We start from the raw sequence: 144,179 nt of genomic DNA on the forward strand, positions 1-144,179 counted from the left end.
GCACAGAGTTCTTAAATCCCCCCACTCTTTTTAAAAAAAAAATTATATTAAAGTTGGTAAAACCTTGAAAAAAAAACTTTTTTTCTTTTGAGCTCAGCATCATCCAGAGGTAGAAAGGGGCAAATTTCACAGCAGGCAGAGAAGTCACCTCAAGAAATTGATGGAGGAATGAAGCAGTGGCTCCTGTCACCCCTCCAACCCAAATGTCACCACAACAAATTTCCAGCAATACCAGAACGCACCCGAGGGCACCAAGGGATGGATCTTTAAGCTTTAATTTCATTATTTGAACTTTGTCCTTTCCAATGGTCGCAAAACAGGAATTGAGATGGTTTTCAAAGAAAAAAAAAAAGGCGGAAAAAAAGAGACTTTTTGCCTCACTTCTCCCTCGAATCCTCGCCACCTCAGCAGGGCTGAGGTGAAATGGGGATTTCATCAAAAATCCCAATCCATGTGGGGATTCCATCAAAAATCCGAGAGCAGAAGATGCTGAAAGGGCCAAGTCTCTCCCTCCTGCAGCCCCTGCACGGAGGGGAAATGGTGGGGTTAAGAAAATAAAGTTCTCTCCCAGTAAGGCAGCCACATAATGAATACAGCATTATTATGCAGAAGGCCTCTTGAGACAGCGGCCTAAAAAATTCCACTGAAAAAGGAAACACCTGTTGGAATATTAACTAGGACAAAGTCAAGCAAGGAGAAAGAGGATAGGTGGCCAAGAGGTTGGAAAATCCAAGAGGAAATGTTGGAGGGATTTTTCTTTATTTTTTTAAAAAAGTGTCACATTGGTAATATTTGAGTTTTTAGCGCAGCAAACTGCCTTCTCTTCATGCAAGGATCTAGAGGTGACAAAAAAGATATAAAAAAGCCAATACTGAGCAAATAATCTTGGTTTCTAAGAGCAGAATTGCTGGGCATCCTTAAACTGTGTATAATAACCAGGTACCTCCAGAAGCTGCTGGGTTGCAGGTATTGGAACCCACTTATAGCTCCTGTTTAAGAAAGAATAAAGAATAAAAGAATAGTATTAAATAAAGAAAATAAAGAATATTATGAAATATTTTCAAGAAAAATCTTAAAATCTCTTTTGGCCAGGGGAAGTTTCCTATTAAGCTGAGCTCACCATCAGGTTTTACAGGTTTCCAGAGATTCAATGCACTGTAAGAATAAATTCCATTTTGCTTTTTTTGCACAATCCCCACATTCCTTGGAGAATTCCAGCATCTTTCCCTCCCCATGGCTCTGCCTGGGAGGCACAGGTGAGTGACAACACAGAGCCCTGCATCACTCTGGGCAAGGAGAATTTCACTGTGGAAAACCCTCACACAGAAAACAGAATTTAGAAAGGCCCAGCACAGTTTTGATCCCAAGGCTGCACCCTCAAAAAAAAAAAAAAAAAAAAAAAAAAAAAAAAAAAAAAAAAAAAAAAAATCCCACTGTGACCTCTGTTGCACATCCCACTACCATTTGGGCTATAAAACCCCAAAACCCAAACCATTTAGGGTTTTTGTTCTTTAGGAAGGTGACCAAAGCTCATATTTTGCAATATTTGCTGCCCAAGTGGAAGATGTATCATCAGCCAGCCCTGTCTTCAGCTGAATACCCAGTCCAGGAGGATTTAACACAGGTTTGAGAGCACTATAAAGCAAATGAGCACTTATGCCATGCCAGGAAACATGATCCTGTTGTAGTGCACTTGTAAGCATTTTTTTTTTTTCCCTTCCAATACTTTTATTTTAAAGGGAATAACCTTTCCTTCCCTATAATACACTGGAGGAGTATCTCAATCCTCTTGTAGAAGTCCCTGCAGAGCATGAAAATAAGGTGTTGCAGAGGTTTAAACTTGGCATATTGAGGAGGGGCTGAGCTCTGCAGGGCTCAGCTCTGCAGACACGGAGGGAAGGCTGGGATGCAGAGGCTGAGCACGGGATGCCCATTCCCAGAATTTCAGCCTTTGGAACGGGCTGGATAATAAGAAAATAATCACGAGAGATGTAAAGCACAAAGCTCTTTCAGCCAGGCAGCCATTTGGAGGAGGAGGAGGAGAAGAAGAAGAGAAAGGAGGGGGGAAATAAATAAATAAAAACCTAAACCCCAGCCACTTACAGGGATCAGCTTAGCAAAAAACAAACAAACAAAAAAAAAAACCAAACAAACAAAAACAAACAAACAAACAAACAAACAAAAAAAACCACAACTCAGCCGAGCTCCTACACCACACCCAGGATGTCTGAGCGGCATCTCCGCGCTCGGAGCAGATCGATTCTGCACAGACACAATAAATGAGCAGGCAGGCAGCCCCAGCCTTGCTGACAGCGAGAAAATTAAAAATCCTCTGCAAGGTACCACACTCAAAAAGAACTCTGGAGGTGCTATTACACAACAACTGCAATAGGTTTATTACTGGTACCAATAATAATCAAAATAAACCCCCCCGGCTCTGCTTCCTGCCCTGCTCTCCAAGAAACCGCCCCCCTTGCTCGAGGTGCTCGTATTTTACACGCGGCTCATCCCTTTTATAATGAGCTTGGCTTTATCCTGATTACCTGGAAAGCAAATCAGCCTGTCAGAGCCAGCCCGGTAATCCTTAACCCTTCCCGCGCTGCTTCCAGCCCGCAGCCTGCACAGGGTTTTTTCCCTTCGGGGTTTTTCTCCCTGGAAATCTCGGTGGCTGCTCCCACAGAGGTGGGGATGCTCAGGGTTGTTTTTCTGCCCTTTTCACACAGCCAGGGAGAATTTCAGCAGGCACGTGTGCGAAGGACAGGGCAGGAGTGTGGGTGATGGTGGTGATGAAGGGGAGAGGTACCAACAGCAAGGGCAGCCCCAAAAGAGGTTTCAACACATCCTTAAACATCAAAGATATCCCTGGCCATGGCAGCAGGTTGGGAATCGATGCTTTTTGAGGAGCCTTCCATCCCAAACCAGTCTGGGATTCTGTGATCACCAAATTCCTGTTGTCCTCTCAGCCCAGCTGTGGCTGTCACCCTGCTGTGACAATACCTGCTCCCCTCCTGGGATTTATTTATTGAGGAAATAAATTCTCCAGCAGGAATCACCTCCTCACCATGTATTTATCAGGAATATATCCAGAAAGGGTGGGGAATTATCTCAATTGCTGCCTATAAGTCTGTTTTTACATTTAAAAAGCCCAAACCTGGATAAAACACAATTTCATGTTTTTGTGAGTAGTTGAAATCACAGTAAAACTTCAACTGGAGGCTGTATGGGAAAAAAAACAACAAAAAAAAGAAAATTTAAAATCCTCTGCAAGGTACCACACTCAAAAAGAACTTTGGAGGTGCTATTGCATAACAACTGCAATAGGTTTATTATTGGTACCAATAATAACAAAAATAAAATTGACACAGACAAGACAGCGGCTTGGTGGCATTTCCGTGGCTCCACATCCATCTCAAACTCTCCCATCCAGATTTAAAATAGGAATCTAAACTTTGCAAAGCAAAGCTTTGGATGGTGGAACGCTACAGCCTTTAAAAACCCAGAACATTTAACATGAACTTGAACCTGGCAGGGAGGAAGAGTCGTGCACAGCGAGAGCGTAATTTTAGAAAAATCCAAAATACCTTGGCAAATTGAAATTTAGCCAGGACATGAGCACAGCTCGCTGAAAGGGAAGAACTGTGGGCTCTCAAAGGAGGCCCAGATCTTTCCCATTTGCAAAATACAGGGATCCAAACCTTTTAGATTCCCCGTTCCATGGTGAGAATGCAGGAGAGGAACAAGAAAGTCACGTGGCTCAGCTGAGGAACGCTGTGTTCTTCTCCATGTGACTACAAGCAAATTATTTAGTCACTTGGTGACTGTTTTCTCCATCTGTGGAAGAGAATAATATTGAATGCTCACTTTGCCCACACAGCATTACTAAAAACTCCTTTAAAAGGTGCATTTTCAGCATGGCAGCACCATCAGGAGCTTCCTTCTGGCCAGACCTTCATGCAAAGCAATACCTTTGGAAGAGTCAGGGGTTCTTTCCCCAGCTTTGGCAAATTTGCATTATGGGTTAATTAATTTTTATCAGAATGCCACAGGAAAAGGCACTGCAGAGATGGAAAGTCATTTTTATAGTGCTGAGATGAGGCCAAGGGAAACAGATTTGGACCAGAACATATAAAGCTCTGAGCCTGGATCTCTCATAATCATAATTAATGAATGAGACTGCAAACATTTGTTTTTCGGGCCAAACTATATTACCTTGATATGAAATGCCTGAAATCATTTCAAAGCAAAATATTTAAGTCATAAATCCGTCAGTGCACCCCGAAAAGCCTTTGAATTTAATCTCCTGAGTTGTGCTGGGCACCGGGCTCTTCCTGTAGAGCTTTTACTGTCACAATCTTGATGAAGGCGCTTGGAGGTGAGAAACTGAGCTCGATAATTCACACCCCGAGCAAAAGCAGTGCTGAGCCTAAGCCCTGGCTGTGAGTTGCACCTGAAGCCACCAAACCTCATCTGGCTGGTGGGAAGGAAGGCAAAGGGCGAGGAAAAGGATGGGAAAACGCCGCAACCAACAAGCTGAGCCTGCTCAGGTGCCCCTGTGGCAGGTGGAGGGAGGATCCAGCATCAAAGCATCAGCCTGGCGATTGTTTATGCAAACGAGCCGGCTGGCTCATTAGAGCGCTGCTCTGATCAGCTATCAGCTGTAAGCGACAGATTAACGGGGGAACAGCGTGGGCCAGATCCTGCAGGAGCGAGGGCAAAACACGCCCCGAGCCAAAGCTGGGCTTTCTCTCCAGCCCCCAGCCCTGCCTTTGCCCCCGCGGCTCTCTCGCATTGCTGGGCGCCCACCCCTCGCAGCAGAGGGAATTCTGGAATGCTGCGGCATTCCAGGGAAGCCGCTGGAGCAGCCACGCATTCCTGCCGGCCCCTCGGAGGGCCTGGGGACAGCGCAGATGCCGGCGGTGTCACCCCGTGCGCTGCCACCCCTCTCCCGGCCCGCGCGCATTCTCCGGGCTCTAATCCCCCCGGATAATAGCGCTTCCCTTCAGATGCTGCCTGATACCCAGGGAAGAAAGGGCTGCGGTGGATGCTTGCTCTTTTTCATTTCTCCGAGCTGATAGACAGGACTTGTCAACTGCAATCAAGGGGAAAAATTAAAAAAAAAAAAAAAAAAAAAAAAGCTCGAAACCTGCTACTGTTCTGTTACATATTTCATGTTCTCCGTGCAGCAGGGGAGTCCCAGTCCTAGAAAATTCTTGCTTTGAATTAGGAAAAAAATTCTTGTAAAAGCCACACCTGGTTCTCACAGAGTTCACGGTGAATTTGGGGAACTCAGTGGCACGAGAGGTTTCAAAGGCCATTGATAAAAAGGAATTTTAAGTTTGTGTACATTAATAAATAGAAGAAAGGCCCACCTGAGCTGGCAAACACGAGAACTCAGGTCACCAGAAGTTAATGCCACGTTCTGGGGAGCTGTGAAGGCGTTGCTGGCAATCTTCTGGAACTCTGAGCACCAGCTCCTGCTAAGGGCTGGAAACTGGAGAAAAGAACTTTGAACCAAACCCAGCACAGCTGATTTTATACACAAACCCTGTAAGGGTTTCATCCAGCTCTTGTAAAGCTTAGAACTGAACCTGGGTTAAACCCACCCCTCTTAAGTCCTGACTCAAGTTTTGCCCTTCCCCTTTCTCCTCCCCTTTTTCTACCTCACTGGGCTTGATTTCAGAAATGAAAACACATTTTAACATGCCCCGTTAAAATCTTTTCTCCTTTTTGAGAGTGCAAGGTGGGTCCTGAGTGAGAAGCAAACCTTAAATAAATGAACTTTGTTGCTGAGGAAGCCAAGATCAATGACAGGAATTTCATTTCTTTTTCCATACCCTTCAAAGACTGCACAGCACCAGGGCCTGCCTTGGACCTCGGAGCCATCCAAACCTCAAACCCCGACCTCAGGAATCCTCAGGAATCCTCAGCTTCTGCCATGGAATCAGAATCCTGATCCCTTAAACCCCTTCCCCTCTCCCGTGGCAAGGAGGAAGGATCACTAATAGGGCTGTGGAGTAATTAGTCATTAAGCCCCATATCCCATTAAGAGTTGCCAACAGCAGATGCCAAGGGAAGGGTGGGAGAGGGGCCTCAGGGCACATTGATATCCCCCAATATTCCCCTCTGGCTTTCAGTCACAAGGAAATGCCTCCAAGGGGTGCCAGAGGATGGGACCAGGCTCTGTTCGGTGTGACAGGATGAGGAGCAGTGGCCATAAAATAAAACACAAGGAGTTCCACCTCAACACCATCCCCGGGTGTGTTTAACAAAGCCTGGATGTGGCACTGGGTGCCAGGGTTGAGTTGAGGTGCTGGGGCTGGGTTGGACTCGATGATCCTGAAGGTCTCTTCCAGCCTGGTGAATCTGTGAGCAGCAGGAAGGAGCTCTTCCCATGGAGGTGGCAGAGCCCTGGAACAGCTGCCCAGGGAGGGTGGGGAGTGTCCCCCTCTGGAGACATCCCAAAATCACCTGGACACGTTCCCGGGTCCCCTGCCTGGGCATGGGGGTTGGTCTGAGTGATGTCCAGAGGTCCCTTCCAACCCCAGCTCTTCTCTGATCCCAGGATTTTGGGACAGCAGTGGGATCTTTGTCCCTGGACTGTCATTCCCTTCCTTCCCAGCAAACCTTTAATGCCCCATGCACCTCCCCTGCCTTAAAGTGAATAATGGGGTGGATGAGGCAGGCAGCATCTTGCCAGTATATATTCCCCCCAAAAAAAACCCTTTATTTCCTGCAGAGATAAGAGTATCTCCCATCTTTATAAGTTCCACATTGCAATCAATGTGGTCTGCATTTAAAAAGCACTCACAAGCATGCATCCATCCATCTATAGGCTGTACGTGTTCCCATCCACACCATCCAGACAGAATATTTTGCCACACTCTGCAGGATTAAGTGCACATTGCCACGGAGAAATAAATAAATAAACAACCGGCAATTTCTCAATTTCTCCCTGCTGCGTGGCAGTGGTGAAAATTGCTTGGAAAATAGGGAACTATTATAAATATTCTATATATAACCACACATTGTGGAGGGAAAGGGGTGGGGGGGGAAAGGGGAGAAGGTTGGTGTGTTTGAAAAATGGGAACACAAAGGAGGGCATAGAAACCTACCCAGCCATTTCCACCTCGGTGCTATTTATAGCTGCACTGTTGGGAGGTGTTTGTTTAAAGGGGCACTGGAGGGGCATGGAGGGACCAAGCCCTCCTTGAAGGAGGCTTGCAAACAATATTCCCCTGGCAAAGGGAAGAAGAACTCGTCTGGCCTGAAAAATCATGGCTGTTCTTGCTTCTTTTTTTTTTTTTTTTTTTTTTTTTTTTTTTTTTTTTTTTTTCCCCCACTCTTTTCCAGAATTGAAGTTTTAAATTGTGTTTGCTTCCTCGTTAACACTTTTGTTCCTCTAGCCTGGGGAGGTGGCTCGCTGGTTTTGGGGTTGGGCCCCAAACTGAAAAGAGAAGAAAGAGGGAAATTAGCAATCATTTCTGCCACCACCCTTCCCAAATTTCCCTTCTTTACAGCAGGCATTGGCAAGGGGAATCAAATTTCAAAATATTCTGGTTAACTCCACAGCTGGTCGAAAGTAAAAATGAAAAATATTCACCTGAGCGCTGCCAATTCTGCTGAGAATGTATTTAGTTTTGAAATGCAGTAGAAATATTGAAATAATTGTGATGAAAAATCCAACCAGCTCCTCAGAGAATCCTTTGCTTCTGAAGGGTTATAGTAGGAACCCCTGAAGAGCTCTCTATTGTTCCCTAGTGAGATGCCATATGGAGTAGGAGGGGTGGGAACTCGAGGGAAGAGTTATGACAATGAAAACAAAAACATAAATAAAAGAAAGGAAGTTCTGTGTTCTCTGCGGGGACATGGCTGAGGACTCCCCAGCCCAGCCACAAGACATTTCTGCTGCTCCAGCAGGGCATGGGGAGGATGGCAACAGCACGGGAGGGTTCTCTCAGGCTGCTTTTCACAGAATCTGGAGGCCAGCAAGTGAAGGAGCCTCCCTGGAGGCTCCGTGGGTTTTGCCCTGCTCCAGTCAGCACTTCCAGCTCAGCCCCACTGGCCAGACAAGTTCTGGATGTTTTGATTCATCACAGGGAGCTGTGGCTGCCCCGTGAGGAGAAGAAGATGTTGTCCCACACTGCTGCTCCGGGGAGATGCTGGATGTTTGTGTTCGTGGCTGTGACCAGCGTGAAAATCCTGGGATGGGATGGGTTGGATGGGACCTTAAAATCCATTTCATTCCAACCCTGCCGTGAGACACCAAGAGACACCAAGAACCAACCAAGGCTGGCCTTGAACGTCCAGCCTGGCCTTGGGATGGGAATAGTGGAGCTGCAGTAAAGGGAATTTCTGTTCCTTGCTCTCCTGGACTCTGCAGGGACAGCAGCCACCAAGGAGCTCCCTGCTAAGGCCACTCTGTGGAGCCCGTCACACATTCCCAGTTTGCTGCCTCTTCCCGGGGTAGCTGGAGTGCAGGTCCAGCCCATCAACTCCTCAAAATGTGCTCCCAGTCCTCCTGGCTGTGGCAAGAACCACGTCAGCCCCGAGAACACCCGCTCCCCTCTGGAGAGCCGCGACCCGGCCGCGGCCACCTCGGCTCCTCGGGGGAGCCTTTCTGTTGGGAATTGCCACAGATGATTGTTCTAACAAGCTCAGAAACCCTCTCTGAGAGCAGGCTGGGGGCTCAGCCTCGCTGCGTCCCGAGCAGAGAGGGAGGGGATGCTCTGAGAGCCTCCCCAGGGCTGTTTATTGAGGCTACCGGGCCACTCATCCCAGCAGCCTCTTGGCCACCTCCCCAGGGGCTCGCTGACACACAAAAGCTGTCCTGCTCTGGCTCCCAGATCTGGAAACACAGCAAAGTCATGCCCACGGCCAGGGGAAGGACTCACAGCAGCCTGAAGAGCTTTTACAGCCGAGTGCAGCTCGCTGCCCTGGCATAAACAATGCTCATGTCCATATAAAAACTGTACAGAAACAGCAGCTATCAGATTCTGTGCTTAATTATAGGTTTTAATTGTTTAGCTGCAGGGGCATTTGGCAGTCATTAATACACGCTCACCAAAAAAAAAAGAAAAAAAAAAAAAAAAAACTTGAAAGAAGTTGAATCGACCTGAGAAAATAAAATATCATCCTACGAAATGCTTGATATATTGTTACTTTGATAAGTTCAAACAAGTGTGACTCACTATACAACCATTCTATCAATTCTGAACAAAAAACTGCATGGGATTATTATGCTTTTAATCCAAAGAGCTGGGTATTTGGAATTCCTCAAGCCCTTTGTGGTGTCATATTAGCTAGGCCAGTCTCTCATGAAAAGAATGTATTGTTGAATAGAGTTGAGTCCGGATCTCTGCTCCATTGGGTTGATAAAATGGCAGTTGATTTAAAAAGAACCAGCTTGTCTGGAGAAAGGATTAGCAGATTAAGAGACTGCATGTAATTTTTTTTTATGTAATGTAAAGTTACATTTCATAACTAAAAGGGATTAATTAAAACGTTAATAGAAGAAGAGATGTTATTTTTCCAGGGACAAATGCCTCACCACACATATGAACATTCACTTCAGTTGCTGCTGCCTCGACAGTAGGAAACGAAATGCTATTCTCTGTGGGCAAGAGTTGACACAGAAAAGAGAGACAAGAGATTTGTGTGGTGGCTCAGCAATTTATTTTCCTGTTGCACTGGTCTGGGTTTCAAAAATGAACAAAATTTCCCTGTGCAGGCAGCTCTATATATATATATATAAATATATATAAATATCCACACACATACATGCTTATTTATCCCACTTGAAGAATGCAGCAAAGCTCTTTTTGCCTGACATATTTTCTGCTCTAATACGATGCTTTTCTTCCCTTCTTTCTGTGTTTTGTGTCTGCCTTTGAGTCAGGGATCAGATTCTGCTCCCTGCATGTGCATTTTCAGTGATTTAATAACGATTTTGCACCAGGGGAAGGTGGCCAGGACTGTCCCCGTGCCCTGTCCTGTGGTTTGCAGGAAAGTTGCAAAGCTTGGCCATAAAAGCCCTACCTGAGCCCAGTTTTAGCACTGTTTATATCGAAAAGTTCAAAGTAAATCCCACCAGGAGGAGGTGGCAAGAAGCTGTCAAATTTACTGCCTGTGTCACCAAGTCCCAGCTTGTCTGCAACCCCTGGGCTGGGGCTTTGCTGTTTTGTTCTGCTTTCTTTTCTTCCCTGGGGATGAATTTTTGGCCGGTGAATTTTGGGCTCCCCAGGTTTTCTTTGACGCTTTTGTGAAGGGATCCAGGGGCACTGAGGAAAGCTGGGCTGAGCCGCTGCCCTGGGATGAGGCACCTGCCAGAGCTGAGGGGTTTTAGGGGCAAAGCACCACAGGTGCCCTGCCCTGGGACCCCCAGCCCTGCCCCAGGGCACCTCTTCTCTCCCCTGCCCCCCATCCCAGCTGAAGATGAGCTTCCTCTCAGTTAAAAATCAATAATTTTTTAAAAAAACTCCCACCATAAATCAAAATTCGTCCTTATTTTCAGGGCTTCCCCACCTATGCAAATTGTGCAGGAGTCTCATCCTCCCTATTAAGGAACAGCACAAATAATCTCTTTTTTTTTTTAGCTCTAGCACCTAAATCTACCTGTGCAATAAATTTTAATTGAGTGTAATAAACTTGTTTCATTACTGCCCCCAACACCTGTGTACAGCTGTGCATTGATGATGCCATATTTGCAAAGAGGAGGAATTTCATTTCACTCTTCAATTCCCCTTCCTTTCACAAAAATTCAGACAACATGGCAATAAACCACCATAAAGAAACTACAGGCTGTAATAAAAACTACGTGTTGAAATATTTATTTAAGGCAATGCCAAACCTATTTTGAAGTGATAACAAAGTTGGGGGTTTTTTTGTGCCTATCTCCTTGTGGATCACAAGGGAAAACCTTTAATGAGGAATTTTCTTCCCTCCCCTTTCCTCAGCCACTATTTAAACTATGCCCTGAAGTAGGAGGGTTGCTGCTGGTTCTTTGCTAAGAATAGCATCCCACCCATTTCACTGCAGATGTTTCCATTCACTGTACAAATGTTCAATGAATTTTTCAATCCCACCAGATTCCTGGCCTCAACCATGTCAAGAGACAAAGAGCTCCACAGGTTTTTGTCAACTGTACAAAACCCGCTTCTTTCTAAGGGTTTTCAATGTACTGCAATTCACCTTCCCTGCTCCTTTTATTATTTACTCCTATGTTCTCTCATCTGAACAATCTCTTTCAAGAAATTATTCTTTTGAGCACTTTTGCAGGCCTCTAATTATTTCTGTTGTCCATCTCCCAGCTGTTTCTATTTATTCCCTGGCCCCCTTTGCTTAGGAGTGACCAATATCACAGGACACTGATATAATATCTTATATTTTCAATATCGTGTTCCATATGAGTTGGTGGGTTTTTCCTACCACTTCACTGGTGTTTTTTTAGCCACTGCTGCAGCCTGAACAGTGATACCATTGAACTGCTCACTCACAGACCTCTTTTTTCCCCCGCTTTGGCAATAACTTAGATAGATATGGGCTGTCCAAATATTCTTTTGAAGAGTTCCCTTGGAGCTGCCAGCTGGGAATTTCCACCCAGCCCCTCAAGATTTCCCTTTGACTATGCAGGGTTCCATTAAAATCATTCAGCCACCTCCAGCTTAGCCCCAAAATCACTTTTTTTACCTTATTTTTCAGTTTTCCTGCCTTACTTTTCATTTTCCTGCCTTATTTTTTCAGTTTTCCTGCCTTATTCTTCTGCTTTCCCAACTCAGTAGTAAATACATTCAAGCAACTACAAAACCCAGGGCACAGCAGTGAATTTTGAGTAGGCAAAGGAATATTTCTTCCCGTCTTGGAGGGATGGGAAGGGTTTATCCTCCCACCTAAACCACATCAGGGCTTTACCAGTCAGCCCTTGGGTCCTGGGCTTCCTTAGCACCCCGTGTCAGGGACTTGATCCCAAAACTTCCTGCGTGTCCATATGAATTCTGTCACCCAGTCCTGGTTTGCTGACCTGCTCCCAGAGTGTTACAGAGATGTGATTTCCCTCCCAGGAGCTGCTTTGGCTCCTCTGTCTCATATGCAGGAGTTCTTTTCCCCAATCTATTTTCAATAACCTCCTCATTCAGCTTTGCCCAGTACTTAATTAAGCCTTGCTGATTTGCAGTGTGCAGGGGGAACATCTCCAAAGGGGCAGGTTTCCTATGGAGCAGCTGATTTGAGCAGGATTATCACTTTTTTTTTTTTTTTTTTCCATTCCTCCTGTCGATAGCTCGCTCACGTCTTTCACAGTCACAGGTGTGTGCTCAAAGCTCCACCAGTGCTTCCCTGGAAGAGTTAATAGGGAGATATGGCATTTATTTCTCTGCAATATTGTGCTTTTCCTGAAGTGTTCTTCAAGCCTCCCTCAAGTGTAACAACTCTTTTCCCTCCCAGGCCCACTGTTCTGGCAAATCTATAAATTCTCTGCGAGTTGTTTGTGTCTCGATGTGCTCTTCAAATCCCCCCTTACCCTTCCTAATTTCCAGCTTGTGCTTAAGCCAGTATTGTTTATATCCCACTCTGCTGACGCCATTGGGGTTGTTTTTTTTTTCCCACTTTCTGGTGATATTTGTCCCGTGAAAAGCACAGTCTGATGGATTATTCCTCCTTTTTTAAAGTTTTGCTGAAGTAGAATGCAGGGATGGCCGTGGGGATCAACACCACACTCAAATTGCCCGGCACAAGACACGTTTGAGGAGCAACAGTACAAATTGGTGGCTTAGTATTAATTAGATTGGCCCTGCCTTTATCACATCACCTGTAGGAGTCAGATTTCTCCCATTTTGGAGCTGGAATAGCAGCAGTAACCTCAGGGTTAAAGCTTTCTGCAGCTCCACAGAGCCCCAAGATAAGGATTCAGCATATCCTTGTATCATTTTATGCAAGCCAGACAAGGTGATTTATAAGTTATTCTCCCCGAGCTTCAATTAATTTCACTTAGGACATTTTCACAGTTGTACAATAAATGTTTAAATTAAGACATTTCCCTGCTCCCCACCCTGCTGTGGAATGGAACTGAATATTAACTGGTTATTGGGTGCCATTCATGGCCTGTGCAATTACAGATAAGAACATCGATCTGGCAGAAAAACAAATTGGCTCTTAAAAGAGGGTGGTTGGGATCTGACAGGTTAAGATGATTAGGCATCCCTCTAATGGATTCTGGATATTACTCCTGGATACAGGCAGGAAGCAGACATCCACCCCACTGCTGGGTACCAGCCACTTCCCTGCCCTCACGCAGCAAACCCAGCTGGAAAATTACCTGCAGGGTTTCAGGCCAGTTGTTTGCTCCCTGAACTAATCTTCTTGGTTTGTCCTGGGAGTTTATGGCACTGGGTGGATAAAACAATACTTAAAGGGAAAGAGGTTGGGTTTTTTGTGATATAACCCTCTGATATAAGCTTTTTGTGATGTAAGCCTCTCTGATTTCCAAGTAAAACTGAGGAAAGCTCCAATTCTCAGGCTGGAGAAACCCACCAAGAGATTGCCTCAGATTTGGGACCTCCAGGTTGTCACAACCACGGAGATACCCTTGGGATTAATTTTAAATAAGGAGGACATTGGACTCTGGGATTTTTATTCCCTGATGAAGTATGAAGTAACCAAAATACTAAAAATTTTCGGGGTTTGAATTATAATTGTTCTGCCAGCTCATAACAAAAAAAAAAAAAAAAATCACATGGGTATAAATATAAATATAAAAATCTAAATGGAAAAAGTGAGAATCTGCAGCTTTAAGGAGAGCAGAGACTTTATAAACTCTTCTTTAGGAGCAGCTCTGCAATGTAGAAGCTCCAGCATGGCCACCAGCAGCTGCACCTTTGGCAGCCACACCAAGGCATTGTTCTCGTTCCTCGGCTCTGTTTGGATTTAACCAGACTAAACTATACCCACACTGAGCCTGCACTGGACAAAGATGTGACCACAACAAAGATTGGGCTGAAAATAACTGATCTATAGCTCTGCCCAGCTCCTGGGTAGGACAATCAATTCCACGCATTTCTTGTCTCCAGAAAGGTCACTCGTCATGTTATTAATGTGCTCCAAACGCAGGCTGCAGATTTCCTCTGCAGTTGCTGGCTGGGCTGATTTTTCACTTTCCCACAATGAGGAGATGTTTTCTAAATGTTCTGTCATGGAGCTGTGAGGCTTTTACAGTAAAGGGCTTGAAAAATTAAATGAGAATCATGTCAGTAATGTCATTGGAAGGAGGCGGGAACGGTGCTCGCACACTGCTGGTGGTGATTCCACCAGCACTGAGAGCTCCACTGCAGCCTGGACAGAGTCACCCCCACGTGTGGCTTCAAATCCAAGAGAAAATCGGTCCAAACTGGAAATTCTGGCATATGGAGCACTGGTTTTCTTGATCACAGCGCTGGGGTTTGATTTGATAAATTGATCTCATAGAGGAGGATGTTCTGTCCCCAGCTCGGTGTCGCTGTCCCTGCTGTCCTCTCACACCCAGCTCTCCCCCAGGCCCCCGGGAGGGGCAGCGCCGTCAGCAGAATTGTGATTTGGGTTTTGGTGAGAGCCCTAATGACACACAACCCGTCACCGTGTCCCTGTGGCAGCAGGGACTCACCCACCTCACCCCAGCACGTCAGGAATCCAACTCCTCACAGGGAGAACCTCATGGACAAAACCCAAACAAGTCAGAATTATCATCAAATTTCTGCTTTCCACTGCCTCAGGTCCAGAACTGGGTCTAAAATATTTCCATTTTCTTTCCCAGCTAGATCTTCAAGTGTCTACTTCTTGTATGTATGAAAAAACCACAAAAGGCTTGCAATTTTTTTTTCCCCCCACGCTCATATTTTTTAAAATGAGAAATGCATTTAATGCTTTCTCTTAGGGAAAAGAGGAGATGAAAACAAATGAGGGAGTATGAAAACTAATAATTCTCCATCTCTCCTCTCATTTCATGAACAATCTTGCTCAGAGCTTTGGAAAACCTAATGAAGTTGAAAAGACAAAGAGGTTCTGATTTTTTCCTCCAGATTCCTCCCCTGTGTTGTGAGCCATCTGTAGCTCCAATGAAAGACATTTTCCACTCAGTTAATCCAGAGACTAAACCTTCCCAAACTCTCCCCATGTTTTGTGTTAAGAATCCATTGTGAGATCCTGTTATCAGTGCAGCTTGAGATACTGCAGTGACATAAAATCTCGTAGATAATACAGGCTGAGCTGCATTCAGAAAGCACCTGATAAAACCAGCAGAAATGCAAAAAAATCCACTTTTTTCACCCAATGACCTCCCCAAATCTATGTCTTGCTCTTGACTTTTTATGAGCAGTTTGGCTTTAGATTTGATCCAAAGCCCTTGAAATAATTTGAGAGATTCCTGTTGACCCCACCAAGGCTGACATCAATCCTACAAAGGGGACTACAAAGGAGCTGCTGCATCTTTCAAAAACAAAGATGAAAATCTGTGCCAAACCCATTTCTTCTCTCACAGGTACAGCTGCCACTTGCCCCTTGATTTTTCCGTGGTGCTGTTCTGGAAAATGAGTGCAGGGTTTGACCATAAATTCCCATCTTTTCCTCTGTGTAAATTCGTGTTTGATCAGGATCTGGCTCTGCTCTGGGAAACCAGTGGCAGGTTTTCCAAAGAGGTGAATGGGAGCAGGAGCAAACACTAATGAACACCATTTTTTAAGTCTTTTGGCTTCCCAGTGTGTACCACCCTAAATAAATTGCAGCTGGTGCTGTAGCAAAACACCCAGAGTGTGGTTTTAGTGCAGAATAATCACAAGGAAAGGCAGATTATAAATTCTAGCAGTGAAATATGACCGTGATAAAAACCACAAATAGACCCAGAAGGGCTCGTGGCGATTTAAGGCAGATCTGTTAAAATGTGTGCACGATATTACAAGTTTGGGATTGTGCTGAGCTGGGCTTTAAAGAGTTTAAACCCCCCCAGAGGGCTCCACCAGCTCGTGTGTCACCTGAATTCCCTGTGACATCAGTCAGGAACCTTTTTGAGGGGCAGCACCTCCAGAGCACTCCCACAACACTGCCAGCACCGTGCTCATTCCTTCTTTATTTCAACCCTACGTTAAGCCTGATAGCTCCCCACCTTATTTATTCCTTTTAATTGAGCTGGTTCATTTCTACCAAGTAGATCCAGCCCTCCTGAAAGCAGCTCTGTATTGATCAAACCTGACCTATTTTCTTGGTGCACCCACCCAGCTCCCATGGCAGCAGCAGCAGCACAAACCTGCTCCATCAATATCCTCCATTTGCTGCAGCAGGGGCGAGGTGCACGTTCAGGCTTTGAGACCTGTTCACTCATCGATCTGATTAATAAAATCATCAATGGGTGAATTATTATCAATTGCAGGGACAGCTTTTGGGACACACACGCACGGCCTGGACCGTGCTCTCAGCCTCTCCTTTTTCATAGGCTGTGAACAGCCAGGCTTTGCCCTCCCTTTGGCTGGAATTCTGCATATTCAGATGAAAACTGGAAAAAATCAACTTAATAATTGCATTTATCTGTAGAGAATTCTGCACTGCTTAACCCTGTGGTACCTGAGTATTTTAACCCCGTGGCACCTGAGCATTTCAGAAGAGTCTTAAACCAAAACTTTCCCCAGCATCTTGAAGAAGAAACTGATGAAGTTTAACAGAACTGGTGACAAACACACCAAAAGTCTCAAAACCTCCCCAGAAAATTCAGGCTCAGAATTCAGACCTCTTAAAGCATAAGCTTGAGATTTAATATTTTGCTCCTTATTCCATCCAATGTCCTTTTTTTTTTTTTTTTCTGAAGGAAAACATTGGGAAAAAGCAAGGAGGAAGCTGTACAGCTTCACAGCCCTGCTCCAGGCCCCATGGTAACCCCAGCCCTCTTTAATATATTTATTTATTGAAATCCAGCACCCCGGTTCTGAGGAACTGAAGCCAGCATTCTGTGTGCCACTCTTCCCCCCTGAGAAACGCTCTTGCAGAAATTTGGAATTTATCAGCAGAGATTAATTGAATCCCACCAGTACTGTACATCAAATGGAGGAACAGGGCCCCTATTTATCTCTTAAAGTTCTGAAAATGAAAAACATCTAATCACTGGTTGCCTTTGATGAATGCCTCATTGTTCTCCTCGCCGGAGAGGCATTTCATATGGCACTGGCAATACTGTGCTGCTGGGGAGGGGGCTGCAGCACGGCTTGGAAAAGTATAATTCCATTTACATCCATCAGAAATATAAAGTTTCCATGATATGGGATTTTTTTCCTCTCTGATTTTTTTTTCCCTTCCCTCCCATGGCAAAAAAAAAAAAAAAAAATGTTCTTAAGGCGGAGCAAGCAGAAACTAATACAATTAAATACTTTGCTTTGCCTGCCAAGGACATTTGACTGCTACTGTGCTACATCAGGTATGTAATGAAAGGCAAATGACAACGAATCTTAATGTGGTGGGGAGCTTGGGTAACTGTAGTTTTATGTCAGGGATAGCCTGGCAGAGAAAAGCTGCATTGTACCCAGGATTAGCAGAACTGCAGGATTTCATTAATGACCGAACAGCTCTGGAGCAAAACAAAGATAGTTAGGGAGTAAAAAGAGAACATGACCAGAATGTGTGGCACTAATTGGAAATGTATATTATCTTCCCGTGCTGGGGGAGCAGGCTCTGGGTGCTGGCCATTGTCATCTGGGCAATGTCACTCGGGACAAAGGCTGTTCCCAGGTTGGGGCAAAGCTGGACGAGGAGGCAGCAACAGTTGGGATTGATGGGGTTTGGGGTGGACACGAGGAGCAGGAAACAAACCGGGCTCAGGTGGGGCAGGGGTTCCCACCTCCAGCTCCTCACCCTCCTCCAAGAAGGGACAGCCTCAGCAGGTTCCTCACCCAGATTGGATTTCTGCCTTCAAACACCCATCCCTCCCTCCCTCCCCACATAGAAATGACACAACAGAGCGGCCTTTCAGAGCAGAAAATGAAATTTGCTCCTGGACAGCTTCATTTTTCTCCAGAGTCAGCATCAGCAACACTTTCTCCCAGGCAGCGTCACTTCCAGTAAGGCATCACTTCCATCTGCAAAAACAAACTGGAAAACTGGAAACTGGAAAACGACAACTCTGCCCATGCAGAGATGGTGCAAAGTCGATTGAAAGCAGCAGGAATTGCTGCACTGCTCATTCTGTACCCAGCTTTGTGTTGGTCACATTGCTCAGCCCTTATTTCTCATTCTTCTCCCAGAAAATCAGAGCTTTTTTTTTATTTTTTCAAATATCTACAGAATATACAAGTTGTTTGCAGTCATATCCAGCAACTTTTTGCTCAGGACAGTCAGAAAAATAAAAGTGTCTGGATAAAAACCCCCCTTTTTCATGCAAACCCTGCAATTCTTAATGGGACAGACCCTCCCTGTACACTCAGCTCCTGTTGCAAGGCTTGGGGCTGTGATATTTACACCCATTCAGATGCTTTTTTTACATGGTCAAAGTGGTGTAAAACAGCTCAAGTCAAATGACAATTAAGCTTATTACTTGAGACAGCTTTTTTTTTTAAGGGGAAAAAAACCTCCAAACTGCTTGCCCTTGACCACTAGGCAGAAGGGAGGGGGAAGGGAGAGAAGGAGGGAGGGAAGAGACTCCTTAAGACAATTTTGAAACAGTCCAGTACTTCCCTGATCACTTTGCAAAGTTGAAATATGATTACAACCTTTTTGCATACAGAAAGGAGCCATTTAAATGAAAAATTAGCTGCCTTAACAGGTCAAGCACACAGTTACATTAATGTTGTGTAGAACAATAAATCAACTTCGATCCCCAATTGAAAAAATGCTAATTCAGCCCAGCGATTCACTGATTGTACTTCCCCCCGTGGATGGAAATCTTTTATTTTTTTTTTCCCCCCTTTATATTTTTTTTTTTTTTTTTTATTTTTATTCAACGCCAGGCAGCGATTTGCCGGCCCTCCTAATGGCGCTCTCGCAGACTATCAGCATTTCAGTGGAATTCTGATCATGGTTTTAATATTCCATGCAGCTTTGCCCCCTCTGATTTCATGCTGAAACATTAACAAGAGCTGACACTGGAGATTAGAAGCAGACAGCTGGAATGCCAGGTCTTTGTTGCAGCATGGACATGAGCCAACATCGTTCAACCGCAGCCAAGAGGGACCTGGGAAAGTCTTCTTAAGAAGGGGAGGTGGGAGAGGGGCAGACAAGGTAGTTTACTGAAGGGCATGTACAAGTAGATAATTGCAGAGCCCTTTCATCTCTTAAAGCCAAATTCTAATCAATCCCGGTTTATTAAGAGGGTCATTAAAGGTAAAATTAAAGGGGGGGGGAAAAAATCGCCATTAAGCTCGGCGAGCATAAAAGTTTTGAGTAGAAAGCGACTGCACGGCCGCAGCCACCTCTAATTTGTCTGCTTGTTGTTTGCAGCGGTGCTGGTTGGAAATGCAGCGCTGGTCTCCTTTTTTTAAAAAAAAAAAAAAAGATTTAATCCACTTAGTTCCAGGTGAATAAATTGAGAAATAAAACTGGATTTATGTGCTGGTGCAGTGTGTGCACTGTAAATTCCCTGGCAAAAAGGAGGAGGTAGTATAGCACAACATTCTTGTGGCTAATAAATTGTTTCCCGAGAAGAGAGGCCTAATAAAGAGACATCATTTCATCCCAACCACGGGGCAAGTCTTACTCTTCATCCATTCTTCAGGGAGGAACCTGGGGAGGGGACAGCAGATGCTCCATGGCAATGCTGTGTGGGTTTTGGGGCTGTTTTGGGTTGGTTCTATTGAATGGGAACTTCTGAATTTCCAATCATGTGGTGTATGTATGGATATGGCGTGCACTGACATACATGTAGAGTGTAAATATAGATAGAGTATAAAAATTATATATATTAAATATATATATATAAATAAATAGTGCAGATAGTCAGACAAACCTGGGGTAAATCACTCAAGAAAGGAATTTCAGCTGAAGGCAGCACTGGGGGAAGCAGCTTAGGACTGAAAATGACACCTGGGAAAGCCCAGGGATCGCGGTGTTTATCCCATCACACAGAACCTTGCAGCCTAAACATCAGGATCAGATAAAAATCCTGATCCAAATCCCACTGCCCCCTCTGCTCCAGCCCCCTTGTGCTCAAGGAAAGGGGTTCCCCAGCTTGGGGACCTTCCCAGGCTGGGATCTGGAGTGATTCATGTGCTGACTGGCCTTTTATTTACCTATTTAATAATTCCCATCTGCCCCTCTCACCAGCCCTTCCTCCTTCCCTGCCTCTTCCACCTTAGAGATGTGCAGAATAATAAACAAAGAGCAAATATTTGCACTAATAATCAGAAGGTGATCTAAATATTGGACTCAAAATCTCAGCAAAGAGTGGATGAATGGAAAGCATTTAGTACTTTCCCCTTCCACACATCTTTCCACCAAAGGCACGAAACGACTTCCTGAAAATGATTTACAATTACCTTGTGCCTCCTTTGATTTCTGTAGCAGCCCGGAACAAGGCTCTGAACTCGGCCCAGATTTAAAAATCTCCTTGTTAATTATTAATCCTCACAACAGCACCCAGGCAGGGCAGGAATCCAGGCAGGATTGGGCCTGCTGGGGAAACTGAGGCACGGGGTGCAAGGATGCAGTTCGTGCTCCAGTGATGGAGAAAGTCCAGGATTAACGTGGGCAAACCAGTCTGCAGGTGAGGAAGAGCAGGGCAGTCCCCACAGGAAAGCCTAGGTGAATTTGGGGCTCTAATCTGGGTTTAAATCGAGCTGTGGGGGCACTGAGGAGCCCACAGGTGAGGCCAGTCACACCTGCTGTGAGAGGCACTTTATTGATCCACTGAGGGGTTTCTTCCCCTGGGTGAACACCCTCACTTGAGGGGAAAAAAAAAAGGAAAAGTGGCCTTTATTTCTATTTGGAGTTTGCCTAGCTCGGTAATAGGCTTTTATGCTTATCTCTAGTAGATTAAATGGCATTTTGGTGTCTCCTGGATGTACCAGGGCACTGCCAGCATGGAGTAATGGAGCCATCTCTATCCTTTTTCCTAAATAAACTCTTCTTCCAGTCTGCCACCGAGGCAGCCTCACTTTACCCCTCAAACCTCTTCAGAAAACAAGGCTGATATCAGAATTACAGCCTGGGATGGGAATGCCTTTCCTCTGCCCACACTCTGCCTCCTCCAAGGGCTGCATGAGAGCTGCAGCCAAAGCCTCCTGTGCCATCTGCACTGAGCAGCTTCTGCTCTCATCCTCCCAACCTTTCCAAGCTCACTTCCAGGATTTTGTACCCCTGCAAAGCCTGGTTTGCACTCCTGGACTGTGGGTTAGGGCTGTGATTTATTGGTTTGAGTTTATCACAGCAGGGTTTGCCTGCAGGGAATATCTGCCCCATTTATATATATATAGAGAGAGATATACACAGAAATATATATGTATATACACACATTAAAACACAGGGACAAGCACAAACCAGAAATCTGTCAGCACAGACACATTAGTGATACTCCATGCCAGACAATGCCTACTTAAGAGCAACATCAAGATTTAAAATTTGCCTAACAGTTAATAAAAAGCTCAGGTATGGCAGCTCCAGACCTCGCTGTCACGACTGAACTTCCCAGCCCAGCTCTGCCAAAGCTGCTCCGTTTCTTGCCTCCCTCCAGGACCCTTTTTTATCTCTCTGTTTGATCTGCCTTCCCTCTGGCATTATCCTCTCCCCAGGCTGGTTTTTGGTAGTGCAGCCCCCTGTTTTGGGATCCTCAGGGGGAATGTTTTGCTATGTAAATGCAAACACTGTCCCTGCGTGGTGCCTCCTGTTGTTCCTGCTTTCCTTTTGCTAATTGATTTGTTCTTGTCTAGACTTGAGCTCATTACAAGGAGCACTAAAGGCTCAGCATCATTTATTTCATGGCTAAGTCAATCTGTGCTCGAGTGCTGGGGCTCTAGATTGGATAAGGAACAGGTTCCTGCAGATGGAAATGGCCTGGGAAGAGAAAATAAAAGCTGAACCAGGTAATGAACGGAAATGGAATGGCCATCATCGAATCCACGGATACCATTGACCTTTCTCAGATTTACATCATTATCTAAAGTTCACCAGAGACCTTCCATGCTTGTTATCATTATCCCTCATTAGAAGTCACTCTAGAAGCATTAACAAGCTTCTGAAATGCTCGGCTAATTGCTTTAATAAGGCAATATCAATACTGAGCCATAGTTCCCATGATTAGATAGAGGTGGGGACCCTTCAGGCTTTGCCTCCTTGGGTTTAAATGCTGGGCTGGGGGCCTGAGGGAGGAAAGAAAAAGGAATTCCTTGGAGAATGGAGCTCTTGGAGTGGACATAAAATGCTCTGATGTTCCAGAGTGCAGCTGTATTTTGAACAACTGGGGCTACACTGCTCCAGTCAACAGAGGAGGGTGAGCAGTCCTTCACCCAGAGCAGTTTGGGCACGTGGGAGCTCTCCAAATTTAGGCTGGTGAGCTTCCAAAACAAACCCTTCCTCAGACAATTGTGCAAAAACAGGGAAACCACATCCATACGTTTGTCTGGGCTTGGTGCTCAGCCAGCACAAGGCAGCTGAGCTTTCCTCCAGCAGGAGCTGATTCATTCCAGGGGAGCAGTGGGACAGGGGCATTTTTGGGACATGGACACGCTCAGGGACTCTTACAACAATGGGGCATCCCATGGAACTGCAAAAAACATCAACATTTGACTTTGCAGTCACTTCTCTCTAAGGATCCTGCTGTCTGTGGTGAAAATAGGAGAGCACACAATCAGCTCGTGTCCCTCTCCTGTCAGATGAATAATTTTATTAAATTTCCTGGCCTGACCTTGTCTGCTGGGAGAGAAAGGAGGGCAGAACCAGGCCACCAGAGAGCAACCCCTCCTCTTTAATGGCAGCAGTGAGTCAGCCCCATTATGGGGACAAACCCTCCCTATTTCAGCAAATTCAAGAGTTCCACGAGCTGGACATTTCCTGGCTTATCTCCTCCTTCGGGGACTGGTGATAAATCAAATATTTCTCTGAGAAGCATCACAGAGAGTGAGAAAGCTCCAGGACAGACATTGGTACTTGCAGAAATGATTGCAAAAGGGTGAGGAGCTGAAGCTGCTCGGGAGGAACGATGATCCTACAAACGTGAAGGGCTGGCTGGGCAGAGGGACCCTTCTCCCCTCCCAGTGGGGGCCAAACCTTCATCCTTCCCAGCAGATTCTGCAATGAATCCCATATTGCCCGAGACAAATCTGCAGCCCATATAAACCAGGAACAATGGGGCCCTCCCAAAATAGCCTGGATTTCATAACAACCCCAACACTGAGCTATTGTCAGGCAGGGCTATTGTATAGGGCCATGGCAGAACATTTGGCTCCAATACTCAGGAGTGAGGGCCTGGTGCATTCCAAAAAATGCCACGGCATCAGTTTTCACTCGGGGATGGTGTTTGCTCGGCAGATAATAGCAGATAATTCCTCCAGCCCTCCTGACAGCTTCAGCTGACCAACAGATCCCAGTTCAGCTTCTGGTCCAATGAAAAGAGGATTTTAAATTTTTTTTTTTTTTTTTACACCCCCATTCGTTTGTATTTGTCAAATCTCTGTTAGTAATTGTAGGGGAAGAAGAAGCAGTAAATAAGGTGATGGACTGAGGGTTATGTTTGGTTATAATGAACTTGAAATAAATGGAAAAGGAGCTGGTTTTAAAAATGAAATCATGAAAATAAAGCCTTTTTTGGTTGTTTGTTTTTTGTTTTTTTTTTAGGGGGTTACCAGTTTGTTGGTGTTTAATGCAGGTGGTTTTCTATTAATACCTTTAATTTCAGTTTCTACAACTTGTAGCAGCACTTTTGTGGCCATAACCCCAAAATTAATTAGCAATTCCTTCCTAGACAACAGATCTGCCTGGAATTCAGCCTGGCAACATTTTAAAGGTGCTCAGAGAGGAATTGCATCACTTTTGGGGGAAGTGGGCTGAAATGGGATGAGCTCAGGGGATAAGGTGCTGCTGAATGTGATTTATACACAAACCCAGTGGCTTCCACTGGCTGAAAACAGGAGCCTGGAACTGAAGTCCATCAAAAGGCTCAGTGCCCTCAGATTTCAGTGACTTTGGATTAACCCCCATGCTTTTAATTACCAGAGGCAAAAGAACATCATTTTACCTTCCCAATAATCCCAAACCTTGCTTGCAGTTATTTAACAAAGCAAAAATAAGCTCCCGGAGCTTTTTGTTTTGGGCTCACCCCAGCCCAGTGCCCGTGGAGTGGATTATTCTGCTGCTGACCTTGTTTGTGCAGCCCCTTTCTGGAAGTGAAATAGTTACCAAACTATTTAAACTATTGTGTGTGGGTGGGGAGGATCAAACCGGCATTTTTGTTCATCAATTCAGATTAAAAATTTAATTTCATGCTACAATGAACCCATACAGAGTTATATCTATTAAGGTCACCTATTTCTTGTACTCCAGCTTGCTTTAGGTATTGATGACTGCAAAAACTCTTTAGAAGATAAGAATCACAGCTCCAGCCTTCTCAGCTCTCACAGTTTTAATGTTAGACACAATTTTCCTGACTCTCAGATACCTTGGACTTTATGTTTGAGAATGAGGAGAAAAAAAAAAGTGGAACTCACTCTCTCTGTCTCCCTCCCTCTCAGTTGCTGCCTGGAATTTTTAAATAACAGAGATCTGGCTTTAATTGAGGCTTTCATTGTTTGAAAAGGAGCTACAAGTATTTCTGAACTAAAATATTTGCATAGTTTCTTGCTCTCTCTGCTAAATGCTGAGAGGTGCTGGACGTCTCTCTGAACTGTCCCTTCTGGAGAACACAATTCCTGTGCTGTTCCTGCAAGAGAAAAGATTTGTGGAAAGGTCTTCTGAATACATATTTAACATCTAAATGTTTTCCTTGCTATCTTTGGGCCAAGTCCTTATTGGATTGTTACTCAAACAAAACTCCCATTCATGTCAAAGCAAGCCAGCCTTTCATTAGCTCAGGAATTTAGCAAATTTGTGGTTAGTGCGTCCAGAAATTGGTAGCGTTTAATTGATCAAATAAAATAATTTTTAAAGGGGGATTTTCAGCACCAAAACAAAGATGTGTGGCCATTTGGAAACACTTCAGAATAAACTCACTGGTTTAGCCAATCTTAGTTTGGTTGGGTTTTTTGGGTTTTTTTTAATCATTGGCTCTCAAATGCTTATTCCTGGGTTTGTCCCAGGGATGTGTGGCTCAGGAGATGATTTTTGGTGCAGCCATCCCAATTTTCACCATGAAGAATGGGCCCTTGAACTGTCCTGACAGTGAAATGCAGTCAAGCACAGGTTTCTTTTTGAAGGCAGGTATTTCTATCATCTTCATGCCATAAAAACTATGAAGTACCCCCAGAATTGCCCATGAATTTGTCTGTAATTCCCAGTTTTATCTGGAGTTATTCTGAGTCTCCCAGAACAGGATCTCACCCAGCTCAGGCACAATTTGCCCAACAAATCCCCGCTGCCTTTTCTTCCTTGTTACCCTCTACGTGTGAACAGATACTGAGTTCAATTATCTTTTTTTTCCCTATAATTTTCCATTGGCTGGCCCTGAAATAACTGCTCAGTGATTCTCCACTTCACAGCTCCCCACCACAACCTTTTTTGGGAGCTCAGCATCACTCGTGCCCTTTCAGAGATATCCTTTCCCCGTGTTCTCAGAGTGAACAGCACTGAGATTGCACCAAGCACTGTGTAAATATTACAGCACCAAGTCCATCAGGCCAATCACCATTTCAGACGTTTAATTTTCCAGCAAGATTTTTTTAAAAATCTGCTGAAAGAGGCACTGCTGAGATTTTTTCACCATCATCACCATCCCTCCACTGCACAAATCAACTTTTCCCTTGCCTCGAATGAGCTTGCAGTCAAATGTTGAGTCATGGTGAACTGCAAACAGTTCCTTGAAATTAAAAAATTAAAGGATTACATGACTAGACAGCCAGAAGTGGCTTATCAGCCACTGGAGCAGAGAAAGCAAGGAATTAAAAGGACAGCACCAGTCCAGCCAGGCTTGCCTTAAGGTAGCAGAGCCTGAAAGTTTGATCTGGAGGACAGGCAGCACCTTGCAAGCGAGATTTTCAGGTGTGGAAAGGGAAAGGGAGAAAGACCCAAAGTGGACTTCAAATCCCACTTGGAGTAAGAACCTGAGTCTGCAAAAACAGGGCAAGAAAAAACTCACAGAAATAAATAAATAGATAAATAAATAAATTTGAGGGTTCGTGACTACTTGGAGAATCTTGCACTGGAAAATGAACAAAAGGTGGCGTTTTACACGGATGTAGGTGAGATTTGAATCATTCCCTGCTTCTGAAGGGCTGTGTTTATGTGTTCAGTACCTTTGTGCTCAGCTTTGGCAGGAGAGCAAACACCAAGCAGCCCTCAGTGCAGCTGCTGGACCTGCATTTTCTCTTGCACACCAGCTGTGACCCCACGGGAGTGATGCTCTCAGTGCTCATCTCCACCTCCAGCTGCTGCCATCCCACCCTGGCTGTGATTCCATGCTCCAAAGCAGGGTGAATCTTCCACCTCCATGTCCCTGTACCTTTCCCTTTGTGTTCCTACACCTTTCCATGCCCCTACACCTTTCCATGCCCCTAAACCTTTCCCTCTGTGTTCCTACACCTTTCCATGCCCCTACACCTTTCCATATCCCTACACCTTTCCATGCCCCTACACCTTTCCATGCCCCTACACCTTTCCATATCCCTACACCTTTCCATGCCCCTACACCTTTCCATATCCCTACACCTTTCCATGTCCCTACACCTTTCCATGCCCCTACACCTTTCCCTCCACGTCCTTCTCAGTTCACCTGCAGCCCAATTAAATAGAAATTACCATTTCTCCCACAGGCAGATGAATTCATCCTTGCTATAAATCACTTTTTTGGGGTAGGGGGGTTTATTTATTCCCTTTGGCCTCCCTGCCTGAAGTGATCTTTGGGTTCCCCCATTGCCATGGTGAAGCTGATAAACCCCAGCGTGGCAAATCGTGCCACAGGACCCAGGGCAGCTCCAGGGGAGGACCATCAGTGGCTGCCATCCCCGGCCATGAGACATTCCAGCTGCTGGAACAGCCATCCCTGCAGATCCCCCTTTGGAACAGCAGTGTGGACACTGCTCCAGCTCAGCACTGAAAATATCTCCCCCCAGTCTGAACACAAGGGAGCTCTTTCAGAGACTTTTCTGAGGAAAATCCCTGGTGGGGCTGGAACATCCTTCCTCAACAGGAAGGATGCTCAGCACAAGCAGGAGCGCTTTTCTTTAAAGAAGAGTTGGGAAAAGAGAAGTGAGGGGCTGATTCCCACAGGGAATTTGCTCCCTATTCCTCGAGTGAAGGGCTGGGAAGAGCCAGGAGAGCTGGCAGTGCCTCCCTGCACAGGGCTGCCATGGTAAGGGTTAATATTTAGTGAGGGGAAAACAGGACAGGCTGGAATCTCATATCCTCTGGTGGCTTTGAAGCTGCTGGAATGGTTTTTTAGGATGGATCAGATCCTAGGGAAAAAAAAAAAAAATGGAACTAGGCTTGGTGTGTGCTGGGTCTGGCCTGGCCCTCTGTAGCCTAAAACCCAACCAGAAAAGAGGAGGATTTCTTCCACCTGGGACTTTTCACTCCCTCTAAATAATTTCTATTTCCCTCTTCTGGATCAACACCAAGTCTTTTGTGTCAAACTGTTCAGAAATTGGTAGTGAATTTTTATTTCAGCTGTCCAGGCATTTAGAATTCTTCAACCTTGGTCTGGACAATGACAGGGATTAAGCAAGCCTTGCTCAGCTGAGATGAATTTTTTATGAATCAGGTTTTTTATGTAAAAGGAGCTCGTCACCACCTGAACATTCCATTACCTGGCTGTTACAGCAGCAGTTCAGTTCACTGTAATTGCTTCCTGAGATTTAATTGTTTCCAAACAATGAAAACAGTCACAGAAAGAACACTGCAGATTCATTCTGGAGGCTTTAAGGATTATATTTTGACTTCAGTTATAGTTAAATGGCAGCAGAGTCTAAAGCCAAATTGTTTATTTAATTAGCTGCCATTTTTATCATATTAATAATTAGCATCCCTCTCCTGTTGAAATTCAGATTATTGCTCTGGAAGAGGGGGGAAGTGTTCAAGAGAAGGTGTCAAGGCAAGTGCTGTGCTCCAGGCAGCCAGGCTGTTCCTTGGACAGGAGAAATTACAAATTCACACACCAGGGCTTGGGGCACTCCCGCTGATGGGAAACTGAATTTTGTGGCTGTTCTTGAGCCAGCCAAGGTGGAGCCCCACAGGTGAATCCCTCTGGGAGGACTCTGGACCTGTGTGGCTGCAGATTTCCTGCCCCACATTAGCATCACATCCCTGCTTTGCACTTTTCCTGCCCCTAAAACGGGTCGAGGAGGAGCAGAGGGCATTCCCTGCCTCCCAGACCCTGGCCTTTAACTCCACCCTCACTTCTGGAACATTCCTGATGCTTTCCAGCATCCGGGGGCTGCTGCAGGATAAATGCAGTCATGGGAATGCTGGGAATCAGAGGGAGCAGGGAGCTCTGGAAGCTTCCTTTGCAGTCTGAGCTGAGCTCTTGGAAGGACAGTGTCCCTAAATTTAAGGAGTCCCTTGAAGAGTAAGAACCAAAAAGTTCCCTGCTATCCATCCCTGCATTATTAAATACATTATTAAATATATAATTAAATATAATAAATTATATATAATAATTATATTGTTGTACATTATTATAAAATATATTATATATTGCATTTGTTATATTATTATATTATTATAATTATAAAATTAAATTATATATGTATATAATTAAATATATTATTAGATACAGGGGCTTCAGCAAAGAGCAAAATAGAAGAAAAAAGAGAAATAAGTCACCCTGTCCCAAGCCTCTGCCTCCTTTTCTTCACCTGCACTGCTCCCAGCCCAATCTGCCAAGGGCTGCCATGGATTTACAGCAGGAATTAATTTAGGGCCCATCTCACCAAGCTCTCCCTCCCTAAAGCTCCCTCATTTTCCTCCGAGTGTTCAGCTCATAAGCTGCACTCCCTTGGTGTTTGGAATATGGGGAGGAAGAGCCAGTGGGGCTAAAAGAAACTGTAGATTTAACCTGGATCTAATGGCAGCAATTTGACATCTTGTCTTAGCAATCAATCTCTCCTATATTGTCTCCTGAAATCAGGGGGGAAAAAATGGTAGCAGCAAAGAAATGAAACAAAGCAGGAGCAGCTTCCCTTTCCTCACACATGGGCATCACCTCAGCCAGCTGAGACTGTGAAATATAGATGAAAATATATATATATATATACAACCCTGCAGTCTATATATACAGACCTACAGTCTGCTCATCTGTCTCCACCAAGAGGCAAGGTCCAGACCTCTCAGAAAAGGAAATTTATTCCCCTTTTTCCTGGCACTCAGGTTGTCCTGAGGCTTCCCCCTCCCCAGGTAGACTCTGCAGCTTCCATCTGCTCAATGTTTAGCGGATATTTGGTTACACAGAGAGAGGGGAGCAGGCATCAATCTTCATGAAAAAGGTGGCAGGAGGTGACATCTGCCCCCCCTCTGCTGCAGGAGGCCGGGGTGCTGGGGAAAGAGGGAAAAATTTGGATATTTCAACCCTCTGAGCCCTCATGGGGAAGTGAGGCCGCAGGGGAAGGAAGACTGAGCAGCATTCAGATGGGAATTCAGGATGGAAAGCCATCCACCGAGTTAAAGGGATAAAATCTGTGTCTGGAGAGCGAATTCCCAAACAAATCCGACCAGATTTCCCAAGAATTGGGCTGCTGCAGTGGGATTTAACCCGCAGGGACCACCTGGGGATGGCCTGGGCTGGGTCACAGCCCTGGGCACACCGGAGCAGTGGCACAGGGTGGGCTCAGGAGTGACACAGCACCGGACACTGACCATGGAAACACCAGGGTTCGGGTTGTTCTGTCACAAAGGAGAGATGATTTTTTAGTGCTCAGGTGGGCAGTGAGTGCCTGGAACCTGCTTCCATCACAGCCTCAGGGTGTAATTAACACTGACCCTTCCACCTGCTTCCATTAGGGATAATTAACAAACAGGACAGGAGCTTTGGCTCTAAAAAATTACAGATATTACAAATTTACACACCAGGGCTTGGGGCACTCCCAGTGATGGGAAACCGAATTTTGTGGTCATAATGGAAATAAAAAGCAATAAAATAAGAAATGTTGTGGTGATAATTAACAAACAGTACCTGAGCAGCACAAGGTGCAGTCTGGCTTAGAAGCCAAAAAAAAAAAAAAAAAAAAAAAAAAAAGGATCAAACCAGGTAAAAAAAGATCTGGCCTCAGACACACTGTGGGGAAAAAAAAAAGGCTGGATTCAAAGCAGCCCTTTTTTATAGTGGCCTATATAATATATTTAATATATTTTATAATGTATTTAATAATGTATTTAGCCATTCCATTCCTAGTTAAAGGATGTAAAGAAGTTCTGCTTTCAAATATCCAACTCCAAAGGCTAAAGCAGCCTCCAGCCTGCAGGAGATCCGGATTAAATCCTGCCCTCAGCACGTGCCACACCAGATCTGGTTTCAGGGACAGAACTGGGCTAGAGAACCCTCAAACCTGGAGGCAAACCCAGGGGATGAATGTGGCTCCATTTTCCCTTTCCTTCATGCAGGAACTGGGAAAATATTTGCATTTCTGGCTACCTGGGCATGGCCATGAGCTTGCAGGGACGTCAGGAAGGAGCTGTGCACATACCCGAAGGACTCAGAATTAAACTCAGAATTAAACAAGCTGGAGTGATGGACTCGGGGCAGCGCTGGACACCTGAGCCAGGGAGTGTTGGCAGAAGCAGGAGGGAAGGGATTATTCCTGAGGGGATAAAAGGAAATGCTCATTCCAGGATCCCAGGCAGCAGAGATGGACAGGGACAAACCAAAAATCAACCAAAATCACAGCAAAAACGAGTCATGAATGAGTCAGAACTGGTACAAACCCACGTTCTCAGGTTTGGTGCTCTCACTTTGAAGCAGTCTTGCAGGGGTTTTAGTCCAATAAACTTTGCTGTGACTAAAAATCATCCCAGGTGAGCAGATGAGCAATGACGCTGGTGGAGGAACCTGACAACAGCAACCCTTGGGCTGAAAATCACCAGAATCCCTTGGACACGTCTGTAATGTGCCAATATTCCACACTGCAGCCCTGCCCTGCTCATCCTCTGGGCAGAAAATCACCAGATTGGGCTGAAAATCACCAGAATCCCTCGGACACGTCTGTAATGTGCCAATATTCCACACTGCAGCCCTGCCCTGCTCATCCTCTGGGCCTCCTTTCAGCTCCTCCTTGCTGAGAAATGTTGGGTTGCTCTTGGACAACAAAATAATGAAGGTCAGGGGTTTTATTGGGTTGCTCTCCACCTGCCTTCAAGAGGCTGATGGAAGTTCCCTCGAGCTTCACCTTGACCTTGCCTTGTCCTGCACATTCTTTAAGTGTGGGTAATTATTTTCTACCCTTTGGGTTATGCTGGATCTCGTGAAGGGAACCTCCAAGAAAGGAGAGGGCTGATTTCCAGCTTGATTAATAAAGAAAACCAACCTGATTTGTAATAACACAGAGCTTCCTCCTGCGGATTATTTAGATTTTATTCTTCAATTATGTCCCTCTGCTGCTGTTGGGCATGTAAATTTGAGCTAGAACATCCATCTAACTCCTGTGATAAATTCAGCTATCTCGAATTCAATACACTGGAGCTGGCCCTGAGCATCTCCTTGCAGCTGAGGAATTTGTACTGCTCTGCAGGAAGGTTAATGATAAAAAATATTGAATAGCTGGCCATGAAATTTTCAGGGGAAAAAAAAAAAAAAAAACAGTATTGTTTTGAATCTTCCATCCTGCAGCTAAAAGAACAGAACAAAACACTACTTTTAAAAATCTCTGCCAATTTCCCGTTTTCTCTCTAGCTGGTTCTGTTTCACCAGTGGATAAAGGGAGCACAGCTCACTCTATTTGCAGTTTTTAACAGGCTGCCTCTTGCAATATTCATGTCATACCTCTTTTCATATATTTTTAAGGGAAAGGAGTAAAAAATTGAGCTGGGGTAAGACATTTGAAATGCTTTTTCGAAAGAAGAGAGTGCTGGAAGCTTTCTAATATTTCCCCTTGGATCTTGTTGCTCCTGTCCTACAGGCAGGTCTATTGAAAATCTGTAAAGCCTAGGAGCATTTTTAAAAATAACAACACTTGGCTGCTTTGGGCAGGGAGGGGATAGGGGAGAGAACACAACTTCCTTTGAAGGTAGAAAACTCGAGCTGTGCCGTGTGTTACCTGTCTGCTCATCCATCCCTTGTGCAGAGTGGATTATCCTGACCTTTTCTGCATTCTGTGCTGATTATCCAGCATTTCCCTTCCTCTGCTGGCTGAACCTCCTCGCCGTGTGGGAAAGGGCTGGGATAGGCAGTCACTCAAACTGCAGAATAATGAAAAGGTCACCCCAGCAGCAGCCTCACTTCAGGGGCTGCATCAGGCAGCACATTTTTGGTACCTCATCTTCGTGAGAGAGACCGTAATGAGGTCAGAAACCAGCACCGAAGGAAGGGCTGGAATAGCAAACCAAAGATCCAAGATATGCTGCAGCCCTGAAATCTTTCAGAGCTTTGATGGCCAGGGCAGAGAATCTGGTTCACAGCCCTGGTTTGTGCTGAGGATGTGGTTCTCAAGGAATCAAACGAGAAGCAAAGCTGAGCGAATTCTACTGGGTGTGTTCAAAAATATCAGTTTTCCTCTGGCAGGAAGAGAAAGGGAAACAGAGCTCAGGGCTGGCTTAATTACAGCAGCCAACAGGGCTGGGGGAGTTGCCACAAATTGCTCAAATATTCCTGGAATATTTTAGAAGAAGCACAGGTTGTTGGGAGATAAGGAAGCAGCTCCCCCGTGCCCCTCTGCAAGGTGAGGTCAGGATGGTGGGATAGGGCTGTTCCTTTAATTAGGAATTGCAATGTGGCATCTGCAGGACCCTGCATAAGGAGCAGGGTCACCAACAGTTCATGTCCAGCACGTCCATCTGCCAAGGAATATCAATAATTACATGCTAAGGTGGTTGATGGCAACCAGCTGACTCTCGTGGCTGAAGGAATTCATGGAGGAACCTGACAACAACAATTTCAGCCCTTGGGCTGAAAAACCCCACAGTCCCTTCAAGATGTTTATGATTTATCAATATTCCACATTGCAGCCCTGCCTTGCTCATCCTCTGGGCCTCATTTCAGCTGCCTTGCCCCTACCACAGCTCCCTCTCCATCCTCTCACCCTTGTGTCCTGATTCCCTTCTCCTTAGCACAGAATCCCAGCAGAATCCCAAACCCAGTTTGGGTTGGAAGGGACTTTCAAGATGATCCTTTTTTTTTTTTTTTCACTATCCCAGTTTGCTCCAAACCCCATCCAAGCTGCCCTTGGACTCTCCCAGGGATCCAGGGGCAGCCACAGCTTCTCTGGGCATTTAACAGGTGATGTGTCAAATACTAAATCTGGCCCCACAAGCTCCCATCCCTGCTCAGAGCAGAAATTCCCTGTCCCTCTGTGCTCCACAAGAGCTCTGAGCTGGCTCCAAATCCTGGATGCTGATCCCCAACATGGTGTAATAACCCTCCCTAAAATGCACCAGGCCCTTTCCCATGTCGAGGAAAAATAAATTAAAAGAAAAGAAAGAGAAGTGAAAAGTATAAAGGGGATTTCATGGGATTTGAGTGCCAAACTCCAACAGGCTCTTCTGAAAATCCCAGCTTAAAGCAATAGATTTGTGTTCTTGCATTTCTTTCTCCTGATGTCAGTAATAATGATTCCTGAATTAGTTCAAAGATCTCACATATTGCTCCAGGTTTTGTTTGTTCATTTATTTTCTGCGTTTTATACTCAAAAAGTTAATAAAGGGGATATTCCTCTGCAAAAGAATGGAGGAAAGAAAAGATAAAATCAGAAATAAAGGGCTGAATTTTCATCCCATTTAAACCCACTGCTGATAATTGAAGAGGAAAGCTGTTTTAAATGAAGGATCTATTGGAAAGATTCTGTTTCTGTGTCCCCACTTACATCCTGTATATTCCAGAAACAGGTTCAAGTGCAGGGCTCTGGCAAAGGCCGAGTTTAAAATTCAGCGCAGGCTTCAAGTCCTTTCACTCCGATGTGACTTTTTTATTGGGTAAAACTTAAGCCTGAGTCAAGGTCAGTGGAGCTGGAATTAAGTCTGGAGCAGAAGCATCTGCTGAAGTGCTTTGCCTGGTCAGAGCTTTTATTGCTCAGCAGGGTCCAGGAGGAGGTTGGGAAGACACAAAATGTGCTGCAGTTTTCCCCATAAAAAGTTCCAGAGACCTCCTTAAGTTTTCAAGTCAAATTATCACTAAAAGGATTATGAGCTGTTCTCTGAATTTCACTGGGATGAGACATCCAGGAACTGAGAGCTCCCTGCTTTCTCTGGGGAATCTGATTCATCCTGAGCTGTCCCTCTCTCCCTTTGCCATCACTGCAGCATCCGGGCTGGTGCCACATCCAGTTTTCACTCTTGGGTTGAAAGAGGGATGAATACAAAACAAGCCCTAAAACCACACCAGAGGCTCTGGGTTCGGTGTGTCAGGCTTTGATTCAAAGGAAGAGTTTCCAAAAAACCAGCAAGGAATTTCCCTGTGGGGTTTTTTAGTCCACTTGAAGAGAGCCAAGACCTCAGGAGGAAGCACAGTTAAACCAGCAGTTAAACCACAGTCCTGGCCACCAGCTCAGCCCTAAGCTTGCCCTTCCTGAATGACTCTGAGACCTTCCCAGCTCCGGGGTCACCCCTGAACCCCCAAATCCCTGTTAGCTCCTGATCCCCAGGGTGCCAGCACAGCCCTGGGAATGTCCAGGCACTCCTTCACCTGAGGATTTCAGGGAGATGCCCCCCCTCCCTGCTGTGCAAGCCCCTGAAAGATCAAAAATGCAGCCAGGGGTCCGAATAATAAAAACTCCCAGCGTGTTATTAGTGCTGTCAATTTAGCCAGGGATGTTATGGCACGTGTGTCACTGAGAGAGACAGAAGCTATTATTGAAATGAGATTAGAAGCGTTTTGAAACATCAACAGTGGCATTATAGTTGGTAACATTTCCATCTAAAATAGATGACATTGATGCTATACAATCAACAATGCCACTGGGAATACAATATAGAACTGAAGACTAGATTGTTTTACTCTATATTGATTTTCCCTTAGTACTTTTTGATTAACTGTCAAATCAATTAATTCTCCCCACCCAAACATAATATTTTTTGATGTCCCCCCTCAGAAATTCCCTGTTCAAGAGCAAACAAGCCAGAAGAGCTCAAGTGCTCCAAAGTGCTCCGGAACAGAGGATTTGCAGGCAGAGATAAGTCCCCTCAGCGAGCCTGCTTCTCCTCATCCTGCTGGAGTCCAGCCATGTTTTTATTGAATCAGGTTCTGAAGCTAAGGCGCTGAGGGACCTGATTATAGCCTTGCCACGATGTCCTTTTAAAATAAAATGTGTGGCATTTTCACAGTGACATAATGTTCCTTTGTCTCGGCAGAGACAGCGTGGCTACAAGTTTTTGACCAGCTTGGCCTTCCCATATTATAAATCTATAAATTCATCCATCCATCATCCATCTGTCCATCCATCCATCCATCCATCCATCCATCCATCCACCATCCATCCATCCATCCATCCATCCATCCATCCCTCATCATCCATCCATCATCCATCCATCATCATCCATCCATCCCTCATCCATCCCTCATCCATCCATCCATCCATCCATCATCATCCATCATCATCCATCCATCCCTCATCCATCCATCCATCCATCCATCCATCCATCCATCCATCATCCATCATCCATCCATCCATCCATCCATCCATCCATCCATCCCTCATCATCCATCATCATCCATCCATCCCTCATCCATCCATCCATCCATCCATCATCATCCATCATCATCCATCCATCCATCCATCCATCATCATCCATCATCATCCATCCATCCACCATCCATCCATCCATCCATCCATCCATCATCATCCATCATCATCCATCCATCCCTCATCCATCCATCCATCCATCATCCATCCATCCATCCATCCATCCATCCATCATCCATCATCATCCATCCATCCCTCATCCATCCATCATCCATCCATCCATCCATCCATCCATCCATCCATCCATCCATCATCCATCCATCCATCCATCCATCCATCATCCATCCATCCATCCATCCATCCATCCATCCCTCATCCATCCATCCATCATCCATCCATCCATCCATCCATCCCTCATCCATCCATCCATCCATCCATCCATCCATCCATCCATCCACCATCCATCATCCATCCATCCATCCATCCATCCATCCATCCATCATCCATCCATCCATCCATCCATCCATCATCCATCCATCCATCCATCCATCCATCCATCCATCATCCATCCATCCATCCATCCATCATCATTTCCCAGTCTCTACACAGCCACACACTTTGATAATTTTATCTTTGTCCCACAAAAGCCCCACAGAAGCTGTAGGAAAATATTATTAAAGATGGGCATTAAGGAGAATCAGTGAGACGCCATGGAATTTGCCCAAAGCAACAAGCAGTCCCCAAACCCACCTGGTTTTCCCAATTACAAGCCGCTCACCTGGACTGGAATGGTCAGGAAAAAGGGAAAAGAAGGTTTCAGTCTGTGAAACAGAAGCTGAGAATTCATCCAGCTCCTGCCACAGCTTCACACCTAAGCAGCACCAGAAAACTCAGATCCAGACTGAGGCAAGATCCCAAATTTCAGAAGTTCAGAAACTTGCTGGACCTTCTTTTTTCATGCACTTTTTATTCATTAACCACTGTCTTGGTTCTATGCATTCTCTTTGTTTCTCTAATTCTCTGTGGGCTTTGAAAGTCTCCTGGGGATGCTGTACATCTCCTCCATGCACCGATCAACTGGGCAGTAAAGGAATATTTGCGTTAGCAGTGCCTGTGGGGCCAGCTGGGACCAGGCCCTGGCTCTGGGGGGCTGTGCAGCCACAGCAGCTCCAGCTGAGGTGCCCTGGCAGCCGAATGGATGTGGCAAGGCAGGGAAAGCTCAGAGTCACAGAATCCCAGAATCCCCAGGTTGGAAGAGACCTTCAGGATCATCGAGTCCAACCCAGCCCCAGCACCTCAACTCAACCCTGGCACCCAGTGCCACATCCAGGCTTTGTTAAACACACCCAGGGATGGTGACTGCACCACCTCCCTGGGCAGAACATTCCAGAACTTTATCACCCTTTCTGTAAAAAACCTTTTCCTGATATCCAACCTGTATTTCCCTTGGCTTGAGGCTGTGTCCTCTGGTTCTGTCAGTGCTGCCTGGAGAAAGAGGCACACAGGGCAGGGGAGTGTCTGGGACACATCCTGGGTAATCCCCAATTCCCAGCTCACAGCTCTGTCCCTGCGTGTGACCAAGGCCCTGGGACAGCACACAATAAATAAAGACTAATAAAGACTCTAATGAAGACTAACGCTGTTCCACTATAGATCACCCACCCAACTCTACAAGACTTCCCTTGGCTCCTGCCTGCTCCCCAGACCCCTCAGGAGGGACAAGGATCCCAATCCAAGCCCGAGCTGCCCCAGTGCTGGGTGCAGGAGCCACAGTGGAACCAGCTGCTGCCGCCACGCCGCCAGCCAAGACTCTCATTTGTTTTGGCTGGCGCTGAAGAATCAGCTTAGGCATCTCTGAGAACAAAATGGTGCATGGAACCGGGCCAAGCTGCAAAAGATAAGAAGCAATAAGAGTCGCAACAGATTATTTGTCTGGTAAAACAGAAGGAGAATTTTATCGGGGGAGAAAACGCGAGCGGGTCCCGGTTCGGCGCCGCGAGCAGAAGTTCTGCTTGTGCAGCTCCTCTCGGGCTGCACGACAGGTGCTGAGCTGCTGCTGCTCCTGGGGAATAACAAATTGCTGCTGCCGAGGAGCAGCGGCAGAGGAGAGGTGATTTCTGCACAACTGGCGGGAAGAGGAAGGCTCTGCAGCGACACGGCAACGCTGCCGGCAGGGCTGGAGGGGAGGGACGCGAATTCAGCCAGAAAAAACACCAGGAGCAGCGGCATAAAATAACTGCTGTGCTCTCCTGTGAGGCTGGGAGGGGAGCTGGGGTTGAAGATTAGCCACAGCCTTCCCCAAGTGATTCTCAGCCAGGCAATTCATCTCTCTGGAACTGGACCGAGGATAAATCTTATCAGCTGCTCGCGTGTTTCAAATAGATTGGGCCCATTTTCTCTGTGGCTTTCACCCAGGAGGGGAAAAGAGCAGGGAGTGCAGGTGAGAAGGGATAGAACCAAACAGATCCCAGAACCCCAGCATGGCTTGGGTCAGAAGGGACCTTAAAGCTCATCCAGTTCCACCCTGACACCTCCCACTATCCCAGGCTGCTCCAGGCCCCATCCAGCCTGGCCTTGGGCACTTCCAGGGATGGAGCAGCCCCAGCTCCTCTGGGCACCCTGTGCCAGGGCCTGCCCACCCTCCCAGGGAGGAATTTATTCCAAATATCCCATCTAAATCTACCTTCCTTCAGCTTAAAGCCATCCCCTGTTGTCCTAGCACCGCATGCCTTTGGAAATCCAACCCAAAAGACGAGAAAAATAGGGAATTCAGGAATCAAATATAAGTTTAGTAAGCAGTGAGTGAAGACTGGCACAAATGCAAGGATTAGGTTCTCACCTGACACACCCCAGTCTGGCTGAAATAGCCTTGAAGCACCTAAAGTAATTTTTATTCCATAAAATGACATTTTTATTCTATGTCACTTCCTTAGTCAAATGTAAACCTAACTTCAAAGTTAAGTTTAAAACTTAAAAACACTGATTTCTTTTTAAACAAAATCTTCTTTAAAAAAAAAAAAATTAAGATTTAACACCAAATCCATTATAAGTCTTCCCTTTCAGATCTAGGTTCATTCCAACCCAACCATCAGCTGGGAAATAAATCCCAGAGAGGGGGCTCTGAGCAGGCACAAAACAACACCCACCTTCAGCCCAAACAACTGAATTTGCACATATTTTGTGCTAAAAACCAAAGGAAAATACAATAGCAGGGTCTATCTTGGTTTCCCAGCTCCGTGAGAGGATGCAAGAAGACAGATTGCTCCTCCCTGTGAACCCAGGCTGCCTCAGTGTGCAGCATCTCTTAAAATTCAGGATGTTAAAGCCCTTATGATAAACACATCTCTGCAGCCAGGGGGATTTTTAATCTCCCTTGATTTACAGGCATTTCATTGCATTTGAGTATAACTTATTTTAATAGCATGGTGGAAATTGCAGCAGGGGCTAATTAGAGCAACTAAGTTAGTTAGATTTGTGTGCCTTTGGAAAACAGGCTGCATCTTTTTTAATAGGATAATCTAAATGGATCACCCTGACCTGCAGAGTTTCCCTGTAGGTACCAGGACACTTCTGCACCTCTCTGAATGAGGTAACTCCCTTGGAATTAGGGGACAAAGATAATTTATCCCTGTGAGGGCCAGATCCTACAAATTCGTGGGCAACTCCCCTTCCCACGGAAATAGTGGGAGGTCTGGGCAGCTCAGAACCTGGCAGGACTGAACCCTGAGGAAAAAAAAAAAAACCTCTCTGCTTTCACTGCCATGTCATTAATAGATGCTCAACGTGCCAGCAAGCCCCACGGTTTGGGATTTTTCAGCCTCACAGTCATGGTCTTAAACTAAATTACAAACCATTAGGCCTCAGCCAAATCTGACTTGCTTCAACACCACCGGGCTGGTTTGAATTTTTCCCAACTTGAGGTCGTAGTCTACAACTAATTCAAAACACATTGTGGAGGTCAACAAACCTGTCCCTGCCTCTCCTCTTGGCTTCTTCCTCAAGGTGAGTTCTCAGACCTAATCATCCTCGGATCCTTCTAGATAAAGAAGGGGAACAGCCATTTTTTGGGGTACTGAGTCGTTTTCACCTGCATTTTAGGAGAAGGTGAGTCACATCCTACAAGGAGAATTTATTTCTGCCAACCAGACGTGGGGAGCAAACAAAGGATTGACCAAACACCATTCTGCTCTCTGCCACCATCCACTGACCTTCCCAAGCCTCCGTGGGCCCAAATCTAAGAAAATTATCTGACTTCCATCATTATCTGAGTTCCTTCATTTAAAGGAGGAAAGGGAAAATCACCCCTGCTTTTCCAGGGTTTCCCTACCTCACACTGGAACAAGGAAAAATCCACCTGGGCTGGAAAAAAAAGCTGGGGAACATCTTTGATCCCCTTTGAAATTTCCACAGAAGGATTTCATTTAATTTTCCAGGCTTCTTTGCCTTTCTCCTGCAATAATGGCTGATATCATTTAGTGCAAAGCACAACGACAGCCATTAAAAATGGTTATTAGTCTGGAACTGCCTTCTTAATAGGAAACACACATGCCACACTCTTGGAGTTCAATGTTTTTTAATAGACTTCGAGGTAAATGCCACTGTGACCCTTATTCTTCAGGAGGGAGGGAGGCAGACAGAGAGGAATACGTTTCTTGGGCTGAGATTTTGCCCTTAGGCAGAGCCTTGGGCGGGAGGTGGAGCAGCTCCACCGCTGCCCTGGGGAGGGACGGGGCCTCTGAAATGCTCCTGTGAGGATCTGCAGCTCTGCTGCAGGGGAGGAGGATGCATTAGCACTCCAGCATCCCTGCTCAGCTGGGGCACAGCAGCAGAGCCATGGCTCAGCAGACTGACAGCCTTCTCCTGCCTCCTCCTTCCCCCAGGCACAGCGGGACCTTTGCAGGGCTGGGGTGCCCCTCAAGGTGACCCTGGCAAAGCTCAGACAGACACGGGGTCTGTGGGTTCCTGGCGTTGGGGCTGATCCCAGCTCCCCCTGCCTCCCAAATGCCCCTTCTGGAGCAAGGGATGCTAAACATTCCTGCCCTGGGGAAGAGCAAAACTGGATTTCCCAGCCTTCAGCAGGCTGATGTGAGACTACACATCAACATTTAGCAGTAACATCAGTAAGAGTTTTCTTTATTTACTCCCCTTCTCCTCCGACACCTGAACCTGCTGTTTCAAAGCAGAACTTGGGACCTCTTAAATGAAAATAGTAAAAGCACCATCCCCACTGCAGTGTAAGGAGCTACTTGACATGATGGGAAGTCTAAATCCACAGCACATCCAGTGTTTTCAGCTCTTTACCTCACCCAGCAAAGATATCCCCCTTCCTCAAAGCCTATTTCACCAACTGGGAATTTTATTTGCACTGTCAGGGAATCTCGAATGCCTATCTGATGTTTGCATTAGGGTTTGTTGTTGTTTTTGCTCCTTTCATCACCTTATAAAGGCCACGCAATGATTGCGTGATGCTGAGACTTTTGACAGATGTAACATATGTGCAACAATATTTATCATTTATTTAGCATGCTGGGTAGAGCGGCTGGCAAGGCTCTGCCATGCCTGACTTAAAGGCTGCTGGCATTTCCATTAGATAAAATCCCATCATGCAGGGGGTTAAGAATTCAGGCATTTCAAATCGCATCAGGCTGAATCATGACTCAAATCAGAAAAGCCAGTTTTTGGTTCACTAAGGGCTGACAAAGTGGGGCTAGGGGGAGGGTCAGGAATGGATGGCAGGTCACGAATATGTTCTTGCTCTATGACCAGGCTAATGCAGTCTGGGTTTTCAAATAACTGGGGGAGAGGGGGGTTCTGCCCAGCTCCGAGGAGCTCTCCGACCCACGGCATTTTCAAAGGCATCCATCTCCCTGCTTTGCTGCTCCAGCCAGCTTTGTGGAAGCAGACATCAGCCAGCAGTCATCCTCTTTGAAAAGCCCACTGCAAAGCGTCTGACAGTTCATTTTAAGGAGCACGCGCCTGCCAGACACGGGAATTCTCCTGCTCTGCACCAAGGTCCTGCAGCTCTCGGGAGCAGAGAGGAAAATCCGAGCTGATGCAGAGAGGCAGCAAGGCCACGGCAGCCAGAGCCCCAGGTCGAGCTCAGGAGCTCAACATCCAAACCCTCTGGGCTCTCTCAGTGTCTGTCAGGTGTGACTGACACTTCAGACCCCAAACCAGTGCTCAGTGCAAACCTCCTTCCTTCAGCCATCCTTAAAATCAAGATTTAGCTGATGGGCTTAATGGCAATTTCAATTTCTTTTCATTCTCAAGGAAAAGGGGATTAAAGACCCCACCCAAACAACCAAGGACTGGCAGTTTATCCTGACCCTGACTTGCCTGAAGAGTAATAAGAGGAGTCCTTTAACTTGTGCCCAGCTGCAGCTCTCTCTGTTCTCACGGAGCAGCAGCATACCACACATTTCATAATTAGGGCGAGAGGCACAGATAAGGCCATGGGGCTGAGCACATGAAAGGAATGTGCTGGGTGTGGGGAGATGGTGCTGAAAGGAAGAAGAGTTTTATACGGGCTGGAAAAGGCTCTGGCAGAGCGGGGTTATGGAAGGGGGAGCTGCGTGTGCCAGCGGGAAGGAGCACGTGTGGCAGGAGAACGGGCTGCTTTCCCTGCCAGTCCTGCTTTCCAAGGATTAAAGAGAGGCTGGTAAAAAGCCTGAAGTCCAGGGCACAGATTTGGGAGGGGATTTGGCATCCAGGTAGAAGGAACAAGTGCCCTGCCGTCGGAGGGACACAGCCAGGGTGGCTGTCCCCGAGTCCTGCAGACCTGGTTTGGGCCGAAGAGAAGATTTGGGATTTTTCCCTCTGACCATTCTGCATAAATCCACCTCAAGGTAATATTTAGGAAGCCCACTGTGCATTCTGGAGGGCTTTTGTGTTTGTTTGGTTTGAATAGTCCTGGGTTTGGCAGCAGGGCTGAGGAAACCACACATTTTTACAAGATTCCAAAGTGAAGAGAGACCTCGGCACTGAGCACAAAAGCACACAACGGTGGCAGGGCATTATTTGCTGAGTAAATCCAGAAAAAAAGCCAGGAAATACGAAAACACAGCAACACAGAACCTGCAAATTCTGATCTTTAGCCTGGTCTCTGCTGCCTGTGGATGAGGTGACCTTTGGTGAGCCACTCCATGTCTTTGTGCCACTCTTGCTCCTCTGACCTCGGGTTTCTTGCCCCGATTCCAACTCTGGGCTCTGAGCCCACAGCTCTGGGCCTGCTGCACTCCTGACCTTTGTGGGCACTCACAGCTGCTCCTGAAACACCAAGAAATGTCTGCATTCCATATTTCACCTCCAGCCCACAGCGCTCCCTGACCAAAGAGGAGCCCGAGATAATCTGAATGTTGGAGGCTGGTATTCCTGTTAAAATTCCTGGGTGGGAGTAAATCCATATTAACCCTCAGCCTACAAACCAGCCCATCTGATTTCTTTTTTTTGCTGGTTTAGATATTCAAATTCAGACCTGGGTATCAGGTGTGGGAGTGGGGAATCTCTCCTTTGTCTCAGATAAAAGCAACTCTCCTGATTTTACACCACTGCAGCATCCGAGGCTTTGTTCCAGAGAGCCTCACGTAGATCCCTGCTGGTGATAAACCAGGAAGGAATGACCTAAAAGTGTTTATTTTTTTCTTTTTAATATCTATTGAAATGTGTTTGTACCTGCCAGCCCTTCTGCTGGGGGTTTGCTCCCCCAGCAGCAGCAGCAGCAGCAGCAGCCTCACTACAAAGTGCTGCCAGAGCCTCCCATTTTCCTAACAAAAGCTGCACATGAACCCCCTCTATAAATGGGGGGGAGCATTTTCCTAAAATCAATCAGCCTCTATTATTCACTTGAAGGCCAATCTCATTGTCTGCTTCTTCCTCCGGAGGCCGATTTCTGCCAGGTAGAAAATTAAGTTTCCTTTACTTTTCTTCCCCTACACAATTTTTCAGTGTTCCAGCACCGTTGTTCGGTGTGGGAAAGCGACTTCCTGTCTCAATAAACAAGTGCACACAAGGCTTTTCTGGACACATAATGGGCTCTTTTTTTTTTTTTTTTTTTTTCTTTCTTCTTCTTCTTTTTTTTTTTTTTTTATTTTATACAAAAATCATTCCACACTTAACACATCAATGAAGCCACTTAAGCTCTACTGCATCTGAATTAAAGGGGGAATTGTGTGATCAAAGAGTGTGAAGGAGCCACACATGGAGTTCTTCAGACACTTTACTTTTGTTACATTTGATACATAACAAACCCAATAAATATGCTTATCCCAGTAGCCCATTTCATTATCTCATATCCTTATGTTTAAGAGCATTTCCTTTAAGAGCTGCTCTTTCTCCTTTGTTTTTTCAGCATCATACTTTTGAGGCAGTTTATTTTAAATGAAGATGCTAAAAAGAGGGAGAAAAGAATTTATTCTTTTTTCTCTAGGTGTGCTCAAACAAGACCAAAAATCCCCCTCCACTGAGTTTTTCCCCTGGATATATTTATTCATGTGAAAATACAGGCATTAACCTCAGTCAGTACAGGTTATCAGAGACAAGACTTGCACCAGGAATGTTTCCTAAAATTCTTCACAATAATTCTCCACTAATTCATCCCTTTCCCTCCACCACAGATCGAATCACTTGGAAAAAAACATAGATTTTGTGTACATTGATGTTTTCAGTGCTAAGAATAATTACCCATCTGCAGCTAAATTATTTAAAAATAATGAATATTTTGGAGCCTGCCCATTTTCCCCTGTTGTTTCACATGGAAGTGACCAATTTCTCCAGCCAACAAAGAAGCTGCAAGGTCTAATTTTTGGGGAATTGCTGATCATTTGTAGCCAGCAGTGACATGTGGCTGGTCAAAGAGCTGTCAGGGCTGAGCCAAAATGGGACCTTGTTCTATGAGCTGGGGGTTTGGGGCTGATTTTTACCCACAGATGGACAAATCCACTGGTCCTGCGAGGAATCTCTATTTCCAGAAGGAAGTTCAGTAGGATTTCTGCTGGAAACTGCGTGCCCAAAACTATATTTAATCCACTCTACCAGAAATAACCATGGCAAAACCATCCACCAAACCTCCAGGAAGACTTATTTGGGAGGAAATGACAGGTGCTTTTAGCAGAGTTGCTCATTAAAAGGCATTTCAAAATGTAATTTTTAAAACTGCCTTTGTATCTTTTTGTTTTTTCTGGCTTCCCCTCCACTTTCCCCAAGGGGTTCTGACAGAAATGCTCCAGACAGGAGGTTTTATATCACCTGAAATGGTGAGATCAGCCCCTGTTTGCTGCCACACACAGGATTGGCTCCTTTTGCTGTTAAAAAAAAAAAAAAAAAAACGAAAAAGAAAATGATCCTGCCTTAAAATCATGGACTGATTTGAACACATCCAAATGCTTCTCACGTGCAGCAAAGGCAGTGGGGAAAAAAGCACCTGAACCACCAGGAAAAAAAAAAAAAACAAACAAAAAACACCAAAAAAAAAAAAAAAAAACTAATAAAATGTATTTTCTGCTCTGTTTAATTCCTATCAGTAAATATCTTTACAAATATGCTTTTGTGATGAGCACAGCCTGGTTGGGGCTGCCTTTGTTTCGAGGCTTCCTAAATCAAAACAAGCAAACAAAACAACCCCCTGCCAGCTCCTGCTAAGTAGGGCACATCCCTGTCCCCATCCCAGCCCTCAGCAGCTCCCAGCCAAGGTGAAAATTGCAATATTTCACCCCAACCACGAGCTAGAAATTCTTTTAATATCTCAGAGACCTCCAGTTGTCCAGCAATAGAGGCCTGGCCACTAATTTGGCAATTTTTATCCATGAAACAGCTCCTGAAATCATGGAAATCTGGGACAGAATCAACAAGAGGGGTGCACACAGGAAGGCGATTTTGGCACTCATAAATCAGGAGGAAAATCTGGTAAAAAAGCTCAGAGAGAACCAAGAATTTCAAAAGGTAGAAGGCAATGAGGAGTTTTGGGTGTTACTTTGCTCGTTCCTTTTCAGACTCAGGGTTACACCTGACACTCGGGTCTGGAATGGCTTCAGGTCACAATCCCACACCAATATTTTATTTCATTTCTACCAAGAAAGTGCCTGATGAGGAGGGGAAACAGAATCAAAGCCCAGCAGCCTGGCTGCTACTAAAAATTAATGCTAAAATATCAACCCAAACTCACCCTTTGGTTGTGGTGCACTTTATTTATAGTAGTGGGATCCACAGATGCAGGAAATTTTCTACATTTCCCCTCCTTCTGTTGCTTTTTTTTTTTTTTTTTTCCCTATGCAAATCCATACTGGTCATTAAATCAAGAACTGAAGAAGTATTTAGCAGCAGCTGGGGGGTAAAATCCTGCTCTAACTCCATCCCATTTATTGGTGCTGGGGAATATTTGTCCCCCACATTTCCATGCCTCAAGTGATCTGCTGGAAACAAATAAGAAGAACAGAAAACATTCAAAGTATTTTTTTAATGTTTTCATTTTTTTACTCCCCCCCAACAACTGAAATCCTCATCCAATTTTGGATTTCTGCTTCATTTTCTGAACAGGAGCTTTTAAAGGTGACTGTGTTGGGTGTGGTTCTAATCAATTTTTTTTTTTTGATTCTGAGAAGAAATGTTTTGGGGAAATTAAAAGAGAAATAATCAATTAATAGCGTTTAAAACAGCCTGATGGCAAGAATTTGAGGGAAAATGTGCAAAGGCTGCAAAACTTGCCTGAAATCTTTGCCAGAACATTTAACTGGTAATGGAAAAAAAGCAGCATTTGGGTTTTTTTTTTAACAGATTTAATTGAGAAAAGAGACCCCAAAGACCCACTGATGCTTCCCTAAATCACTGCAGACATTTAGTCTGGCAACACATTGTACCTAATGATTAAACCAATTCCCCAACCAGAAATTTTTAATCTTGATGGAAATCGGGAAGCAAATTTCAAAAAGGAAGGAGTGGATTTTTGAATGGGGCCATTTGGTTTTTCCTGCTGCATGAAAGAAAGTTTCCCTCATTGTCTTAATTCAATTAAATTTAAAACCTGCCCGGGGAGAAGCCTGAAAAAAATTAGAAAAGTTGTCTTAATGTATAAATTAAGGTATTTCTGTGGATTTGACAACCCCCAAAAAAATCTACCAGGTGGACAAAGATGATCCTCCACTGGTTTTGATGTGGAAGGGAAGATTTATTTCAGCTTTTGAAGCTCTTTCTGACAGTGCAGCTTGGAAATTTCACTTTTTCCCTTGACAGTTTACAATGGATCGTTTGAGTTCCTAAGTCCAAAATCCTTAATTTTTTTAAGCTGTAGCCACTTTTCCTCATACAGGAAAAAATCCAGTCAGGGATTAGGGAAGTGCCTTTCACTAGTACTTCCTAATTTCAGATATTTTCAGGCTGCTGAAGATGTAAATCCTGCAATTAGAATAGAAATAAACTGGTTTTCACCACAATTCTTGGCAGAAAGGGAATTCCAGCAGCCTCTTTTGCTCCAATACGAGAGATTCCAGGAAAAACCTCCCCACCAACCTCAGCACAAAAAAAAAAATAAAAAAAAAAGAACAACTCCAGGTTGGACTAAGGGAAGTCAGATCCAGGGTTAATTTATTGGTTTAGAGTGAGCAGAGACCTGAGGGAAACACACAATGTCCCCTTCCCTAAAGGAAAATTATTCCATGCTGGAAATAAATTCCTCATAGATCACTGGCACAGCCATGGCTGAAAATCAGACCTCAAATCTGCAGGTCATAATGAGATTCAAATGAGTTGTATTTCAGAGAGGAATAGTGAAAATAGAGAAAAAATCAGGTTTTTTTGTCCTTGAGGAGAATAATCCCAACCAGATCCTGGAGTGCCAGGATGGCACAGCTGAGATATTTTGGTATCATTCAATAAAAAAAGCCATTGTCACCACACTGTCCTTCACAGATATCCTTCACCTCTCCAACTACATTTTCTAAGTGCTTTATGCTGATTTTTAACAGATTTAAAAGAAAATAATTCAAAATGCGTTGTTTCAGTGCCTCCAGAGAAAGATTTTGCCTGTTAGCACCGAAATAAGACTGAGAAAAGATGGATCTGGACCTTAACCTTCAGTGGAGTTCCTGAAAAGCAGTGGATTTGGAGTGAAAAAGAGCCCAGAAATGTATATTTTATATAAGATAAATGTATGTTTTATATATTTCATGGAGCAAGGAGTACTCTCCTCATGCTGCTCCACAACTGCATCTCACTTCCAGCAGGGCCTGGCTCACTGCAAGGGAAGATTTGAAGATTTGCAGCCCGGGATATAACTCATGATGAGCTAAAGTGGGAATCTGAGCCGTGGCATTTTCATTTCAGGCATATTCAAAGGTAGGAGAGTCCCTCTGTTCTGCCTGAACTTTAGATAAGAACACGCTGTGCCATGGCTCTGCTTTCCTCACAGCATTCCTGGAATTTTCACTGCAGTAGGAGGAAAGGGAGAGGGGAAAAAAAAAAAAAAAAAAAAAAAAAAAAAAGGGGAAAAAAAGCAAAAGAATGGGAAAAAAAAAGGTGGGGGGAGAGAGAGGGAGAAGTTTGGCTCCCAGGAGGTGTTTTATTGTGTGGACACCCAAAGGCTGGGTTCCATCAAACCTCCAGCTGGCTCTCACACAGACAAAGCTCCTCCAAGGCCTTCCTCACCTTCCAGAGTAATTTTTGGAGGCTTTTCCTGGGCTTCCCTCCCAGGACAGGGCTTTTCCTCAGCAGGAATCTCTTTGATTTCCACTTTGGAGGGAGAGGGTGACTCCAAACCCCAGGGATGTGCCAGGTGTGCTTTAAAAACTTGGTTTTGGAAAATCAGCTGTTCCCCGTGAGCCAGGGCACAAATAAAGCTGAAGGAGTTGCTGAAACACTTTCAGTAGAGATTCCTGGGTGAGGCTCCTCATTTTTTCTGCTGTTCCGAGGGTCTTTCATGCCCTGACCATCCCCAAATAAATAAATTTTCATCCACCCCAATGAAGCTTCAGTCACTTTTGCATTTTTTGGTGTCCGGATCAGAACACGAGGTTAAAAATGCTCAGAAATCCACAAAGCTCAGTCCCACTGCCCTTATTTTCTGATCTATCGCCAACTCAGGTTGCAGAAATAGAAGTAAAAACTAAAATATAACTAAATAAAGATATAACTAAAATATAAGAGAAAGATATAAGATATATAAGATACATAAGATAAGAAATATAACTAAAAAATAAATGACACACACATATAAGTGAGATAAATGACACACACATCAATAGACAGAAGCAATTAATTATTATTAGATATCTAGATTAGATATAGATAATTAGATTAGATATAGATTAATTATTATTAGATATAGATGTTCTCAAGTAAAACAAATATCAACTCCCAGGGATTTGGTTTTTCCCTTGTATTGTGAGATTTGATCAATTAATCTTCGTTAGAATGCCTTTTTTTTTTAAGAGAATCAACCAGCACTTGAATTTTTGAGCAAGTTCACTCCTTCCTTTGCTAATTCCCACGCAGCCTTTTCTGCTGCTGGAAGTTCATTTTCGAGCTGGCATTTTGGCTCCCATTTTGTTTCCCAGCAAAGACCCCCAGCCAGACAATAACAGCCAAACCTATTCCTTTCTTACCAGATAACACTCACGTCTTGCTACAGAATTCTCAGGCTGTAAATCAACTTGAAAAGCTAATTTAAGGATATTCACTTGCACTATTCAGGGCTGTATAAACATTCCAAATTCCAATTTTTCATCAAGACATATGCGAGCATTTAAAAGGGACTTAAAAGAGCCATTTTGCAGCTGAAGGGAGAAGATCGAGCTCCAGCCTTTTATTTTTTTTTTTTCCCCTCCAACGACATTATCATGCAATATTAACACACAACAAAATATATATATTTTTTATTTTTTTTTTTCAGTGCCTCTGTGTATTTATGAGGTCCTAAGGGATGGCAGAGCTCCTTTAGCCCAGAGGAAAGCTGGAGGAAACTGCAGGAATGAGAGCGACCGTTGAAACATCAAATACGCAGCAGAATTCCTTGGTCCGGCGCAATTTCTTGCCCCGGTGCTGTGGTGTTGCCTTTCGCTGTATCTGCTGGTTTAATTGTTTCTGCCTGTTCTGCCCTTTGTCTGCCCAAACCCCCTCGCCTTAGGGAGATTTCAGAATCTAAAGGTGGGACGGGGCTTGGGCAGGAAATGAGCGCTGGTGGCGCGGCGGAATTAAAGGAGAAAGTTCAGGAGTGGCTCTAGGAATGGCTGGATTCATAGAAATGTTGGGGAAACTCCTGCTCCTCTTGGTTTTTTGGTTTTTTTTGGTTTTTTTCTTGTTGGTTCTGTTGCCATTTCTCCCACAAACCCTGGGTTTGTGAATCTGGAATTAAAGGAAAAAGCTCAGGAGTGGCTCTAGGAGTGGCTGGATTAATACAAATTTTAGGGGTTTTCCTTCTCCTCTTGTTGTTTTTTTTTGTTGTTGGTTTTGTTGTCACTAACCCAAATAAACCTTAGAAACCCTGGGGGTGTGATTCTGGAATTAAAGGAGAAAGTTCAGGAGTGGCTCTAGGAATGGCTGGATTCATAGAAATGTTGGGGAAACTCCTGCTCCTCTTGGTTTTTTGGTTTTTTTTGTTTTTTTGGTTGGTTCTGTTGCCACTTCTCCCACAAACCCTGGGTTTGTGAATCTGGAATTAAAGGAAAAAGGTCAGGAGTGGCTCTAGGAATGGCTGGATTATTACAAATTTTAGGGTTTTTCCTTCTCCTCTTGGTTTTTTTTGTTTGGTTTTTTTTTTTTTTTTTTTTTTTTTTTCTGTTGGTTTTGTTGTCACTAATCCAAATAAACCTTAGAAACCCTGGGGGTGTGATTCTGGAAGTAAAGGAGAAAGTTCAAGAGTGGCTCTAGGAATGGTTGGATTAATAGAAATGTTAGGGAAACTCCTGCCCCTCTTGGTTTTTTCTTTTTTTTTTTTTTTTAATTGTCTTTGTTGTCACTTCTCCAAACAAACCCCACAAACCCTGGGTTTGTGACTCAGGAATTGAAGGAAAAAGTTCAGGAGTGGCTCTGGGAATGGGTGGATTAATATGAATTTTAGGGCATCTCCCTCTCCCTCTGCTCTTGCTTTTATTTCTGGTTGGTTTCGCTGTCACTAATGCAAATAAATCCCACAAACCCTGGGTTTGTGACTCTGGAATTAAAGGAAAAAGCTCAGGAGTGGCTCTGGGAATGGGTGGATTAATACAAATTTTAGGGTTTTCCCCTCTCCTCTTGTTGTTGGTTTTTTTGGTTGGTTTTGTTGTCACTAATCCAAATAAGCCTCAGAAACTCTGGGTTTGCGATTCAGGAATGAAAGGAGAAAGCTCAGGAGTGGCTCTGGGAATGGGTGGATTAATACAAATTTTAGGGCATCTCCCTCTCTCCCTGCTCTCCTTGTTGCTGGGTTTTGGGGGGGATTTTGGTTGGCTTTGTTGTCACTTCTCCAAACAAACCCCACAGACCCTGGGTTTGTGACTCTGGAATTAAAGGAAAAAGTTCAGGAGTGGCTCTGGGAATGGGTGGATTAATACAAATTTTAGGGAATCTCCCTCTGCTCTTGGTTTTTTGGTGTTTTTTTTGGTGGTTTTTTTGGGGGGTTTTTTGGGGTTTTTTTTTTTGGGGGGGTTTTTTGGGGGTTTTTTGGGTTTTTTTTGGTTGGCTTTGTTGTCACTTCTCCAAACAAACCCCACAAACCTTGGGTTTGTGACTCTGGAATTAAAGGAGAAAGCCCAGGAGTGGTTCTAGCAGTGACTGCATTAATACAAATTTTAGGGAATCTCCCTCTCCCTCTGCTCTTGTAGGTTTTTTTGTTTTGTTTTGTTTTGTTTTGTTTTTTTTGTTTTGTTGTCACTTCTCCAAGCAAACCCCACAAACCCTGGGTTTGTGCCTCGACCCTGCTGATGGGGAGCTCAGCCTCTGCTTTGGTGCCATCCCAACCCTTCCTGCTCCCCGTGGATCCCTTCCCCACGTGGGAGGTTGTGGAGACAGAAAGAGGGAGAAGGAGCAACACTCAGGTTTCTATTTTCAGTGGGGGAGTGCAAAGTGAGCTCCCAAAATTCCTTACAACGCCCATGGCACGCTCCAGGAAAATAAACAGAGCTGGCATCAGGATCTGTGCAAGGAATTTTATTTTTCCTCCTTTTTTTAAGTGCACTCCATCCTCCTCTCCTCTTCTGTCTCTCCCTTTCCCAGTTTGTTTTTTTTTTTTTTTTCCCTCTCATCTCTTTGGACAAAAGATTCCACAATCAGAGATGCAAACACCAAGCAAGGAGGATATGTGCTTAAAATGCCACATGGCCAATAAAATCTATTTTACAGCAGATCTCACCTTTTACAAGCAAATTGACCACTGTAAGAAAAAAAAAAAAGAGAGAAACTGGCCCAAAATCCTGGTGTAAAACAGCCCCCAACACCCCAACCCTCAAGTACAGCAATTTAAACAATTCTCTGAAAAATGCCCAGATTAAAAGAAAAAAAAAAAAAATCACAATAGTGGGAGTTTCAGTATCCAACCAAACCAACCAAAAGGTACGAGGCCACAGATTTCAGGAATTAATTTGGGTTAATTCAGATGGCAGAGATGAGGTAGGCAAAATAACAAGCAATTACCTTTTCCTGCCTTTGAAGAACAATGAACTTGGGAACGGGTCCAAGTTTAGGAAGAGTGATTACAGATTTTCTGCTCAGAGGAACCTCTCCCTCCTCGAGACACACAACACATGTGTACATATGTACTTTTTATGGCCATCCACTTATCTGTAGTCCATAACACTTGCAGGATTAATTAAAGATAAAATTCAATTATTTATTACATACCCTGCTAATTATTTTTGAAGCTCCATAAAGAGAGCAGGAAAAGCTGCCCAACACAAGCCATAATTAAGCAGCAAGGCAGCATTTGTGTGGTCACTTGGCGAATCCAACGTGCAAAACGTTTATCATTTAACCATTTCCTTTATTCTGTGCACCAGCCTAGAAGGGTTTGAAAGCTGGGCAGAATGACAAATTCGACTTAAATCTAATTTTGAGGAGGGAATATCTATTCCTACGAGTTTCGACAATCACTTTAGTGGATAATAAGCAATGTTAAATAAAACATGCAGCTAAATAGGCATTAAAGGCCTTTTACATACTTGGAAGAAAAGAAAACAGTTTTTTTCTCTTTTTTTCCCTTTTTTTTTTTTTTTTTTTTTTTTTAATGCTGCAGACTGCAGGCATTTTGGTCTATCTCTGTCAAGTGCAATTCTTTCTTGATGAATGACAAGGTACGATAATAGGCTGCCGTTACCAGGGCAACCAGACAGCAGAGCTGTGTGCCTTGAATTTTGTCATCTGAAAATGAAACCAGAAGCAAAAGAAAAGCTGAGAATCGAGCGACAGATTAACTCTGAGGGGGGGGGACTGGCGGGGGGAGAGAGAGCACAGGAGGAGGAGGAAGGAGAGAGCAAGGAGGGGGAGAGGGGGCTGCATTACAAGCAATTAAAATTACTGTAATCTGTGCTCGCTGTGTGTGTCTGGGTTGCAGTTGCAGCTATCATTTGTCAATAAGCTCCCAGCCCTGTTTCCCCCCACTGTTCTCTTTGTTCCAGAAATGGTGGTGGGGGGGGAGAAAGAAAAAAAAAAAAAAAAAAAGCTTTAAAAAGTACTTTTTGGGGCACTCACCTTTACAAGAGGTGGCTCTGCAGCTTTGCTCCCAGCAGCTCTCCCAGTTGCTCCCAGTTCCACCCAGCACCCTGCATGAGGGTGGGGATGCAACACTCATTTCTGGGGTGGGAGCCGTGGCTAGATAGGATCCCATCAGCCCAAGAATTCCCCAAGGATTTACCCAGTGGCTTCACCTGGGCCTGGGAAAGTCTCCTTGAAGTCCTCACGGATCAGAGCCATCCCCACAGGAATTGGTTTTGTCTCACAGGGACAAAGTTGGGGACGTTCAGCCAAAGGTTGAAAGCAGAAAAGCTCAAGAGGGGAGAGTTCACCAACTCCAACCTGGCATCAGATTTAAACACCAGGATGCCTGGATCTGGCCTTGGTTCAGCTTGGCTTTGTGGAGATGAGCAAAAATTCTCTCCTTTGTACCCATAAATTCCAATCAAACACAATCAACACACACACACGCACCTTGAGTTTGTAAAAAATACCCAAACTGCAAAGTTTAAGCTGTAGATGCACGGCGTAAATGGCTTCACAAACTCAAAATATTCCCAAAAACTCTGCCTGCCCAAGCCCCAGGAACTAAACCTGCAGCAAATTTCCTCAGCCCCGTACCCTGAGACCTCACAATATTCGTGTTTCACCCTCTTCCATTCCCTCCAGAGATTTTTACGGATGTCTTCTCTCCCTAACCTCCTGGGTTCACAGATTAAACTTCACTCCTGCAGTTTTGTGGAAGAGCTGTTGATAAAATAAACCTCCTGTAATTTCTGTGCAGTCCCTCAGGCAAAACTCCCCGCGATCCTTGCGCTGTGTGGGTGAATCATTAGGCTCCTGTACCTCAGAAATTGGCATTTCTGCCAAGTTTGAAGATGAGGAAACCGCCACAGAGAAAAAGCTGCCTGAGTCAGACCTTTTGAAGAGTCCACAGGACTCTTTCCTCCTCCTTCAGTTTGAACCAGGCTTTAACAGCACTTGAAAAAAAGGACTTTGGATTCCTGGCTCACAGCTTCAGGTCTCATTAGGCCAAATTTCTTCCCAATGAGCTTTGTCTGAAAACACTGATTTAAAACGTAGTTAATTCAATTAAAAAAGAATGCAGAGCAATAAATGTTGCCTAACCAAAATTACTCCACCTTTGCACAGGAAAATTATACTCTGAGCGTGTCAGTCATAGAGATGACATGTTCTGGAAATAAAAATTCATAACCTATGCATGTTTTTACATGGGCAAGTCAGTTAACTGATTTTTAATGTATCTAAAGGAAGTGATCATCCCTCCATTTTCTCTATAGTCTAATGGGTTATAAAAGAATGACTTAATTTTTTGGCATCTCGGCCACCTTTGAATATTTTCCATGGAAGAAATGAAGTGATTTTTCTCAATATCATCACTTGTGCAATTGGCTTTTTTGCCATGGCAAGCCCAGGACGTTTCGGTTGTGCTGATTTATTTTTACCCCGTGCCTGTGTCTGCATGGCCCCGAGGAGAGGAGCCCCTGCTAGCTCTGGCAGCAGCAGCAGCTTCGTTCCACATGGACTAATTAGCTCTGGGTGTTTTGGGAGGGAATGTGGCAATTCATGCACTTACACAAAGTTTTGGAGCTGGATCATCTCCACGTTCCAGCTGAGCTCCTGCACAGGTATCAGGAAGCCAACATTTTGTTTTTTGGGGTTGAAGGAATGATCTGGCTGCTCCTCCAGTCTCCATCCAAGCAAGTGGTCACCAGGGCAATTACAAACTTGTCTTTATTGCAAGCTGTTTTTAAACCCTTCATTTGAAAGTTGGCGTATTCCTAATTTCCATTCAGTTTTTGAGAGGCAACACAAATCTGCACTAGAATTTGTCAGCAGCTGCACTTATAACATGGGAAGGTGTTACTCCTGATGATCTGGTAACCCCCAAATTTGTTTTGTCCAATGCAAAAAGGGTTTTTTATGGAGGGTTTTTTAGTATTTAGGGGTTTTTTTTTTTTAATTTCCTTTTTCTATTATTTCCATTTTTTTTCTATTTCCCTTTTCTATCCTCTCAGCATTCTCCTGTTTGTGCATTGAGAGAAAGGAAGAAAATGAGTTCTGCTTTATTTGAGTTGCTAATTCCCACAAATCAGGAGATTTGGATAACACACTAAAGTACAGCCTTTCTCCAGCTACCTCACATCAATTCTACTTTTCCCCATCATGTGGCACTGGTGTCTTTCACCATTCGGGAAATCTCATGGCAGAACCATCAAAACCATTTGGGAAACGCTCCTTGAAACGTTGTCCTGCTTTGTCCAGTCCTTCTACCTGCTCTGGTCAGAAAAAGCAATCCTGTTAAAACAAATGATCTACATATTAATAATTTTGACTAATTCCACACTGCTTTTCTCATAGTTGGGTGAGGCAGTGTAGAGCACAGCCACCAGGATTATTTTAAATTTGGGACTGAATTAAGGCCTCAGAGCTGTCTTAACCCACTAAACCATCCTGCTTTTTAATCTTCCTTCCGTGCACCTCTGTGTTAACTCAAGCTGAGGCTGAATTACGGCTCCTTCTTATCCCTGATAAGCAGTGGCAGAGCAAAAGCTGGAGTTTACTCAGCCTTGTGCATCCATCAGCAGCGTGTCAGGCGCTTTCCAGTCCTGGAATCCTTATTAACAGTGGTGATGGAAGAGGCCCCTGGAAAAGAGCGGGGTTTTCAAACCCCTCCACGGAGAGGTGACAGCTCAACAAATCACCTTTGGATTTGTGAGCTCAGCAGATTGTTCCTGGAAGCTGTTGAGAGAAAATAAATATGGAAAACCACAATGTCATTTCTAAGAGTCGCTTTTCAGAGCCTGACCACATTTTAAGTATCTGCTAAGTGATGTCCTTTCTCCTCCCCTGCTCCCGGCCAAAACCAATGTTGTATCAATCTCCCGACAAAGACAAGCTTGACGCTGGGGTTCCAGACACCAAAACAAATACCACCTACAGCCCTCGTGAGTCACACAACTCATGTGATTTAAAACAAAAGTAATAAAAAAATAAATTAAAGAAAGAAAAGCTCAACTAATTCTTAATCTGAGAGACTCACAGAAAGGAAATAACTCAGCAATGCTTTCCTCTTCGGGAATGACTCGGTGTTTGAGGGAGAAAGGATGAGTTACAAATGTGAAATAACCCAACACATCTTTAGATAATAAATGAATTTTGCAGCTGGGCCCAAACCCCCCCTGCATGGTGCGACCTCACAGGCAGCCCCCGTAAGAACTGTCCCAGTGCAAAGCTTCCTTTCACTTCCATCTGATGGACGGTCCTGCACCCCTCAGTGGAGGTGAACCAGCTCCAGCCCTGGTTTATTGATCCCCACATGTCAGCACAGCTTCCAGAGCCCAGCCAGCTCCCTTTGGGAAGCCCTGGACACTGGCAGGAGAAGCTTTGATGTCTTTGCACCTGTCTGTCCTCCTCTGAAGATCCCTTGGCTCAGCAAACTTCTCCAAGTGTCCTTCCTGAAATCTGCCTCAGGGATGAACGGAACGTTTAGTAAGGACTGGGGAAAATGGCTCTTTTGGAGAGAAAGATAATGCTAAGCTTATATCCATGGCATCTGGGTTTTCTGGTTATGGGTACATTAAAATGTATTTAAATACTGGCATTAAATGAGAGCTTCTTGCTCTGAGTGCAGTTGTCCAATAAATTATTTCAGAAATGGCTTCAGACTTCTGCAATAATCGGATTTTGGCAAGCAACAGGACTCTTAAAAGAACCACTTCATCATTCTGAGGAGATCATAAATGGGAGTTAACTCCTAGATACGGTCATTTGCAAAACCATCAGAGGTAATAACAAAACATGAGCCACTTCTAAATGGACTGCTGAGGAGGAAGCTGAGGGGAAAAAAACCTGTCACCAACCCACAGCAGGCCAGCAAATGCAGGCAAAATGTATTATAGCCTGCAGCCCAGCAGATCCCCTCCCTGTCAGATGGAGCAGGCACAAGGGAGTTTTTCTCCTTGAGAAGAGTGCCAGAGCTGTCTGGTGGGCATCATCTCCAGTGGACACTGAGAACTGTGTGCTCCCAGCTCTGCTTCTCCCTTTGATGCCATTTTCAAGTTTCACTTTCAGCCTTCTGTTCTCTCCAATAAAAGAACAAACAAGTCTCTCCGATTTTTTTTTTTCCTCCCCCCCAAAAAAAAAGTCATTGCTCATCAACCTCTAACCACTCTTTTCCTACAGAGGGATTCTTCACAGGAGCAGAGGGCCAGGAGGGGATTTTGTCCTGCCCTGCATGGCTGAGGGGCAGGTTGGTTACTCATGCACCGCATCCCAAGCGATGGCACTGCTGACACAGGCATGGTGACACCATGGCAATTCTCAGGCTTTGAGGTGGCCCTCAAATCTCTGCTCTCTCTGACCAGGGAGGACCTGAGGGAACGGCTGGGAGGGGTATCAGGGGATGTTTTGTTGCGTTTTTGGAAAAGGTTCTTTCCACAGAGGGTGGTGGGGCGCTGAGCATTCCCCAGGGAATGGGGAAGGAGCTGCCAGAGCTCCAGGAGCATTTGGACAAGGTGGGATTTGATGATCCCTGTGGGTCCCTCCCAGCTCAGGACATCCTATAATTCTGTGATTCAAGAATAAAGCAGTGCCCAGCAAAACGATGAGCCAAAACAAACCAGTTATCCCTGGAAACACTCTGAAAAACACCCCTCAGACACTCTGGATTTGGGGACTCTTGATAGAGAACTGAAGGCCTCAAGCTGTAGGCCTCAAGCTGACAAGGGAGACCAAATATTTGGAGTATGACAAGAAGCAGCTTAGCCAATTTAACTTATCTGTTTTCATAACAGTTGGAGAGGCTCCTGCATCTCCACTGGGGTGTGGGTGGGGGGTTAGGAGAGCTGTCACACTTTGATAAGTAGGGCACTCCGTTATGAAAGATTAAGGCCAGAGATGCGGATGCAGCTGAGTGTAAATGAGACTCCCAAGAGCGAAGATCAAAGTTGGGAGGAAAACCATAGTAAAGCATGAAAACCAAACTTCCTACCAGGAATTGAAGCATGAAAGGGCCATGGTGACTTTCAGCTTCGAGGCCAGAGGCTGAAGGCCTTTCTGAAAGCTGTTGGGGGGTCTCTGTGCCAAGCTTGGACGGTCCTCACTGGAAGCAGATGGGGAAAGAGGGGTTCCTGCATGTCCCATAAAAAGAACCAACTCTGCAGGCTGGGGAATCATGCTACCAAAGCGAGACAAGATAGAGCTTTGATATTTCTTGGCATTTTTCTCCTGTAAATATGAAGACCACAAGACTTTAAAAAAAGCCCAGAGGGTTTTTGTCTGTGTGTAGTCATGTAAACCACTGCTCATCAGAGAGGCTTTCTGGCCAAGGAATTAAAGCTGTTTCCTTCCTGGCCCCATTTGTTAAAGATTTTGTCTCTGCTGCTTCAGTCCATCATAACTGGCTGGGACTTCACAGGATGGGAGAGGGAAAATCTCTTCCACAACGAGGTGACAGCCATGAACACTCATCTGGTGCAGGAAAAGAAGGTGCACTGGTCTCAATTCCATATTCTCTCCATCTCAGGAACTCTGCACATGTTATTACCTTGGCCAATTCCCTCACTCTCTGAATGACTTCATGTGAAATTTGGGGTAAATAATTCAATTTCCCTGCACCTGCAAAAGAGGGGGGGTTTAAATAATGATTGTACTTACCCTATAAACTGCAACTCAGCTGTTAGAGCCATCTTATCTGAGCATCTGATAATCTCTTGCTGCTTCCCACATTGTAAGCATTAAGTTTGTGGAAATATGGCATGGAAGGAGCAGGAATGAGGTCTGTGCTCGTGTTCAGGTCAGAGGAGGAATAAAAGGAACACGGAGGAGCTGCTTTGGCAGTGGTGCTTCTCACTTTCCAGATCCCAGCCTCCTTTAATTAACTTTTCTAAAGTATGTGAGGAAAGAAGGGTGGAACATTGAGCTCTTCTCGTGTGCTCTGACTGCAGCAGAGCTTCTCTCCAAGGCTATTTTCAGCAGCTGCTGCTCATTGCAGCTTCCAGTGGAGGGGGATAGGGGTGGTATCTCCCACTAAATATGCCAGCACTGTTGCCTGCACTACCACGTCTCAGTTTGGGGTTAAAAAGGACGGTTTAAGGTGCAGTGGAACCTGTTGAGCAGCCCAGGGGGAGGCAGGGCTGCACCCTGCAGCAGGGCTGGGCAGCTGCAGGTGAGGGAGGTGAGTCCTGCCCTCCTTTGGAGGTGCCCTGCAGTGACCTGTTCCATGCCCAGGGACACTCCAGTGCCTGAGCAGCGTCCCTGCTGGCACAGTGACCTGCTCCTAGTGGCTGATGCTGGCCAGCACCTTCCCTTTCACAGGGTTTCTAGTGGGAAAAGACAGCCTTACTGGTTTATTTTCCCCCCTTCCCCACATTTTTCTCCTTCAGTTTCCTGTTCCATCCTCATCATCTTTCTCATCAGGTCACTCCCTCCCTCGACCTCCCTTTTACGCTGGGGACAACGAGTCAGATGGGAAATTGCCCATCCCTACAGCCCAGCTCTGCCCACCACCAGCCTGTTCCAACCCCAGGGGCTTCCCTTGGTCACTGAAACCCTGCAGCAATAAATTTGGAACTGGACAGGGCTGGAGTGCACAGCAGTGGAGAGCAGGAGATGGACCTGGGTCTGAAGGAGCTAAACCACATCATTTGCAATTCCTGGGATGGAGCTGAGTAAGGGCTCTGGGTTCTTATCCAGGGGACTGGGTCAGGCTCATTTCTGTGCTGCTGCATTTCCACCCCACCTTTACCCGTGAGCAGAGCCACAACCTCATCACACCTTCCCCTCTGGCAGCAGAGCCAAACTCTGGGATGAATTTCCATCCACAGGCGACCTGATTTTCTTTCCACCCGTTTTCCCCAGTGCTCTCCCTCTTCCCATCCCTGCAGAAAGCAATTCCTGACTGGGAGCACAGCTTCCAGCAACTTCCAGGAGAGCAGGAATATTTATATCAGCTGGGGATTGGACCAGATTATGTTTAGCTTTAGTCCCTTGTTTCAGAAACAATAACGTTATGAATAATCCTTTTATGTTCATACATCTTGTATAAATATCTGGAACATGTATAGAACCAAGGAGAGGAGGGAATTCATTAAGGTGGTCAAGGGGAATGTTGCTCTGAGGAACAAGGAGCTCCTTAGGAGAGTTAAAAATGGTTTATCCCATTACTTTTTCTTTAGAAAGAAACCAAGGGAAACTAAATCTAACTAAATTTTTTTGAACAATGGTATTAGTTTGTGGGAGCATATTCCTGAGGAGCTCATGGGAGCATTAGTGTGTTAGTTCAGCTGCCCTAAAATATGCATGATAGTTTTTCTTCCACGTTTTACTGCAAAATTCCCGATCAGGCAGGTCCAAAGTCTGGAATCAATAGTAATTTTTCAATAGAGTTCCATGGATTTACAGGCAGGCCCCATGTGCTCATTATTTAAAATAAATGAAGGGAAGAAATAATGAATCAAAATGTGACAGGAGCAGGGATTTTGGAAAATCCCCCTAATTTTGAAGAGACCCTCAAGCCAACTTTTCAAGACAAAACAGGGCGTGCATTGAATTTTCAGTTCAATGACATCATGTCACTCTGATTTCATCTGGTTCCCGCATGTTTTTGGTGCGAGCGTTGTGATTTATTACAATTTAAATGATAAAGCACCCAAGAATGTTCAGGCAATTGGATTAGCCCATTGACTGAATGCGCAGACAGCTATTTTTAGGAAAGAGGTGTCAGTTTGTGCAATATTAGATGGCCTGATCAGTTTTTTACGGAGGGGGCAGGGGGATTTCCCTTCTCACGTGGTTCTGCTGGTACCTCTGTGTTCTGCTCTTTTTAAGTGGAGAGCTGAATGTCACAAGATTTTGTTCATCAAAGGTGAGACCAAGTTCTTGACACCCTCTGCTGAATCTTCTGAGAGAGAGAGGCTGGCAGGAAAAGCCAAGCCCAGATTTTGCCTGCAGTTTAAAGAGACTCAGGACACGGATTTTGGTGTTCCCACATTCTGTAGGGATGGGTCAGCCACGACAATTTATGAGCAGCAGGACTAGAACACATGCAAGTCTCTGGATGCCAAGTTCTTGATTCACACCATCCCATCCTCATAAATTATCAGGTGGATCCTCCAAGCTGGAAGCTGCTCGGACCCACAGCTCCAGACAGACAGACGGGAAATGGAAAAAAAACGGTGCTCCTGTCTTTTGTTTGACAAATATTTTAGGATAAGGCTCCACGCCAAAGCAAAAATAACCCTGGAACTGGAATAATTCATGAATAACGTGGCACAACAATAAAAGGTTCCTGTTAGTGTAGTGGATTCTTTAATTCAGGCCAGAGGAGAAAGTGCTAAAATCAACACAAAGGGATCCCATTAGGAGATGAAAGGCTTGTTGCAATCCCTTTGGTTTACTCAGCTGGGTCACTTTAGGAGCACTGAGTGCTCAGGTGTGGCCTAATTCTCCTTTTCTTGTGTTCCTAAGCGGGGCAGGGGCTGAGGGCGTGTTTAGGTGCGAAGGGAATTCGAGATGTGTATTCTGAAGGACAGCATTAACCATTCTGGCCATCCTACACCAGACTGGTTCAGTTCCTCGGGACACAGATCAGGGAAAGGGCCCCGATGGCTCCAAAAATGTGTTGCTGTCTTGACAGCAAACTCTTCATTTCACATGAAAGCATCAGCAGCTTCTGGGAAACAGATTAAATCTAGTTCCAAACTTCCTCTTGATATGGATAAAAAATGTCTAGGAGGGCTGGCTGGACTGATCCCAGCAGGAACGAGAGCTCCTGCTGATGAGCTCTTGCTTCAGTGTTTTAACATCTGATCTTACTGTCCCTGGGTCGAAATGATGCCTGGTGCAATTCTGACATTAGGGTCAGCTTAGGGAAGAATTCCTTCCAGTGCATGGGTGGGTTTTGAATCCACCAAAGTCCAGCTCTTAGGAACAAGGCAAGGCTCTGAAGGCAGCAGATAGAGAGAAAAAGCCAAAATTCAGAAAGAGATTCATTTAAAAATAGAAAGGAGCAGGTTTAAGTGCTCAATCCTTTAAACATCTCTATTTTTGCATATCCTCTAGAAGTAAAAATGATTGGGTTTATGGAAGAAACATGGAAGCACCACCAATGCTGAGGATTTCAGGGATTAATTGCTTAGATATTGCTAATTGTGAGGGGAGGGAGGGGGGTCACCAGAGGGCTGTTACCTTTGTCTTCTGTTTTAGCAGCAAGCAGGGAAAAGCTGAAGGGAAAGGCTATGAAAGGATATTCTGGGCCATGTGATGTAAAAATAAGGGCAGGCTGCTATCAAAATCAGAAATTCCCTCATGGAATTGCCCTCCCTGGTTAATCCCCCCCTTGCAGCTTCCAAACCCCTCTGGGCTGGGCTTTCCTGGGCCTCCTGGCAAGATTTACATGAACTATGAAAGTCCCTGAAGGTAATTCTGCAGTCAGTGGTGGAGATGGAGCTGTGAAGTGCAGGGATCCCAAAAGAGCCAGTGCTTCCCATGGCAAACCCTGTGCTTTATTCCAGGGAATCCCCTGATCCTGATATTCCCAGACGCGCCTCACTGCTGCTGTATTTATCTACCATGAGGCCTGGCTGTCTGTGAGGCAGAATTTAATGATAGAGGAAAATATGTGCAGAGTGAGGGGTTTATCATAATCTATTTAAAAAATTAAATTAATTAGGAAGCAGGACTTCTGCAGCTTTTGAGTCTTGAGGTCAAAACAACCTGAGCATCTCAAGAAGTCTTGATTAAGCCAAGATTTGCCTGTGCAATTTTTTCTGTGTGACTTTTCTTCTGACTAACGTGAGTTAACAGAGGAAAATCGTCCCTAAAAGCTGTGCAAAGCTGCCAAATGCAGCACACTCAGCTCCAAACACCCAAAAACTGCTTGAAGGGTGGGAGTCAACAACTTTCAGAGCACTCAGAGCTGCTGAGGGCACAGCTTGATCCCCCCACTGCTACATTACCTATGCTGGAGGTGTCTTCACAGGCACAGATGGAAAAGGCTGTAAAGGAAACATTTGAAAACTGAGGGTGCATTAGAGGAGTGATTGCAGCACGGTGATTTATAGCTGCAGTAATGGACTGGGTCTCAGCAAGCTGAAATCCAATTATCAGCCCTGCCATCTCAGGCAAAATGCTTAAGCCAAACTTTCTAATCAGTGCTTTTAGGTTCGGGTTGCTTTTCAGAGGTGCTCAGCACTTCCTCACCCCACAAAAATAACATATCCCTGGCCTTCTGCAAAGCAAACCCACAGCATGGAAAACCATTCTCCCCTCCCCTGTCCAGGAGGAAAAAAATAGATTAAAAAAACCCTAAAAGAACCCATTAAATCAGATTATATTTGATACTACTGTACTTGATAAATATTTTCGATAGCTGGGTTGAAAATCAACAATCTTACTCCAAGTTGTCAGGAAAATCAAAGTGAGGAAAAGAGGATAAAAATGGCAAAAATGAGGGACGTGATTCTCTCCCTGTGTGGATCAGGATCAGGAACATTTCCATACCCGCCTCACAAAGGGACTTGTGAGAGTTAATTGAGGCCTCTGCAGAAAGTGGCTGGAGCTCCACAGATGGAGCTGCTGTAGAAGGGCTGCATTATGAAATAATGAGGGGCCATCACATGTGAACAAAACACTCTTAGATATTTCTCCACATGTTTTAGAACACTGTGTTGTTTTCCACCAGCCTCATCCATTCCAACCTGCAGAGGATCAAACACTTCCCAGAATATTTTGTCTTTTTTTTTTTTTTTTATTTCTGAGAGGACAGCATTGTTGTTTCTTTTTGGGGTGTTGAAACCAAAAATGGGATTTCTTAAAAAAAAAAAAAAAAAAAAAAAGAAGGGAAGGTTTCACACAGCATGTGCCAAAGGAACAAAACTTCTCCCTCGACATCTGTCCCTGAAGCACAGAGGAGACCTTGGGTTTCATATCTCAGCTGAAGAGATAAATGTGAAAACACCTCCCCCACTGTCCCAGTGCAGTGTCGTGGCTGGGCTGGGACAGATCCCTCAGGAGAAATAACTGCTGGAAGCTTTGCTTTTGCCACTCCTCTTGCCTCCCATCTCCTGGAGAATTCACACCAGCACAGAGTCCTCCACACAACAGACAGAGGCTGTGCTTTGGTGGGCTGGAATCTGGGGGAAATTCCTCCTAAAATATCCCAAAATCGAGGCCAGGGAACAGGAGCAATTTTATTTGCCTTTGCAGTGCCAGTTTGTGTGCCATGGCTGTAAGGAAAAGGAGCATTTGGCTGCCTCGGGAATATGGGGACTTCAGCCCCTTGTTGAATACTTTCAGCAATTGAACCAAAATGTTGTCTTTCTTCTGGGTTTTGATCACTATTTTTGAGTTGTCTGCTCATATATTCCAAAAGGAATTGGATGCCGATGTAATGACACCAAGAAGGACACCACTAATTCAAAACCAGGGCTTCCCTCCTGCTACAATTTTGCTGCAGCATCTTCCAAAATCCACATTATCCCCCAAAACTACACACAGAAGGTCAGGCCATGTGAAAAAGAGCAAAGGGGGATGAAGGAAAACAGGAATTACACCAAAGCTGTGCTGTTATTTCTGAATTATCCATCAAACAGGGGAGAGAAAAATACAGATTTCAGGAACTGTTTCCCTATTTGGGCCTTCAACAGTGAGATGCAACAGGCAGGCATTGGTGGAGTGAAAGCACAATTCAGTGGAAAGGCAAATTTTGTGTGTGAGGTGCTCCACGAGCCCACCAACCCTTTTCCCAAACCCCAGGAAGAACCCAGCCCCAACCACTCCATCCAGGGAAGGAGGTGCTCTGCAAGCCCTGGTGGGAAGGGGAGGAAGGGGTGAGCAAATGAGACAAACACACTTCAAGTCACTGATTTACAGAGGTGCCATTTACTGGGTTCCTTGTGGAAAACCAAGTTCTTTGCATGTTCAGACATGATACAAGCACACCAAAGCAAAACCAAAGTCCACTGATTAATTTGTGATCCTTTGCACACCTCGTGTCCCGTTCTGGAGGAGCTGGAATCCAGGTGAGTGTGACTTTATCCACCAATGAGTTCGTGCACTGAGAGGACCCTTCTCAATCCTCAGCGTTTCTGCTGCTTCACAGCATTTCTTGCAGAATTCATCCTAAAAGTGAAGCTTCCAGCAGGGCAGCCAGGTGAGAAGTGTGTAATGGCCTGGGAGCACCAGGCACAGCTTCCAGGGAAAGTTCAGCTTCTTGGAGCAGCCAGAGGGAGCAGTCTGGAGACTTCTCTCGGGAGCTGAGCTTCTCCTGCTTGCCCTTCTGTCCACCTTCCAGAGGGATGCAACAGCAAAGAGCACCAGGGTTTGGTCAGTGTCGGTGTTTGGCAGGAGCAGCCATGGAATAAACTCAATTTATTCAGCAGCAAGGAATAAACTCAGCCAGAGCTCCTCCACTCCTTGTCCCTCAGATCCTTCAGCAGCTGCTGCTGGAGCCACCCCTCGCTGGAAGGGTGGTGTGAGAGGCACACACTGCACAGCAGAGCCCATGCTCATCCTTCCATCCCTCCCTGCATCCCTCCCTCCCTCCCAGCCCCCAAAGAGCAGACATTTCTCTCGGATACACCACCAGCCCACTGCTGAGACACTGCTGGAGGTGGAGCTCTGCGAGTCGAGGCAGCAAATAAATGATTCTGGAAGTGTCAGACATTTCAGTCCAGGAGATTAGAGATTCATTGACTGCAGTGTGGGAAGAGCTGTTAAATAAAAACAATTGCAAGCAGGCTCACCAAGGAAAGCAGAGATTCCTCCTTCATCTTGGAAATTATACTTTTTTTTTTTTTTTTTAATTGGTTAGAATGCCCTCATATATTGAAATGCAGTGCCAGAGCATTGGGTGAACGACAGAAAAACAGAAGAGAAAAAATGCATGACTTGTTCACAGAAGTACCATGGATTTCATTGTTACATGTGGGGCTACACCAGAGGCTCTCCTGGCATGTCAGAACCTCATTCCCAAGCAGGAAAATTCCAGAGAGGAAGAATTTGTGCTTAAAGAACAGCAGCCCTGTAAACCAGGAGACAGAAATATCCTGATGTGCTTTGCTTCCTTGGGCAAAGCACTTCTGGGTGCCTTTTCCCCTCCTATTCCCTCCTTTTACCTTGTATAAATGAGTCTCCACCTCTTTTTGGGCAGGGTAAAATCTGTTTCCATGTTCTAGGGACAATTTCAAGGGAGCCTGGAGGTTTTTCCCCTCCATGCATAACAATAATCCCAAACTGTAAGACCTTACCCCACTGCATGACTCGTGTGGGTATCCATGGAGTCAAAAGCGCCAAAACTGTAACACAGGAGCAAAGTTCAGTCTGGGCCCAGGGTAAAAACCAGAATTAGTGCTGAATCCAAGACTGATGCACATCCCTTCTGTTATTTAAAGCAGGAGATTTTTAACTGGCTGGCAAAATCAAATTTTCAGGCATTCCTTTGTTTGGCAGAGGGAAAAGGAACCCCAAATATATCAAACACAGAGGCAGTCAATGAGAGTTTGCAAATGCCTCTTGTGAACTTGGGGATGCATTCAGATCAAAGGAGCATAATGAGATATTCTGAATAACACAGAGAGCTATTCTGAGCAATATTTGATGCACCTAATTACTGAGAACGTGCCTCACTGGGTTTTCCAGGAGCAGGATCAATGCCCTGCAGGTCCCTGCCCATGGATAGGATCTGTGGATTGCCAACCTGGATTGAGCTCAGGAGCATCAGCAGTCACTGATTCCAGGTAGAAAAAACTCATGGATCCAAAGGAAAAATAGATTTGCATGGCATGAGAGTTGTAGCCATCCTACTGAAGACCTAAAACAATTCCACAGATGATGATGGAGCTCTTCCCAGTTTGGTTTTGGCGTTGGAATGAGAGCCCAGGTTAAACCAGAGACCCCAAACCTCCTCTGGACTTGGCCACACATTTCTCAATGCCCAAAAAAAAAGCTGAAACGAGCCAATCCAGGACCCAAATTACCTCTATAAAAGGATCTTGGGCTCCAGCACTCATCCAGCAGCTCCAAATGTCAGCCCCATCCCAATCAACCCAAGAGCGGCTCCTGGCTGAAAATTTAATCTTTCCAATGGATCCCTCGTAACAGATCTGGCTTCTCCTCTGCTATTGACCAATATTGAAAATTCCAGCTATGCATATTCATTTCCTCTAAATACCTGATCCCCTTCCATGGAAAATATTATCTTGAGGAAGAGCCCAATTAAATTGTGCAAGTCTTTGCAATCTTTGGTGTTACAGAATCAGGTGGGGAAGCAGCAGCAATACTGGAAAACACAGGATCTTTGGGAAACCCCACGTATTATTAGGTTTGATGAGATCCATTTTCTTGATGGCTTCTGAAAGATCTTTGTGCTAATTAGCTAAGAATACCACTGAATTATTTAATTATCTCTACTTTTGTGCCATAAAATATGTTGTCATATCACACTCTGTCTTGCTGTTGCTCTTCATACTTAATGATGCCTTTAGAGTTCCTGATTTCCTTTGTTCTCCCTCTGCAAGTGGTTTTTGGTGGTGCTGGGGAAGGAGGGGAGAGCGCAGAGAGGAGGCTGAGGAAAAATCTCAGGTTTTAAAGAAATTTGGACCTGTGGGAAAATCTTTACACATGCTCAGCTCCAGCTCCCTGTGCCATACACAAAGCGTGTCTCAAAGCTATACATTTATTGCTAATCCAACCAGGAATTCTTTCCAGAGGGAAAAAAAAGGGAGAAAACATCCATTTGGAAAAAAAAAAAAAAATCTGCAAGGAATGCTTTTTTTTTTACCAAGGAAGAGGTAAATTATGATAATTACTCTGACTGGTAGGGTCCTTAAGCATTACTAATTAGCATTTATTGCCTGGATTATTGAAACAATGTGTGTGTTCCCAAGAGTGAGGAAGAACTGGGATGCTCTTTCCTTGGGAGCCCTGGGAAAAAGGCAGGGCAGCAGGAATGCAGCACAGTTGGCACCGAGGCTCCTCTCCCCGAGCTCCAGCCTCGTGCAGAACTGGAATTGTACCTTTGGGAAACCCACGCCTTGAACTCCTCAACCCTGCCTTCCCCCCTCCTTGCTGACGGAGAAGGGAACAAAATTTAGGGTGGAAAAATGAGAAAAAAAAAAAAATCAAAATGGTTTGGCAGTGGTCGGAGGTGCAGATGAGTGTGGAGGTAACGCTCTGGGAATTGCAGGGTCTCCTGTTATTCCAGGGATTGTGCACGAACCTCCTATGAAAAAACATTTTGTTGCTCTAAAGCACTGAGGTAGGGCCAAGCACTTCCTTACAGAGGAATTAAAGGGTTAACAAATCCAACAAAAAATAGGAATAATATGGTATTTCCAACTGGCATTCTGACCGACTTTGTGAAGAGCGTGCAATCAGATTTCGGCATAAAGTGCATTTTAATATCGAGCATTTATAATGTGATTTCAGTTCGGAATTAGAAATCGATCAGGAATTAATCAATCATCTAATCAGCACTAGCCACTACACAGCATCTCAACTGCAATTTGCTATCTGGCCCAATAAATCCTTAAGTACCTTGGAAATGATTCAGGGAGGAAAGGCAGTAAAAGTATTCTCCTTTCTCCTTTTTTTTTTTTTTTTTTTTTTTTTTTTTTTTTTTTTTTTTTTTTTAACAGCTGCAGCACTGTGCAACTTTAGGTCCTGTTAAACCCCTGGAAATAAAAATAAAAGAGCAACAATGGAAAACTGCAGAATGCCTCGGACCTTTTATTTTTACCTTTTCCTGCCACCAAACCCTGCGCCTTTCAACTTGGGAGAGCAAGTTCCAACTCAGCCACAACGAGGTCAAAGTCACCGAGCTCAAAGCTACAGTTGCTGCTCAGACAAAACTCCCAGACACCAGAGCTGTGCAAAAGTTACGATTTTTTTTTTTTTAATAACTATAGAAAAAAAAAAATCCCACGCCTCATTTGCTTATCTTTCTCCTTCTTAATTATTTGCATCACATATTGCACAGAATATTTAGCAATGTGTTATATTAAATATAGTGGCAGCGTATTAGATATACTTTTAATTGAAACTTGTTCCAGCCTGCTGGTTTTTATTTTAGTGCTGAAAAAGATCTTCAATCCATATTAAGCTTTACTTATTCTACTTATTGATTAAATTAATGCCTAATATTTATTTTCTCTTCCATTTTCCTTGTAAGAGACAAAACCGTCTTTTCGTCCACAGATCCGTTTTTTTCTAACGAAAACATAAAATCGTGGAAACTGGTGAAATTGTTATTAGAAAAACTCTGTAACACTAAAAGGAGAAAGCCTTGGAGCCACAGGAATAAGACAAAAAATAAACCTCAAGCGCAATATCCCGGCTTTTGTCTGCAGAAGGTAAAAAATCGCTGCAGGAATCGTTCTGGATTGAGTTCTATCTGCTCGAACAGAAACGATTCCGGCTGGGAATTTATAATGGGGCTGAGTTTTAACAGCGCTGACATTTCTGCAGCTCCCGGGCACGGCCGTGGCTGAGAATCCCCCCGAACCTGCCCGCCCTGTGCCTGGAATTCTGCAGTGGGAAGGCAGCGAAGGGAAGGGAAAAGGGTGGGGGGGACTCCTCCTATTCCAGCCGCTATTCCCTCCTTTTCTCCTCGCCAGCACCTCGCCTTTCCCCCCTGGAAAATCATCCTCGGGGGAGCGCAGGGTTCGCTCTTCCCCCGCTTATTTTCATCCCCTCCGCTCAATTTTTGGGGCCAGCTCTGCGCGCTCCCCCCGCGCCCGCGGCCGCTCTGTCCCTTTAAAGCTCCAGCGCCTGTAATTGATGTGTCTGGGCCAGTCTAGACTGGGAGCGACTCAAGCGGCTCCCAGGCACGCTGCGCGCAGGGGCGCGGAGCCTGCGCGGGCTCCGTCCTCCCCCTCTCCCCCCTTCCCCAACCCAACCCTCCCCGCCCATTGTTTTGCCGCAGCCCCGCGCAACCCCCGCCCCGCACCGCGCAAGCAGCGCGGACACAATAGCGACCCCCGGGGAGGGGACAACGGGGACATGGGGGGGGGGGGGGGCTCCAAACGCGGGGACCCCCCCCCCGAGGAGCGGAGGATGCGGAGGGATGCGCGGAGATGCGCGGGGGACCCATCCCAGCCTCGCAGACAAAGCGCTCGCTCCTTCCCTTCTGGCGGAGCGCGGGGGGGGAAAAAAAATCGCGATGAAAAGCTTCGGGAAAGGGGAAAAAGCACCCCAAAAAAGCGACTTTTTGTGGGTGTGGTAATGGCTGGGCAAAGGTGCGGGGCTCCAGCGCTCCGCATTTCAATTTACAACGCCGTGCAGGTAACAGAAAATAAATGCGGCTCGCTTTGGAATTAAAGAACGTCTGCAATAATATAGAAATTCAGAAAGGACAAGGCTTTCTTGGCATTGTTTTTTTTTTTCCCGCGGAGGTAAAACGCTCAGTGAAATTACAGTGGTAAGAAAAAACAGCTAAAATTCATTAAAAAAAAAAAAAAAAATCAAAATCAAAATCAAACAAGCAACCTTTTCCAGTTCAATAACTGTTAAACAACAGGAACCAGCAAACATATCCTAAAGCTCTTAAATACCAAAATGTTACACCGTCAATTAATTTTTGGTGCATCGTTTTAAGTTCAAGCATTTGCATTCAAATATCAAACAGTAATTCGGTGCCATAACAAGGTACAGTAACTTCATTATAAATTGCCTTGCAGAACAGAGATAAGAAATACAGTTCCAACCATAATTAATTTTACAGCAGCATAAAAAAAAAAAATCTAATAAAGAAAAAACAGCAGCAGCAGGAAACATTTTGAACATTTCTGATTCATCATTTACATATCATATTGCCCAGAAAAGCAGCAAAGCTGGAAGTTCTAGAAAAGGACTCAAAGAAAACTTCGGCATTTCTTTTTACTTTCCAACCATTAATGCATGCAACCATTTTATTCTGCAGTTTATTTTTCCAACCTATAAAATCCAACCCATATCCTGGCTTTTTATTTTTATTTTTTTTTTCCTCTCTCCTTTTTTTTTTTTTTTAAATTTTTTTTTATCCTTTTTTTTTTTTTTTTTTTTTTTTTGGTGTGTCCATAGAGCACATTTCCAAGATTAATCGTTCAGTTTTAAACTTGGAAGCATGAGGCATGCTGGGATTTCAGCTGAGGTCAAGCACCAATGTACCGAGCTGTTACTGTTACGCTCTCAGGGTACTCTGTGTTGCTCTCAAGAAGGGGGGGAAGGCAAAAAAAAAAAAAAAAAAAAAAAAAAAAAAAAAAAAAAATCAAAATTGAGATGCTCTATGCAGTGGCCTGCAGCAAAAAAATCTCCCTCTTTTACCACAGGCGTGATATTAATATTCCTCCATATTGAAATATCTATATTTATGGTTTTATTTACCTATTTTAATTCATACGTCTGTGGATCGCCACGCACACCTCAAGAACTGTATTTACACGCATCCATATCATGTATATCTTATCTACACACGAATATATAATAATCACTCTGTGTGTACACACATACACCCCCATATCTGGATCAGCTGGAAAATTATCTCGTGAATACACACACACGCGCATTAAAAAAGAAAAAATAATAATAATAAAAAATCTCTGCGGTACGAACGCTAATTTTAATTTGATTTTTATACAGAAAATGGCCATAACCACCGCCCTACATCAGCCGATGGAGCCTAAGGAGGAGAAATACACTTATTTTTTTCCTTAAAAGGTCTCTAAACACTATTGTATGTGTGTGTATACGGCTCTAAATATACACACCCGCGCTCACACATATACACAGAGAGAGGATATAGTTCTAAAATAAAATAAAGATGTCAAAGCACAACTCACAGCTCCCAAGAGCCTAACCCGTGGATTTAAAAGCTAAACATCACAAGTTAGGGTCTCAGGGATTGAGAGGGGCGCAACAAACTAGTCCTTGCAAAAAAAAAAAAAAAAAATTAAAAAAATATAATAAAAATACCAAAACCAACGGGGATCAAAAAATAATAATCATAAAAAAAAAGATCAAAAGGAGAAAGAGGAAAAGAATAGCAGGCAAGTTCAATTCATGGCTCAAGATTACAAAACAGGACACACAGGTGGAAGGAAAGAGCTTCTCTAAGGACCCTCTGTTGAGAGAATACATTCCATTTTTAATCGTTTTTACAAAAAAAAAAAAAAAAAAAAAAAGAAAATGACATGGCGCGGCAGGTTCCTTACAGCTCCCAACAAGGTCGCTTGCGACAAATACACGAAAAGTCTCCGCATTTAAATAACGAAGAGGAAGTTTGGGGCAGTGACGGAATTATTTTCATTGTTTCAACGAGAAGGAATGCAGAAATAAGAGCAGGAATCTGCAGGCTCGCTCCCGGCCCCTGGCACAAAGCGTGCAGCAGCAGCAAGGCGCTGCCTCCCCGCCCCCTCCGCCAGCCCCGGGGATGGAGAAAAACCCCCGAGTCGCCACAAAACCAGGTAGAAACTCACCATTTGGAAGCGGGGGAGGCTCCGATCGGCGGCGCTGGGAGCGGCCGGGGGGGCCGGGGCAGTGCCCGCACCAGGCTGGGTGCCCGGCGGGGTTTGACACCCGAGCGGGTGCGAGCGTGCGGTGTGTGCGCAGCCGGGGGAGGGAGGCGGCCGAGGGAGGGCGGGTGTGTGCAGCTGGGCAAGCCGCTTGCATTTTTAAAACATCTCCCTCTCTCTCTTTTTCCTTTTTTTTTCCTTTTTTTTTTTTTTTTTTTTTTTTTGGTTAAAAAAAAAAAATTAGGGAATATAGCAAGGAAAAGGGAGGGGAAAAAAAAAAAAAAAGAGGTGCTGGTGGGGGGGGTTGGTTGGGGGGGGTGGGGGGAGGAAAGGAAAAGGAACCGAATTCCTCCGCAGCTCCTCTCGCCTGCCGCCCTCCGCGCTCCCCGGCAATGCCGCTGCCGCCGCTGCTGCTGTTGTTATTATTATTATGATGAAGAGACGGGGCTGGGGGGCTGCGGGAGCCGGGGCCAGCCCGGTGCCGGAGCGAGCCCCAGACTGTCAGCGGGGAGGAGGAGGAGGAGGAGGAGGAGGAGGAGGAGGAGGTGGAGGAGGAGGAGGAGGGAGGAAGGGCGCGGGCAGCAGCGCCGCAGCCCCGGCCGCCCTCCCCTGCCAGCCGCCGGCCGGGGCTTCAAAGGAAAACCTGGAGAAAAAGCCGCTCGCCCGGGAGAGGAGGGTGCGAGCCCCGCGCACACACAGCACACGGCACACACACACAAAGGGACTCCATCCTGCACCGACTCCTCTCTCCGAGCACCTTGTGCACCCCCAGCCAATGGAAATTTACGCCGGCCATAACCCAGAGCAGGATTTCGTCCCCAGCTTGCCACCTCCTTCCCTCCGCTCTTCTCCCCCTTCCCTCCCTCCCTTTCCTCCCTCTTCCCCCCCCCCCCACCCCCCCCGCCCAAATAAATAATACGGATCCGCACCCTCCACCCAGCTCTGGAACCGCTTTAGGCCCAGCGGCATAAGCGGGGAGAAGCCGAAACGTACCGGAGGGCCCGAGGTTAAAAATGCAAAATATCCGGCGCGGCCGCAGGCAGGTCCCCCCCGGCCCCGGCCCCGCCGCCGCCCGGCCGGGGGCAGCGGTAACAGGCACCATTACGGAACCATCATCATCATCATCATTCACTCCGTCCTTTTCTCACCTCAGGAGTCTGAGCCCATTCACCAAAGTCCTTCCTCGTCCAGGAGCTCAAATATTTTCTTTTTTTTTTTTTTTCCCTTTTTTTTTTTTTTTTTCTCCTTCTGGATCAGCCAGTCCCGACATCATTAAACTATAGTCCTCCTCTTCCTCCTCCTTCCTTCTCCCCCTCTCTGTCTCCCCCTCTCTTTTTTTTTTTCTTTTTATTTCAAAAAGGGGGAGTAGGGGGGGTGGCTGGGGGGTGTGGGGGGGGGGAAGCAGACATAGCTGCATGAAGTGGCTGCCTTTTCGAAAGCACATTTAATCTTTCCTGGCTCCCCTAGGCTTCGATGAATTAGAAGGGAAAGGAGAGGAGAGGGGGAAAGAAAAAATCCAGGCAAGGGAGGCTGTTGAGGGACAGCAAGCATCAGGCTCAAATCAACGACCAGATGAAAATGTACTAGACCACACTGCCCCCTCTCTTCCTCTCGCTCTGTCTCCTTCTCTCTCACACACTCTCACTCCTGGAAAGCTTCAGTGTCTGGTTACAGACTCTTTTGGATCCTTCCCCCCGCTCCCCACCCTCGCCCTTTGCCAACTATCCTAGAGATTCCTTGCATGCCTACTTAAATCTTTAACAGAATAAGGACCCGGCTCCCCCCGCCGCCAGCCCCGCACACACTCACACACTCACACACTCCACTGCCGGTCACCCTTCCCAATAATCTCTTAAGCTGCCGGGAGAAACCCGCCGGCGCATCCCCGCCGCATCCCCGGCCCCGCCGCATCCCCGCCGGGTACCAGCCCCGGGACCCTCCGGGCGGCCGCTCCCGCTCCCCCCTCCGCCTTCCTAAGGGGGTGCAGGGGGCTGAAGGGGAAGCAGAGGGGGAAGCGGAGGGGCTGCAGCCCTTCGCCTCGCATCCCTGCGGCCGGCGGTGGATTTTAAAACAATAAAATCCAGCGCTGGCTCTCGCGGGTGCCCCCCGCTCCCCCCCTCCGCCACGCCGCAGCCCGCAGCCGCCCGTGGAAATCGCACGCCCCACGTCTGCAGTGAGGCAGGCAGACTGCCTGGCTCATGCCCGTGATGACTTTAGAGCTGACAACCTCCTCTCCTCGACCCCCCCTTCCCCTCCACACCCACCCCTGCGCTCAATGGCAGCGCTGCTGCCTCTCGCACCAGACTATATTTGCAATATGTGCTAATTTACCAGCTATATGCCCTTGGATTTTAAAATGAACTCATCAGTCAATGTTTCTAGTAGCGATGCTCCCTCTCTCCCTCACACACACCCTCCACTGCAGACATGTTACTCATTCTCCAAGCATTTCCTCCCCGAATGTCCGTCAGACGCATATACACTTCATTGATCAAACCAAATCCCCTGATAACAATAAATAATAATACAGACAGTTAACATCAGCGGGGAGTGGAGCGGGGGGGCGCGGGGGGAGAGACAAAGATGACGACTAAATCTGCATTGTGCTTTAGGAGGCTGAGCCCTGCCTTTCCCAGAGATGCTCCGCACAATGCGGGGCGCAGGTAGCCCCAAAACCGAGCCCTCACCTGGCCCTGGGGCCTTCCCCAGACCCCCCGTTAGCCCAAACGCTGGGGACGGTGATGTCTAATACCTGAACCCACACAGGCTTCAAAAGGTGTCTGCAGGAACAGAAGGTGGGTCTGGCTATGGAGGAGAGGAAGCACCTCACGCAAAACACAGCAATAAATCCAGGCAGTTTCTTTGTTACGCTGAGCACCGCACAGAAGCTCAGGAATTAAAGGTATCGGGGCACCCAGAGACACACGGATTTCCAGAAACACCTTTCAGCTCCCCCTGAAATCCCTTTCCTTTGTACTGAAGGCAGGGATCACCTATGCAAGACACCAGGCTGGGAAGAAGGGCTGTTAAACATCCCTCCGCCAGGTATTTCAAGGGCTTTAGGGCTGCCGTGGCTTTATTTCCCAGTTTTCTGCGGCTGAAACAGGGGAGGCAGGAGCTTGGGATTGCCCCTTGGGATTTTGGCTGGTTAGACAGCTTGTGTGGGTCTGGCAAAGAGAAAGTGGCTGCAGTGTGAGTGTTCGGGAAGTTGGGGAGGGTGGGGCTATCTAGAAATCTTTGACTCACTGGGGTAACTCCCTGAGCACAGGAATCAAATTATTGCTCCAAGCAAACTGCGTTTTATGAGCAGCAGCCTCAGAATGAAATTCTGCGTGCACACAGAGCTGGGGACAGCTAAAATGAACGCATGGAAACAAATATACAGCCCGTAATTAAATTATTGGGTGCAATGCAGAAGTCTCTGGGTGATGGAAGAGGTGGGATTATGCAGCAAAGCCAGTTTGGGAATGCACAAGTACAAATTTTCTTATTTAGACTGGCATAATCCTGATTGGCATCAGCCTAGATAGGGGAAGAATCAAACCTGGGTACTGAAGGATCTAATCTTTGGGAAAAATAGTCTGGATTAGTGAGTGTATCTGCCAACCATGCTTTCACTCCCTTTAGAGTCCCTCACCACTGCAAGATTTTGCCATCACACAGCATTTCACTTCCATTGTCTCCTTGTCTTCCTTCCCAATAAAAAATGTTTGATTTTTTTTTTTCCCCAAAAGTTTTGTAGCAAACACATAATTTCTTTACACACTTTAGCCAAGCCTTTGGAGGATACTTATTTCAAGCAGTTAACACCTGACCCCAATTTTTGTGGGTAATTAGTGAGCTAGATAACCACACAAAGTGGGTAATTATTTAGTACCCAAGGGTACTGTACAAGAGGGTAGAGGCTGGCGGTGTTAACAAAAGCACATCCCTAATTATTGCATCCATCCTGATGTTTTAAGAATGGTTACTTCCACCTAATGATCCATGAGAAATCAGTAAACTCTTCTGCCTCCCTTGGATGGGATAACCAAGGGCAGGAAGGGAGGGCGAAGCCAACGGAAGGCACAACTTCAATTTGCGCAAGCTCCAAGAGAAGAGAGAGGAATCCCCTCGGAGCAGGCAGCGAGACTGGAAGTGCCTGCTCTGGGACAGCCTGATAAGCATCCCCAAAAGCCACCAGGTTGGTTGGGAAGGCTGGAAAAGCCACGTGGGAGGTTTGTAGGGAGCGCCTCGGGGTCTGCCTCTGGCTTAGGTAACGTGGCCGTGCCGATGGATCCTTGAGTGCAACTCCATCGTGCTCCTGGAACATCACTCCAAAGCTGTACAGATGGGGTGTTTTATGTTTGAGTGGGGCCAGAAATGCCAGGGAGTTGCACTAGGCGGGGAAAAAAATATCATATTTGATGAATTTCGATTATCCATCACCGCCAATATTTATGTTGCCACAACCACATTTCCCCCACGGGAAATGTTGCATCCTCAGGAGGATTGTCCTCAAATTTAAGAAGGGAGAAATGGGAACTATATTGAAATAGAAACTAAATAAGATTCAGTTCTTAAATCCATACAAAATATCCCCAAGGCAGGTGTCAGAGGAGGGTGCCAGACTGGTTTGGGTGACAGGAAAAGGAGCAACAGACAGAAAGTAAAATTCAACAAGTTCCACCTCAACCTGGGGAAGAGCTTCCCACGGAGGTGGCAGGGCCCTGTTCAGCTGCCCTGGGAGGTTTTTGGATTCTCCCTGTCCGGAGCCATCCCAGCCCCACCTGGATGTGTCCCCGTGTCCCTGCTCCAGGTGACCCTGCCTGGGCTGGGGGTTGGACTGGGGGATCTCCAGAGCTCCCTTCCCACCCCAAATGCTCTGGGACTCTGGAAAAAAAATAAATAAAATTGGTTTTAATCAGCAGCAGCACGTGATAAAGAAGTGTTTGCTGGAAACAGATCCATGGCCTGGAACACAGAGCCCCCATCCCCTGACCACTGCCGGAGCACTTCACACTCACTTAAGGACATCCTCAACCCAGACATCCCGCTCAGAGGAAAAGCACTTTCCTCTTTTAATTGCTTTTATGAATCACCACCGACATCCAGGCACTTCATTTACTGGAGTCCAGCAACCCTGTTTTGCAAACACTCAAATTCCAAAATGTTAAAGGTCTCCGGGCTGGCAAAAATAATAAAATAAAAATAATTATTTAAAAAAAAAAATAGAGGTGTCATTCTGTTTGGTTAGATCCCAGCTTTGCATTTAACTCAACTTACTGCTCTGGGCCAGGCACTACACAAAAAAACCACAACTGGCAGCATCACCTGTGACCAGGAATTCAAAATTTAAACAGAGAAAGTTTGAGGGGTTTCCACAACTTCTCGTATTTCTCTGTTGTTCTGTGGTTTGTTGGGTTTGGGGTTTGGGGATTTTTTTTTTTTTTTTCTGGAGTGAAATAACCACAACAGAAAGAGGCCTGAAAATTGTTCTCATCTTTAAAAAGGGGCCAAGTCTCTGCAGTCCGTTTGTAAATAAATATAAATAAAATTGGTGCCCCCTCCACTAATCCTCTCAGGGACATGGTTTGCAGGAACTTCTTGCAGAAATGGAGTGAAAGAAAGTTTGCAGAGAGAAGCTGAAAACAGAAAGGAAGAATGAATTTAATCATGGAGACAGGATCAAAGGAAGGAGAGTCCTTGGTAGGTGCTGTTGTAGCAGAAAGTAAATACAAACGATTACAATTTTTTTTTCCCCTCAGATCAATTGGAATTAGCAATTCAAAGGGGAAGACACACAGGAGAAGGGATGTTCAGCCAGGGAGGAAGCTTTAGGGACTTCAGCATTAACTCTAAAATCTTGAGGCCTTTTTGAGACCAGTCAATAACTTCACTCTGGGCAAAGTGGACAGAGATCATTTAGGAAATATCTTTAAAATAATGCTTAGAGCTCAGCTGTAAGGACAGCATACATGAGAATAGTCTCCAAATTAATAAAACATCTTCAGGGGAGTAAAAACATTCAGTAATAAAAATCAAGAATTTGAATGATGCGAGGAAAGGTAAAATTCAGAGTGGAAAGCAAAACTGGGCAAAGTTGTCATGATTTGGACATTTCCAGAACGGTGCTCTTGACAACCAAAAGCTTCTAATTTGAGCCTCACTGTTTTGCAGAGCAATTCCACACCAAATCACTGATAAAATCAACATTCTGTAAAAACACAGAACCATCAGGACAACACTTACCACATCCCTGCTGGGTTGTGGATCCTTGGAAGCAGCTGCAGTGTCCAGATCGCTTTTGTCACCCTCATCTGATCCCCTGGTATTCAACAGAGAGGACAGAGTGTGGTTCAAAATCGTCCCAGGCCCATTTCAGCACCACCAAATCCTTTCCACCCAGCAGCTTTCCCCTCCAAACCAACAGATTTTGCCTCTCCCAAGCATTAAAAAGTGGTGGTTGGATTTTCCCCCCACCCTTCAGTTCTGCCAACGCGTTCTCCTTGAGCCCCAACTCCACCCCTCCCTGGATAACGGGCAAAAATGGAAATAATAAAGGTGAGAAAGCCATAAAATGATTGGATCTTAAGGAGGTAAAGCAAGGGAAAAGGAAAATGAGGCAGTGGGAAAGGCCCTGGGACTCTGCACTTACTGAAACCCAGGATTAGGGAAAAGGGAAGAATTCAACAAAAGGTCAGCCAATATCACAGAGGGATTTGGAGAGAAAGGTCACAAAGACTGATTCATCCAAAATCAGAGAAGTGGCAACACCGTACCCAGAATTTCTGTTTTGTCTGTCCTGATCCCGAGTTCTCCTAAAACAAAATGGATTTAACCAATTTGAAATTCAAGGTGAAACCCAAAGTTACCTGGATGAAGCCACACAATGAACTATTAAAATCACTCTGGCATGATTTGCCAATTCCACCTCACATAAAGCACCCAAAGCCCTCAGATTTCACGTGGGTTCAGGGCCACCAAAAGTTTAAGACTCGATTAATTCAGAACACAAAAAAAAAGCTCCAAGAAGGTCACTCTTATTTCAGATAAATCTAACCTGGTTTGAGGATGTAATTTCTTAAGATATGAGGTTTCACCCTGAAATCTGGCAAATTTTGAAATACATCAGTTACTAAGAGATGGAGCTGTAGGAAAATGTTACCCTACAAGGCTGCCACGAAAAAAAAAAAAAAAAGTCTGGTCAACATTTAATGCTTTTTTAAACTTTAATTCAAATTCCAATAGAATTGTTGCATGAAAAGGTGGAGTCCCTCAATCATATATTTTTTTCTTTCATTTTTTTTTTTTTTAAAGCCAGTAAAAATAATACCTGTTGAGGCTGTTCAATTGGAGCTTAAACTGCTGAACTTAAATTCAACTTGCAGAAAGTTTAGGGACAACATGGGAATCTGAGCTGGCAGGAAAAGTGGAAAAATTAAATTAAAGATCCATGGGACTGTGAGAAGAGCTAGAATGAATTGTGTTTCAGTAGGAAAGGAGTTCTAGGGTCACTATGGAAAATAAAGATTGTAATTCCCAGATTGGAGTGCTGCAGTCCACAGATCCATTCCCATCTCCTCCAGAAATTCACTGTGGGCTATTTTCAATCCTTGGTAACATAACTATTGCACCTAAGAAAGGAGCTGGGGGCCTGAGCCTTAATTAATGTCTGGGAGGAGCCCTGAGAGATCAGCAGGACCTCAAAGTTCCAGAATTCTTCAACATCCCCCAGAGCTCCTGTCAGACTCCTCACCCTTCCCACCAGCACTGCTTTCTTTTTAAAGAGAGGTTGGAATTACCTAAAAGACAAAATGAAAGCATCTTTCCCAGGTTTTCTATTACTACACTTGAAACAATTTAAAACAGAAAAAAAAAAATTCCTCAAAACATATTTCTCACAAAAAAAAAAAAAAAAATACATGTTCCAGCCACTGCTTAAGAAAGAAACCCAAGGGTAGGACACCAAAATATTTTCTCCAGCTGGTGGTGGGTGCAAGGCACCAATCCCTGCACAGGGACAGGCAGGAGCTGGCACAGAGCAATCCCAAACCAGCAGAGAGGATCCCACACGCTCAGTGTCACTCTGAGTCTCTCCATCCCTTCCCCTTTCCTGCCTCCTTTATCCACCCAGACTGCAAACTCCTGGGGAAAAGGGATGTCTCCTCACAGGGGAGACTCTGGGATGCTGAGATATTTCGGTGTTGCTAGCAAAGAAATCAAAGCTCTGGGGTCTCCAGGTGGGGAATTCTGCCTGTGGTGGAACAGGCTCTCCTTGAGCTCCAACTCCACCCCTCCCTGGATAACGGGCAAAAATTGAAATAATAATGGTGAGAAGGCCAGAAAATGATTGGATCTTAAGGTGCTAAAGCAAAGGAAAATGGTCTCACTGTGGCTGTGGATGCAGAGAGCCTCACGCCCAGCTCGTGTCCAGGCACTCCACTGGTGCTGGGAGCGGATTAAAAGCCAGGGAGCCCCGTCTGGAGAGGGACGTGACAGACAGAATGAGTGTCAGGACCTGTGCTGGGCCCAGCAGACACCGCTCAGCGTCTGCGTGCCAGAAATAGCAGCAGGAGGCAGGCGCAGCTCCCGGTGCCCCTCTGCACTTCTGCATCGCTTCACTGCAGCCTCTGCTCCACCCTAAACTCACAGCTCCTCCTGGCCATAATGCAAAAAGACAGCCTTAACACTTCCAGGAGATGCAACGTGAAGGAAACAGGCAGAAAAATCTGAATTTCGGCTTATTTACTGTGATAATAAATCACGTTATTTAGGATTTCTAATGTGTTGTAATAACGTTCTCGAGTCGATTGCATAAAAATAATTTTGGATGATAAATCTTATCAGTGTTGACTCTAAAGCTAAAAAAGGTGTCAGCCCATCAGAAACATTTCTTCACAGTGTGATCCTTGCAATTCCAACATGAGTGTCTCTGAACAGCTCATTCAGGATCACTTCCTCTGCCTTTACAACTCCCTTAGGAGGAACAAGGACCTCTATTTTATAGGCAGGGAGTAGAACCAAAGAGAAATAAGTGACTCATCCCAGACCCCACAGGGAGTCCACAGCAGAACTTCTGGGCCTGCACCAAGGGCTTAATAAAGAAAAATAAATTATTTCACTCTAAAGGTAGAGGCTGTGCAGCTTTGCCCCATCAATAATAAAACGAGACAAGCCCCATGAGCTGCACACGAGCAAGGGACGAGATTAAAATGACAACTTTCATCCACCTGGTGTCTCCAGGAAATCCAAACTCGTGCTTCCCACAGGAAACACCAATTCCCAGAGAAATCCCTCCCAAAGGCACCTTTGCCTGGGGTAATTCAGGAGCAACCCCTCATTCTCACTGTTTGACCCACATGGGTGGTCCCTGCTCCTCGCTGGAGCTGCTGGTCCACGTGGAGCCGAGCGCAGCAGCAGCTCCCAAGTGATTATTTGATCACTTTCCTGCTTAATTGCCAGCTTTAATTACTCGCATGGCAACAACAAAAAGTCAATCTGGCAACGGAAATCCATTCTTTGAACAACTTCTGCCTCTTCCCTCAGACACAAACTATTGCTCCATAAGCCATTCCTGATTAATAAGGGGCCCTCGTGGGAAAGCCACTGGATTTCATTTCCTTCAGCTGACAGCCCCAAGTCCCTAAAAAGCAAGGGCAAAAGAGCCTTTATTTTATCGTGGCAAGATGACACTGTTTTTCCCCTTGCCATTTTCCTTCAGGAAGATATATTAGCACTACATTTGCTCCTCCATGTGGTGGGATTTCTTAAATAAAAACGTATGTTCTATATGTCTGAACTTGGAACCAGAGCTGCATTAGCCTGTTAACCATCCACGTTTGCTTCAGACTTGGCCAGCCACCTAGAAAACCTGCCAAGACCTCTCTGGCAGCATTTTCCTCACAGTTCCAGGAAAACATGGAATATTCAAAGAATTTCAGGGCCTCCCGGCTTCGTTTGTCACCACTCTCCTTGCCCACTTAGAGCTAAATCACAGGCAAATTGCTCTAATGCCCTATTAAAGATTTAAAAATGGTCTTCTCCAGAGGAGGCTATGTGAGGACAAATCTCTGCTAATATATAATGCAAAAGCCCTGCTCAGATGTGATGCAATGTGGCAGGAGGCAGGGAGGGAGCTGCTTTACAGTCCTGCAGCTTCCCAAGGGAGTTCTTTGTCCTCTTTGGGGCTTTTAAAGCTCCCTCAGCTACCCAGGCACAGGAGAGATTGGTTTTGTGCTTGCTGTTATTCCAGAAATGGCTGCAATCTGACAGAGGGCAGGGTTGGATGGGATATTGGCAATAAATTCTTCCCTGTGAGGGTGGGGAGGCCCTGGAATGGATTTCCCAGAGAAGCTGTGGCTGTCCCTGGATGCCTGGAAGTGTCCAAAGCCAGGCTGGAGAATCCTGGGATGGTGGAAGGTGTCCCTGCCCATGGCAGGGGTGGAATTAAATGATTTTTAAGGTCCCTTCCAACCCAAACCATGCTGGCATTCTGAACCCATTGAGATTTCAGAGTAAGAAGCAAACAAAAAAGCGAATTTCCAGCAGAGCTCATCACTCCTGGGGCTGAAGGCAACGCTGTTAAAGACAGGCTGAGTGTCAGTGCCACAGCCTGGCTGTGAGCTCACCTAGGGACAGGGAGGTGGCCACATGACATCGATTCCATACCCCAGATTCAGAGCAGAATCCATGGGAATGGCACCTGGAAACATTTCCTTCGCAATTTAAACCAGGAGCCAACTCCTCTTGAAGAGGAAGATCCTGAGTGATCAAAGTCACTCCTAACCAAGAGCAAACACTGGCCCAGAGAAAAAGACTTTAAATAATTTGGAGAGGTTTTTTTTTTTTTTCTTTTTTCTTACAGAGAATAAAACCTCTCTGTGATTTCAGATGTCAAGCAGACTTTTCTTGATTCCCATCACTAATTTATGGATTAAACATTTAACCCTTGACTTGAGTATGGATTGAGAGTTTCCTGTTGCTGAGAGTTAAGCAATAATAAAAATTCATATAATATTATAAATACTTTATTTATAATATTATACATTACAAACTATATTTTCTTGTATTATAAATTTAGTGTGTTATATAATATTAATAAAAAATTAAATATGATATTTCTGAGCGGTGACTTCTATCCTAAAACCTCCAACCAGCCCTGATTCAGCAGCCTCACTACATCTTTACAAACACGGAATGCACTGGACACTGATCGGGGTTTCTCCATTAACACCTCTCCTGGTTAATTCCTCATTCAATAATTATTCTCACATGCAAATGAAGGCAAGCACGTGACTGAACTATCTCAGGGCTCTTAGAAAATCAGTTCCTTTCCCACTCTCTAAAATCAGCTGTAGAACTGCAGCACAGAGCAGTGGAGCCTTCCCTTCTTCCCTTCCAAATTCCTTCCTGCTTTCCCTTCTTCCCTTCCAATTTCATGTTTTCCCTTCTTCCCTTCCAAATTCCTTCCTGTTATGCCTCCTTCTCCTCCAATTTCCTTCCTGTTTTCCCTTCTTCCCTTCCCATTTCCTTTGTATTTTCTCTTCTTCCTTTCCAAATTCCTTCCTGTTTTCCCTTCTTCCCCTCCTTCCCTTCCAACTTCCTTTTGTTGTGTTTTCTCCTCTTCCCTTCCAATTTCCTTCGTTATCTCTTCGTCCCCTCCAAATCCCTTCTTGTTTTCCCTTCTTCCCTTGCAATTTCCTTCCCTTCTTCCCTTGCAATTTCCTTTGTGTTTTCCCTTCTTCCCTTCCAATTTCTTTGTGTTTTCCCTTCTTCCCTTCCCATTTCCTTCGTGTTTTCCCATCTCCTCCTCGTTCTTTTTTCCAAATCCCATCCTCCGCATCCTTTGAGGCAGGAAATGCAGAGCCAAGGGGAAGCTGAGGCTGCAGCCACCCCTCTGGGACACCACGGCTGCTGTTTGTTGTCAGAGGAGATGAGAGGCCACTTCAAACACAAGCAAAACAAACTTCTCCCTAAAGCCACACCAGTGCCATTAATCCCAGAATGGGTTTGACCTGCTGTTTGCAGCAATTCCTTAAATCTCACTTAAGCTGAGGAGCACAAAGGGGCTGCCTGCACTCGCCAGGGACTGTGGTGACCCCAAATCTCACACCAGCCTGGGCTGCTGCACCACAAATCTCCAGCCAGGGTGGCTTGGGAGTGAAACAGGGCTGGGAAAGAAGAGCCAGCTGTGACCCTCACTGCTTCTGAAACTTCTGTGACTTCTGGTAGTGCCAGGCTTACAGGAAATTCATTTCCTGAGGAGGAAAAAGGCCACAGCCCATGCTTAGGTGCAGGTCTGTGGCTGACTGAGCTGGGTTTTGTGCCCAGCCCTCCAGTGATGCTCTGTCTGGCCTGGGATGTCGCTGCCCTTCCTCTGCTCTCGCTTGCACTGGACAGGAATTACTCAGTGCCACACGTTGGAATAATTGCCATGACCACTGCAGCACTGCAGCTGCTTCTCGGGGTCTGGGTGTCGGGGTGACCCCAAGAGTGTCAAAGTCCTCGTTCTCCCAGCCCCACAGCCAAAGGAGGAGTCTGAATGCGCAGGGTCGGCTTCTCAAGGTTGCTCATTTTCCCTTCTCTAGAACATTCTCTCTCTGCCCTGCTGAGCTCTGTCCAGCAGCTCGGCCATGGCATTCTGTCTGCCCTCAGGGCAGTGTTCACATTTTATACCAAAAACTCCGTGTGCCATGGTTACAATAACGTGCCAATGTCTGTCATTGATGTTGGACAGTGTGTCTGTGCCTGAAACCAACAGAAAAGTGTCACCAGCACAGCGAGACATGGAGGGCAAGGAGAAGGAGAAGAAGGCCAGGACATGCCCAAATCCTTCCATCTTGTCCCCTTGAACTTCATTCTAAAATTCCCAAAATTCTACTTTTCCACCCTGTGTTAACTCAACTACCACACTACTCAAACCCTTGTGGTTTGTAATTCCTCACACAGAGTTGGCAGCTTTTCCCACGGGCTAAAATGGAAGCCACAGGTGTTTTTGACTTGGTGCCAAGGTCCCCGAGCCCCTCCAGGGTCTGGAGCCAGCCAGGGCAGCCAGAGGGATGTGCTGGGCTCTGACAGCTGCTCAGCCTGGGAGCAGGGCAAACATCCATCCCCTCTTCACTTTCATTTGCCAGTGGGAAATTCTGTGCTCAGTCCTTTGGAGGAGCCATCCACAGACTGGGCCACGCTCCAGACTTCCCCAGCATTTTCCCCCAGTAGTGACCAGAATTAGCAGCTTTGGACAGCCCAAATCTGCCCTTCCCACTGGATTTTCCCTGCTCTTGAGTTGATGCTTTTCATCCCAAACCTTATGGAGTCTAAGCTCAGTTCCAAAGTTATTACAATGAACGCTCATAATTCTGTGTATGGTTATTAAGAACACAAGTATCTAATCTGTTCTAGACTTGCAAAGTTCCCATTCACTTCTAAAAACAATTAGGTTACTTTTTTTTTTTTTTTTTTTTAATTAAATACTGGTGCAAAAATGGCTCTATAAAACAGTTTGAATTTGTCACTATTTAATTTCACTCCTTGCACTCACTTTGTGAAACTGAGATATTCCCAGTCTTCCTCCTCATCCTTTCTTTTCCTCAGAACATTCTTTTTGGTTTTTTCCTTCCTGATGGGAATGGTTCAGTGCCTCCATTTCAGATTTATCTCTGCTTGTTGCTGGCACCTTTTTAGCCACTTTTTGTCCTCTCAGATCTGGTGGAACAGCTCCTCTGCCATCTTAGTGTCTTTGGACCCAAAAATTTCCCTGTAGTGTTGAGCAGAGGTTTATCCACCCCCATTTTATAAGAGGAACGAGGCCTAAAATGTTCATAAAAACTAAAATTCATGGCTTGAGTTATAAATCTACCGGATATAAGAAAAACAAGCAGCAAAGTCTGGTTGCCCATCAAGAATTCAATGTTTTTTAAAAAGGCTCTGGAGTGGAGGTGATGGGAGGGAGGAGCCACTGCTGATAAGACAGAAAGAAGAATTTCAATTTCTTTCCATGTCTGCCCCAGAAACCTGATTCTTGAACTTCTTTCCCCAGGAAACAGGGCCATGACATTGCACAAAGAGGCTAAATTCACCCTACAGCATGTACAGATTATTTGCTGGGGGACAATACATTTTATATTTTGAATGTATAAATCTAAATATATGCAAGTGGGACTGCCTGGAGCACCAGCAGAGTCAGGGCAGCCAGGAGTTTTGTCTTATTTAAAGAGCAAATTAAAAGGAAGGGGGGGGGATGCATTCCCAAATATTTGGGATTTTCCCTTGCTGTGGGAAATTTCCAGACATGAGATTTCTGTTTCAGGAGTTTTGTCTTATTTAAAGAGCAAATTAAAAGGAAGGGGGGGATGCATTCCCAAATATTTGGGATTTTCCCCTGCTGTGGGAAATTTCCAGACATGAGATTTCTGTTTCAGGAGTTTTGTCTTATTTAAAGAGCAAATTAAAAGGAAGGGGTGGGGGGGGGATGCATTCCCAAATATTTGGGATTTTCCCCTGCTGTGGGAAATTTCCAGACATGAGATTTCTGTTTCAGTTTGCTGAAACCCTGCTAGTCCAACACCACAATTACGACTTTGTCCCTGACTGAAGGCTGAGTGGGCACAGAATTTGTCCCAAAAACTCCCACCAGAGATGCTGAACTTGGTTTTACACCTAAATCCCCAAGCTCTGAAGAGGGAAAAATGGGAATGAGAAGGAAAAAGTTGGTTAAAAGAGAGAGATGTGCACTCCCATCTCTGCTGTGGCCTCAGAGCGTTCATTTCCAAAGATTGAAACCAGCTCAGCCTTCCACTGAGAATGGAAATCAATGTCCCCATCTCACTGAGAGCACACCTGTGTCCCTAAGAGATTAAAATTTGATAGAAATAATTTTATTTATTTAAATATTGTAATGCATTTATGTGTTATTTTAATGTATTTCTTTAAATATTTTAATTTATTCATCATTTAATATAAATGCTATACTTCTAGTATTATTTTAATGTATTTCTTTCAATATTTTAATTTAGTCATATTTTTATCTAAAATTCTAGACTTTTAGTATTATTTCAATATATTTCTTTAAATATTTTAATTTATTTATCATTTTATATACAATTCGAGACTTTTAGTATTATTTTAATGTATTTCTTTAAATACTTTAATTTCTTTATCATTTTATATCAAATTCTAGACTTTTCGTATTATTTTAATGTATTTCTTTACATATTTTAATTTATTCATCATTTTATATCAAATTCTAGACTTTTCATTTTATTTCAATGTATTTCTTTCAATGTTTTAATTTATTCATCATTTTATATCAAATTCTAGACTTTTCGTGTTATTTTAATGTATTTACTCACATATTTTAATCTATCATTTCATATCAAATTCTAGACTTTTAGTATTATTTCAATGTATTTCTTTCAATATTTTAATTTATCATTTCATATAAAATTCGAGACTTTTAGTATTATTTTAATGTATTTACTCACATATTTTAATTTATCATTTCATATAAAATTCTAGATTTTTAGTGTTATTTCAATGTATTTCTTTCAATATTTTAATTTATCCATCATTTCATATAAAATTCTACATTTTTAGTGTTATTTCAATGTATTTCTTTCAATATTTTAATATATCCATCATTTCATATAAAATTCTAGATTTTTAGTGTTATTTCAATGTATTTCTTTCAATATTTTAATATATCCATCATTTCATATAAAATTCTAGATTTTTAGTGTTATTTCAATGTATTTCTTTCAATATTTTAATTTATCCATCATTTCATATAAAATTCTAGATTTTTAGTGTTATTTCAATGTATTTCTTTCAATATTTTAATTTATCCATCATTTCATATAAAATTCTAGATTTTTAGTGTTATTTCAATGTATTTCTTTCAATATTTTAATTTATCCATCATTTTATATCAAGTTCTAGACTGTTAAACTCCAGCACACGTACACGGAGAGAGAACTTCCCTCTCCCGGCGCTCCCAAAGGCGTGAGGAGCAGCCCTGAGTCTGGGGAATGAAATTGTCTTTTTTTAACTGTCTGATCAGCTCTCAGGCAGGAGCGTGTCAGAATCCAGATGAAACCACATCATCATCATCATCATCATCATCATCATCACCAAGGTTGGAATTCCAGTTATGACAGGAATTTGATGGATATTACCCAGATTTAGAGATGGCATCAGCAGAACACTCAGGGCCTTATTCATGGAACAATGAGTCATTCTGGCATTCCACTCCATCTCATCCCAGTCCCTACAGAACTTTTCTGTTCAGATTTGACTCTGCTTAATGCCTCTGATTGAGGAGGGAGGCAGCAGAGTTTCAGCTGGGTGGAGAAGTAGATGGAACTCAGTGGTTAAAAATAAAAAAAAAATCCCTCAAATGATGAAAAGTTTCATTTTTCACAATGAAAATGAAAAATCATTTTCAGAAAATGGAAATGAATCGGAGCCATGTGAGAACAGAGCAGCAAAACATGAGTGCTACTGTGAGGATTTTCTTGCTGCCCAGCAAGGCAGAAGAATAAAAGATTTCAGAATACAACACTTGAGTAGCAATTCTGGGCAGATGATTCCAGTGGTGCTCTACAAGAGGCTTAAAAGCTTCCCTTAATATGCACTTTACAACTGTGGCAAACTAATGATGGTGCAAGACCACAAAATATTTCCCCAATCATTTCCCTAATGACCTGGAGCTTTCAGATGGGCTGGTGGTATTTGCTGCGTGTGATTTAAATGAGGATTGAGTTCAAAATTAAAGATTAAGCCAGAGCAAGAGCTGTCCCCTGTCTCTTAGGAATGCACCTGTCTTACAAAGAGTGCAGAATGCCTACACAGCAAATACAGGATGATTTTGGGGTCAATACTGACTTAATCTAGGCAGAGCACATCCAAATATTGGGTTTTACCTTGCTCCAGCAGCTGGAATACAAAGTTTTTAGGGATACACTGGTTCCCAGCCTGGGGGAGTTGGAACTGTTGCCATTCAATCCAGGTAAACTGGGATACGTTACAAAATATTCTGCATTTTTTAACTGAGAGATCTCAGCACAAATGACTATTTTACCTTCTTTTTGTCCTTTCAACCTCCTTCCGGACTGCTGGATGCACGGCTGGGATTTCTGGGTGTGTGGTTGGGATTGCTGGGTGTGTGTTGGGATTTTGGGATGCATGGATGGGATTTCTGGGTGCATGGATGGGATTTTGGGATGCACGGCTGGGATTTCTGGGTGTGTGGCTGGGATTTTGGGATGCATGGCTGGAATTTCTGGGTGTGTGGCTGGGATTTTGGGATGCATGGCTGGAATTTCTGGGTGCATGGATGGGATTTTGGGATGCACGGCTGGGATTTCTGGATGTGTGGCTGGGATTTCTGGGTGTGTGGCTGGGATTTCTGGGTGCATGAATGGGATTTTGGGATGCATGGCTGGGATTTCTGGGTGTGTGGCTGGGATTTCTGGGTGCATGGATGGGATTTTGGGATGCATGGATGGGATTTCTGGGTGTGTGGCTGGGATTTCTGGGTGTGTGGCTGGGATTTTGGGATGCACGGCTGGGATTTCTGCAATTCCTGCAAAGCTGGAGCAGAGCACCCTTGGAAGTCACTGCTCTTCAGCCAGGTGTGATTGGGATTGAAAAGAGTCTCAGAAGTTGTTGGGAAGAAGGAAGGCACAGAGACACAACTGCACACAAGGCAAACGAGCTGTCCTTTCATGGGAAACCATTCCATAATTCCTTGGATGTTTGCAGTTTCCTTCATTACACGTGCAAGCATCAGTGCCTTTTTTTGGTCTTTATCCCTAATAAATCTCAGTAAATTTGGAATCCATCTCACATTTCCTTGGGCATTATCTCCCAAGGCCTCCCATGGCAAGGAAAGTTCAATGCCCTCCACATCCATGGTCCAGAGACCAGGGATGGAATGGAGTGGGCCATCCCCTCTCCACGAATTCCTTCCCAGGCTATTTCTGGTCCTCCACTTCACGTTCAGGGACCCAAAACAAGGACAAAGTTCCCATTTCCCTATCGCAGGACAAACACTTTTCTGGGAGGTGGATTGTTTCTTTTGCATTTCACATTCCAGTGCAAACATTCCCTGAAAAACAGTCGCTATCTCCCTGGCTATCCAGAGGCTGAACTGAATAAAAACTGGGACTGGAACCCAAGGAAAACAGGACCCTTTTTGTGCCTCCACTGCTCAAGCTGAGCGAAACAAACCCAGCAATTAAAGGCAGCTCTCAGGGCGAGCCACCTTCCTTTTTGCTTCCTCCTCTCCTCATTTCCAGCTCCTGAGCTGTTCCTTTCCTCGTCGCAAAAGGTCCATAACTGTAACAGTGCCACGTTCTCCTGGAAATCTACTTAAAATGCACATGATGGAAGCCATATGATGGGAGCTTAATTACACAGGGGGCATATGGAAGGCATATGACATAGGGACATATGGAAGGCATATGATGGAAGGGCATCCGAGGACATATGATGGGAGTCTAATTAATTGACAATACATTCCTCTCATCAGGGGGAGAGCTGGAATGCTGTTTTGTTCAGAGGGAAAATATGCACATTGAATTATGTTCACCACTGACCATTCTCCTCTTTAATGACGGCTCCTCGGGTTTTGGAGCGGGATGGATCTTTTCATTTGCATCTCGCAGCATTAGCATCAAGTTGTGTTTGCTGGGATTATTATAAATAATCCTTAGGTTTGAAGCTCCTGAAGTTGTGAGCGTGAGGAGCGAATCTGAAATCTACCACCAAAATAAAAAAAAAAAAAGAGCCTGTTCTTATTTGGGATTATCCAAAAAGCTGCTCCTAAAGAAGTCCTAAACAGGTTAAAAAACCACCAAAAAACACAAAAAAAAAAAAAAAAAGAAGAGCCTGTTCTTACTTGGGATTATTCACAAAGCTGTTCCTAAAGAAGTCCCAAACATGTTAAAAAAGCACAAAAAAATAACCCCAAAAAAGAGCCTGTTCTTGTTTGGGATTATTCACAAAACTGCCCCCAAAGAAGTCCTAAACAGGTTAAAAAACCACCAAAAAAAGCCAATAAAAAGAAGAGCCTGTTCTTATTTGGGATTATTCACAAAGTTGCTCCTAAAGAAGTCCCAAACAGGTTAAAAAACCACAAAAAAAAACCAAAAAAAGAAGAGCCTGTTCTTGCTTGGGATTTTTCACAAAATTGCTCATAAAGAAGTCCTAAACAGGTTAAAAAAACACAAAAACACAAAAAACAAAAAAACAAAAAACAAAAAACAAAAAAACAAAAAACAACAAAACAAAAAAAAAAAAAAAAAAAAACAAAAAAAAAAAAAAAACAAAACAAAAAAAAAAAAAAACAATAAAAAGAAGAGCCTGTTCCTACTTGGGATTATTCACAAAGCTGCTCTTAAAGAAGTCCTAAACAGGTTTAAAAACCTGTTTAAAAAACCCCAAAAAAAGAAGAGCCTGTTCTTGGGATTTTTCACAAAGTTGTTCCTACAGAAGTCCCAAACAGGTTAAAAAACCCAATCCTCATGGAAAAAAAAAAACCTCTGCGTTGGATGGGAATCAATGCAGCTGAAAATTCGCACTTCCATCTGCAGGAAGATTTATGGGGGGGAAATAAGGTAGTGCCTAGAACGTGCCAAGAAGATTCCTCATTTTTTAACTACCTGCATGTGTTTGGGGCATGTGCCTTCCTGAAACACAGAAGCAGCCTTGTGTTCTCCCAGATCCTTTCCTTGTCCTGAGGAGCTGCAGAGCTATAAACCATGGCAGTGATACCTGTAACCTCTTTGAAAGCAAGATGGGATAAAATCCCATGAATCCACTCTTGGAATAACTCCTAAGTGAGCCCTGAGTAACCCTACAGCTTCTCCTTGCATTCAGCAAACAGGGATTTGCAGATATTTGAGTTTTTAAGGGCCACTTTACCAGAAAAAAAACCCAATTTTCTGGGTTATTTAGATAACTTGAAGTATCATTATCGTGTTCACACTTCCAGATTAACCTAATGAAATTAACCCAGTGCCTGCTCTTTATTTTTCTTCACCAACTGAACAAGTTTAGGAAGAGACAGAGCCTCTTATTTCTGGGAACTCAGAAAACCTTGCCAGAATTACTCATCTAGAGAGTGAAAAGATTTAAGTTCAGGTCCTGGGCCCTGACCAAGGGTTGTGGCCACCACCTTCACCCAGGCCCCCAGAGGACCTGGACCCTGAGTGCTGCCAACATCGAAATGTTCACTTTTCTGTTCCAGCTTTAGGAGAGTTTCAAGGGTTTTTCAGGTCTCCAATATTCAGGCAAATAAAACCAAGAATTTCAGGAGCAATTGGGTAAATTGGATGTTCCCAATTCCCTGCGTTTTAGACCTGTAAAACACATCAGAAACGTGGGGGGTTTTGGTCCCACAACATTTGGGTTGCTCCCCATCTCCTTTTTGTTTCTCCACAACATTTGGGGTGTTCCCCATCTCCTTTTTTTGTTTCTCCACATTTGGGGTGTTCCCCATCTCCTTTTTGTTTCTCCACAATATTTGGGGTGCTCCCCATCTCCTTTTTGTTTCTCCACAACATTTGGGGTGTTCCCCATCTCCTTTTTTTGTTTCTCCACATTTGGGTTGTTCCCCATCTCCTTTTTTTGTTTCTCCACATTTGGGGTGTTCCCCATCTCCTTTTTTTGTTTCTCCACAACATTTGGGGTGTTCCCCATCTCCTTTTTTGTTTCTCCACAACATTTGGGGTGCTTCCCATCTCCTTCACCCAAACTGCTGGGAGGGAGAAGCAAACCTCTGCTTTGAAACACCCAACTTTAATGTACAAAACCCCCTAAAAACCTCAATTTTAGCCGAGTGCATTCCCCACTGGGTATTCCCAAGGAACAGCTCTCCTGAGGGCTCTGCAGATTTGGGTACTTTCACCAAAACCCTCCAAGGCTTTATCCACAATCACCGGCCTTGTTTCACTCCAAGTGCAGAATTAAGTGAGCCAATCAAAGATTAATGGAAAGGGGGGACAAAAATACAGGATATTTTTACCTTTGGAGACTTCTGCTTGCTGACCACGAAGGCAAGAACACTGAGAGGTTGCCATGGTGCTTTTTGGGAATGTTAACACCGTGCTGCTCGAGGGCTAATGAAGGAAGACAAACATCACTGGATTTGCTACAAACTCAATAAAACAGCACCAACAAGTAGAAAAACGCTTTAAAAAAAATCAACATTTTGATAATTCTAGAGAGGCAGAAGGATTTAAAAAGGGTTTCCAGCTTGTCTTACCTGCTCTTTCCTGTTCCAGGTGTCCAGAGCAAAGAGTGCTGAGGATTTTTGGTCGCTCCTCACGCCGGTGTGTGCAAGACCCAAGGAAAGCTAGGAGGTTGTACAGTTATCTCCCTTGGTGTAATTCTAAACTATACAACCTACTACCTCAACCTGGATGCATGCAGTCAAAAATTCATAACCTCAGGGGCTTCTACTTACACACACACAAAAAAAAAAAAATGCCTCCAAATCCTCAGTGGTTTAATTTAGAGGGAATAAACTGCTGGGGGAAAGACACCAACCCCAAATTCAGCTCCCCACAGTGGAAATGTGATAAGACACAACAGGCCAGGGTTATTCCTGCTGGGTTTGGACAAGATCACGGAGGTTTTCACACGAGATGGAATTTTTTTCCCTGGCCAAAATAATGGTGTTCCCCTTCCACAGCAGATTCAGAACACACACAGACTTTTTTTTTTTTTTTTTTTTTTTTTTTAAGAAAAGCATTTAAAGAAGGCTTAGGGTGAAACTTGTCCTGACAAGTCTTTTCCTTTCTGAACCCACCACGCCAACCTCGACCTTGGCTCCTGGAGGTTTGAAGGATGTGCAGGAATGGGGTGGGGAGAGAACTGCAGAAGGGGTACAAATCCTGAGGTGAATTTGACCCTTGCACCAAAGGGTGCAAATGAACCATTCTGGGAAAGCAGCACCGAGCCTCCCTCAGCAGCCAGCCACGTTCCCTTCACAAGCCACACGATTTCAGCTTGTGCTAATTCCCAGCCAAACAAGCAGGATGTCACCCTTGTGACTCACCCAGCACCCACCAAGGTGGCACTTAAAGCTGCAGGCTGCCTGATTTTATTATTATTATTATTATTATTATTATTATTATTATTATTATTATTATTGCTATTGTTATTATTGTTATTATCCTCAAATGTGCTGGTGGGGCAGGCGCTGCCCCTCAGGTGAATCCAGCCCCTGGCACAGCAGCTCTGTGCTGGAAGGGGATTCCAAAGGAATCAGACCTCAGGGATGAACACTCTGAATGCACGTGCTGCTCTGTTTTCCCAGGATAAAGCAGAATTGCTGATGATGGAAAAGGCACTGCCCTGCCTTTACACCCCAAGCCTGGCAGGAAATGAAGGGGGCAGATGGGAAGCAGCATCACTGCTCAGAATTCAGCCTGCAAGAGCAGGAGAACACGTTGGAAAAAACGCAGAATAATCTTTCTGTGGTGTCTGAGTGCCCATGATGTTGATGGTAACCCAATTTCTTATGACTCCATATTCGGTAAAGTTTACTTTGACCAAAGCGTGGAAATGCAGCATATTTTAGTCAGCAGCAGAGAGCACAGTCACTGTTAACTGTTTGATTAGTTGGAGCAGGGACCAAAGCACAGCTCTGGATAAGCAAACCATGGATTTCTGTCCCTCAACTCCAACCAGGAGCTTTATCCTTGTCTAAAAGCATCCTGGGCCCAGCTCCTCAATGCAACACCATCATTTCTGAGCACTGAACAGCTTTTGTCCAACAGGAAACCCAATTATTTAACTCAAGTCGTTTTATGGGAAGGAGTGAACCTGTGTGCTGCGTCAGGCTGATGGAAAATCCCAAATCCTACCCAATCACAGAGCAGACAAATTCCCACTCAGACTTCCAAAACCAACCTGTTCCACATTTTATAAACAAAACCATTCCAGCTAAACCACTCGTTTTCTACAACTTATCCCTGAAGAATTTTTCTGCATCTCACTCTTGTAATATCCAACATTTCACAACTGAAAATTGATCAATTATTACCTATATCTGATCAGTTTAATGAGAAGGTGCTGTTAACACTAACACAGACACCCCTTGCACACCAGGTATTTAAAAGCAAAGCTGAGGAAAAAAATCCCAAAAACTCTCTAATAATTTGCTCTAAAATGGAAGGTAGAGAGTTTTGCTTCATTTGTATACTCAGCAAAGGTCTTTTCATGGATAAATTACAACAATGAATTCCTTACTTTAGATTTAGGCCAAAATAACCTAAATTTTTCCCAGCTTGGCCAAAGCTAATGACTCCCTGCCTCTCCTTGCTGCTCTTCCATCTCCACAAAGAGACTTCAGGAACTTTCTAAACACCAGAAAATTTTCTGTCCCAGAGTTTGACACCTAACTCACCCTCTGGGGTCAACTTTTAGACGCCTCCCCACCCTGCTGCACAAATTATCCTGGAAAATTCCCCCCATTTACGGCCTCATCGCTCACTACAGGTGCTTTGCTCCCTCAAAGGTGCATTTGCATCCCAGAGGAACTGCAATTTCCAGCAGGAAAAGGTGCCAGGCATTCAAGTCGTGCTGTCACTTAGAATATCTGCTGGTCATAAAGGCAGGAAGGAGGAGGTTGAGAATTGAGGTCAGATTTTAAAACAGGAGCAGTGATTTGTGCCATGGTTTGTGTCCCTCCGCGTCCCCTCTCCGTGCCTGCTCTGGGAGGAGCGGAGCAGAGGCAGGCACAGCACTTGTGACACTTCCTCGTGGTGGCACCGAGCTCCCTGTTTGTTTTCTGGTGATTTTTGTCAATTATGTCTTTACCCAATTAGCACAATCATACCTAATTACGCAATTAGGGCGAATCCGTCATGCAATGACAATGCTGCGGTACGTTATCGATGTCAGGAAGCTCCTGTTGAACATGTGGAGCTCTGTGCTCCTCAATCAGCTCATGGGGCCCCAGGGCCTTTTGTCTGGGACCCCTTTTGGGCCTCTTGCTGTTTCAGAATCCCAGAAATGATTTCACACTTCTGGGGACCAAAGGGAATCTCTGGCTCAGCCCAGCCCAGCCTTATTCTAAAGCTACAGTGTAATTAAAAAATGGTGTCTTTTCTCTCCCTGTAACTCTCTGATTCCTGAAGGGAACGTGATTCCAGCTGCTCTCCTACCACAGAAGTGCTGGGATTCACATCCAGTGAATATTTCTTTCCCAAAGGAGGCAGAATGCCACTGGAGCAGCTCTTCTGGAGCTCCCACCTGCCCACGCCACCGACCTCAGGAGACACCAGGACCGAGCTCCAGTCTGGACTGGGGAGTTTTCACTCCTCACTGGTTTCACTGCCTGTCCCTTCGCTGGCTTCAGGTGAAAGAAAAATTCACAAAGCTGCTTCCCCTACCCACATTTCCTATTGGATTTCCCCAAGAGTGAGGTGAGAATCCCAACCCAGAGCTGATTTTTGGGACCTGCCTGGCTGGAATATCCCATTCTTTTCAAACACTGGAAAGCAGCAATTCAGTCACACAGAAAAGCAGGGGTGCAGAGGGCAGAATATTCCCAAATAATGCCATAAAATAGTGCCTCGTGCATTAATCCCCTGCCCTAAATCACACTTTATAGGCATTTACAGACCTACTGACTTTGAACAGGATTCCAGCAATGGACACTCACTATGGATGGTCAGGGAAGCTGAATTTTGTCCCATTATAATCAGGAAAACCATCAGCTGAGGTTTGGCTCTGAATCTTTTGGGCTGTGAACGATGCAGAAGAAGGAGGAACTCACCTTCCCTCTCAGATCCCAGGCAGGGCTTGCCAAGGAAGGGGTGGGAAAACAGAAAATATTCCTGAAGCAAATGCATTTCCTGAAGTCAGTGAGCAAAAACTAAACACAAAAACCCACAAATGCCATCGTTCCAGTTGGAGGGCTGAGATCCCATTTGCCAAATTTCAGCCTGGAGTGATCTTTTTTTTTTTTTTTTTTTTTTTTCTTTTGCAGCTGATTTTCATAAACCTCAGACAGGAGGGGGTTTCACACTGGAAACGCTGACACGATTCCTGCTGCTCACCTCACTCCTTCAGCTTTATTTGGTGAAACTTTCTTAGAAGTTGGTTGTCATGAGGAACCTCAAGAGGTCCAAAGGTTTACCCCAGCTCAGAGAGCTCTCCTAGAAGTCTGGCAAACACACTGAAAAGGGCTGGAAGTCCAAGAGGCTGCAAAGTAGGGAAAGAAGCCTCATCTGGGTTCAGCTGAAATCCAGAGCAAGTAGATGTTTTGAAAGCTCTCCAAAATTTTTCAACTCATGACGAAAACCGCGCCTCAACTTTTAGCCGGGGTTGCAGCAATCTGAAGGTTTGCTCAATATTGCATTTCAATCTCTGGGTTTTTCTAGGGGAAAGGTGGCTGAGATTTCACTCCTGAACCAAGTGTGGTTTTTGGGAGGAGCTGGAGCATCAGCTCTGGGTGAGACAACAGAACCTGAACACGCCGTGCTGACCTAAGGGGGAAAGTGGCACAAGTAATAAGTGCTGATGACTTTAAATGACCCCAAAACTTTTGGGGGGTTGATTTTTTGGCTTATCCCAGGCCTGCTTTGTGACAGAAACCCTGCACAGCACGGTTTCACCTGGAGCCAAGGCTGGTTTCACCTGCATGACGAAAAATGAAGGAACTGACAGGAAGCTGAAGCAAGAGCTGGTGCCACTTGCAGGGCGGATTATTGGGGCTGGATTTCACCATGAACCTGCAAAAATCCCACCAGAGGCTCCCCAGCCCAGCTGGAGCACTCGCAGCTCAGGGAATGCCACTCCTGCAAAGCTCCTGAGCCACGCAGCATTCCTGGCTCAAGGGCAGGTGCCCAAGGCTTGGATCCCTCCCCTAAAAATCCTCTCCTTTTCTCCCTTACTGATTAGAAGCAAATAAACAAAAAGAGAGGGAGGAGGGGAGTAAAATAAGAAAAAAAATCAGATTACTGAAATAACCAGAATACTGAAATTTATCTGCCTTTTAAGAGTTTAACCAGATTTGATTATCTGAATAAGAGTATTTGGATACGGTTCAAATTCCAGGGTACACAATTCCATTCTGCTGCTCATGAATCCCATTTGCCACTGCATATGGTTATTCTAATTGCTATCAGAGTGCTATTGTGTGCTCCTCTGCTGACAAGGGCTCACTGTGCTCCTCACCAGGCTGGGAAAGGAGGGAACACACAAATAAATTCCCTTTTCATCCCTCAGTGGGGACCACGAGACATCCTGGTCTGCAGGAGACCTTACAGGTGTTCTCAGGCAGCAGCAGGAGTGAGAAATGCTCAGTGAGAAATGGCACAGTGATGTTTTTGAGGGAGGAAAAGAAGATTTACCAAATATTAAAATTTAAATTAAAAAAAAAAAAAAAAGAGAGGAGATTTGGGCAAGCTTTGCTTCCTCAGAGAAGAACTTCTGCTGCTTTTACCTCCAGCTCTGGCCAGAGGAAAGAAGCCCAGCAAAACCTCCCCAGATGCAGATGCAGCCACACAAGAGGGTTGTTTTTTTTTTTAACCTCTAAAGCAGCCACTCTGCCCATTCCCAGAGCCAGGAGCTGCATTCATGAAGGCACTGATTTTTGGAGAGGATATTGGGACGTTCTGGGGTAATTCCCACGTCCAGGTGCTCTGGTTTGGTTTGGTTTGGTTCCAGGTGGGTGGAGGGCTCTGAGGCTCAGTGGCAGATGAAGGGAGCTCTGTGCACCCTGGATCAAAGCTGCTGCACAAATGCCAGCTCCTCACCCACAGGGTGGGAAATAATAATAGTAATAATAATAGTAATAATAGTAATAATAGTAATAATAATAATAATAATAATAATAATAATAATAATAATAATAATAATAATAATAATAAATCATGCATACAATGAATAGAAAAAAATATTATAACAATGAATTATATATAAAATATATAATATAAAATATATTATATAATATGGGATATATAAAATATATAATAAATAAAAGATAAAATATAAAATATAATGCATAATATATAATACATAATACATAATATATAATATATACTATATATTATATAATATATAACATATAATATATTATATATAATACATAATATATGATATATGATATATAATATATCTGATATATAATAATGAATTATATCCATAATAATGAATATAACAATAATGAATAATAATTTTTTAAAGGGAACATAATAATAATAATAATGATGATGATGATGATAATAATAATAATAATAATAATAATAATAATAATAATAATAATATTAAAAGAACCCCTGGTAAGCAGAGGTAGGAGCTGCACAGACTCCAGTTATGCTCCTCCATCCTAAAAGGAAGACACATTTCAAGGTTCTTCGCATCATTTTGTCAGACTCCACTTTCACTCTGGTGCTTAATGAAGTGCAGTGGAACACAGGCAGCAGCGCAGAAATACAAATTAAGGCTGGAAGCACAATGCAGTGCTTTTCAAAAAGCTGGAGAGCAAAGGGGCAGAATATGGGGAGGCTGCAGCTAAAAAAGAGCAGGGGGGCAGTTTAGCAGGAGACAAACCAAAATGCATTTTAAAACTCAGCGAGAACGGGTTTTCTTGGGTTTGCTGGATAAGCTGAGCCCAGAGACGCTGTAGAAGGGGCTCACAGCGGGTCTGCCAGCTAAAGGAGTGAGAAGAAGCTGAGAAATGAGAAGTTGATAAGGAGTTTTCTTTAAGGTTGCTACTAAGGGGACTAAAAGAAGAGAGAAATGAAAGAAAGATAAGGAGGGGACTTTGTAGGGAGATAAAGTATTTTTAGAAAGCTAGTTGAAGTCGCTGTTATTTTTTATTAATGGTTTTATGTTGACTTATTGTAGTTAATAGGGCAGGAGAATGTCTCTGCTTTGTGTCACGACAAGGAGCTGCTGGTGCTGCCAGCAGTGCCCTCCTTCCCTCCTCCCTGCACAAGCCAGGAGCCTGCCAGAGGCTTCCCTGAGCCTGTCCCACAAAGCTGAGGCCACAGCGTCACCCCAAACTCACCCCAAAAACCAGGGGCAATCAGCAAACACGCTCAGCCTCAGAAATAACTCCCTGCTCCTCCTCCCAGCAGCTCACCCCACTCCTGTTGCCACTTCTCTAAAGTTTCCTTTCTAAGCACCCAGCTGTGTTTAGGCCAAGCCTCTCGCCAAAAGGAGGTAAAAAAAAAAAATCAGATATTGATTAGCAGGTCCCAACATAGGCAGAGAGAAATTGCACTAAAATATTTTATAGAGAAGAAAAAAAAAAAAAAGTGCTTCTTCTTTCCTCTTTCATGATTCAAGAGTTAAAGTTGTTTTAACTTTCAGAGAAGTCCTAACTGGGCTGGGGTTCTACTTTAATTCTATTTTTAAAAGCAAAAAACAAATTGATTTCCTAAATTAAAAAAAAAGAAAATACCAAAGCGAATGGTGGTACCTCATTTTGGGACATATCTGACCCAATTCCCCTGCCGGGGGTCGTTTGGCACTCTCCAATGTCACCTGAAGTGCCAGAACATCCTTGACAAATTCCAGGCTTTTCTCAGCCCATTCTACCCCAAATGGCTTTACGGAGGACAGAGCCCCCTCCAGAAATATGGATTTTTTTGGGTTTTACCAGCTCATTTCTCCTTGGAGCTCAGACTAAACGAGCCAATGCTTCCCTTGGAGCCCGCAGGTGGGAACCCACGGCGATGGACATTCACAGCATTTAAAACAACAACCCCAAAGCAGCACAGATTATTCACAGACCTTCCGGGAAAACCGTTTTTTTACTGCCCCAATCTCCTCCTGCTCCCATGGTGAGCCCCTGCTCATCCCACCACGGATGGAACAACCCTCAAAATCCCAAAGGAGAGCCTGACTCCAGGTCCTGTTCTGGGAAAAATCCCACCACAGAACAGTCCAGGAGCAAACGTTCTGCTGGAAACGACTCATCAGCTTTTATTCCTTGATTTCCCATCCAAACATTTGGGGAGTGTTGAGGACCAGCTTTTACACCCAACTTTACATTACATAGGACACCAAAATGCAATTTTCCCCCCCTTTTTGTAAACTTAGTTTCAGCTCACAGGGAGAAAGAAGAGCGGCTGGACTTCTCTGACTTAATTTTAATATAAATGTTTAATAAAACTTCTATAATAAATAGAAAACACATAGAAAACCCTGGAAATTCAGCAAAGAGAGGAAAAAAAAAACCCTTTTTTTTTTGGCCTACAGCAGTGTATGTCAAAGCAGCCAAGTTCAAACCCAGAGAAATTTAAGAGTGGAAATGCAGAGCAAATCTTTGGTGGAATTAACACTGAAAGCTGCCGGAAAGAAATAGTCAGACTTTATTTTGAGTTTACAGCCTAATTATTTTCATATAGAATCAGTACATTGGGGTTTTAAAAAAAATGACTTCTTCAAAAATAATTGTTCCAACTCTCCCAACTTTAAAGGTTACTTTTCCACAGCAGCCTTTGCACTGCCTGCTCCCATGGCTTTTTTCCTGCCCTATCACTTCTTTTGGACTTTCCAGCATGATTATTTCCTCTGAAAAGCTATTTGAAAAGACACAAATGCCATGAAACTGGGAGGAATGGGGTTCTATAATAAACTGATTTTTGAAAGAGGAGTTGGAGGGCCAAGCCCCTGCTGTGTCAGAGAAGGGATTCCAAGTTCCTGGATATGAAAGAGGAGAAGTGACTGTTCCCCTCACAAATTCCTGGACTACGCAAGGAAAGAATAACTCCATGTTACTTTATAAATGAAATTATTTTATCCGATTCAGAATCAACACAAGAATGCTCCCGATCACATCCCCATCACCAGAGCAGGGCAGGACATGGGTGGGATTTAATTTCTTCAGCCTGATGTCAAATCAACTCCCCCCCATCCCCTTTTCCTCAGCACCAACCAAGCAAACAGCCCTTTGCAGCTCCACTTTTATATTCCTCTAAATAAATTTAAAAAAAAATTAAAAAATCAAAAATAAAAGAGGGAGGATGGGGGAAAAAGGAGGAGAGAGGGAAGAATATTTGGAGGGGAAGTGCAGCATCACCCCAGGGTGCACTTGCCAGCCAGCCACAGACCTATAGATACAAGCTTGTGTGGAATATGAGCACAAGTTCGGATCTACGGGTTTGTGGCAGCAGGCAGGGATTTCTGCTGGCACTGACAGGGTTTGGGGTCACTTTTAGGGGGGGATGGAAAGAGGAAAAACCTTTCTGCAAGTGGAATTTCTGAGTTTTAGCCAGGAGCCTTCGTTCTCTCGGCACCTCAAAGCCCCTCCTTGGAGGGTGGGGGCAGAGTGGATTATTGATTTTGTTCTGACATAAAGCCACAGATTCCTGCACTCCCATGGGAGCCTTAAGAAAATCAGCAAAATAAAATAAAACAAGAATTTAAACCCACCAAAATAAAGCTGATCTGTGTTTCTTCCTCACAAGCACTTTGCTGGACGGAATATCACCCAGTACTGAAGTTAACAGGAATTGAATTAACAAGCAGCATTGGAGGAATATCACTGAAACAGGGTAGGAAATGATCCAACAGCAAAATTTTGGGATACAAACAGAATTCCAATACTCAGCCTTCCCCCCCAGCCTGCAGAAAGTTGTTTCCATTCTGGCAGCCTGGCTGAAGCAGGCAGAAGAAACAACTGCCTGAGAGTTGTTTTAACTTTCAGAGAAGTCATTACTGGGCTGGGGTTCTACTTTAATTCTATTTTTAAAGGCAAAAAAACAAAACCCCTGTCACTCTGCTGAACAAGCTGGCAGTTCCCCCTAACCTCAACTCTGCATTTCTTCCACACAGACAAACATAAAAGTTCTTTAGGATTTTTCTAATAAAGCTTGAAAAGCAAAATCTTGCCACCGCAAGCAGGAGGTGTCCCCTCCTTCCCCTGAGGTTTCCAAGTTTGCTTTCCTGTGGAAGGAATATTTCCCATTTTATTGGTGGGGAATCAGGCTGAAAAGCAGCCTGGCTGTGAGCTCCACATGGAGCTGGTGGAGAAAATCACTGAAATCAACTCTTGCTCAAAGGGTCACCGATTTTTCACTTATTTTCCTTCAGGAGACAAACCATATTAATTCAAGCTAATATTACCCCCTGTAAAATCAAACAGGCACCACTTGGAAAAGAATTTTGCTATTTGGATGCTGTTAGAAAATTCTCCTTCTTTTTTTTTTTTTTTTTTTTTTTTTGTGGTGCAGGTTCTTAAAATAAATCACTTCAACCTTTCCAGCCTGGTAAATATGCAATTAGAAAATACAATTTTCCTTTATTTGGAATTGCTGGGTGGCAAGAAACTCCTGTTATAGATGTTAAACTTTCACCATCTGCCCAAAGGTTATCTAAATTCATCCTCCAACTTTAGATTCCTATGCTGACACTCACCTTAAAAGCTTTTCCCAAAGTTTCCAGCAGCCAAAATTCGTGCTGCAGCATCTTTGAAAATCCTGGGTGGCTTTCCTGCTGGGATTTTGGGGTGGAGAAAGCTCTGTCCCTGCAGTGGTCGAGGCTGGAGCGGGGCAGGGAGCACAGGGATTGTGCCCTCCTTGGGAACAGAGCTGCAAATGGAACACAACAAATGTTACCCGGCCAAAAATAACCCCAGCCCTCCACTACAAAGCTCATTTATTGCAGGGAACCTGAGGTTAAAATCCAGGTTGTCCAACAGGGCCCAAAGGTACAATTTTAGGGTCGGTTGTTGCTGGGTGCACCAGGATTTCTTCCTGCGACAGGGAATTTGGCCCTCAGTCTCACTGTGTCATGCAAAACTGCATCAGGCAGAATGTTTTCTTTCTATTCAGTACTTTCTTTTTAACCCTAGTTGTGGGAAATGAATTTGTAGGGGATTTTAAAAGTTTAACAGAAGGTTTATATGGTATGTATTTGTATGTAAATGTTGAGATAAGAAATATTCATTTAGAAATGTCATAGAATAGGATAGTAAAAAAAAAAAAAGAGCTTAACCTGACACGTAATATTCTTTACATTCAGTTATGGGTATGAAGTGAGCTAATATGAATGGCTCTGGCAGAGAAATATTTGATTTTTTTAATATGAGATGATCTCACTGGAATCATCATGAGGTTACATTTTCCTCACTTTATCTATTTCCAAAACCATTTCTTCTTCTTTCCCATTAATTCCTGGGCTAATCTCCTTTCCCTGGGATAGGTGAAATCCATGAAAGACACCAAGCTGTAAAATTTGGGCGGCTTTTTCCCGGGACACGTGTCCCCAGCTCTGCCTGGAGGGGACACCCAGAGCCAGACCTTCGAGGAGCCCTGCACATGCTCCAGGAAATCTGGGATTTGTTGGGAAAACCCACCCTTTTCCCTGCTGCACCTCCCACTCCCCACCTGATTGGCTTTTCCAACACAAAAGGCAAGAAGGAGAGTTGGGATCCATCACCAGGGCTTCACTTTAGGAGTGGGGGGAAACGGGAGAAAAAGGGGAAAAGCAGCAAGAGCCACCCCTGGGAAAGCTCCAAAGAAATCCCCGCTATAAATGTGATTGTGCCCCTCTGCATTCCTGAGAGCCCTGGAGGAATGGGGCACAGGGAGGGCATTCCATGGCACCTGTGTGCTGTAAATTACAAATACCCAGGAACCAAGCTGCTCCTTTTGGAAAACAAACCCATGGCCAAGCTTTAAGGCAGCAAATTGAGAAATGCAGCAGCAAACCAGCAGTTTTGTTTGTTGAAAAATGCAGGTTTTTTTGTTTTTTTTTTTTTTTTTAATGAGAGCTGCTTTTTAAACAGGAATTTCACTTGTATCCAATATATTCGGGGAGATTGAAAGAGAGCCATGGGTTTGCCAAGATGTGGGGTTGGAAACGTTTCCCCCCATTGATTAATCCCAGAGCTACTGTACCTTGTGAAAACCTGATGAACATACACACAGTGGCAGAAAATCCATCAGAGGCAAACAAATCAATCAGCATCAGCCTGTATTTGCCTCAAATGCTGAGATTACAAATAAAAAGTTTCAACCTGTACATTAAGGTATTTATCTTTAGGTCTCTCATATCCTTACACTGAGCACACTTCATTATTAATTTTACAATATCAGTGATCACAGGATCAACAAGGCTCTGGTACGTGGGACAGCCAAAAATACAGAATATTTTTGTCAGTAACAACCCAAAATAAAGCTGGTGTTTTAGAGATTCATATCCACAGGAATACAGAGGGAAATATGGAGAAATGAAATCTCTAAAGATCTAACGCTGGGGTTTGGTCTGTGGGTGGTTTTCTTGCAAACCACAAAGCAGAAATGCCCTGTCCAGGGAAATCGATCACTACGGAATGCATTGTGTGCCTGAGCAAAAAAGCTGTTTGCAGCCATTTCATCCTCCTGCCCCGAAATCCAGGCAAATAAGAAACACAGCTGTGAAATAATTCCCATTCTTTTCTCCCCAGTTTTAACCCCAATGTAATTAGGCCTATAAATATAAATATAAATATATATATATATATATATATATACACACATGCATTCTATCCTAGCTTCAAAAAGCAACTTTTTAAGGAATTCTGTGCTTGAAATAATTTTAAGGAATTAGAAGGAAAAGGGAGATACTGACTGAGAATCCAAATTACCTCAGCAGCAGCAGCATTCTGCAGGATTTCCTATGGAACGTGCGCTGCCATATTGCTAGGCCCCACTCCTCGGGAACGTATTCTGGAAGACAAAATATTTATGGATATTTTCATGGCATATTTTCAAGGAATGGATGCTGTTTTCCTACACCCAGAGGCTACAGCTTCAGGAGCAAAAGGAACAGCCAAGCTCCTACGAGAGAAATGACTCCCCACCTCCCAACATCCTCATTTTGAAATTTTTTTGGGATGATTATTTCCCGTGTTCCACCTTGGCTCAACCCACTCGCGCTCTCCCCCCACGCTAAACCCGTGGAAATAAAACGTTCCTTGTAACACAACCTCTCCAGAAGTTTGCCAGTCCTATTCCCACCAAATCCATTCAGGAAAATAAAGGAACGGCGAGGCAAACGCCTTCCCTGGCAGCCAGTAGCACGCACCAACTCCTGCAAGTGATTAGCTCTCATCTCCACATCCTCAGCCCAAAAGTCCAGCTGGAGAAAGCAGAATCGAAGAGGAGCATCGTTACCTGCTCTGGAGGAGGTTCACCAAGCAAGCTTTTTTAAGCTTGTTGACTCTTTTAACACTGATACAAGGAATAATTATTTCTCTGTGCCGCCGCGATTGTTAAAAGAGGAGAAGCCCTGGGTTGTGGTGGCTCCGTGGATGCTATTCTTTTTGCACCACAGCAGGATTCTTGGCTGCCAGTCCAAGCTGCTTTCACTTGCCAAGTTTTAAGATGCCGGTTTTGCCTTTCATTTTATTGTTCCTTTCGCAACGTTAAAGAGCGACTTAAAAAAAAAAAAAAAAAACCAAAAAAAGAGAAACCCCCCCATGCACAGCTGCTATCGGGGAGGGGGGGAATTATTTGAATTTTGCACAAGAATGGAGATGAGGAAGGAGAGCGCTGTGATGTAACCACAACGACACCCACAGAAATATTCCCAATATTGAGGGGGACGGGCCGGCTCCCGATCCTGGCGTTTCCCACCACCAGGGAAGAACAAAACCCAAAACCAGCCAGACCCACGAGCAACCACGGCAGAGGTGGAGGTTGATACCTCTCCCCCTCCCAGCAGCACCACCTCGATTTTTCATCCACTCAAGGCTGTTCCTCTCCACTGAGGATTTCGTCCAGGGGCTGCAGGGATGGTGGGCTTGGGGAGCAGCCTCCTGACAAAAGGATTCCCCCCTGCTCGCCTCCTCCCAGCCCACCCCACCCTTTTTCCGTGACAGGATTCACCCATTCCCAAGCATCCCGGCCTCTCTTGGATGCGATGCCACTGGGAAGAAGCTCCACAGAAAAACCTCTTGTCCCAACTCCCTGTGGGGTTCTCCTCCAAACACATTCCTTCAGCGTAAGCCACTGAATTTCATTTTTAAAAATTTTTTAACAATCTGTCAACAGATCGATTTTAAAATTTTTAATTTTTTCCCTTTTTTCTTTTTTTTTTCCTTTTTAATTTTTTTTTAAATTTATTTAGATTTTTTGAAATTTTTTTCATCATTACTATCTTTTCAATCCACAAGTTCACCGCCGAGGAGTTGATTTATTTCATTTTCCTTGACGTAGAAACAAAACTCCCGGGACCGGTGCCAAGACTCGAACGCATTTAAATGAACAAACAGCACCAAAAAAAAAAGTTGTTTGTGATCCTTTTGGGCCGGAATATTAAAAGCATGACGGGGGTTATGCTCTGTGTACACCATAAAGTGCAGGATAATGGAACCCTGAGCAACCACTTGGTGCTGCAGATGTTGGAGGGACACAAACTCCAGATGCGGGCGGGGAAAATCCCCGCTCGGTTCCTGGTGCAGCCACACACAAAACCCCACTGGACACAGCTCCTTTTGCCAGGGCTGAGGTGCCTTGATCCCAAAAATGGGAGATAAAACAAAGAGCGAGGTGCAGCCAGCCCTGCCAGCAGCTGTTGGCTGTGCAGAGCTCCACAGGAGCAGGAGATGATGAAGGCACCCCCCAATTTCAGATTTCAAGGGAAAACCCAGCCCAACTCCAAAGTTTCTGTGCAAACCCACCGAGTCTAGAACAAAAGCAGTGGGAATTAATAAGAGGGGGAAAGAAAAACAGAAGCTTTGTTCTAAAGTGGAAGCAGAAGATGTGAAATTTCAAAATCAGATGGCTCGGGCTGTGATTTCTTTCATTTAAATGAACTGATCTGTTGCTAAACTGCTGCTCTGGTGCCAAGAAACTTTTAACTCCTTCGGCTCAAAGCCCGCTGCGTTTTGCTGTTTCCTCTCTCCTCCCAGCCAGGCAGCGATTAAGTCAGAGGGGAGAAGTGAAAAAGGGAGTGGGGAGGAAAAAATCCCAGAGCATAAAAAGGATTGGGGGGGATGAAACCCACAGGCAGCACCCGCAGAGCACAAAAGAGCCCCGGTGCTCCAGGAGAGTTCTGCTGGACAAACAACGAGCTCCTGGCTCCTGCAGCCTTCCCAAAGCTTGGAGAGGAGGCAGAAAGGGCCTTCGAGCTCCACAACTGCACCTCCAGCAAGAACTCCGGGCTAAAGGCACCAGGAGCAGGGCTAGCAGCAAGGAGAACCCCCAAATCCCTGAAAGCCCTGACCTGATTCGTTCACTTACCGAGAATGCCAAAGCATTTCCAACAGAACCCCCTTCCCTACACGTGTGAAAAAGAACAACCGAGAAAAAAAAACAAAAAGGCTCTCAAAACCAGCCCTAAAAAATAGCTGCTTTGGTAAAATTTGGGTGAAAGCTCCTACTGCTTTTCCATTTGGTTTTGGTGTTGTTTTGCCCACTTGGAAAAAAAAAAAAGAATTAAAAAAAAAAAAAAAAATTGAAGAGAGACGTGTTGTAATTAGAGGTAATTCCAGGGGGAAAATATTTATGTGTAGAACAAAAAAAAAAAAAAAAAAAAAACCACCAAAAAAAACAAACATAAAAAGAGGAAAAAAAATAAAAGAAAAATATATTTTATACCTCTGTATCTCCCACTTTGCAGTTCTGCTGCAGTTCCCCCTAAACTGCTGCTGCTTGCTCCAATCTGCTGCCTGCTTAACAACGGAATGACAGGCAACATCTGTTTGTATAGAAGCCAAGATCAAGCCTTCAAAATGTTTTTTGGCTCGGTTTCTTCTTTTTTTTTTTTTTTTTTTTTTTCTTTTTCTACCCCCTCCCCTTGGAAGAAAAAAAAATAAAAAATAGAAGCAAAAGAAAAAGTAAAAGCGCCCAGGAAGATTTTGAAACAACTCAAGTGAGGCTGCCACCCTTTTCCCCTTGAGTTATTTCAAGGTACAGGGCTTGGAGGAGAATTCTTTGCTTCTCTCCACCCTCCTCCCCTGCTCTCCCCACCCTTCAGCCTCTCTCTTGCCCCATGCTATTAATAAAGTACCACACAAACTGGGAAAAAAAAAAATTAATCCAACGTACCTTGATCCCTAAAAGGCCACTCCCTCTATGGGGGGGGAGGGGGTTCTTCAGGAGGCAACTAAAAAAAAAAAAAAAATTGCACGGGGAGGGGAATATGGGATTCAGGGACAGACTGCCACAATCCTCTCACCCTGGTGGGTTTTTTTTTTTTTTTTCCTCCTCTCCTCCATTTTACAGACTGTTAAATATATTGTTTGCAAAATCAAAGGGGTTGTTATGAAATAAAAAAAAACAACAAAAAAAAACAACAAAAAAAACATGCGGGTGATTAAAATAAATAAATAAGTTTGAAAAGAAAAAAAAAAAAAAATTAAAAGAAAATCAGAGCCCGGCTCCGAATACAATTCCAGTGAGTAACAATGTCAGGCTAGTGCCAGTTCTGTGGCAAATCGGGAGAAAGCACAACAATTCCACATGCTGAGATGTGAACAACTGGAAAGGAACCAACTCTTGGGAAGTCACAATGAAAACTGTCCCAGTGCCCCCACCCCCAGCCCCTCTGCCATCCTTCTCGGAGGGTACAGGGGAGGACTGTCTCCAGGGGGAGGGGAAAAAAACAAAATAATAAAAATTAAGCCACTAATTTAACAAAAGGAAAAGGCAAAACAACCCCGAGACCATCGACCGAAGCGGATTAAAAACTCGGGGAATGTTTTATTCGCTGGAGATTTGGGACAACGCTGCTGCACGCACATGTATGGGGGGAAAAAAAAAAAAAAAAAAGAGAAAATAATCAGACAAGTTGCTAAGGAGACTTGTGTAAACTGGGAATCCAGGCACATTTGTGGCCTTTCCCCCCATATTCCATCTCGCATTCCGATCACGCACCACTGCGGCACGATTGCACCAATGCACTGCATTAATCTTGGCCTTAAACGGGGCTGCCTGGCAGAGCAGAGCGTGGCTCTGGATCATCTTTCAAACTTAACAAGTTAAAGGCAGCCAGGGTGGCGGTGGGTGGGGAGGGCTGGGGGGGCGGGGACCTCGCTGCTGAATATAAAATATAGGAGCCCAGCTTAGTAAGGGAATTTTAAAGAGGAAGTGTTATCCGGGCAGATATAGAACGCTGCGAGGCTCTCGCTGCGTCTCTCCCTCTCTCTCTCCCCCACTTCTCCTGACAAAATCCCCGTTCCCTGGCAGATGTCTGAATCCCTGCCAGATCTAACCATGTCCGACCCACTCGCTGCCACCAGACACTCGGGCTCGTTCTCCCAGCACGCTGGGGTCATATATCCACGTTAAACAACCTTTCTTTCCCCTCCCCCTTTCAGTTTTCTCCCCCTGCCTGTTCCCAAAGCAGACACTTGGATGTAATATTTTCACCTTCCACTTTTAGGAAGGGGCAGATCAAATCAAAGCCTGAGCTATTTGTGCGTGGTGCCTGCTGACCTTGTCTGGGACAGGATTAAACTTGGCGGGGTTTTCTTTTTTTGTTTGCTGTTCCTTGATTTGGATGCAGGAAATCCATCTCTTTCTTTAAGCCCTCCTTCCCTCTCTTCCCCATCTCAAATCCTCTCCTGCTGATGGACAGCTCAGTGGGATCATTCAACACCTGCTTTTCCTGCTCCTTTTGTGCCCTGCACTGGGGGAGATGAGGATTTCCATCCTCACGCGAGGAATCCAGGAATCTACAAAACCAGCAGCAGCACACATGGGAAAAGCCAATTTCATGGGCTGTGCCTTGGAGCATTCAGCATCCAGGAGCACTTTCAGCTCCCAAGGAAAAGTCTTCCCAAGGCAGGGGCTGGAATGAGGTGGGATTTAAAGTCCCATCAAACCTGAGACCAGTCTGGGATTCTCTGAGTGAGGGATTGTCCTGAAGGCAGCACATCCCATAACAGGAACCCAAAGCTCCCTAAGGAGCATCATCTTTGCTGCCTACCTGGGACAAAAGCACAGGAGAGGGAATTCCTTGTGTCCACATCACCCCAGGCAAGAGAATTATTCCAGGAGTTGGGAGTAGGGGATCGATATTTGACTCACCTGACTGCTTGTCTTGGTTTGGGAGAAACCACCTAAAAGAAAAATACCAAGCCAACAAGTTAAAACTGTTCCTTTGAGATTTGGCTTTTGCCCTAACACTTAAGGAAAAAGCAGAAATCATCACAAAACCAAGATTTTTGAGTGTTTCTCTGAGTTAAACAAAAGCACACAAAATAAACATTCCCCTTTCTTCAGCTTTCTCAGTTCCTTTGTACAAGCTGGTGCTTCTGTCCCAAACCCAAAAAAGTGGGGTTGAGGCACCTGCCTTGAGCTCCACACATCAAGAAACAGCTGGAATGAGGTTTGAGTGGTTGCTGAGGCTGATGAAGGACAAACAGCTGGAATGAGGTTCAAGGGGATGTTGAAGGAGCTTTTCACTGCCACAGCAGAGCCAGGAGAAGGGATCAAGCCACAGCTCCTCATGTCCGTGAAATCTCAGTTATTTTAACTTAAAATCAGTGGATTTGGTACCTAAGCAGACGCTGAGCTGCCCACACACCTCTGTGCCCCGAGGGAGCTGCCTGCAGACCTTCAACCAGCCCAGGTGAGCAGGGAAAACATTCCCTGCCTTTGCCTGGAGCCAGCCACCTGCAGCTCTCCTTTGAAAGCCTCACTCTGCAAAACAGAAAGCTCCAGCTCTGCTGGGGCTGGCTCAGCCCTTTCTCATCCTCGAAAAGCACCGAGCCCTGAGCAGCCCCAAAAAGGAACCCTGGGCAAAGCTCCCGACTGCACAGAGCACTTGAAAGGCACCACTAGGGAGAGAAAGCTGAGAAACAGCAAAAAAAAAAATCATTTTGAACTGACAGAGAGCAGGTTTAGTTGGGATATTGGGAAGGAATTCTCCCCTGGGAGGGTGGGCAGGCCCTGGCACAGGGTGCCCAGAGCAGCTGGGGCTGCCCTGGATCCCTGGGGTGCCCAAGGCCAGGTGGAGCAGCCTGGGATGGTGGAAGGTGTCAGGGTGGAACTGGATGAGCTTTAATGTCCTTCCCACCCAAACCACTCCATGGTTCTCTGACGAAAAGCAGAAGAGGCAAAAAGATGCTCAACCCCACTGCAGGTGCAGCACCAGGTGCTTTTCACACCTTCCCACTTTCGGGCCCTGAGGTTTTCAGAGGAATTTCTGCTGCTGAGGTTGACTGAGCGGGGCTACATTTTTGTTTTGGTTGCCAATTGGAAACCACTATTTTTATCCACAAGTCCCCCAAAGCATCTGTTTCCCTGGAGCTATTTAAGATTTCCTTTTATAAGACCTACTTAGAGGTGTATCATTATTTTTAAATGTTACTCCGTGCAGCCAGACTCCCATTTTATCATCATTACAAGTGTCATTACCCGTGCATTTGAACTGGGTAATTTAAAGGAGAGATAAAATCCTTGCAGGGGGGCTGAGAGTTGCTTCCCTTCCAGCAAATATTTTGGGAAAATACTTGGAACAAGCTGGTGCATCCCAATGAAAGGAAAAGAAATCCCAAGTTATCTAGGAAAAAAAATAAAACTGTTTGGAAGCATCCACAGAGTAGATAAATCCCCAGAAAAGAAGGAGAAAACCCCACTTAAGTGCTCCTAGAATGTGGTGTAAATGCAGCTCAGGTCATTTAATTTAGGGAGCCTTTTCCCTTCTGCAGTTTCCCTCATGGAAACTCCACCTTGCTGCTGCTGCTGATGGCCACGGTGGTTTTTATTGCCTCATCACCAAAAAAAAAGGAGATTTTCTCCAATCTCTTCCTACAGCAGGCAAACCTGCTTTTTTTTTTTTTTTTTTTTTTTTTGTTACAGGTACCACAATTTGGGCAAAGAAGCACGAGACCCAAATTCTCCAGCTCTGGGTTCCAGCGGAGGCAGAGCAGGAGTGATGCCTGAAACTGCAAACACTCAGATGGGCCACGAAACACCAGCAGGACATGCAGAATTTCCATTCCTGACAAGCAAGAGCCCAGATTTGACCTAAGACTGCTGATATTTGGAATAAAAGCTGACTCGCTGTCCCAGAGCAGGTTAAACACATCGAGTGGTGAAGAGAATCATGCCTTATCAATGGTTTGGATTAAATTTTTCATACCTGTCAGGGTTTTCACAGAGCATGACCTCTACATGCCCTGTTCTAGAAATCCCACAGAAAAAAGAAAATTTATCTTCTTTCAGCTTGAAATTAAAGCTGTGATAAAGGCAAATTTTAACACCAAACCAGGGCAGCTGATCCTGTAAACTCTTCTAGACACACAAACCTTCAAGTACAAATTAATTTAGCAGAAAATAGATGTTGACACACCTAAAGAAAACATCCAGAAATTGTCCTTCCCTCCTGACATGTCAGGTACCAGGAGGACAAACCTTCATCCATCAGACTGTGACATTGGCAAAGAACTTCTTCAATTAAGTGGATTTCAGTGACCATGACTTACTAAATGCAGCTTTGGAGGTACAAAATTAATTCTTCTTTGCATTGATCCTTTCAGCATTGCTCATGGACACTCATTCTTTGGGAATCTAACCAAAGCCAGGGAAAAATGCACCCTGCCTTCATTTCCTGGCGTTGTCACCCCTCAGTCACTGATCCAGGCTGTTCCTCACTGCCACCAGGCTGAGGGAAGGGAATTCATCCACGCCCTTCAAACTTTCTGAGCTATTTGTCCTTCATTTCCAACTTTAAACGGTTTCCACCTTGTAGGCACATGGGGATAGAACACTACTTTAACCCTAAACTGAGGATTTCAGAAAAGTACCTGGATTATCAGTTCAATTCACGACTGAAATGGTCACAGGCAGAGGATGGGAGCAAAAGGAGCAGCAGAGATTTCCAGGAGCTGACAGAGGAAGTGACCACCAGAGCCTGGAATTTATCTCGCATCTCTTGGTTCCAGTCCAAATGTTTAAACCAAAACATCATCCTTCAGGCCTGGGACACCAAGAGAACCTTTAACCCTCGTGCTGGAGCCTCCTGAATCATTTCCCATCATTTTTACAGCAGAGGTGGCCTCCAGGCTGGGGCAGGATCCTGATCTGGCTGCCCAGTTTGGGATCTCAGCCCATGCCGGGTTTAATCTCAGATTTGGGCATTTCATGACAGAGCCCTCCACGTATTTCTGCCTCAGCTGGGCTAGGGCAGTTTGCTGGGAGCTGGAAATGGGGAGAGAGAACTTTTCAGATACAATTTCTCACTGGGAGGGTGTCCCCTGCCATTCCTTTCCAACTGGGAAAAAAGATGGAATGGGAACTTTAGGAAAACCCAATGGCAGTGAGAATAATTTTAAAATAATCTTTAAGCACAAACTGACAAGTTTTCATGGAGATTTGTGGGGAGGAAAGAGGGAGGTCTTCTACTGTCCAGGCATAAAAACACTGCCAGCCCAGTGCCCTTCAGCACAGACCCAGCCAAAAAATACAATTAAATGCATGCTGATTATCACAGCAAGAGTGATGGCTGGGGAGGGAAAGAAGGAGGAGGAAGAGAGGGTCCATTTTCCCAAGCTAGCTCCCATCAATCTGTGGCTGTGCTGCCAGGGATACCTCCCCCATTTCCCACGGTTTGGAGTAAGTCAGCAGCAATTTTGGGGATGTTAAAGAGCTGACAGCACCCAGTGAATAAATGGAGGGGGCTCCTTATAGCCCAGTCACCAGAGGAGATGGATCACCAACCTGGGGATGATTCACTCCCAACCAAAAGCTATAAAACTCATCTCCTGGGCTGCTGGACACAGCCCCAGCAGAGAGCATCATTCCTTCCCCCCATCCTGTTCCAGGCTGGCTGCAAAACTCATCTGTGGAGAGAGCAACCAGGGGTGGGACAGGCTGAGGAAGGGCTTCACACGCTGCTGGCAAACTCTCTGCAGGTACCCTGAATGTCTCTCTGCAGGTCTGAGACCAGCACGACTGAACTGAAAACAGAAAAGCTGAAACCAGTTGAAAATGAAGGGTTTTTTTTTCTCTTTCTCTTCAAGGCCCTAAAGGCTGAGCACGTAGGAGTTGGTCCCGTTTGTCAGAGCAACCTCCACTGCTGCAAACTGGGAGAGGGAGAAGTGCTCCAGCCCTGCTTTGGATTGGGAAGAGACAGGAGAAATAAAAAGAGCATCTGACACCAAAATAAAACTGTTTTGGTCACTGCCATCTCTCTTATTCTAAATGAAGCAATTGTGGGCTCCGTTTGTTTTGCATTCATAATTAGCAGACGGAACAGATGGCAAAGGCGTCACTTAAAGCCACACGTCCGACAAAATAACCCAGGCTGCCAGTGCTGGTTTTCACTGGGAACAGGGAATACTTTCCCCTCTTCTTCCCATTGAAAGGCATCCCAAAGAGAGGAGCCAGCAAATGTCTGTGTGGAGCAGGGGATCCACCGCAGAAAGGAACCCATTGTGTCGGGAGGGTGCAGAGGGAGGGAAGGGCGGCAGCAAATGGAACAGAAAATAGGGATGGAAAGGAGCAGAGCACTGCCAGCAGCACCACGAGGGGCTCAAAGAAACGCTGAGCCCCTCCTGCCTTCAGTTCTGGGCTGCAGGCAGAGGCTGGAGGGTCTGGGATACATTTCAAGGACAGCTGGATGGGAGATGTTATCCGTTGTCCCACTGCCATTCCTGGATCATCCTCTCCAGACCTGTAGGGATGCTCCACACCTGAAAACTCACTGAGAAACTGCTCAGAGCACAGCTCCCCATCCCTGGAAGTCCTCAAGGCCGTGCTGGGCCAGGCTTGGAGCATCCTGGGAGAGTGGAAGGTGTCAGGGTGGAACTGGATGAGCTTTAAGGTCTCTTCCCACCCAAACCATCCTGGGATTCCCTAAAACAAGCAAAGCACGAAGTTTAAAGCAGCATTAGAGTAGATCAGAGCTACAACCAGGACAGAATATTTTACCAAAAATCACAAACCACGTGTGGTACCCACAGATGTGTTCCTGGCAGTGCTCTGCTCATTCCATCCCTATTTTCTGTTCCCTCTGCCATCCATTTGCTGCCTCAAGCACAGGAATCACCCTCCTGGGCACCTCAGATCCCCAAATTTCTGTGTAAGGAATCCTGAACCATTTTGTGAAGGGAGCAGATTTCTCACTGTGTGAATTTTACCTGCAGATAACAAAAAAAAAAAACCAAAACAAACCACATACAACTTGCTGAGGGCAGGGAGGGTCTCGGTCTCTTGGGCAGTGCTGTACTTGTGACCCAGAACACAGGTATGTGACACCTCAGAGGAAGAACTCCCCTGAGGAATCTCTCCTGGCAGCTCAGAGTCCCTTTGTTCAGCCCCCCACCTCCTACAAAGCCCCAACGATTTAACCACTGCGAGCATCCCCTGCTTCTAGGAAAGGAGAAGGAGCCCCAGGTCCTGATGCAGTTTTGCTCCTTCTAGAGCCTCGTGAGGTGCTCTGACAGCCCTGCTGAAGGGCTACAAGAGGATTTTGGCACGGCATTCCCCGAGCCCCACGGATAAGCTGTTCCCAGCATGGATGAGTGAGCAGGATCAGGCACAGCCTGATGGGCCATAAAATAAACACCAGGAGCCTCACCTCGCTCCTGCCAGCAATCCCCAGCTTCCAAAGCCACTGCAGCCTCCAAACCTCCTCTCTGATGGATTAAAATGCTAATAGTGGTGAGTCCTGGCCAGCTCTTGCAGCCACAGATGCTCCAAGAGTGGTGGTAGGTGTGTGCCTCCAGAGCTGCTGCTGCAGCGTGGAGCTCTGCCCCTCTGATGTTGGACAGAGACCAGCAGGGATGCTCAGGACCTGCTCAGCTGAGCCTCACCATGGAACAGTGTGACATTCACGTTCTCTGGACAGACAGACACAATTCTGTCTCTCAGGATTGCACAGAGAGGAGAGGAGAAAACAATCTTTATCTCTGCTCCTTGGTTTTGCCCATGTGGAATGTGGTGTGGAGATTGTTCACCTGCAGGGATTGCTGGGCTGGATTCTGGTGAAGGTTGTTTGGGGTCAGTGACCAGTGGGATCCAGCTGTGCCTCGGGCTCTCAGCAGAGTCACGAGTTTGTAAATTAGATAGGTAAGTAAGAAATAAATATATAGAATAAAATAGTATCTCTTTAAATAGTATATTAATGGAATACAGTATAGTTTTAATAAAGCTGTCCTTCAGCCTTCTGATCTGGAGCAGACACCAGCATTTCTTCCCTGAGTCTGGGGTGCCCTTTTTTACTACGGAACAGTGCCTGGAGAACGAGCCTGGGTCTCCAGGGAACAGCACAGGCTGAGGGGAAAAGGAGAGGGCCCCTGGGAAGAGCACAGAGCTGGAGAAAGAGAGGAAAATCCCTCTGGAAGGAGGGAGAGGCAGAACCCAGACCTGCTATTTCCACCTCTCCCTCCTGGTCAAAGACCCCTCTGAAGAGCTAAAACCTCTCTGGGGAGGAACACATTGACCAAACCCCATCTCTCTGTGGGACATCACCTTCCTCCACCAGCTGGTTCCCAACTTTTTGGACACTTTGCTCCTCGTTCCTCTCTGTTTTCACTTCTCTCTGCAGCTCCCTGAGCTCACATGAGCTGAGGGCTCTGTGCTCTCCCCAGGCATCCCTGTGCCTCCCCCCCAGCCTCAGCCTCAAATGACATTTGCTTTTTGTTACCTCCACTGGCTCCAATCTCCCTGCTCTCCCCAGCTGCTCCATAATCCAGGAGAAGCACCCCCCATGCCAAGGCACCAGGACACAGAGCCCAGGGCTGTAGCTTAATGCCCTCCAAATTTAGAGCTGGACATTGCTCCGCTGGCACAACATTTCAACATCCAGCAACTGCTCTAAATTAGGAAACCGCTCCACAAATGCTCTTTTGCCTCGGCTGGGAATTCCCTTTGGATGTGGAAGAGAGAGAACTGCTATCAGTGCACTGCCCTCACCTTTCCTGCAGCTCACAAGGTCCATAAAAACCTCGCAGGGGCTTCAGCTCCTGCAGGTAAAATTCACACAGTGAGAAATCTGCTCGCTGCACAGAATGGTCCAGGATTCCTTACACAGAAACTTGGGGATCTCAGGTGCCCAGGAGGGTAATTCCCAAATCTCTGACTCAATTCAGCCCCCAACCCTGTGCATAAAATGCAGTGACCACGGCAAATCACACAGAAAGTCCTAGAAAAAGGTCAATTTCTGCAGCAGAGCAGTGGGAAAAGGCCAAGGAAATAGAGAAGGATGTGCTGCCCATCCAGGCCCTCAGTGCCTCAAACACCCAGCTGCCAGCTGTCCTGACTCACCACAGCTCCTGCTAAAGCTGTGGGGAAAGAAAGATGGAATTTTCACGTTTTCAGTGGGGAAACAATGGATTTAGTGCACTGAAAATTGCTCACTGATGTGCTGCCTTTGGCACTCACCTGGCAAAGGGGGAAACCTGGGCTCTGCTCCCTGCTCCTGCATTAAAGAATCAGCAATTAAAATGCACCGTCAGCCCTCAAAGCTATAATCTCATTAAAAATAAGGAGTGAAATGAAACAATTCAGCAGTCCAAGCCTTCCTAGCCTCTGGAGGAAGCAGGAAGGGAATACCTGCAGTAAGAGCCTGCCTCTGTCAGCCCTTGGCTGCTCGTGCAGAGCAGGGCAGCATTAGTGCAGGCTGGAATTCAGCACACATTCCTGCAGCCTGGCTGCGGCTCAGGTTTCCTGCAGGAAGGGAGGGAAGCACAGCAGGCTGTCCCACATCTGAGGTGACCACACGGAATGCTGAGACACGCGAGGGAAAGGAGCTGCCCCCGCTGCCTCCCACTCCTCCCTCACGCTGCCAAACCCAGCTCTGAGAGCTGAATTTCCATCAGATCCCAGAATGCTTGGGCTTGGAAGGGAGTTTAAAGCTCCTCTAATTCCACGCCATGGGCGTAAGATGAGAAATATTTTATTAGATTATTGCATAGAAATTAGAATATTATTGTAGAAATATTTATGTCCTATAAAAGGACACCTTCCACTCTCCCAGCTTGCTCCAAGCCCCGTCCATCCTGGCCTTGGGCACTCCCAGGGATCCAGGGAAGTTTCTCTGGGAAATCCACTCCATCCATTCACCACCCTCCCAGGGAAGAATTTCCCCCCAATATCCAACCTAAACCCACTGTCACTCTGAAGCCATTCCCCCTTGCCCTATCACTGTCCTGTTTTGCTTTGGGAAGGCAAAGATTTTATGTTAAGCCTGAAAGAAAAAAAAAAAATTGGTGTGAGGGGAAAAGATTCCCTTTTGGGGCAGATTTTTGTCTCTTAACTTCCCAATTCTCCCATTGATTCCCCTTCTTCCCTTCTCCTTAAAGCAGCCCCAGGAACAGATTAAACCAACTGAAGTCAAGGAGAGTTTTATTCTAATTTAGAATAAAATAAATTTTATTCTAATTTAGAATAAAACTAATTAGAGTTTTAGTCTAATTTAGAATAAAATAAATTTTATTCTAATTTAGAATAAAATAAATTTTATTCTAATTTAGAATAAAACTTCTAATTTAGGCTCAGAATTTTAATTCTAACTTAAAAATTTTTAATTCAGGCACTTCTAATTTAGGCTGTGAGTTCAGCAGATTAACAGGTGACAACAAAACCATGCCCAGGGCTTAATTAAGGCAAAAAAAAAAAAAAAAAAAAGCATTTGGACCTGGATTTGAGCAGGACAAAGCTGGGATGGTAATTCCAGGAGCACACACAGACCATAATATCATGGCATCTCCATTTTGGGGACATCAGTGAGACCTGTGCCACCTCTTTTAGGACATCCAGGAGTGGGGAAGGAGGGGCAGAGCTGGCTCTCAGTGCTCACACAGAACAGAAAATCTTTGCCTGGAGCCTTCCCAAAGCGAAATGGGAAATGGTTCAAGGGGGAATGGCTTCAAAGGGACAGTGGGGGTAGATTGGAGATGGGGAAGAAATTCTTCCCTCACAGTTTCAAACCCCTCAAAGGTTTACAAAGGGACGGCCTGGGTGGTTCACCTGGAATTCTCCAGCTTTTCCTGCTGCCTGCTGTCCTGAATTCTCCCTGGGGTGTGCAGCTCCCCTCCCGTGCGCGGCGCTCACTCCTGCCCACGGGCAGGGTTCTCACAGTGCCACAAAACATGCACTTACCTCACTGCTCATCTTGATTGCAGGAGAATGAGGTAACCAAGCTCACCCACCAATAAATTCATCATCATTTCCCAACCCCAGTTTCCTCCATTTTTATCATTATTAAATTAAACTTCTCCACGTCCCTGTCCCTGTGTTAATGCATTTATGGCACCTTGAATTACCATCCCCTCGGCCTGAGCTCCATCTTGAATTCCAAATATCCCACTGGAAAGGCTCTGACTTGGGAGGAGATGTCTGCAGCCTCTTCCCAGCTCCCAAGCTCCCCCCCAAAAAAAAAAACAACAACAAAAAAAAACACAGCACCAAGCTTCTGGAAACTTCCACATTGGAAGTGCCCCAGGTGAGTTTTCCCCACAACTTTTCCAAGCTCAGGCAAGTAGGCTGAGCTTAGGAATAGCTGAGCCATTCCCACAGCCTCTGGAAAACCAAGCTTTTTATTGATTTCTGCATCTCTAAGGACACTGGAAAGCCTCAGAACTCTGTTATTTCCAGTGATTTCGACAATAAGACTCTGATATTGCTCGGGGCTTGAAAAATATAGATTAAAAAAACCCTGATCTCAACATTAAGACTTATTTTCTGATAACAAGTTGAAGTTCCTTTGGCTTTCTTTCATCCTCTTCCTATAAATTCCTGCCCAAATTTCTCAGGAGGGCGGAACTTGAGTCCCTTCAAATGCACCCATGCAGCAATAAATAAAATAATAATTAATAGGTGACTCAGATAAAGGCTTTCCATCTCAGGGCAGAGGAAAGTATTAGCTAATTAATCATCTAGTTGGCATTAACTTATCTTTTGGCACCTCCAAGAAAATGTAAATCTGAAACGACTTGGGGGTGGTGGTGTGTGGAAACAAAGGAATAAGAAGCCAACAATAGTTTTGGAAATGGATGACAAAATCCAAACGTTCTGCCCGACTGCTGCTAAATTAAGCTCTGTGTTATCAGTGCAAAGATTAGGAAAAAAGAGATTTTCCTCTGAACCTTAAGCCACACTTTGGAGCTGCACAGGACACGACAGCAGGAGTGGGGACAAGAGGATTCACTCACCCTGAAAAGGAGTGGAAATAAACCAGGATCTGCTCAGTTCTTGGTTTCATCCAAACACGGCTCTGTGGAGGAAAAGAATAAAGAAGGGGTTAATTTATTGTGTAGGAGATGGAGAAATGATGCCCAGCCTCTCTCCCATGCCAGGCTCCATCCTACCCACCTTTGCCTTCAGCCCTTTTTGCACTTTTTGCCCAAAATGCCCTTTTCCCCCCAACTTTTAAGGGCTCCAGTGAGGTCCTGCCTTGAGCCAAACGCTGTTCTGGGAATTATTTTAGTGCTAAAGCAAGGGAATTTGGGAAAATTTCTTTTCCCACCTTCCACCCGAGGCTCCCAGCTGCTGACCAAAGATGGAAGATCATCAGTTGGAATTGTGTTTTCTCCAATTGGTTTTTTTTTGGCTTCTTTTGAGCAAAACTTCCCCTTTCAGGGAGAGGTCATCTCCACAAACACAGCACAGCCCTGGATGGATGCACCAATTAAAGCTTTGGCAAATTCTGCTCTAGAATTTAAACCATCCCAGCTGGCACTTTTACCCCAAATCCAGACGAGGGAAATGATTCCACACGTTCCTGCCTCAACTCCAATTCATAAACATTCAGCTCAGCTCCATGACAAACGTTTTGCAACCACCTGTGGGTGTTTATGGGATCAAAGGAGCTGCATTCCTTCCTGCCCAGGCACAGATCCCTTCCCTGCCTGCTGGAGGAGGCCGTGGGGATGGATGGGCGCGTTGCTCCTCCAAAAAAAGTCATTTTATTCCCAAAGAACTGGGAATGAGGGAAGGTAGAAAGGCTCCCTCTAAGTATTTTTGCCTTTAATTCAACATATCCCAAACCTCCAACAACCTCCCGGGTGGCATCCAAGTCTATAATGCAGAAGGGATGAAGGCATCTGGCAGCTCCAGGGAATCCACAAATCCAGCTTCAATACTCAAAAAAATCAATATATTCCTAATCAATGAGTCTGCTCAGGCACAGCAGAGCCTCTGCAATCCATCCCGATCAAAACTTATTCCTTCCTTTCTTCCCTGCTGTTTTCTTTTTGCCCCCAAAATGATGTGAAGTCCAACAATTCAGCATGTTCTGCTCAAATGCACAAAAAGCCACCAGGACCTGGCTTTAGCTGCATCAAAGTCCAGCAGAGGCTGCATTTTCTCCCCCAACTCATCCAGCCACAAAGAGTTACAAATATGGCAAAGGGAGGCAAAAGGTTTTTGGATCCCTACAGAAAAACAAGATGCAGCTTTAGGTGTTGCAGGATTTTTTTTCCATTAATTTTAAGAATGAAATTTTTTTTCCCCTTTTTTTTTTTTTTTTTTTTTTTTTTTTTTTTTTTTTTTTGGTGAACGTGGCTGGTTATTTGACGAGTGAAGCATTAGATTTGCGAGTTGTTCTGCAAGCCAAAACACGCTCCCTTTTCATTCATAACACTGAGCTGCTCGGCGTTAAACAGCCGATTATCATGAATGAAGTGGGTGTAACTTCCTTGAAATCCTCCAAAGACCTGTCAAAGCACAGCTACCGCAGCTCGCTTTTCTCCTTGAAGCACACACATCATTGCTTTAATTGTTCCCCTATCCCCCAAATGTGCTCCGTTCAAAGTGAGGATTTTTGGTGGGTTTTTTTTTTTGTTTGGTTGGTTTTTTTGGGTTTTTTTTGGTTTTTTTTGTTTTTTTTGGTGGTGGTGGTGGTTTTTTTGGGGGGGAGGAGAAAAAGGGGAAGGGTGGGGAATGGTGCCTCGGGAATAAGAAAGGGAAAGTGGGGCTGTGTCTCCGCCGTCGAATTCTGATTTTCTTGTGGGGATCTAAATAAAGCTTCATCCGTTTCAAACTGAAAGAAAAAAAAATCTTACAAATCAAAGCCCTGGCCTGTTTTGCATGGATAATCAAGAGCCTCTGGCTCTTTTTCTAAGAAGAAACCTTTAACCCTAAAGAGAAGAGAACTCATGGTTGAAGTGCTGGTCAAGGACTTTAAAAATTTCAATTTGACTCCAGGTCTGCCATTCTCCAGCTCCTTTTCTGCCCCAGTGTTGCCACTTTGCTGATATTTGCAAACTGGGATGGTCTTTGAGCCAAGAGGCTGAAAACCTGCACTGACAAACACACATTCGATCGAGGAAGTGCTTTAATTACAGATCTTTCCAAGGATGACCATTATCCCAAAGAAAGACCTGCAGCACCTCAGCCATTCCCCTTTTCCCACTCCAGGACACCAATCCTGGCCAGCAGAAATTGTGATCTCACCACTGACCCTCCAAATATTTCACCCTCTGACCTAAACACCTTTACAGCCAGGAAAGCTACAGAAAACCCACTGAAACAACCCCAAACCCACAAGGACTAACACACGTAACAAGGTTTAGACTCAGGAAACACTGGGGAAAGTGGCACTAGGGAAAACTATTAAAATTTTTCATATTTCAGCTCAAAATTTTCATATTTCAGCTTAGACTCTCAGCTAAATGTCATTATCTCGCCCACAACCAAAACATCAACAACAAATCTTGATGGTACTTTCACGACAACAGCTTTTGCACATCCCTTAACAGCTCTAACACTAACAAAGGCTGGTGCTTGGGGAGAAAAAAAAACATAAATATTTGTACAGCATTTTGGAAAACTCCAAACTTGTAATGCATTGCAGCCAGCTCCAGAAACAGCAGCACTTCCCACCCGCTCCTGATTTTTATCCCAAAGGGGTGGTGCCCACCTGGGAGCACCCACGTTTGACTGGACACTGGATCCCAGTGAAAATTCCAGTGAGAAAACTGGATCCTCCACCAGCTCCGCCGTATAAAAATCCACATCTCTCCCTTACCAAATGGAAATCCCAAGTCCCGAGGGGTTTCCCTGCTCCCATGGAAGCCAGAGGGAATTTTGACACTGGTTTCAAACGCAGCAAGAGCTGGCTGACACACAAGCAGATCTGACAGGTTGCATTTTCGTTCTCCTGGCTCTCACGGGCACGAGCACTCACTCCCGTTTAGCTGCCATGCAGTGCTGCTTGCAGCTGCATCTGTGGCTGCATTGCTGGGAAATGCATCACTGCTCTGACTCACCCTGCAAAGGACACGTTTGTAAACTGACCCACCATTGACAAAATCCTCTCTTTCTTCACTTGGAGGAGGCGAGATGAGGCAAAGGTTGCTCGTCTGATTCATTTCCTGGGGAAATTTTTACTCCCTGCATCTTTTTTCAGTCCTTATTCAGCCAGCGAGTAGTGAAGTGATTAATACAAAATCCACGCTTGACACAGAGTGGAAGGATTCATTCAAGTTCTTTTAAAATCAGCTCTTAATTAATTGCTTAGAAAAACAACCCATTGCCAAAAATGTGGGGGGTTGGTTTTCCTGCCTCTGCTTTTTTTTTTTTTTTTTTTTTTTTTTCCCTCCCCAATTAAGAAAGCTTTTTCAGTTGACAAACTAATTACAGGCAACGGCACACAGCAAAATGCATGAAGGACAAAACCTGGCACCTTTTTGATATTCAGCCCCTCGGAAGGAAGAAACAGGAACCTGGACAGAGCTCCAGGGCAGCTCCAGCTCTGCTGCTTCTTCACTTCCATCCAGCCCTGATCCTTTCTCCCAGCCCTGCAGAAATCCTGTGAGGATCAGGCACGAACACAGTGAGCAGGAAATTCAAACTGCCAGAAATAAAAGCTAAGGCAAAGAGAGCCCTGTGGAAACTGCTGTAAGTTTCTTGACAATTTTTATCTCCCTGATTATTCATACCAAGGCAGTACTAACCAAGTCCAGATCGGGATGGGGTTGGGAACAATCCCTGGGGCTTGCAAGGCTCTGCAGGGCTTGGCACTCGGGACCAGCCTTAATTCTCCATCCTGCCAGGGTGGACAAGCTTAGCCTACAAGATCCAGGAGAAGAACGAGCACGTCCTTTCCCTTCATTTCTTCTCCCTGTCTCTCTCTCTCCCTCTCTCCACATTCTTCTCCTCTCGCCTTTTTCACGGCGAGCACTGAATGATGGGATTTTTGACATCAGAGGAAAGTCATCCCTTCTCCACTCCCCCAGCTCCTGGCCGTTTCCTCCTCAGCCACTCTGCTCGTTTGCGAGCTCCATCCCCACTCAGAGCCCGGGATCAGCTGATCCCACCACGGCAGCATCCCTGAGCATCCTAAATCCTGCCCCAAGCCCACCGGGCTGGCTGATCCACTCTCCCTGGCAGCCTTTAAAGCTCGCTCTGGCTGCTCCAGAGCTGGCACCCGCTCCAGCAAAGTCATTGTTTGGGCAAGGTGAAGTGACCTCTGTTTACTCGGACAGCTCAGCCCCCGCAGGGAATAGCTGGGCTGGAGAGAAGTGCAAATGCGGCTGGGAAAGCTGCGCGCTCGCTGCCACAATGAGCCGAATGTTCGGGCAGTTCATGCCCTCTCTCCTGCAGTTTCTCCAGCCCTTTGATTTATTATCTGCAGCCAGACAGCCAATGACCCCATCCCGCTGCAGCGAGCCAAGGACAGATGAGAGACTTGTTCAGCTCAGCGTATTTTCTGATCCCAGCAAATACCCCGTTAATTATCGTAAGCCGCCAGGCACCTGCCATAAGTTGTTTATTAAAGAATAGCATTAAATTAACCAAATCGGGCTTTTTTTTTTTTTTTTTTTCACCACACATTTCCTCCTCCAGCACCACCAGTGAATTCCAGCTGGACCCAGGGAACGGCGAGCAGGGCTCAGGGTCGGGAGCAGCGCAGGAACCGCGGCCGCGGTGACTCAGGAGCGGCTCTGAGTCACGGAGCTGCTCCGGCTTCCTCCGTGCTCCGGGGGGGCGGAGGTCGGAATTTCCTGCTGGCCCTTGGCCTTGTAAATCACCACGTCCTGTTGGAGCAGCGCTGCTGGGAGGTCAGGGAGTGGGAGAGACGGGGCTGCTGCCCGGTCCACCTGCCCGGGAGGAGGAGGGATGGGAACACTGTCCCCGTGGCACAGCAGCACCCTGCGTCTTCTTGCTCTACACAGAATTCAATAATTCAGTGTGCCCTGACACCTCCAGATTCCTGACAACCTCACTGGAGCCACACATTGCCCATCCAGCAAGCCACGGACCCAAATCTCCTCGTACATGGACAGCACTGCTACAGCCCCAGGTGATTTCTCTGCCTGCCTTTCCCATAAATGAGAAGCCCTAAACACCTGCCTGGCATCAATTACACCCATGGATTTGAAGGTGAAAACCAAAATGTTCGTTGGAGGTCCTGGGACAAATCCAACCCCGTAAAAGTTTCCCCAATTAAACCTAATTTCAGTTGGGCTGGAAAGATTTCACTGTCCCAAAGAACTCATGGATGGCCACGATGACCCTGAGAAAAGCCAACTGTGAGACAATGGACCATGGATAATCAGGAAGGGAATGAAGCTTTTTAGCCATGTGAAGATCACTTGCAGAGCAGACCCAACTGGCCAAAATCAGTGTTTGAGGTAGGAAATGGAATGGTGGAAAGGAAAAGGGTGCTGACGGTACCCAGCAGAATTCCTGGCCATGCCCCAGGGATGGTGACACAGGACCAAGTTTGTCTTACACCAAAAGCATGTCCAGGAGGGAAAATGAGCTCAGCACACCTTGGCAGTTGTTCCTTCAGTCTCCACTCAAAGCTGACAGACAGATTTACCCCCAGGCTCACCTGGTACCTGGCCATGTACAGCTGTGATCACATCCATGAGTGTTCACTCAGAGAAACTGTTAAATATTGCACAGTGACAAAGAATCTTACCCCAGCCCCTACCACAATGGGGTTATAATCCCCTGCCAACAAGTGGGTGGGATTTCCAAACCTTTCTTTTCAGTCCTGCACCTTTACACTGCTTTCATTTCATCCCTTCTAGCTGAATTTGCTTTAATTATTGCAGGGAAAGTTGTCCCAGTGTCCAGCCAGTGGAGACACTGAGATCCCCACTCCAGCCCAGGACTGCTAAAAGCATTTATGACACTGATGCTGCCTGGGGAGTTTGTGGATGGTCAGACCTGAATGGATTTTGGCACATCCTAAAATATTATGGATTTTGAGAGAGATCAGTTGGTTCCTATCAGACTTGCACGTCTTATCTGGGAGCCGATGGCTCTTGGAACATCTTTTGAAGCATATCTTTATCTAAGGGCATCAAAGACTTGTAGAAAAAATTTCCATGAGAAATACAAACAGGTAGAGCCACAAGGAGATTAAACCTAAGTAGGTTTTGACCAAAAGCAAGACACTCATTTTTATCAGCCAAAGGCAATTCCCCCCTGCAGGCGCTCCTGAAGGACAGGGGGTGGATTTCCATCACTCAACATTTCAAACCCAAGGCTGGGTATTTTTCATCCAGACAGGGAAGTTTTTTGGCCAGCAGTGCCCAGAAGGTCAGAGCAGCCTGTGCTGAGGATCCTGGCTGGCTCCAGCACCTCCCCAGCGTTCACCTACAGCAGCACTTGTTGTTCACAGCCAGCCTGTTTCCCCACGGATGACCAGACCTGACCCTGCTTAGATTACAAAAGTTAAAGGGTCCAGAAGTGAGGAAAACAGGAAATCCAAACAGTGAAAATCTCAGCAATAACGTTTCCCAACAAAGACCTTCAGATCTCGCTCGGGGCCAGCAGCTGTCTTGGTGACGTCCAGAAAGGGCCATGTTCAGCGTGGTCCTTCTGCCATTTATTTTTACCCTGTTTATTTTTCTATACTGTGACATTTTCCTCCTTTTTTTAAAGGTTTGGTCATAAATGAGGGCGTTAATCCAGACCTAAGAAAACAGACCCAAATGCACGTACCCCATGCGCCTCCATGGCATGGAATTTTCCCTACAGAACATCAAGCTTGTGCACCACTTAAATCCCCTTTTGGGGCCACAAAATTGCGATTGAATCCTGCAGGGATCTGAAAGGAGATGTTCCACAGCTTAATTTATTGTACCATAACCTCTGGGGCTGCAAAGTAACTCCAAACATCACCCTGGTAAGGAATTATGAGCTTCATTTTGAAGAAAAATATCATGTTTGTTTGTTTTGGTGCTTCTGCATTTTAGACCTCACCCAAATCTCCTGATCAAATATTCTGTACAAGTCTGCCTGTGATACTTTTGTGGGCCAAATCTGTGGGTGGCATAAATTGGCATCGTTCCTGTGCCACTGGGTCATCAGTGAAGACCTTGTCCTGGTTCTTCCCGGAGCCCGTCATGGGAATTAAAGGAGCTTGGAGAGGCACTTTTAAAGTCTGGTTGTTTTGCGTTCAAATTTTAAATTTCATCCCGGGTGGTTTTGGGGGTGAAATTCGCCTTTTCCTCCCCGGCAGGGCGGGTTTTTGCCATTACACTGCCATCTAGTGCTGCGAGCTCGCAAGGGAAAGGAGCCCAGGCCTGGAGGGGCCACCACCAGCTCGGAAAGGGGGGTCCAGGAGTAAATGAAATCCAATGAAATAAATAGAATCACCAAGTGCGCAGCCACTGGTGGCCCTCAACCGTGGCCCAATAACAAAACACTTCCAATAGAAGGAATTGCACAGAGCCTCGTCCATGATCCAGCTGTTCTCCACGGTGGGGGGCGTTCAGGATGTGCAAGTTTGAAACTGAAAGTCTCCAAATCCAGCTGCTCACCCGGTACCAGGTGGTATTGCTGCCACCAAGCAAGAGTTTTTTCATGAGAAGAACCTTCCTGCAAGCCCCTGAATGCCTCCAGCCATGACTTCTCCAGCTCTCCTGGATCTCTTCCTCAGCCCAGCTCCCTCCTGCCTTCAGCTCAGTTGTATCACAACATCTGGGCCAAATTTATTCACTTTGTAATTGATTTCAGTGGTTTCCACCATGGGCTTTTTGGAGTCCCTCTCCAGAGCCATCACTGTGATCAGCATCCAAAAAGGATTTTCTAAGCCAGCACGTCACGGCGCTCACAGAAACCCTCCCCACGCTCAAGGACCGGGCAGCAAAGTTCAAACTCAACATCTGAACGCTCACAAAGTGACCTTTACGAGTTAAAAACGCCAGTGCTGAGGTTTTACTCATGCAGAGGATATTTGTCCTCAGTGGAATGTGTGTCAGAGGGCGTGAAAGTGAGAGTGTCTTGAGGTTAGCGATTGTTCAGCCTCATAGTGGATGAATCATATGATAACACCACACAACATCCTGCAGGACTGTCAGCCTCTATTTCTGGCACCGTGTCCCTGCTCTGCCTTCATGAGCAAACGTTATTTGTGCTCTGCCACGGAAAACCCAAACCAAACACGCTGGAGGCTCCTCCTGCAGGCCCCAGCCAAAATCCCAAAATCCCCCACTGAGCCTGCAGACACGCACCTGGGCGATGGGCGCTGTCACAGGGCTGGCATGGATGGCTGATGGGCCCCGAGCGGCTCCCCACGCCTGAGGAACAATATTTGTGTTTCCTTGGCCCCACTGAGCTCAGTGGGAATATCAGGGACGTGGGGCAAGGCTTGGGAGGCACTGGGTGCTGAGGGAACGAGCTTAGCACTGCAGGTCAGATTTATCTTTGCCCGTTTTCCTTCTGGATGACCACAAGAAAATCATTTTGCCTTTTCTCCCTTGTTTTTGTCTCTCCAGACCCGCGATCCACGGCTCTGCTGCTCTTTGAGCTGCACCAGGAGCACACTCAGCTTCCTTTGCCAACCTAAACACAAAATGAGGATCTTTAAGGTCTTTTCCAGCCCAAACCACTCCACGATTCCACCTGTGGGAAGCCAAACACGGCGTGGCACAGCAAAGCAGATTTTGGGATTGCAGGGAAAACACCAAGGATCTGCAGCATGAAAATCCAGCTGGGATCCCAGTTTGGAATTTCAAGCACACATTTCTAAGCCCTGAACACCACAGGTGGGGCTCCAGGGGTACGGACACGAGATCTGGCTGCTTTGGGGCGCAGACCCAGCTGCTCCATGCAGCCCTTCCTTGGGAAAGGTTTGCTGTAGGAGCTCCTGGAATAGCCACACTCAGGGCAGAGCCCTTCCCGAGGTGATGGCAGGATTTTGGCCTCTGGTTTGGGACTCTGGTTCCAAAACATCAACAAACGGAGCTCATATTTCAGCCATAATCCCACAAGATTCCAGGGAACCGTGGTGGAAACACCCTGGGAAAAATCAGAATAATGGTGCAACAACATTTTTTGCGGGGAATAACACCAGAAAAAACCTTTAAATCCTCTAAAACTTCACTCAAAAACTTCCAAACAAATCTTTTATCCCTCATTAGAAATTACTTTTTGTGTTTTACTTCTATGTAGTTTTGACTATAGCTTTACTCTTATTTTTTCATATGTTAAAGAAAAATCCAATGTTGACGCAAAACTCTTTTAATCCATGCCTAGTGAATGTGTATTGCCTTTTTAAAATAGTCAATATTTTGATGAAATGGCAAATTCTGCTAAAATGAATTTTTTTAGGAAGAAAAGAGGAAAACCTTCCTTCAGAGAAAGTCTGGGCCTGTTTCTGAAAATAGCTAAATTTGAAATATTTGGAAGAATTACTTTATCTCTAAAACAAAAAAAAAAATTCTCAAACACCACTAAATGATCACCATTTCTATTTTTCCATCTCCACTGGAAACACTTGCAGGGTTTCAAGCTCTACTTGCAGTTGGAATTTCTAGGATATTCCCATAAGAAGAAGGAGATTTTTCAAACAATCTAGGGAATTAGCCACACATCTTCCATTAAAACTAAAGCACCCTTGACTGCTTTACAATCTCATAAGATTAATTTGAATAAAATCTATTTTAAATGAACGTAAAAGTGGGCCAATATTGAAATGTGGGAGCTGAATCCCTTCTCAGTGCAGTGGGATCGGATGGGAATTTCCACACATGCAGCACCCAAAAGGTGCTGCTCTGGATTCTGAACAGAATTCAAATGATTACATTTTTAATTGAAATCATTTCATTCCATGTCAAAACAAACACTGAAAGCAAAACCAACTCCAAAAAAATCGGTTTAAAGTCAAACAAGCAAGTGGGGATGTCAGCAAGGGAAAGCAGAGACACTTTATGAGGTCGTGTTTACTATTTTGGCTTGGAATCTCTGGATCATTTGATCCCATTTTTCTGCTTTCAAATCCCAGACCTTAACCTGGCTCTGACACAGCCCCAAAATCCGACACGACCCCAAAATCCGATACCACCTCCGTGGCTTCCAGCACCCCCCTGCTGCAGGCCCAGCCAGGCTGAGCATTCCTTGCTCCGAAGCGAGGAAAAAAAAAAAAATCCTGTCAAATTCAAAAAATATCTCCAGTGCTGCCTCCTCCTCATTTCCTGACTGCAGGCAGAGCGGAAATAGCTACATTTCCTGAGCAGGGCTGTTCTCCAGGGAATGGCAGCCTGTCTGTCTGTCTGTCTGTCTGTCTGCAGCAGCAGGGGCTGGGCTGGGCTCAGGAGAATCCCTGCATTTCCAGCGGGAGCACTGAGGTGCTGAGGAGGGAGATGGGAGCATAAAAAATGTGTTTAAAAGGGGAAAATAAGAAAAAAAAGAGGGAGACAGAGGAGAGTTATCAACAGCCAGGGGTGTGTGCAGTGAAAGCAGATGGAACTTCGCAGTCCCCCAGATTTTGTCTGGTTCTGTGTATCCTTAGGCTGTATTCAGATAAAGGGAATCTGTTTGGTCCTGACTCCTTTGAAGGTGGGGTTTATATGTCCTTATTCCATATTCTGTATTTAGGGAATCGGTTTGGTCCCAGTTTCTCTGAAAGAGGTGTTTATATATCCTTATTCTACATCCCTGTTCTATATCCTTATTCTATATCTCTATATTCTATATCCTTATTTTATATTCCCTGTATTTAGGGAAACTATTTGGTCCCAATTCCTTTGAAAGGGTTGTTTCTATATCCTTATTCTACATCCCTATTCTATATTTTATATCCTTATTCTATGTTCTATATCCTTATTCTGTATTCCCTGTATTTAGGGAAGCTGTTTGCTCCCAATTCTTTTGAAAGGGGTATTTCTATACCCTTATTCTATATCTCTATATTCTATATCCTTATTTTATATTCTCTGTATTTAGGGAATCCATTTGGTCCCAATTCCTTTGAAATGGGTATTTCTATACCCTTATTCTACATCCCTATTCTATATTTTATATCCTTATTCTACATCCCTATTCTAAATCCTTATTCTGTATTTCCTGTATTTAGGGAAGCTGTTTGCTCCCAACTCCTTTGAAAGGGGTATTTCTATATCCTTATTCTATATCTCTATATCCTATATCCTTATTCTATATTCCCTGTATTTAGGGAATTTGTTTGGTGCCAATTCCTTTGAAAGAGGTGTTTATATATCCTTATTCTATATCCCTATTCTATATTTTATATCCTTATTCTGTATTTCCTGCATTTAGGGAAGCTATTTGGTCCCAATTCCTTTAAAAGAGATATTTCTATATCTCTGTATTATATAAGAGATATATTGTATAAGAGATATTCTATATTGTATAAGAGATATTCTATATCTCTGTATTCTGTATCCTTATTTTATATTCCCTGTATTTAGGGAAGCTATTTGTTCCCAATTCCTTTGAAAGGGGTATTTCTATACCCTTATTCTACATCCCTATTCTATATTTTATATCCTTATTCTATGTTCTATATTCCCTGTATTTAGGGAACTTATTTGGTGCAAATTCCTTTGAAATGGGAATTTCTATACCCTTATTCTATATCCCTATTCTATATCCTTATTCTGTATTTCCTGTATTTAGGGAATCTATTTGGTGCCAATTCCTTTGAAAGGGATGTTTCTATACTCTTATTCTATATCTCTATATTCTATATCCTTATTCTATATTCCCTGTATTTAGGGAATTTGTTTGGTGCCAATTCCTTCAAAATGGGTATTTCTATATCCTTATTCTATATCCCTATTCTATATCCTTATTCTGTATTTCCTGTATTTAGGGAATCTATTTGGTCCCAATTCCTTTAAAAGGGGTATTTCTATATCCTTATTTTATATCCCTATTCTATATTTTATATCCTTATTCTATATTCCTGCTCCCAATTCCTTTGAAATGGGAATTTCTATACCCTTATTCTATATCCCTATTCTACATCCTTATTCTGTATTTCCTGTATTTAGGGAATCTATTTGGTGCCAATTCCTTTGAAAGGGGTGTTTCTATACCCTTATTTTTTATCTTTATTCCATATTCTGTACATAGGGAATCCATTTGGCCCCAGTTTCTCTGAAGAGGGTGTTTACATTTTATATCCTTATTCCATATTCTTTATTTAGGGAATCCATTTGATCCCAAGGAGGTGTCCATATATCCTCATTTTATATTCTTAATTTACATTCACCTTTCAGCTCTCATCTCCTAAAAGTTTGGTCTCCTAAAAGTTGGGTCCTAAAAGTTGACTTTCCATTCTCAACTCTTTGTTTCGGTGCTTTAAATCCTAAATAAAGAGATTTAGGCAGCTCTGGGGGTAAATCAACCAACCCTAAAGCAGAGGAAATGATGGATACTACCAGTCTCAACACTGGATTTTAAATAATTGAGATTAGTCAAGAAAAATCTCATTCACAGAGGCAGTTTGAGGAAAAAGAATTTAAAAATACAGGTATAAGGGCCCAAGTGCTATTCTAATTAACAAATAATCTCCAGAAATGTGGCCTGAGGCCACCCCGTGGCTCTGCCTGGTGGGAAGCTGCCTTGGACTTGACCCCTGCATCACCTCCCAGAAAGAGGATGCCAGCTGATAAAACTGATAAAAGAAAAAGTTTACTTGCTGAACACATCACCTCAACCTGGCCAGGATCAAACCCAATCAATCTGCTGAGCTGCCCCACTTTTCACCCACAAAACATCTTTTCTTTGGTAATTATCAATCACCCTTCTGCAGAAAGGTTCCTCCAGTTTTTCTGAACTACTCAATCCTTGAGAGACAGATGAATTTTAATGATTTAGATTATTAACCTAAAGGTTGATCCAGACTGGGAGGAACAGAATAATTTGTTTAATCATTATTATTATTTATAATTATTTAACATAGGGGAGAAAAATATCACCTTAAATGTCATCATGATGCTTTTTTAATTGCCTCGGATGAAATTCAGAATAATCATTACTCTGTAAATGTATACAGATCTAATTTTAAATACCCTAAGATGCTGGATATTTCTCTGGAAAATGCAGAGGATGCATATTCATTACTGGATAGGGAATTGCAAAACCAGAAAAGAATTGATCAACCAGTTATTGAAAATTAATTCTTTTCCCAGTTCACAGCTGGGCTGTTAATTTGACATGAGGCAGAAGAAGAAGCTGAGCCAGGTAATTTTTGTTATTCTCTCATTCCAGAACTTTAGGATGTGCCCTTTAGGAGGAGGGATGATCTGTGGATGCCTAAAACCATGATTTTAATTTGTAATATTTGTATCTGCACTAAGAATGGTCACCCTGAGGGATGCCCAGCACAACTTCCATCTGTGAGCAATATTGGAGCCCAGCCCCACGAGGGGTGTGTAAAACCAGAGGAAATACACAAAACTCAATCATTTCAAAGGAGTTGTTGCTGCTTTCATTTGGTTTGGTGTTTGTTGGGTTTTTTGGGGGTTCGTGCAGCTTCTTTTTGGAGATGAACGGCATAAAAAAAATAAGTTTTGGGATGGAATAGGGTGGAATGGAATAGTGGATGGAATAGCTGTGGCTGCCCCTGGATCCCTGGAAGTGTCCAAGGCCAGGCTGGAGCAGCCTGGGCCAGTGGAAGGTGTCCCTGAACATGGCAGGGGTGGAAGGAGAAGATATTTAAGCTCTTGTCCAGCCCAAACCATTCTGGGCTTCACCGAAGGACAATCCTGTGTAGGACCAGCATCTCCAGGAGATGAACAGCATAAGAACGGGATGTGGGGCTGCAGCGCCCTACAAACACACCCTAAACCAGGGCCAGCTCCTATCCAACAGAGTGAAATGGGAACTGAGCCCTCCCCTGCTCCTCCCTGCACGTTCTGGAGTCTGGGACCAGTTTCAGAGCTCCATTTTCCAAGGACACCCAGGAGCACCATCCCCAGGGCTGCAGGGATGCCCCGGGGCACGTTCCTGCCAGGAAAACGACACAGCCAACCCAAAAGATGGAAAGAGAGAAGTGAAGGATCCCCCAGTGCCAGGCAACAACAAACTCCTGAATTTGCTGGACTTCCAGCAGGTAACCCAGCATTTTCCCTGCTCACACTTGATTTTTCAACACCCTTGGATTTCCAACCCTGTGTTTTCCCCTGCTCACACTTGATTTTGTAAAGCCCTTGGACTTCCAGCAGGTAACCCATGTAAAAGCACCATTTCTCCCTGCTCACACTTGATTTTCCAACACCCTTGGACTTCCAACCCAACATTTCTCCCTGCTCACACTCGATTTTCCAGCGCCCTTGGACTCCCAGCAGGTAACCCAGCATTTTCCCTGCTCACACTTGACTCTTGGACTTCCAACCCTGCATTTTCCCTGCTCACACTCAATTTTCTAACACCCTTGGATTTCCAACCCTGCATTTTTCCTGCTCACACTTGATTTTGTAAAGTCCTTGGATTTCCAGCCCTGCATTTTCCCTGCTCACACTGATTTTCCAACACCCTTGGATTTCCAACCCTGCATTTCCCCTGCTCACACTTGATTTTGTAAAGTCCTTGGACTTCCAGCAGGTAACCCAGCATTTTTCCTGCTCACACTTGATTTTCCAACACCCTTGGACTTCCAACCCAACATTTCTCCCTGCTCACATTTGATTTTCCAACACCCTTGGAATTCCAACCCAGCATTTCTCCCTGCTCACACTTGATTTTCCAACCCCCTTGGACTTCCAACTCAGCATTTTCCCTGCTCACACTTGGTTTTGTAAAGTCTTTGGACTTCCAGCAGGTAACCCAGCATTTTCCCTGCTCACACTTGATTTTCCAACACCCTTGGACTTCCAACCCAGCGTTTCTCCCTGCTCACACTGATTCTCCAGCACCCTTGGCCTCCCAGCAGGTAACCCAGCACTGTCCCAGCTCACTCTCGATTTTCCAAAGCCCTTTGTCCCCCAGAGCTGGGTTAGGGCAAGGCCTGCCCGTTTCCCAGCCCGTCCCTGTGCTGGGGACAGGCCCCCGGAGCCTGGGCCTGGGGAAACATTTGCATTTTCATTGGCACAGGTACAGCATTCAGAATTCTTTCAGGCCAGGCCAATTAAAACAAGCTGAAAACTGCTGAGTGAAGCAGTTTCAGGCAGGATCTGCTTACATTCCCCCTCGGAGAAAAGCGGGGGGCCCACTTGCTGTAACTCTCTCCCTCTCTGCACAGCGTGGGTTTTGCGCTTTTTTATTTTTTTTCCCCCTTTTTCTTTTTTTTTTTTTTCTCCCTTTTCTTTTTAAGGTGGAATAACTTGTGCCCTTTACACAGGGGCTCCAAGAGATGGGTGGCAGGACTTGAGAATGTCTCTTCGTTTTCAAACCAGGCTGTAAAACCAAATTGAGGCATGGGAATTTTTGAAAAAAAATAAAAGGGGGGGAAAAAAATAAAGAAAAAAACCACCAACCCCCAAACTGGTAACTCTGCACAGATTAACACACTTTACCTCCTTCACAAACCTTGCATGGTATTTTCTTAAAAAGGAATAAAGCCACATAATTAGCAATCAGTTGAAGCCTAAGGCTTTTCTGCCACCACAGAGACTATTCAATGCCTACTGGCTCTCCCAACACACTCCTATTACTCTTGGGTTTCATTTGGGACAGCCTCTTTCAAACCTCAGCTGGGCTGTAAATGCAAACTGACAGGTTAAAAGATACCATTTTTATACCCCTGAGCAAATAAAAGAAAATAAAATTAGAAAGCCCATCCTACCAGGGCTGCTTTATTTTCTGGTGAGCTGCAGGAAGGTTGGAGGAACTGAAGAAGGGTCCCAGGCATGGAGGGATATGTGCTCCAAAGGGTCAGGATTCTGCATCCACCCCTTTATCTTGGGAAAAACCCTTTTATTGGCAGTTGCCTTCCCAGAGCCCATGGTGGCCACTCTTCCAAGCCCTGCATGCCAGGACTACCACGGAGACAGCACCTGCAAATGGCCCTGCATCAGTGTGGGGGGGAAATGGGCTAATCCAGCAGAACAAACCAGGGCCAGGGATTTGCATTTGTTTTCATGGCTCTGAATGAGGCTGTGTCACTCCTGGGCTGGGCTGAAAGGAGGGGAAATGTGTATTGCATGTAAAATTTGGGTCCATTTGGGGTCGAGCTGGGTTTCAAGCAGTGACAGAAGGCACAGGGGTCTGAACCCAAATTTCTTTTCACCTTGATGAAGCAGCACTGGGCTCACAAGAATACCAACATTTCCCATCAATGCCTGTGCACCCAGAGCAACCAGAAACGAAATCATAACCAGAAACTAAATCACAAACCTGCCACGTCATCCCTCACCTAATTGTCACCAAGATGTTAACGAGAGGCACAGGAGGAACAAACCAGGTGACAGCTGGAGCAAACAGAGAGGACTGGAGACAGCAGAAACACCGGATTCCTCAGATCATCCCTGAGAGGAGACAATTCTCTTCTCTTTGCTTTCAGAGCCCTGCTCTAGGAACAAGCTGGCCCAAGGGACTGGGAAAGTAGGACATGAGGACTATTCTGGATCAAAATCCTTTTCTTTTTCAAAGGCTGCCGGGTGCCCTCCTCAACGACCTCGAGCAGCTCAGCTTGTCACCTGCCCCACAGGTGCCTGCAAAGGCATTTATTGATTTCATCAGGGCAGACAAAGAACAGACACCAGCAATCCCTGAAGCACACGGAACGTGCCACGAGCATCCTGTGATCCCAGCTCTGCCTGCACAGAGTGTGGGGTTATTGATCTCTGAAAGGGCGAGCAGATCCCCAGATTTCATAATAGAGGGCAGTGTGTGACATTCACGTGGGGACTTTGATGCTGGAGTGTGAAGCACTTGAAAGGACACAGCTGATCACCTCCCCTTCCTGCCCTGCTCCACAGCCCCACCTCTCCTCTCAAAGAACACCTCCCATCCCTCTCATGCAGGAGCTTTCATGTCTTTTATCTGTTGGAAATTTTTCCTGCTTTCTTCCCCTCACCCAGGAGCCTCACAGTTAGTCTCCACCTGGATTCACCTGTCCACAGCAAAAAGCAGCCAACAATCTACAAAGTGAAACATCCTCCAGGCAGAGGTCTCCTCTCCAGGTGTAGGCAAGGATTGGACTGTGCAGGTGAGGGTCAGTAGGAATCCAGGTAAAAAGGGAAAGAAAACAAAGAAAATCTTTGCAACTGAGCTACCTTGAGGTGGATCAAGGTTCCACCCACCTGGGACACTTCCTAGTGACATTTGCTAAGGTCATCCCCCAAGCTGGGATTCCCTCAGCCATGCCCTACTAGACAGCTTTTCCTCCTGCTCTTCAAGAGGGAGAAAAAAAAGAGGCAAAAAATAAAAGAAGGGATCAGGAAACACTCACTTGGCCACGTCCTGATCAATTCCCAAGACTTGCCAATTCCCTGAGCGCGCCCGGGTTTCCTGCTGTCCCCTCAAAGATGGGATTTTCCACTCCCACCTTTCCCCCTCCTACTTATCTCCCTCCCCGCTGGCCCCCTGAGCCTGGCTGAGTCCAGCAGTGCAGATTAGATGTGAGCAATGCACAGAGCCTCGACTCCCCCAGACAGCCTGGGGAGATAAAAGCAGCCAAACACTGTCCAGAGCCAGCCAGGGCAGCTCCCAGCGGCTCCCTCTGGGTGATGCCTGGAACTGGGGACACTCCAGCAGCTGTCCTGCGAGTCCTGGAGGCAGAAACGCTTCTTTCTGCACCCTGTGCTTAAATAGAAACCTAATTCTCCAAAATATCCAATGGAAACCTTCTCTGAGCACCAAAAGGGGTGCAGAGGAGCAGCCACTGCCAGCCTGCAGGAGCACAGCTCCGTGTCATTTCACACACTTGTGTTTGGCCCTCGAAGCAGCACATGGTGGCACTGATCAGGGTAAACAGCTCACAGAGCTCGTCCCACCCGTGTCCCCGCAGAGCAGAGGCCCAGCAGAGCTGTCCCCGCTCCCTCGGCCCCTCTCTGGTGACACGACAGGAGCTGGGGTGACACAGCAACACAAACATCACGAGTGGCGCCGGCAGGGACGCGCTGGGCTCGGGGCAGCGGGCAGGGGATTCTCCAGAACCGGAGCTGTCACATTTATCTCGGGCTCCTCCAGAGCCGCTGGGAGCCGTGGGGCAGAGCACACAAAAGAGCCATTCAGGGCAGCCCAGCGCCAGAAACAAAGCAGATGCTCCGGGGAAGTTTGCAAAGACCCCGGCACAGAAGGTTGGCAAAGCTCCTCTCCCAAATCAGGGCCCGTCTCCTTGGCAGCATCAGGAGCCCTGGAGCAGCCCCGTGGCACTGTCTGGAGGAAGGGCAGCCTGGGGGACAAAGCCTGGCAGGGAGCAGGGATGCAGAACTAAACCAAAGCTCAGAGGCAACCAGAGCTTTTAAACTCTTCCACCAAGTTTGGCTGGTGAGGTCTATTTGGCTTATTTGGCTTTTTCTTTTTTTTTTTTTTTTTCCTCTCACTGTTTTGGCAAATCAAGGAGTGGAATGGGAAAGCAAAACCTCCCATCTGACCTGCTGGGAGCTTTACTCTTTGTGAAACACCCGAGAGGTCAAGGTGCAGGGAATGTGCATTAGAGGTGAGGTTTCAGAGGCTGCAGGGTGGCACTGAGTGATTTTGAAGCTCTCCTAAAAGAGGATGCAATAAATCAGGTCTGAAACCAGGGACTGGTCCAAGCAAGGTCAGTTTTCTATCTGGAAAGGAAAGATTCAAATGCTTTAAGTGAGGGAAAAAAAAAAAAAAAAAAACCCAAACCCAAAACCAGTTTGTAATGAACTTCCTACTTATTTAAAGACCAATCCAAACTGCTTTTTTGCTCCTAGCTGGTATTTCAGGAATGAGCCCGACCAAAGGCACCTGGTCTGGTTTTACAGACTGAACCACTTTTGGAAAGGAGTCAGATGGGATTTGGACAAAAACAACGGAGGCCCAGACACAGAGGCTGCCCTGGGAGAGCGTACCAGCTGTCTGCTCAGCCTCAAACCTCTCATCATGTGCTTGCAGGGAAGGCAGGGGGACCTGTTAGGGGTGGCTCAGCTCCGAGCTCGGGGCCAGCGGGCGCCAGCGGGGAAAACCCTGGCTCCAGGGAAACTGCAAACCCCGAGCAGGCAGGACACGGGGATTGTAAACAGCAAAGATGGATGTTGGAACTCGGGAGAGCAGCAGGAGGAAGCTTGGCAGGGACTGGACGGCCAAAGCACCTGCTGGCTCTGAACTGGGAGGTTTGTAGGGGTTCCCAGTGGTGTCCAGGATAAAGCAGCCCTGCCCTCACTACCAGCCTGGCACAGCCCCTTCCCAGCCCTGCTGTGCCATGTGCAGCATGGGGATCCAGCACTGCCTCAAAGCAAAACAAATCCTGGAAAGAAATGTCTGGAAAATACTGCAGGGCCCTCCTTGAACTCCCGAAATCCTCCCCCTGCTCACAGACAATCCAGTGGGGTTTAGGAGCTGGCAGACTGCAATGCCTGCTCTCTGTGTACCATTTCTGAGAGCCTGGGGTTCTCAGGGTTGTCCTTCATTGAATCCCAGGATGATTCAGGTTGGAAGGAACCTTAAAGCCCATCCTGTGCACCCCAGGGACACCTTCCACTACCCCAGGGTGCTCCAAGCCCCATCCAGCCTGGCCTTGGGCACTTCCAGGATCCAGGGGCATCCCCAGCTTCTCTGGGCACCCTGTGCCGGGGCCTCCCCACCCTCTGATCATCTTCTAAATCTCATCTAAATCTCTCCTCTTGTAATTTCAAACAGAACGACGTTTAGCTCTAAGGTCAGCAGCACCTCCAGCTCAGCCCAGCCCAGCCCATCCACCCTGGGAGCTTTGTGCGTTCCCTCGCAGTGAATTCACTCAGGCTCGTGCACGGGGGGCTCTGATCTCCACACAGGGCCTCTTGTTGCTGCCACGAAGCAGGAAAATGCCAAACATGGCTCATACCAATCCCACCTCTCGCTAATCTGTTTTGTCAGCTCATCAGAATCTTGAAAGCAACCTTTAAGTGCTGGGAGGCATCCTGCTTTCTAATTAGGCTCAGTCAGATTTTGTGGTTTAGTCAAGCCAACCTGGCGCACTGCTGCAGCTTCAAACATGTGCACTTGAAATCAGTTTTTCCACTCAGAAGGAGATAAGGTTCCCCAGTTTCCTCCCCTCAGATAAGCTGGAGGAGAAAGGAACATGAAGTCATGTCCCTGCCACCCCAAATCCGCGTGGTTCTGTGTCCCATCTCCACAGCCCCGGCTGTGCTTTGCTGGCATCCAAAGCCAGAAACTGAAGCACAGGGGAGGAGAATAAAAGAATCCAGGGATTTCTGAGCCATCAGAAAAGGTTTGATAAGCTGCTGTCCACTGCCACTATTATCTGTATTTTAAGAAGTGTCATGGTGTTTTCAGCACTTTGCAAACAACAGGCCAGAGCTCACAGACTTTTCCAACCAACTACAAAATGCAAAAAAAAAAAAAAAAAAAAAAAGCAGAAAATTCAGAACTGACTCACTCTGGCTGATTATATAGCACTTCCTGAAAGTTTTCACCAGCTATTTGCTTCCTATAAGAAAAAAACTTGATCTAATCCAATGTATTGAATCATTTCAGCCTTGCAACTCTGTAATTCCTGACACCAGGGAATTTCCACTGTGCCATTTTGATCACCCCTAAAACCACCTGCAGAGCCTGAGGGATCAGGGATGCTCCTCAGAGGAGAGTCCAAGGAGAAGGCACTGACCTGGTGCAGAGGGGACACACAGAACTCCTGTTCCCTTGGAATACAGCTTGAACCTTGGTAATCCCTCCTTGGCAATCCCTCCTTGGCCATGGCATTCCCTTCTCACCCAGCTGCCAAAAGGAGATCTGAAATGAAAATAATTAACATCAATCACTCATGGTTTTGTTGTTTGGTTGGGTTTTTTTCCCCCTGCTAAGCATCCACACCCTTATCTTAGATAAACAACACAAAGGGTTTGGCTGGGGCCAAAGCCTGGCTCTGAACAAATCTGGGTGAGATACTCGTGGTTGGGCTGTCAGGTGGAATCCTGTGAATTCATTCACCTCAGCTGTGTTCATTATTCTGGTATTCAGACCCCAAACCCAGACAGCTCCCATGGACATGCCCCGAGGCTTGGACACATCTCACTTACCTTTGGGGACTGCCCGAGGAAGCTGAAGGTGAGGGGCGTCCCCAGGGCACTCCCACGATGGCCCAGGGGCTCCTCTGGAGGCTCCATCTCTCAGCATTAGCCACAGTGCCTCAGGGCAAGGCAAACCAGCTGCTGGGAGCCAGCCAGAGCCTCAGGTCCAGCTTTTCCCTGGGCTCCCTCATCCTGGCTGCTCCTTGGCTCCCACCCCAGACCGCAGCGCCTGGGGAAGGTCCAGCTCAGCCCAGCCAGCCCCAGCTGGGAGGGCGCAGGGGCTGCCACCCTCACACAGCCCATCTTCCCTTCCCACAGCTCCAGGAGACACGAGGGAATTGCTGTCCCCGTGGGGCTTAAGGGCAATTCAGCACTGAAATCCAACAGGGTGAGAGCTGCAGAGCTCTGCCTTGTCTTTGCAGCTCCAATTTTGCCGAAAAGGGATGAATTAATGCCCGGTGGACGAGCTCGCAGTGATTCCCCGGCAGCTCTGCTGTCACTATGGAGATCCTGCACGCCAGGGCTGGTCCCACACGTTATCCTGGCAGGAAGGTGCCCACAGCCAGCCAGGATCCCACATCCCCCCTGAGCTGCTGGGAACTCTGGTGGAGCTACTCCAGGGTTACCCCGGTGCCACGGGGAGCAGAGAGCTCCAGCCTGGCGTGCAGATGGCTCCCCCTCTCCTTTGGAGAGGCTGAATGACTTTTCAAACCTTTGATTCCTGGTGTATTCACTTCAGGAGACACAAAAGTACAAAATCTCAGCATGGAGTGACTCCCTCGCTTGCTTTATTATTTTGGGTTTTTTTTTTCCCCTTCCCACAGCCCCCCCACCCCTTGTCTTTTCTTTTCTTCTCTCCCTGGACAGTTTTATAATTTTGGCCTGTGGCCAGAAAGTCTGTCCTGATTAGCCTGGGCTGGCTGTGAAACACCTGCAGCCCATTAGAGCAGGAGGAGAGAAAATAAA

At 45.3% G+C, this 144,179-nt stretch overlaps 1 long non-coding RNA gene across 3 annotated transcripts; it reads right to left on the bottom strand.

Annotated features, from left to right (window-relative positions):
- Window positions 1-65,403: 65,403 nt before the first annotated feature.
- Window positions 65,404-106,695, bottom strand: LOC128818074 (uncharacterized). Of its 3 annotated transcripts, none has more exons than XR_008440379.1 (5): window positions 106,611-106,695; window positions 104,399-104,571; window positions 94,041-94,134; window positions 79,265-79,340; window positions 65,404-65,831 (listed from the first exon to the last, which is right to left on the bottom strand). It is a non-coding gene; the product is annotated as an uncharacterized LOC128818074 (long non-coding RNA). The 3 variants fall into 3 exon arrangements; XR_008440380.1 differs by lacking the exon at window positions 65,404-65,831 and adding an exon at window positions 78,399-78,657; XR_008440381.1 differs by lacking the exons at window positions 79,265-79,340; window positions 94,041-94,134; window positions 104,399-104,571; window positions 106,611-106,695 and adding an exon at window positions 72,998-73,235.
- Window positions 106,696-144,179: the final 37,484 nt, after the last annotated feature.

The sequence above is a fragment of the Vidua macroura genome, chromosome 22 (genome assembly GCF_024509145.1).
Source record: "Vidua macroura isolate BioBank_ID:100142 chromosome 22, ASM2450914v1, whole genome shotgun sequence".
NCBI classification, from domain to species: domain Eukaryota; kingdom Metazoa; phylum Chordata; class Aves; order Passeriformes; family Viduidae; genus Vidua; species Vidua macroura.